Below are 115,630 nucleotides of genomic sequence, written 5' to 3'. Positions count from 1 at the left end.
ACCACAAAAGGCTCAGGAGAGCCTGGAGTGTATTGCTCAGGGATTGGCGTTACGCTTCTAGACGGAGAGCAACGTCCCTTTGTGCACAATTTCACCTTCTTCAGATTATACCGAGGTTAACGCATCAGAGCTCCTCTCAGTCCTGGCAATGTTGCATCCTGCAGCTCCTGGACCAGATGGTGTCACTGTTGGTATGATTAAAATTTTAGCCCAGGAGTTTACAAGCGCCCTCTTAGATATGGTCAATGCTTCTCTGGAAAATGCATGGATTCCAAGTATTTGGAAGACGGCGAAAATTATTTTATTAATGAAAGATGTAGGAAAAGGATACGTCTTAAATAATAATCGGCCAATTGCGCTGACTTCAAATCTAGTCAAATTAATAGAAAGAATAGTGCACAGTCGCCTCATAAAACATGTTCATGACATCAACAGTCTCAGCTCAGCCCAGATTGGCTTTCGTCGTGGATGCTCTATATGGTCCGCGCATGTGGATCTAGAGAGCAGAATCCGGCTCTCGCTACGCAGAAGAGAAGTTTCAGCTTTGGTCACTCTTGATGTAGCAAAGGCCTATGACTGTGTAGAGCATACTATTTTACTTAACAGACTTGCTCAGTTACATCCTCCAACCTACATTTATGCGTGGATATCTGAATTTCTGAAGGACAGATTCTTTTACTGCGCCGAGGGAACCCTATGTTCAAATACATATTATCAATCAAGAGGTGTGCCGCAAGGATCGGTGCTATCCCCTCTGCTTTTTAATATTTTGGTCAGTGGCATCCCAATTCGTCCTGATATAACAGTTTTTGTGTATGCAGATGAGAGCTTTTTTCGCCTCGGCCAGGGATATCCACTCTCTTTACCACATTCTCCAGGGATATTTCGATGCTCTTGGAGTATGGTTGCAGGGTATTAATTTATCCCTGAATGTAGACAAATGCGGAGTTTTGGTATTTCCTCCAGACAGGCCTTTGCACATTTCATTAGTCCATCGCTCTCTCCAGATTCCACAAGTGGAATCCGTTAAATATCTGGGTGTTACTTATCACCCAGCATTAGATTGGAGCCTTCATATAAAGAACAATGCTTTTAAAGGAGAACGCGCTCTAGCCCGGCTGACAAGAATCGCCAATAAAAAGTTTGGGATGCGCCGCGACACGTTATTTTTAGTGTACAAAGCCTACGTAAGACCTATACTTGAATTTGGTTGCATTCTGTTCTCTGGTAGCGCAAGCTACAAGATTCAACCCTTAATATTACTGGAAAGGCGCGCTCTCCGCCTCTGCCTTGGTCTCCCAAAATCAGTTTCAAACGCCCTGCTTTATCTGGAAGCCCGTATCCCTGATCTAACTTCCAGTTTTGAAATACTCACGGTGCGAACTTTCCTCAGGTCGATGGACCCAGTGACTGATGTCAGTACTCCTATTTTTGTGTCTCAGCCGGCCTTATTCTTTTCTCATCATTGGCCAAGGTATCAAATGCCACAAATTATGTTAACGCAGAACCTTTTAACACCGATTGGTGTTGATCTCAGTTCTTTGGAGTGGGTTGATGACACGCCGGCAGCAGTGGAATTTCATTTTGACCACATCTTCACATCTCATTCGAAACACATGCCCGCAAACATTTTAAACGGTATTTTCTCGGATCACATAGAGGAATACCCCCATAATACGGTGCTTGCTACCGATGCCTCCGTCAACTGCCAAAAAGCTGCAGTTGGCATCTTTTCGCAGGATTTGGCATGGAGCCATTCTGTCTGCATCCCAAATTATATTCGTATGTTCTTTGCGGAATGTTTGGCTCTTCGAATGGCCCTTCACAAAATTCCATGCCATGTGTCTCATGTTATTATTCTCGCTGATTGTTTGTCAGTGTTAGTCTCCCTTGACACTTCACAAGAAGATTTTTTGAGCCGTATCCTGCGATTTTTTGTCCCATGCACTTTGAAGGCGGTCCGTTTTGTCTGGGTTCCTGGTCAAGCAGGTATTCATTCAAATGAGGTGGCTGATTACTTAGCAAGGTCGGCTCTTGACGGGTCAGTGACACATCCCGTCCCGAATTTCAGCCTGCTGGCGATTTCCAGGTTTCAGCGGTTCCTACATATATCAGGCAGGTTACGAGATCCCTTACTAAATACCACTGACTATCAGCACTTAGCATATAATTGGAACGTCCGTTCGTGTAAATCCAGGCTGTGTGAGGTAACAATGACGCGGTTGCGGTGCAGGATTCCAAGTTTGAATTTATATCTATGCAGGTGTGGGTTGACACCGACGAACCTAAGTGACGCATGTGGGAAAGTTGAATCTTTAGACCATTTTCTCCACTACTGCCCAAAGTTCGCACTTCAGAGAAAGATTTACCTGGAGGTCCCTCTCTCCAGGTTAGGCCTCCCTTTATCTTTGCCAGTATTATTATCGTTTGGTGCGAACGCCATGGGATTTGCATTGGGTTCTATTTGTGGGTTTCTCCACGATTACATAATTGCAACTGGTAGGTTGATGTGCTAATTCTTTTAAAATTCTACGAGCTCTTCTTTTTCACCAAAATGCTGTCTGTTATTTAACTGTCAATATTGCTCTCTTGTTTTTATTCATTGATTTTTCAAAATTCACGATTGGTGCTACATTTTTGTCATCATCTTCCATGGAAACTTCTTTGTTTTTTCAACTACACCTTGGCCAATCCCCCCGCGTGGGTATGTGCCATGTACCTGGGGTGCGAGTTCCAAGGGATTCCCGTTAAGCAGTGTATGCGGCTACCTTCACGATTACATAAGTGCAACTAATCGATTATCTTGTTAGCTATATACAAAATTGTTTCGCATGTCCAAAAAAGGCTAGATTTATTCTATTCCGGATGACTCATACCTCTTGAATTCATTATATTTTTCCAATTTTTTTTATCTTGATTCAGTCTTCTGACGTTTCCTTCCCCGCGCAAATGCTTCATTGGCATTGTACTCTATACCTTGGCCAATCCCCCCCACGTGGGTATGTGCCATATTACTTGAGCAGAAGAAGAAGAAGAAGAAGAAGAAGTGTCTGTAGCTCGAGCTCTTTTTCGAAGGGTCTCGCTTCCCTTATATGCCTAAAAAATTGCGTCATGTACCACGCAGGGGGTGGCGGCGTTCCCGGGGTCCTGCGAAGCCTAAGCCATGGCCCTAGGAGAGGTCGTTCCTCGTGTCCGGAGGGAATCTTGGTCGAACAGGGATGGTGGCAGCCAATCCAGGAGAGCCCCATCTCTACGGAAGCTCCAGTGGATGTGTCTTCAATCCAGGTAACCCAAATATGAGTTCTCACTTGTTATTGGAGACACTATATCGGCGAAATTGCGATGACCGCTTAGAGGCAAGCAGCCTTACTGCCAGTTTTTGTAGCCAATAGGTGTGTACTTGATCAAGTGCGAAAGAGTTATAGGAGAAAAAGGATAAAACGCCTCATTTTTCCATGACTGCAAAGGTGGCGTTCGCATGCGTCAATAACTTGTCTATCAGTGATTTTGGCGCGAATGGCTAGAGCAGCGCTCTCTGAATTATATTCTATCTCCCGACACCTCATGTGCCGCCCATCTGCCATTACCTAGCAAATGGGACATCGTGACTCGACCTAAACTATGAGCAGTTCTATGGACCTCCTGCATGTTTGTAAACAAACGAGGTGGCGCTGCAGTCGCTAGCGAGCTCGTGGTAGGCAAAAGGTCGGGGAGTGGCGTCGCGGATAGGTGTTGAGCGCGGGTTTTCAAGGCTTGTAGGCGCGTTTCCAGTTTCTTTGAATCATAGCAATGGTCGATGCTTCGAACTTAGTAATTTGTTGAAGTACACGAGCTCGCGTTGGCCACGTGCGGCCTATAAAGAGAAATAGTTTGCCACTGTATTGTATATAATGGTTGGTAGTAAACATGTAGAAAGCGTTTCTGCCGTTTATTTATGCGCTAGGCATTGAATAAAACAAGTTTTGACACTATGCACTAGCCGGAATGATTTTACTTCGGGACAATAGTGAGCGGAAGTGCTGGCCTTGTTTCGTCGGAGCAGACATACGCTCATCGTTTGCTGACATAGGTACGTGTCGCGCTGTGCGAAAAGTGGGGACAGCGTCGTGTCTCTGATCTCCTGTCTCGCTTAGCACTGTTTTTAGCCGCATGACCACGCACCAGCCAGGCCGATTCGTCCTCTTGTTAAGCTGGTCGATTTGGTGAAAATTTTTGATTTCTAGAATTATTTTCTTTCCTAGCCCTGAAGTCTAGTTTCGTGACGCAAAATTATAGCAAAATATTGAATACAAATTTATAAATTACGCTTTTTAGAAGTGTGGTCGTAAAAAATTGTGAGGTAATTTCTTTGATTTCAGTGCCGCATTTCTTTGACCAAAGCGAAAGCGAAGATGCCATAAACGAGGGAATAAACTTTAAGGTTCGTTTTGTGACCTCTAACATTTTCTGCGACTCGATCACTCACCTTCGTAATTCGCATGAAAATAACATGATTCCATTTGTCGCAAACTATTCCTGAGACGTTGAGGAGCGTAATAAATCTCTCGATTTTTTCCCCTACACGTGCAGTACTGTGTTATTTCTTGTAAGAAACGTTTTCATGTAACTATGCATGCATAAGTACTGATCATATAGAAAAAGAACTAATCGCGTCATCGTACAGAACAGGGCTTTATGTACATGCTGGCATAAAAAAAAAACTGCGCACTATCTATACTCAATTATTTGAGACCTTGGGGGGACTTGGCGACGGTGTTAATTTTAATTACCCAGAACTGCACCAGGTATAGCTATAAATAAAAGGAATGACTGAAACTAGCGTAAGAATTTCATATTTGCACCAAGTTTAGTTACATATCGCATGCATGAATAACGAAAACACTTTTCATTGCCGCGTCCCCTCTCAATCTCGCCACGTGTCTGTTAGTAGCACGCCTGCGGCTGCTTCTTAATTTCCAAACAAGCTTCGCGATCATGTACTATCTCATGAAACATGACACATGCATGATGCAATGAAAAAGCATATGGCGTTTAGCACACTTAAGGTACGCTATTCTAAACACACCAACGCGACCGCGCAAGATTGACACATCTTACCAGACTTCTTACTACTCGAATGAAATAATTACGTCGTCATATCAAGAAACAGTTTCAAGTAAATAATAAATGTCATAAAACGCGCCATTAAAACATGCTGTGCTATTAACAAAATAACGCATTCCTTGGGGGCGAGTGAACCTGTCGGCGCCCCGTGCACTCCGGCTCAAGGTGATAAGTACGTGTGCAGCTGCATGTCTTTTTTTTTCCTTGAGCAATTATCAGCCTACTATACTGAAGTTCAGGTGAATGAACGCAGTAATTTGCATGCTATTAAGTGCATTGAGTGGCAGTGCCTATCGACTCCCAGACTTCGCGCTTTACTACCGCGGCCCAATGCCTGTTAGCTAGTTTCCGAATGCGGCATTTATGCGCGAGAAACCTATCGAGGCTAATTTAATATTTTTTATGCTACTACGCGGATCCAGCAGTGACGCAGCTGGTCAATACATGCTGCTTCTGCAGTGCACAGGCTTGAAGCAGCCGCCGGTAACTGCGGCAGCTGCGGTAGGCACAGGCAAGCGGAACCTGTTTTGCCTACCATGCGAAAGTCGCTGCTAACATCAGCGCCACCGCATCTTCGTGACGTCGCGGGGTGAAGGAGGTCCATAAGCACAGCAACCGTGGTGATCGAATGAATGTGGTGCTCTGCGGCTGACCCGAAAAGCTCAGGTTCACTCCTTGCCTCAACGGCCGCGTTTTCGTGGAGGCAAAATTGCACAGAGGCCCGTGCACTGTAACATGTCAGTGCTCGTTAAAGAACTTCATTATCAGCTCGACTACGTCCACTGAAGGAGAAATGTCTCTCCCACACTTCTCCAAATGATCCTGTCCTGAGAGAGTTACGACTTGCTTATTCCCTTAAACTTGATTATACCATCTGCTCGCCTGACTTTCTGCCGTCCCCTGCTACGTTTGTCTTGCCTTGGTATACAGATCATTATTGTTTACGACCATCGGTCAGCTTGCATTCGCAATACATGCCCAGCCCAAGCCTATTTCTTCTTGATTCCGACTAGGATGTCATTACACAGCGTTTCTTCTCTGACCCACTAAGCCCTCTCCCTGTCCCTCAACGTTACAACTACATTTTCTTTTCCATAGCTGCCCTCTTCCTGTCCTTCAACGTTACAACTGTCTTCCTTTCCATAGCTGGTTGCATTCTCCTCAATTTAAGTTCAACCGTTTTTCTTTTGCGCCCATGGTGCTGCCTACAAGTTAGTGCCGATAATATCCACCCGCTGTATACTTTTGTCTTGGTGGATATTGGTATACTGCCATTAATGATCAGAGGTAACCGGCCAAATGTGTTCCACTACAATCTTATTGTTCTACTTCAATTTTGTCGTGACACGAATCTACGGTCACTACTTGTCCTAAGTAGGCGTGTTAGCTTTCCGCTTACAGCGCATGGCTACCAAATCTAACCTGCTGTTTCCTTCCGCGACTCTTAAACAGAACCTTGGTGTTGTGCGTAATAATTTTTACACCCACCATTTGCTATGAGAGTCATTGATAATGCTTTGAAATGCATCCCCTGAGATAGTTAGCAATAAGGCTCATTTACACCCAGATTCCATAATGCATGCAAGACGGCTGAGGTTTCTACTGATTCAAATGCTTTCTTCTTATCTATGAAGCCTCTTTATGTGGGGCGGGTTTCTCTATCACCTGAATGATCGTGTGAATGCGGTCTATTGTCCTGTATCCTTTTCCAAAGAATTCCTGGTCATTTCGTTCATTGAAGTCTAAGGTTGTCCTAACTCTATTAGCGATTACCTTTGTAAATACTTTGTAGGAAGCATTAAGTAATCTGATCGGTGTTTCATTTTTTAAGTCCTTTGCATCCTATTTGATATATATTAATACGGCGTTAGTGTTCTAAGCTTCGTGTACACTCCGAGGTCATAAGGCACTGCGTAGAGCGGGGGGCTAGTTTTTTTAGCATAATCTCAACACTGTCCTTCAACAGGTCTGCTGTTAACAGAACCTCACCAGCCGCGCTCTCGGATTTCGTTGCTCCTAAGGCTTTCTTTACTTCTTTCGTTACAGGCGGGATGTCCCATTGCTGTACACTACTGTCTCTCTCATTAACCTCCCGATTCCATTCGCTTGTCTATAGATTTGTGTAGAACTCTTCGGCTTCTTTAAATATCCTATCGGTATTTGTAATGAAGATGCACTGTTTCTCTCTTAACACGTGCCTGATTTTTGCGCGTGCTTAGTTTTTTTTCTCTTCGCTGCTTTTAGTCTAACTGAGTTCGGGAGAGGATGCTCACGTTCAGTGGTGAGAATTGATAGCTCAATCTCTTTTATTGTGCCTGTAGGGCTAGAGGCTTTCATGCTTTGGCTTTACCTAATAAGATGATTTGTCCCCTGATAGGGCTTGGCGGTATCATGTCAAACCAGATTATCGTTCATTACCTGTGCAACGTTATTATTTATTATGTTAATCTTCAGCCGCCGCTGTGGCTGAGCGGTTATGGCGCTCGACTGCCGGCCCGTAAGACGCGGGCTCGATCCTGGCCATGGCGGTCGAATTTCGATGGAGGCGAAATTCTAGAGGCCCGTGTGCTGTGCAATGTCAGTGCACGTTAATGAACCCCAGGTGGTCGAAATTTCCGGAGCCCTTCACTACGGCGTCTCTTATAGCCTGAGTCGCTGTGGGACGTTAAACCCCCATAGACCATAAACCAAATTATTTGAACAGTAAGGTCGTCTTCCTCATTAAAAGCCGAATATTTGTTCTAATCTACTCCTCTCTAATTTCCTTCGCACAGCTGACGCGTTAAAAGGCTTTCGCCTCACTAGTTTGTTTCATTCTGTCTTCAAATAGTTGCTTAATTCAAGACCTTACCGTTCTTTGGGGCGATACAACGCACATTTCCGGTCATGCATTTCCTGCATGATGCACATGGCTATACAAATGCACGCACGCACGCACGCACGCACGCACGCACGCACGCACACACACACACACACACACACACACACACACACACACACACACACACACACACACACACACACACACACACACACACACACACACACACACACACACACACACACACACACACACACACACACACACACACACACACACACACACACACACACACACACACACACACACACACACACACACACACGCACGCACGCACGCACGCAAACGCACACGCACACGCACACGCACACACACACACACACACACAAATCGGAACAAATCAGTTACGAGCCTTGCCGGCGCACCCAAAATGAAATTTCTTTTATAAGCGCGAGCGCCGACGACACCTTAAGGAGGCGGTTAGAGGAGTGTTTGAACTGCGTGGGGAGAATTCATTTGTACTCTGGACACCGAACGACGAGCAGTTAGCTCTGCTGACAACTCGAGCATTCCGGGAGATGTTGGCTATTGATCCTTTCTACTTAATCTGTAAATAAATTCATTGAGCCAAGTTTCCGTTGACTGGATCAAGTCTGATAATTTATAATTAGGCCATCGAATCGCGCCAGCAACGCACGCTTAAAACAATGGGCCTGGCAGAACACACCGAGTGCCGAGGAGTCGGCAGCGCCGGCAGCATCAAAACTAGCAGTGCGGCTGTTGTCATCGCTGACACACCCATGAGTAAAGGCTGGTAGCTGGGGTCAAAATTAAACTCAATGATAAAAGTCCTCATTGGACAGGTTATGCAGCTCAGCGAAAACAGATTGGTGCATTCACTAAGCGCGCACGCCGTTGGTACGTTCGCTAGTTGCTCGTGCAACATTAACTAGCCATACGTGTTTTCCTCGTCTCATATCTGTTGCAAGGCATGAACTTGGACCGAGGGTCACTTAGAGGGGCACTTAAAGTTCCTCTGCTGCCCGGAACTTTTAAATCGGGGCGCGTCAAAAATAAGATCACACGGGCACGCAAAGCGCGTAGCCGCGAAGCACCAGAAAATTGAAACTCTGCTGGCCGTCTGTTGCTCATCCAAGCATGGTTCTCTTTGGCTTTCAACATTCAAACTTCCATTCTGAACCATCCTGACTTAAATAATAAAACGCTGAATAGTCATGCACGTTGGGCAGCTTCGAAAATTCCTGCTATTTAATGGGCATTTCGTAGTAGAACGTGTATATCAAGTTATGGCTGTGTTGGCAATACTTCATTTTTAGTTCTTTTTCTCTTCTACCTTACAGGAGCTTTGTTTTCAATAAGAGTGCCGTTTTTGTGCTTACCATCCGGTGTTCTATCGTCACATGCAAATTTGAATTTCTCCTCAGTGATCTTTTAGCGCTGTGTTGCGAATACCGGGGGCACTGCGAAGGGTTGAATTTCATCATTGTGTTGACGGTGCGCAGAATTTGCGTCTGACACCCACCACTGACCATGGGCGCGTTGCACTGCACGAGAGCGGAGAGCCAACAACGGGACCCTCGGGCACGTTTCCAGCGAGGACCAATGCGAGCGTGACTGGAAATGAGCGTGACAGGAAACAGGCTGGAAACAGCCTCCTGAGGATGGCCGTGCAAGGTGCGTACTTGAATGGTTACATGAGCAAACTACAGATCTCATTTGAACATCAAATTTTTTATTTCATATTAACAATGCTATACATGGTTATAGAGTACATACAAGGAGGACGCCCAAATGGCGAACCTAAAAATAGGGCACCCTATACTCACATCAACAGATTGTAATAAACCAACCCACGCACAACAATCTGATCTGGAAAAGAAAGACAGGAAAAAATAACAAAAGAAACCTTGAATATAGTAAAATAATGTAATCCAGAATTTACAAAGAGAAGAGTGTTGTTTGCTGGCTATATATATTCCCTATTTTTGGTAATAAGAAACTGCTCTAGGAATCAAACAGCATCAGATTATTATAATTATATTTTCAGGAAACAAATTACCAGAAATATAAATTTTGATTACATCAAGAAGATGACATTCAGACATGAAGCTTCTGTGGTGGGTTCACTGATTACGCTTAGACTATGTGGTACATTGTAACGATTGCTGCCCTTGCTGCTCCTGCCAAGAGCTACTATTTTAGCGTTTTGCCAGACTAGAATTTCTCTTGGCTACCAGGATTTTCAAGAAGGCAAGGTGTCAGGATTTAATAGTGGTTTCGAACTCAGCCTTCGAAAGAACATGTAGTACGTTCGCAGAAAGTGACCATGAGAAAGAAATATCCAGAAGAATATTAATTGCCTGCAGTGTACTTGGCGGGCGTTCTCATTTGGATCAGCAGCTTAATGATCCCTCCGAAAAAAATCATTGTCTTGAAATTTGAAGCCTAACGCAGAGGCCTGAAAATAAAATCAAGATTGGTGGGCCATGAATTGTGTACGCACAGAATTAAAACAAACCTGAGCTATAGATGTTCTAGCAGAAATGAACATAATAAATTTAGTGCGGGAAGAAAAAACTATCGGTTTCTAAACGGAAAAAAATTAATTTGATGATGACGATATGTTTTAATAGCACAAGGCATGATGTCTCACAAGAGCGCGCCATGGCGTAATCAAAATTTGTCATCTCAAGGTTTGTCCAAAGACATACTTTCCAAGCAAAATCTCCTCATATAAAGGGAGTACTAGGCAGGGGGCATGTTTCTACTCGTTTTGTTAAAACAAAAATAATTTCAAAGAGAGGAAAATCTAGCAGGCGCCAGCATATAGTAAGCTCGCAAGGGAAAGATTGTGAAATTTCTTGGCATAGTGTGGCATGAAGCTGGTGCAGAACAGTGGTACCTCGATATCACTTGCGGAGGCGATTGTCCTGAATTGAAAGTAAACTAAGCGATGATGATAACGAAATCCATTGCATTCCTACTCCAGCTGTTCAGAATCAGCGCAGGTTTCATGCTTTCAAGGCAGCAAATTTTCTCAGGTCTGCCACTGAGAACCACATAAAGCACGAAGTACTTTTAGGTCAGTTCTACACAGGCAGCTCCTGAGTTTAAAACTGATTTCTGGTCCACATATTCCAACACAAACTATAATAAACTACTGCGTCGTCTTCACACAGTATCTACAGCAACAATGAAGCACTTAAACGCATGTAATTGCTCAAGTAGTATTTTTATATTTCATGGTGCACACTTCGAGTTTTAAGTTATGCTGAAAGCCAGTCGTGTGGAGTGCTTGCGCCACAAAAACTAAACTTGAACACAAAAGAAAACAGAAGCATTTTAGAATCACAAATCCCCGAAGCAGTGGTTGACAAAACAAAAGCTAAATGATTAACGCCTGACAACTGCAACAAAACACGATAACATGGAGCAAACATTTAAACTGGCCCATGTCATAGCATAAAGATGTCAAGTAAATGTGGCTGAACTAAATGTACTAGAAATGAATTCGCATGTAGGCTCATGGGGGAGCCTGCATATTGTTTTGCTGGATGAAAGGCAGAGGGAAAAATGTTTGATCGAAATGCCTAATGTGGTGCTCCAGCTCATTTGAATCAGCATGTCGTAGAATACACTTTGGATTCTGGTACAATAATATTTCAGTGCAGATAGATTTGAACTACGGACGCGCCAAAGGCACAGGCACGCTTCTAGGGCTTTTAACGGCGAAAGGAACGTAAGATTTGTGCATAAGTGCTATAAAATGACACAGTTCATAAAAGCACCACATTCAAATGAAGTAACAAGTAAATGAGAACCTTAGAAATTCTACAAACGAAGAAAAAGACGAAACCTTCCTAGATTTTCTTTAGAACTTGCAGCAAAACGCAGCTCTCTGCAAATACAGTAAGAAAGTACTTCATATGGAAATATGTTATTAGTATAACAACAGCAGCTCATAGCATTTCCAAGCTTTGTGTGCAGCCTCGGGACAATGTACCGCAGTGTGTGCTTCTGAGAAGTGAGCTTTACCATTTCTATTTCGCATTCAATACTCCTGAACTACTTGTGTGCAAGGGTTTCTTCAGAGAGTTCAAAACGAAGGTAATGTGGCCCTTTTAAAACATTAATGGCTTGTTTTATGGGGTTTAACGTCCCCGGATCCTCAGGCCACTTGTCGGTCTCGTCTCAACACACGTACGCAACTCGACTGACTTCATCAAGAAGGTAAGCGACGTATCACCGGACGATGACGAGTACATGGTTTAGTTTGACGTCAAGTAGCTTTTCACATGCGTTCCCGTTGCCCTCGCCGTACAAGTGTGTTCTGCTGCCCTTGAAGCTGACAATTGTTTACCACAAAGGACCCCCATTGACATTCCAGATCTCCGCAGGCTCTTACAGTTCTGCCTGGACAACACTTATTTCGTCTTCCAAGGCTCTTTTTACCGACAACTTCAGGGCACACCAATGGGCGCCTCTATCTCAGTGACTGTCGCGAATCTGACTATGGAATTTGTTGAGCGCAGTGCCCTTGAAACATCCCCATCACCGCCAAGAATCTTTCTTAGATATGTAGATGACTGCTTCTGCCTCATTCAGAAAGATGATTTGCTGGCCTTTTCGTCCCATTTAAATTCTATTGAAGAAGCGATTGATTTCACCGTCGAAGAAGAAATTAATGGCGCGTTGCCCTTCCTGGACGTATTGGTAAAACGAAACACTGGAAAGCTATCATTCAGCGTCTACAGGAAACCCACCCACACCGGAAGATACCTTAACTTCAAATCTGTGCACCTGGCTAATCAAAAGAAGTCTGTTGCCACAGCCTTGTGCAAACGCGCAGAACGCATATGCAGTTTTCCTGAAGATCGGGCAGTCGACTTTGGTACTGTACGGCAAGAACTCGCGCGAAACGAGTACCCAGCTGCTTTTGTGGCAGCCGCTGAAAAGCAGTTATCTTGCCCGACACGTGAAACTCCCGTGTTGTCCCCTCTGAAACGTGCCGCTGTTCCCTACACACCTGGAATAAGCGAAGCCTTGGCACGTATTCTGCGCACATTCCAAGTCCACGTTGCCCATGTCCCCACAAGGAAACTTCGGCATGCGCTGGTTAACGTCAAAGGCGTTCTCCCCAAAGAAAAGTACCCTGGCGTTGTTTACAGCGTCCCCTGCTCTGATTGTGACAGCGTCTACATCGGCGAGACTGGTGATTTTAATAGACGCCTAAAAGAACATTGTAATGACGTTAAAAACAAAAAAGTGAACTCTAATGCTATCGCCGAACACTCCGTATCAACTGGCCACGATATTGACCGGGGTAGGGCACACGTGCTGGCAACTGAAAAGAATCTGTACCGTCGCCTTCACCTCGAATCATTATTCTTTCAAACACTAATCGCACCCTCAATCGCAACACTTGAAATCTAACTCCTGTATACGCACGCTCCCTGCGCCCTCTTTTCAAACGTATTTAATCCTGATGCACTTTCTAATCCTTCTCATTGTGAACAAGGCTCCCGTACGGGAGCCGAAACGTTATTTTGTTTTTTTTTTACTTTTGGTCGGCGTCCTTCTTTTAAGTTTTTTTATGATCGTCCCCGACCAGATGAGTTTTCGTCCAACTCTCGACTTCTTCAACTCAGGCTATGACGGACGCCGTAGTGAAGGGCTCCGGAAATTTCGCCCACCTGGGGTTCTCTAACTTGCACTGACATTGCACAGTACACAAGCCTCCAGGATATCGTCTCTACCGACATTCCACTACCACGGCCGGGATCGAACCCGCGTCTTTTGAAGGTACTTTAGGTAGCATAAAATACACTTTTGCCATGTCGCATAAAATGCGATTACATCGGTTTTTCCACGTCATACGAAAATTAAAAAGCAACACAATCGGTATCTGAGGGCATTATGAGGGTAAAAAGGCTTTTGATCTTTAGTCGATTGATATGGCACTTTGAAGCTTTTAGCTGATAACTGTCATGTGTGTGTTCGAGGGCAACTGATAATCAAATTGAATGCGAAGACACTTACACAAGAGACGTTTGTCACTGGGCTGCAAGCAAAATATTTACAATTGGATGGACGCAGAAGCATGTAACTTTCACTCGATGACACCTTGCGGGGGTTTGGAAAGCAATTGCGCTTGGTCTTTAAAGCGATAATTTTTATTATGTGTGGTTCCAAGCGTTCACAAGTCTGGTCGTATCCGCTTGAAGATTACAAATGGCTTTGGATTGGTTTGAGTGTCTTGATACTAGCAACGAGTCCTCAGCTTATTGAGAAATTTGAGATTTCATCGCAACAGAACCCAAGTCATCCATGATTATACTAACAAGAAGACGTGATAAGATTGATTCTTCTGGCACTGCAGTTTCCGACTGCACTGAAAATTATGCATAGCACCAAACGCTTCAATCGGCGAGCATTAGAAAACATAATTTATTTTTAATAATAATAAAGACACACGTAATTTATAGCAAGAAAGCATCTCTCATAATATGCCGTGATATGTCGACGGTAGCAAAAATCTTTTTCTGACATCCGAACATACGGTATTTCAGATGTCACTGTGAAGACTATCTGACAAATTTTCCAGTAAGAGCTGCGTGTCTGATCCTGTAACAAATTCGTATTGTTTATTGGGTAGCACCCCATGATTCCGAAAGAATGCCTTTATGACACATGCAAGATATATTTCTAAGGTTTACCAAATACATGAAGTGATAGAAGTTGGACGATACAATCTCATGCTAGTTGCTGCCTTTATAAACCGGGACGAACCGCGCATGTTTCATCGAGAATAGCATCGTCCCACTATCGATATTAAGGCGACAGCCTTTAATGGCTCGTACTCGCGTCCGTCCGTAACATTTTGGGTCACGTGACTTTGCGATGTCACGTGATCTCTCTGCCACACTCGTGCCAGCTGCTCTTCTCTGTCGTGAAATGAATTCATGCGCGGCAAATTCAAATCAGTGAAATGAGTCGCAAACGGCTTTCGTCTTCCCGCAGTTGAGATCCCTAAGTGCCTCCCACGAGTTTATTACGATTAAACGAAATTAATAAGGTGTCTTTCAAAACCGTAATATTTTTCAGAGATGTAATCAATGTAAGGCCATCCATTCCGGTGCTCTTATTGTGCTCCATATCTGCAACAATCCTGTTCAGCTCTCGTTCGGTTAATATAGTAAGAAAGCTGAAAACTGCACCATGGCTGTTGAGGAGGGCGCTGCGCTGTTGAGAGGAAAAATAATAATTGAACTTATCAAGCAAACATGCAGAAGGGCTGCCAAAATTTCATTCCATTATGTGGCAAACGGAACTGCGCAGATTGACCCGGAGCTCATTGACAATTGAGCAAGTATTACGTGTACTATGCGAGTCACGAAACTGATTGGCGTAATCGCGACTTTTGGAAGAAGCAATCGAAGAGTTTAGTTTGCGCGGAATGTTGCATATAGTGGTTTTTTGATGCTTCTGGATACCTAAAAAAGATGATATAAATAGCATACAGCTCATCCGTCGTATGGAGTTGTGAACAGTAACGCTCAACGACCATCAGGCGGAATGTCTTAAAGAAGACGTTCCAATAACAAGACTGTAATGAAACGCTTCGCAAGTTGTGCTTGCATAATAATATATTATCGTCTATCCTGCGAGTTTGCAATAGCACATTACTCTTAAACAAGCATTAGAGTCTCTAGGGCCGGTGTAAGAAAGAGAATACGTATTTTATAAAAAAAAAAGCCATGGGGCTTTAGCGCAATGTCAAGTTGGAAGTACTGCAGTAGAGAAATAGCAATGCATTTCACACTATTAACACCATTCAACATCATCTTTGATATTTAATTATGAGTTTTTATTACGCAATTTCTTATTCTCACAGGCGGGGGCCTATTGGTTTACATTCTTTTTCTGGCTGCCCCACCATACTTTTTGTCTTGCAAAATTAAATATTTCGTAAAGTTGGCACCATTTTCAGCATACAAGGTGTAACATTCGCCTACGGCTCTTAGAATATAAGGCGCAAGTTTTCGGTGCAATGACGCTTGCTTGCAAGCACTGTAAAGTACATCATGGCGAGCAGGAAATGTTAGCTTTTCATGTTTTTCTTAAAAAAAAAATGTGCTCGCAACCCTGCCGGTGGTCTCTCTCCACACGCTGCCTGATACCTCGCGTCCAGTATCCTTAAAAGTGATCTCTTGATTTAACTAATGATCTTCCTTAAAGGTTTGCCCGCTCCACCTGGCATAATTACTGGATGCTGGCGATTCGTCGGGTAGAGACGATAATGGGTTAGAAAACAGTTTCACTCAACTAAAACTTCGATATGAAGGTGCCAAAGGTAGCAGTGCTAGAGAACTGAGTACTGAAGCCTATAAGAACATTATTATTTACACTTAAGAGTATCTGCGTCGCTTTGACACTTTCCGGAACTGGGAGGAAGATTTCGCAGTGGCTTAAGCGTTAGGAATAAGTGTCCCTTGTCGTCGCTAGTGAAATGTTTTTCGGGCAGGGAAAGGATCCGAGACGCTTTTGGTTAAAGGTCATGAATAGAGATTTGTTTGAGGAAACACGGGTATTTATAAACCAGATAACTTAAACAATTAGAAGATAAAAAGGCAAGAATAGCTAAAATACAAGTTCAAATACATAAAACACGGCAGAAGGCGCCCCACTAGACACACACCTGAAATAAGAACACACTGTAGAATACATTGTTAAGTGGGTCACAGTATTCCCAATCTTCTGATGGGCCCGCCATGTTGAAACACAATTTCCATGGGATCCTTCTTCTTGTCAACATATATATCTGGTAATAAAATTGCTTCGACAGCTTGTACAGGGCTGTCCACTTCTAGCTGGGACGCGCGAGTTGCATGGCTTCGCTCTTCAGAGGGTCAGTATGTCCTTTGCAGGTGTGCATAAAAGCGAATCGGGCGACCGGGAGATGCTTCAGCTGTATATCTCTCTACGCCCGGTCCTCTTTGCTTCGGTATGTGGCCGTCCTGGACGCAATGGCAATCTGAAAAGCGCAGGCGCACCTCTCGCGTCTTCAAGGTAGGAGTGGACGACGACCCTGTGCATTGAGCCAGCCGTAAAGACAACAGTAATTTTCTTCCACCGATGCAACTAGCAATTAGCAAGCAGTTGGAAGTTAATGAGGAGAATTTCAGAGGAAAGAAGTGTATATAGTTCGAGCTGTTTCTCGTGGCGTCTCGCTTTACTTCTACGCGTAAATAATTCGGTCATGGATCACGCAGGTGGCGGCGACGCACCACCATCTTTCAATGCCGCCCTGCTCATTTCAATGCTAGGCCGAGGCCGCGGGCGAGGTTGGGCCATAAGCGACGCAGGACCTCTCGCTCTGGGATCGTCGCAGCCGCGCCAGGGCCACCGGCTCTCTGCGCATGCTTCTTCTGCTCTGTCATTACAACAGGTAACCAAAACATCCGTCTTTACTGACTACTACGAAAGTAGATGCCAGAGGGCGAGTCTATTTCCCGATCAGTAGCCTAAGTGCCGGTTTTTCTTTCATATACATATGAAGCTGACCAATAGAAAACTTTGGAGAGTAGAAAAGGAAGAAAATACTTTACTTATTCCAGACTGAATATACGGCGGAAGCCTGACTCTCTTAATTGTCTATCAGCAGTGTTAATATGTCAAACTAAAGGATCCTTTCTCTAAATTAGGCTCGATCTCCTTGCACATAAAAACGTTGCCCTGCGGCTATTACCTAATGGAACATAGCCACTTGAAATAATTCAGGGGCAGTTATATACTGAAGTAAATCAGAACAGTTAAGTTGTTCTGTTTAGTGGAGGGTTTACATCAGGATGATATGAGCGCAGATAGTACAGGCCAGGATTAACAAGTGATAATGGGAGAGGATTTTACTGTGAGGAAGATGTAGTCGAACTATCCATTGTAGTGTGAGCACATCCGCTGGCCCGGTCTACGAAGACCAGGCTCACTGGCCGAGCGGTGGTCATGAACTCTGTTAATTGATGCGGACGCGGGTATTGGTAACTTTGGATTATATGACGCTGAACAGCCAATAAGAAAACTTAATAAGAAGTCCGCATACTTAAAAAAGCACGTAAGACAACCGCAGAAACCGAAACTGGCATAGTGTCACGACACGTCATGTACGTAGCTTCAAAGCGCAAGCGAAAAGGGCATGTCCGCACTGACTCAAATTGCCTCCTCTCTACGTCATGGGTGTCCTCGGCGCTTTCGCCAACTAAATTCGCCAATTAAGTCCGCTGGACGGAAGACACGTTTACTTCCGGGTCTCCTGTTTGCGAAAGAGAGTATTCTTGACCCATAAGTTATTTCTCTCTGCGAACTCAGCTAACATGTCAACCCTGATATTTCTAGAGCCTTAGCCACGGTCACCCACTGTCTGGTCTTCTTGCCTTTCTTGGCACTGGTCACCCATTAATACAACGTATAATAATTTACTCTGCTTATCGCCAATTTCACGTCTTCAAGGAAGCTTTCGACAATCTGGCGACCATGGCTGCATGTAGTCGCGTTAGCCTGTACTACCTTCCAATTCTACCTCCTATTCATCTTAATTACGATAACTGCCGCCCTCTCGTTAAAACTGTAGAGTTGCTCTTTGCTGAAAGCTATATCCTGATTAATCAGCAAACCCACACCTTATTGTCCTCAATCCGCAAATCCATGAATACATAGTACGTGCTCGGCCTTTAGCATTGTATACGTTACACCTATCCTGCTAACCTCACCAAGGCAACCAATTTAACACCAGCTAATTCCTGGAAGAGCATGGCTATACTGGCGTAATTGGACAAGGTTCTGGCGTTAAATGTTGTCATGTTCGGTTTCCAACGGTAGTCTGCCTGGAGCCAGAGATTCTTAACACTCTCCACTGCGTCACAGTTGTGACCTCCGTTTGGTCAGACCACCAGGTTGATCGAAATTACAGGCAGCACTCCACCTTGCCGTCCTTCATGTATACCCTGACTGCTCCCCATTAGGCCCCATCAAATCAAGCCTGGTCCTTGCACACTTAGGTGTAAACGTTGACGTTATTCAAATATGCATGTGTGTGACACAACATATAAGGCGGCCGCAAGATGCACAGGCCAGCCGCAATTAGAGAATAATGGGCCGTGGTTTTCTGTCCGGAAGACATAATTAGTCTGATAGTGACAGCAGTTCAGCGACTTGCGCGACCCGGTGTATAAATGCGAAGCTGACTGTCCAAGCTCTGGTCAAGAACTCTTATTATACGCGAACACAGGTATTTGTAACTTTGCAGCACATGAAACTAAATGGCCAATAGGGATAGCTAACTAAGAACTACGCATGCACAACAGAACTCAAAATAGAACCGAAGTCTTGAAAAAAATTTTTGAAACGTAAATCAAGGCTAATAAACTGTTTGTCAGTGATATCATTCAAAACAGAAAAATTGAACTGCATAGAACAGCATTCAGTATGCAACGATCACAGATACACATCCTGTAGAAGATTGAAATGGGCGAGTAAAAAAGGAAAACATAGGCACTATACCGTGACTAGGGCACAAAGCAAGCAAACAAACAGGCAAATACTAAGAAAATGAGAGCAAGTCATGAAATGTGCTTTTAAATCTTTGAAAGAGATATTCTGAAGAGATTTTTTATCGTCTTGTAAGTGATTTAGTATCTAAGTAGTTGATTATGTAGTGTCTGCATGCCATATTTTGTTTCATATGCATTTAATTTCTAGTCTTCGTTATGAGGAGTGTTATGAGTCTTACTGTTTTCTTCCAAGTTTGATAGGCGTTGCACAAGAGGAGCTTTCTTTTTTAATTCTTATTTGAAGGTACTACACAGCCTGTAGTCATAAGTCGGTATCATTAGCATAACGTTGTACTTATTGAACAGTTTGAGAGTGTGATAATGATTATTCATATTTTACGCAGCTCGGAGAAACTTTTTCTGTATTACATGAAGCTTTTATATATCTTCTATGGCAGTACATCGCCATACTATGTGGCAACAGTTTAGTCGGGAGAGGAAAAGCGTATTTTATATTAATACCATGACTACGCGGTACTACATTGCAATGCCGGTATAGTGAACCTACTATACATGACAGTTTTGTTGCTATGTAATTAGTATGGGCGTGTAAAGAAAGATTTTGTTGGAAAATGACACGCTGTGTTTTAAATGATGGTTCTATTTCGATAGGTTTGAATGTAATTAACTAGTGTGAGTTTGCGTGATTTTCGCGTTCCCTCGGAACAGGATGCACTTTCTATTAGAGTCATTGATTCTTAAAAAAAGTTATTTTTTGTCTAGCCTTCAAGCGCAGCCATTATTAAATTCGAGGTGTCACATGGGTTTTATGAGTTGTTTCCTGTTAATGTGCGAATTCTGAATTTAGCTATGAAAGCGATATTAGTGATATCTTTGATGTACGTACAGAGTGAATGAAAAGGGTAACGGAATGCTACCCAGAGTAACGCCTCTGGAATTCTGTTGTGAATACAATAGGTAGTAGTAGTAGTAGTAGTAGTATTTAATTTGGCCAAATAATACAGTATGCCCTCGAGATGAGGCAAAATAAGGAAGACGAAGTAAGCCTCTTAACGAGGCCTACACTCTGAATCATACATCGGACATGGTGGCCGAATGGACCAAGAGAAACAAAAGCACACACTTTCAAAACAATGAACAAACGTTATCGCAAAAGAAATAGCGAACACTGATAAACGAGCCAAGTACCCATCAAGTCGAAATACTTGGCAAGGATGTTGCAGGCAAGATTTTATCAAACTTCCCGCCTTGCCACGAAAACCATACCGTTCCATTTTCTCAAGTAATATCAATATTTTAAATAACCCAAAGCTTTTGTAAGATAAAAATATTCCGAGTACCAGTTTACCTTGTTTTACGACATCATAATATGTTCGTTTTGTTCAAGGAGAGTGAACTCTGTGCTAGGACATTTCCGTATTGAGATTCAGTTAATAAGCTGTGCTTTTTCTGAATTTTATTAAACTGTCTCATCAGTACTTCCTCAAATGCTTTAGAGACGACGGGTAGTATCGATATTGATCTGTAATTCACCTCTTCGATTTTATCCGTTTTCTTGTGTACAGCAGGGACACGCACATTTTGCAGTTTTGTAAGGAAAAACACCTACACCTATGCACGAATTAAAAATATATCTTATGACTGGGGTAAGAAGGTCAGCAACGTACTCCAATCAATCAATCAATCATTTCATTTCCTTTGAAAAGGAGGAATACGGGACTAAAAGCTCGTACAGCTTGACAAGGTCTCTACCGTTTGCAAGTTGGCATGACAGCAAGATGATGGCCAGTCATGCACAAGAAATAAAAAAGTATCACAAAACAACGGGTAATACAGAGTGAAACAAGACGGCAAACAATCAGGCAAAAAAGATAATACAAGTAACTAACACACATAGGCAACAGTGGTGAATAAAATAGGAGAATAAAAAGGCTTGGTCTAGTCTAGCAACTAAATAATTTTACAAAAACGTTTAATGCGAGATTTTGGTTTCTGGAGGGATCAAAATTTTGTCGCTCTAATAAGTTTAACAGCGAAGGTAATGTAAAAGATAAAGATTGCTCATCATAGGAGGTTCTCGGGGTGGGTGCAAACCACATTTCTTTATGTCGGGTCTGAAGAATATTTGTATTTACAAAACTTTTGTAGCGCAACATCAACCTGTAATTATAAAAACAGAACACAGGAAGTATTTCATATTTAGAAAAAAGCTTTTTCAGGTAAAAAATCTTTCACCCAAAATCCATCAATGTATCTAGTACTTCTGTTCCTTAATTCTAATATTACTGCGTTTGCTTCATTCTAACAAAATCAAGGAGAATAGAGTGTTCTTTTGCTCAGCACGTTCGGTACTTGATTGTTCATGCTAGTCATCATCATCATCAGCCCTATTACACCCACTGCAGGGCAAAGGCCTCTCCCATGTCTCTCCAATTAACCCTATCCTTTGCCAGCTGCAACCACCCTTTGCCTGCAAACTTCTTAATCTCATCCGCCCATCTAACCTTCTGCCGCCCCCTGCTACGCTTACTTTCTCTTGGAACCCACTCCGTTACCCTTAAAGACCAGCGGTTATCTTGCCTTCGCATTACATGCCCTGCCCAAGCCCATTTCTTTCTCTTGATTTCGACTAGGATGTCATTAACCCGTGTTTGTTCCCTCACCCACTCTGCCCGCTTCCGATCTCTTAACGTTACACCTATCATTTTTCTTTCCATGGCTCGCTGCGTTGTCCTTAACTTAAGCTGAACTCTTTTCGTTAGCCTCCACGTTTCTGCCCCGTAGGTGAGTACCGGTAAGATTATGCTGTTGTACACTTTCCTCTTGAGGGAAATTGGTAAACTGCCACTCATGATCTGCGAGAATTTGCCATATGCGCTCCACCCCATTCTTATCCTTCTAGTTATCTCCCTCTCATGATCCGGATCAGCTGTCACTACCTGCCCTAAGTAGACGTATTCCGGCACCATTTCTAGGCTCTCGCTGCCAATTGTGAACTGTTGTTCCCTTGCTAGGCTGTTGAACATTACCTTGGTTTTCTGCATGTTAATTTTTAGACCCATCGATCTGCTCTGCCTGTCTAACTCGTTGATCATGATTTGCAGTTCACCGTTCACCTCCTGAGTGACTCAGCAAGGCAATGTCATCAGCAAATCTCAGATTATTTAGGTATTCTCCATTTATTCTTATTCCCAACTCTTCCCAATTCAGGCCTCGAAATACCTCCTGCAAACCTGCGGTGAACAGCATTGGCGAGATCGTGTCTCCTTGCCTGACGCCCTTCCTTATTGGAATTTTATTGCTGACTTTATGGAGGACTATAGTAGCTGTGCAGTTGCTATATATATCTTCCAGTATTTTGACATAAGGCTCTTCTACCCCCTGATTACGCAATGCCTGTATGACTGCTGAGGTTTCCACTGAGTCGAATGCTTTCTCGTAATCAATGAAAGCTATATATAGAGGTTGGTTATATTCTGCGCATTTCTCTATCACCTGATTGATAGTGTGAATATGATCTATTGTAGAATATCCTTTACGAAAGCCTGCCTGATCATTTGGTTGATTAAAGTCTAACGTTGCCCTGACTCTATTAGCGATCACCTTAGTAAATACTTTGTAGGCAACGGATAGTAAGCTGATCGGCCTGTAATTTTTCAAGTCCTTGGCGTCTCCCTTCTTATGAATTAAGATAATGTTTGCATTCTTCCAAGCTTCTGGTACAGTCGAGGTCATAAGGCATTGCGTATACAGGGTGGCTAGTTTCTCTAGCACGATGTCTCCTCCATCCTTCAACAGATCTGCTGTTACCTGATCCTCCCCAGCTGCTTTTCCCCTTTTCATTGCTTCTAAGGCTTTCTTTACTTCATCTTTCGTAACTGGCGGGATGACGTATTGCTGTGCACTGCTGTCTTTCTCATTAGCGCTCTGATTACATTGGCTACTGTACAGGTCTGTGTAGAACTCTTCGGCTACGTTAACTATCTTATCCATATTGCTAATGACATTGCCCTGCTTGTCTCTTAATGCATACATCTGGTTTTTACCTATGCCTAGTTTCCTCTTCACTGTTTTTAGGCTACCTCCGTTCTTTATAGCATGCTCAATTCTCTCCATATTAAACTTCCTTATGTCGGCTACCTTGCGCTTATTTATTAACTTTGATAGCTCCGTTAGTTCTATTCTATCGGTAGTGTTAGATGCCTTCATGTTTTGACGCTTCTTAATCAGATCTTTCGTCACCTGAGATAGCTTCCCGGTATCTTTTCGAACTGTCCTACCGCCTACTTCTACTACGCATTCCGTAATTATTGATGTCAGGTTATCGTGCATTGAATGAACATCAAGATCATCTTCCTCAGTTAAAGCCGAGTATCTGTTTTGCAGCGCTATCCTAAACTCCTGTGCTTTCCCTCTTACGGCTAACTCGTTAATGGTCTTCTTCTTCGCTAGCTTCTTCCGTTCCCTCTTCAAGACTAAGCTAATTCTAGACCTTACAATTCTATGGTCGCTGCAACGCACCCTTCCGAGGACGGCCACATCCTTAATGATGCCAGGTTTAGTGCATAGTATGAAGTCGATTTCATTTTTAATCTCACCATTGGGGCTCTTCCAGGTCCACTTCCTGTTTTCTCGTTTGCGGAAGAAGGTATTCATGATCCGTAAATTATTTCTATCCGCGAATTCGACTAATAACTCTCCCCTGCTATTTCTAGAGCCTATCCCATAGTCACCTACCGCGTGGTCGTCAGCCTGCTTCTTGCCCACCTTCGCATTGAAGTCACCCATCAGTACAGTGTACTGCGATTTTACTTTATTCATTGCTGATTCTACGTCCTCATAGAAGCTTTCAACGGCCTGGTCATCATGGCTGGATGTGGGTGCGTAGGCCTGCACCACTTTCAGCTTGTACCTCCTATTCAGCCTAATTACTATAGCTGCTACCCTCTCGTTAATACTGTAGAACTCCTCTACGTTGCCAGCTATATCCTTATTAATGAGGAAACCCACACCTAGTTCTCGTCTATCCTCTAACCCGCAATAGCACAGTATGTGTCCGTCCTTTAGTACTGTATACGCCTCACCTGTCCTCCTAACTTCGCTAAGCCCTATCACATCCCATTTAATTCCCGCTAGTTCCTCGAACAGCACTGCTAGGCTAGCCTCACTAGCTAAAGTTCTAGCGTTAAACGTTGCCAGGTTCAGATTCCAATGGCGGCCTGTCCGGAGCCAGAGATTCTTAGCACCCTCCGCTGCGTCACAGGTCTGACCGCCGCCGTGGTCAGTTGCTCTGCAGCCGCTGGGGACTGAGGGCCGAGGGTTAATTGGTTTGATCATAGAAGGTTGTGGCCAAGTACTAGACCAGGGTGGCCAAATCCTGTTCTGGTGAGAGAGTGCGTTGTCGGTTCTGGTCACCGAGATAAGGCCGCACTCCAGGCCTGGTTATGCAATTCCATCGACACGCGGTTTTTTTTTTTAACCCGGTGGAGAATTGCGCGGCACCAGGATTTGAACCCCTGTCCTCCTGCACGCGAGGCGGATGTTCTACCTCTACAAAATACTTATTAAATTCTTCATGTAATCGCTCTGCGGCCAATTCTACATCTTTTGTCTGTTGTTTATGAACGTTGCTTCGCCGACTGTTGTAATTTATCAGGAAGTTGCTTGATCCACACGAGATCATAGAAACTTGATGGCGAAGCAAAAATGCTTGTGTAGTATTCATGCTTTGCCCTTCAAAGATCCTAATTAATACGATTGCTGTATGTTTTGAAGTCTCTTATGTGCATTGGGTCTTTAGTCTTGATGAATTGGCGAAATAAGAAGCTTTTCTGCCTTATTCTTGTGCTGAGTTCAAGTGTAAGCCATGGCTTACGAATATTTTTGTTTTTCTCTTAACGTGCACTGCTGGGGAACTCGCTTCATATATTAGTCCCAGAATGCCTAGAAACTCGCCTTGGCGATGATTCTATGCTCATTTTCAAACACGCTATTTTAGAATTTTCCTCAGTTTTATCACAAAGTACAGAAATATTCCACTTTGCTAAATATTGTACAATTACTGTTTGTTAGGGTTCTTTGTTGCGTACGTGTGCATTTGAGCAGAAAAATGTAGGGAGGTGGTCGGGGATATCTGAAGAGAATGCTCCTCATTTAATATCGGCTTCGGAGATATTGGTCACAAATAAATCAATAAGAGAGCTCGAAAGACAATGCAAACTCATCAAAAAGCATGTCTAAATGCGATATTTTCGTATTTGATGATTTAAAAATGACTTCACTAAGGTGCTTGTGGGTTTACTGCGAGGTATGGAGACATGTGTTCATGTGACAAATAAATAATTTATTCTTGAATTTCTTCTTGACTTTATCTGGGTTTCGGATTCATGAGCCGAAAGATATCTGTTGCGAGTCACTGACAACATTGAAAAGCGGCTGCAGCGGTGCCGCCCATGCTGCTAAGAGCAGTGGTGGGCACGGCTGAGACAGTCGCCAAGACTCCTAGATTCGACTGAGTAAACAGAGTACTTCCTTTTAAACGGCCCAGTGCTCCAGGTGATGCCGCAGTATGCTCACAACGTGTTTGCAGTGAAGCTCGTTAAAACTGAGCCTAAATGTGTTAGAAATGTTTTAACAGTTTAAAGCTTACTTGCAGAAGAAGGCATTCTATTGACTCACTCACCAGGGGAGCTGATAATGCCCTGCACAAATTTGACGCGTTGCTCATTTTCCGATCAACCAAGCTTTACAAGGGAGCGCCTTAACGACCAATAACTTTCGAGCTCTCGAAATGACTCCACCGCGTTTAAAGGGGTAAAGACAAAGCATCACACGCAAACAAAGAACCGTTACGTCAAGGTTTTTCCTGAGGTGTCTACAGCCGAGACCAAGACTTCCGGTAGAAAATATTCTGTAATTATTATTTCACGCTCCTATTTGCTGTTATCAACTAAATTTATAGTTACTTGTCCATAGTCCTCTTCCAAGCGACATGAACTGAGACCCAAAAATATTTTGTCTGTGCTGTTTTAAATGGAAGGAGAGGTTTACGAATTCTAAGCAAGAACTTTTAAATTAAAGTGTTTGGATGCACTCGATGCTTCTGTGTACTGTTTGTGGTGCCATTATGTTTTATCTTACGGCTGGCTATACGTCAATTCCAGCCCCGAGATTCGGCTCGCTCCACTCGGACGGTGAGACGGGGGCGCGTCTGCTCGAGGCAGCTATTGCCGGTTACTTGAGCGTTGAACTGCGCATTTTGCACGTTTTACCGTGGAACCCATTTTGAGGGACCTCTTGGGCACAAGGCTTTTTATTCCTTTCTTCTTTCATTTACTGTGAGAGACATGGCATTCCGGCACACTCGAGACGCTGGTCTTGTATGCTGCCGAACAGTGGAGCTTCAGTCGCAGCAGTTGGAATGATGCCGTGCCCGCCTGCTATGCTCCCTGCTTTCAATCGTCGCTAGGTCGTGACAAACAAGGTGAAGTCTGGAATAACAATCACGTGGCTGGAATGAACGTGCCGGCGGTGACTGCAGTTGAAGACCTTTACTATTGAAGCCTATGCTGGACACACTCGACATTATAGCAACGGAATAATTCGCGCGGACAGGATATGTGACTGGGCGAGACATTCAACTACCGCCTGATAAAATAAGCCTCATTTGCCTCGTCGCCAGGGTATTCTGAGTCCGGGGACGGCTCTGGCAAGCTAATACGAGGCTCTCAAGATGAGTAATGCAGAACGTTTTATGAGATGGTGACACTGTTGTTTAGAACTTTAAAGCAGTTGACACTGAAAAGACAGCTAAGAGGTTTTTTTAAGTTTAGCGGGGTAATGCGTCCCAATCCAACTCAGGATATGAAGGACACGATAGGGAAGGAGTCAAAAAATGTCGACCACCTGGGGTTCTTTAACGTGCACAGGTATCGCACAGTACACGGTCGTCTAGAATTTCGCCTCCATCGAAAATCTACGGCCGCGACCGGGATCGAATCGAACCCGCATCTTTGGCGTCAGCAGCCGAGCGAGATAAGTACCGCGCCATCGCTTCGGCTTAGAATTAAGTACACAAACAAAATAGAAGAAACAAGACAATCCGAGAAATAATCTACACTAAAAAAGTCTTAATGATGATTTTACATACCGAACCTGCGCGAGCAGTAGGGAATCTTTGAACTTTCGGAGGAACTTCAGATGACTGGAGAATTTTTTTTTAAACCAAAGATAAACTAGTCACTTGGTGTAAGAAAGCTTGTCCAGGCGCCTTGTTGGTTTTTGCCTGAAAGGCAGAATACTCTTTTAAAAACTGACAAAAATGGCACTTTCTGCAAAGGCGTGACTCGCCATTACCCGTGTCTATTTCTTCATCGGCGAATACAAAACCTGAGCTTCAGGTTAGAATCGGAGGGTGGTAAGAGTCAAGGTGCCTTTTTTTTTAATAGCCGCCGCACTCTGTTATCTAAGGTGTTCTTAGGGGAGTAGCCCAAGTCGGAAGAGAAGCTGCAGAGTGCAGATATGAAGATGAATATTTTTTTCTGGCGCAAGTGTGCCTGTAGGGAGGCGCGCCATGTCACAAGGTGTTTTTCAACTACTTAAGAATGAGTCAGAAAACCTTTTATGAAGTAGCTGACTTAAAACAAGCCGAGCAGCATGCAAGGGGAAGGCTTATACCCTTTGTATCTCCGGCGGGTAATTGAGGAACTGTGCGATCGAACACCGCACCTCCCGCATGCTGGACCGACATTCAAACGATTAGACCACCTCTGCCGTAGGGTGCCTTTGGTGCGCATCACAAGTCAGCTGGACCCATGCACTCGCCCCTTGACTGCGCATGGTGTCTATTTTACTATGCTAGTTTTACAAGCGAGAAAAAGCGAAATCATGAAGGAATAGCTGTATGATATGCAGGAGGCAGTTCCGCATTGTTTGCTTTAAGCCAGAACCGTGTCTCTTATATTTCGGAGCTATAGAATAAGTATATGCACGGCATGGTTGTTCACAAAAAGTAGAGGGTGTGTCTGATTGCAATAAAGGTAATCTGCACTCTTTTGCGAATTATTACAGTCCAGAAACTTGACTCTCGATCTACAAAAGCTATGTGTCGCATTTTACGATCTCCAAGTTTCTCTCATTATGCAAGTCTCGCTGTGGAGTAAGAATTGTGTGGTAGCATTGACAACTACTTTCGGCCGTCGCACCCTTTCTGACTATAATTCTAGCTAGAGGCTAGCTATAATAGTAACTGAATGAACTCACGCGATGGACAGCGCTGCGATTTAAGCACTTACGTCACGGCGCCCAGCACCGTGCACGTTCAATATTATAGGCACCATTCTGATGCTCTTTTATGTCAGCTATCCAAGCAAAGACAAACGCAAGGATTTTTGTGCATGCGATGAAGAATTGTTGAAAAAGTCGTATTTAGACCAGTGAGCGGCCGCCAGTTCTCCCCCATCTTGAAGCAAAACTTTAAGGCGTGCAGCACAAAATCCTGAAGGTTAATTGATGCGAAAAGTCCAATAAATAATTCTGGGAATAAGTGACCCACTCCCGCACAACTATCAACTCCAAACTGTTGGTCATAAATAAATTCCTGTGTTCTGTAACCATACAGCGCCTTTTGTGAAAAGTGTCGAGTGTGTACGCCACATTTTCACAAATTTATATAAACCTTATTCGTACAAAAACCAAACAGAAACCAAAATTATTTTCATGATGTGCGAGAAGCCATTTTGGGGGAAAACAATCTTTGGAGTATTTTTATATGGTCACTCAGGACAAGATTATTAAAATGTTTCCCTCGTAAATTTCGGAAGTTCCTCAATAAATGCCTTTGCTGCCACTTGTCTGGCGCCGAATAGACTGAAGGAACTCACGCGATGGACAGCGCGGCAATGCAAGCACTGCCGTGACGGTGGCCTGGGTTCGAAGTTGAAACTGCATTCACCGCCTCTCTGCTTCAATCAGCGGGACTCTCGTATTATGTTCCCGGAAAGAGATGTAAACTCACCCCTAACATAAGCTACTTGAATGCTCCCGGCAGCCTTCACGGACAGTTAGCAGCCGAAACGAAAACTACCGCCTGCCGGACGTTGAAGGCATCTATTAGCCGCAGCTACCGTCGCTTCTTTTGCGTTTGCAGTAGTGTTAAAATGGATAAACTTCCCATCCCCACAACAAAGTTCTCACAAGCAACTCCTATCTGCACTTCAGCGACCTCAAATACATAGAGCTTGCTATGCTTTTGAGAGCTGAGGCTGCCAGTCTGGCAGGATAGGCCGAGCGCCGAGGAGTGGGTGGCTTCGGCAGCAAGCCAAGCTACCAGTGTGGCAGTTGCCAGTTCCGAGCCACCGTCATGACTGATTAGTAGAGAGTGGTGCTGAGGGAATATTTCAAATGTGTAATAATAGTCCCCGTAGAACACGTTATGCAGCCCAGCATCTTTTGATTGGCACGTTGCCGAGGCCAACACTCCGATCAGTGCTACTTGGCTAACTTGGCTCGTCCAAAATTACTAGCCATACGTGCTTTATTCGTCGCAAATCTGTGCCAAGGCATGAACTTGGTTCCAGGAGCTCTTAGAGGGGTTCTTTAAGTTCCTCTTCTGCTTCGAACTTGTCAGTCGAAACGCATCTAAAGTGTGATAACGCCCGCACGCACAGCGCCTTGCCGAGAAGCACCAAACCATCCCAACTCATCTGGCCGCTTGTTGCGCTGCCGAGCATAGCTTTATTTGGCTTCCAACGTTCATGTTGCCTTTTTCCATCTTCCATGTGCGACAAAACTGTGCGACAAAAAGGCACCAGCATTTGAAAACCAATAATAAAATTTAACATTAAAGCGCGTAATCTTCATGCGCGCTCGTCAGCTTCACAAATGCGCGCTGTTTTCCGGGAACATTATTATCGCACTTTTACTTGCGAGATATGGCTGTAGGAGCGATACCTGTATTTTGGTTCTTGATTTTTTGAAACTTAGAAGAGCTTTGTTTTGTGTAAGCATTACCTTTCTTATGTTCAGGAGCTGACGAGCATCGATGCAAGCCAACATCAATTTCTCCTCAGTTTTCTCTTACCGCTGTGTCGTGGGTACCGGAGGCATTGGGAAAAGCTGCCTTTTCGCCAAAGTCTTGCTTGCGCGCAGAATTTGCCTCAGTCATCCTGCATTCATGATGTGCGCGTTGCGGTGCAGGACAGACGCCACTCTGCAACGGGAACCTCGAGCGTCGTTCCAGAGAGATCCCACACGAGCAAGAGCCACGAAAGGCCGCGACATCAGGCGCAAGTACCTCAGCATTCCCTGGTGAAGGCTGCAAACAGCATCGTGCGACCGGCTATCCAAGGTGCGCACTTAGACAACCTGATGAGGAAACAGCAGTTATAATTCGAACATGAACTTTTATTTCATCTTTACACCACAGTACATGAATATAAAATATATAAGCAGCAGGAGGGCCAAACGTCGAAACTGCTAATTTGGCGTCCTCTACCTACATATAATTCATAAGAAAGGAGACGTTTTAATCCATAATCATAATGCATAATGAAACATAATCTTAATCCCATAAGAAAGTAGACGCCAAGGACTTCAAAACTTTCAGACCTGACTGCTTACTGTGCGTTGCCTCAAGGTATTTACTAAGGTAATCGCAAATATAATCATGACAACCTTAATCTTCAACCCACCAAATGATCAGGCAAGCTTTCTTAAATGATACTCGACAATAGACAATATCCATACCATCAATGAGGTGATAGAGAAAAGCGCAGAATATAAAGAACCCCTGCAAGAAAGCGTTTGCCTCGGAGGAAACCTCAGCTGTCGTGCCTCCATTGCGGAATCAAAGTGTGGAACAGCCTTATGAGAAAATACCGGAAGATAGCTATAAGGAGTGCGTAGCTTCCTTATTCCTTCATAAAGTCAGGAAAAAATTCCAAAAACAAACACTATCACGCAGGAGGCACGATCACTCGAATGCTACTCAACGCCTGTTTATAGTGTCACGTGGTGGTGACGTTGAAGAACACAGTAGCAATACTGTGAAAGACAAAACTAACTTTTATTGGGCGAACCTGTGCCCACAAAAGAGGCTACACTTACAGCACAACGGTAGCGGCGAGCACGGTCGGCGATCGTCGAAAATCTGATCCGCGGGTCAAGCGCGTCGGCTGTTATATAGCAGTCGTCGAATGTTCCAGACTAATCGTTGGGACCCGCGTGCCTTCCACAAAGTTCCACACCATTCGCGTCAGGCGATGAAATCAGATAACATTAAGTTCGTCTACAACAGACAGAGAATAGAAGCATCGATGACTTGCCAAAAACTTCGGATAGATGCAGGCGTGTCCCGCGCTGTGCGATAACACTTGTTAGGCGGCGAAACGTGGTCGCCCGATAAAGATAAATGCTTGTGTCATTACCCCTCCTCTTGAAAAGCATCGACCGGATGCTGCAAACAAACGAAATAAAGAAATGCCCTCGTAGCAAAGAAAACAACAAAAGTAAGGAAGTTCGTCAGCGTCCGTAAAAGGGTTTAAGGCGCACCACGTGGACCACTTCAGATCGTGCGCGGCGCCGCTGTGAATTCGAAATACCGTCTGGCACGACCTCATAGTCCAGTGAGCCAATACGTCGAATGACCTTGTAAGCTCCGAAATAGCGTCGCAATAGTTTCTCACTGAGTCCTCGTCGGCGTATCGGGGTCCATACCCAAACACGGTCGCCGGGCTGGTACTCGACGAAGCGTCGTCGCAGGTTGTAGTGTCGGCTGTCGGTACGCTGCTGGTCCTGGATCCGTAGGCAGGCGAGCTGTCGAGCTTCTTCGGCGCTGGAGATAGATAGCGACGTCAAGATTTTCCTCGCAAGAGTGGCAGATCGGGCTAGTTGGTGATTTTCCATAATGCGATACAGCGCGAATAAAGACGGGGACGAAGCGAGACAAGACACCACAGACACCACAGACACCACCGCAGCGCTGTGGTGTCTTGTCTCGCTTCGTCCCCGTCTTTATTCGCGCTGTATCGCATTATGGAAGATTTTCCTCGTCAGTGACGTGCGGCCGCATGGCGTCGAGCGTCGTCGTCCGGTTCCTGCCGTAAACCAGCTTAAATGGCGTGATCTGTATTGTTTCTTGCACCGCCGTGTTGTAAGCGAATGTTACTTACGGCAGGACCGCATCCCATGTGTTGTGCTCGACGTCGACGTACATTGCTAGCATGTCGGCGAGGGTCTTGTTCAGGCGCTCCGTGAGACCATTCGTCTGCGGATGGTAGGAAGTTGTCCTCCTGTGACTTGTCTGGCTGTATTGCAGAATGGCTTGCGTGAGCTCTGCTGTAAAAGCCGTTCCTCTGTCGGTGATGAGGACTTCTGGAGCACCATGTCGCAGGAGGATGTTCTCGACGAAAAATTTCGCCACTTCGGCTGCTCTGCCTTTCGGCAGAGCTTTAGTTTCAGCGAAGCGAGTGAGATAGTCCGTCGCCATGACGATCGACTTATTTCCGGAAGTTGATGTCGGAAACGGTCCCAACAAGTACATCCCGATCTGCTGAAAAGGTCGGTAAGGAGGATTGATCGGCTGTAGCAATCCCGCTGGCCTGGTCGGTAGTGTCTTGCGTCGCTGACAGTCTCGGCATGTCTTGACGTAACGGGCGACATCGGCGGTTAGGTGCGGCCAATAATATCTTTCTTGTATCTTTGATAGCGTCCGGGAGAAACCGAGGTGCCCAGCGGTCGGATCGTCATGTAGGGCGTGCAGTACTTCTGGACGCAGCGCCGACGGAACAAGAAGATAGTTGGCGCGGACTGGTGAGAAGTTCTTCACGAGTAGGTTGTTTTGAAGCGTGAACGAAGACAATCCACGCTTAAATTCCCTAGGGACAACGTCGGTGTGCCCTTCCAAATAATCGAATAGGGCTTCTAGCTCCGTGTCTCCTCGTTGCTGTTCGGCAATGTCTTCCGCGCTTATTATTCCAAGGTAGGCGTCGTCATCCTCGTCATCTTGCGGCGGCGGATCAATGGGGGCGCGTGATAGGCAATCGGCATCTGAGTGTTTTCTTTCGGACTTGTAGGTTACAGTGATGTCGTATTCTTGTAGTCTGAGGCTCCACCGTGCCAGCCGTCCTGAAGGGTCCTTTAAGTTAGCTAGCCAACACAATGCGTGATGGTCGCTGACCACTTTGAATGGCCTGCCATATAGGTAAGGGCGAAATATCGCTGTTGCCCAAACGATGGCGAGGCATTCCTTTTCAGTTGTAGAAAAATTGCCTTCCGCTTTTGATAACGACCGGCTAGCGTAAGCTATCACGTGTTCATGCCCATCTTTTCTCTGGACTAGGACGGCACCGAGGCCTAGGCTACTGGTGTCAGTGTGGATTTCGGTATCGGCGTGCTCGTCGAAGTGCGCAAGTACGGGCGGCGACTGCATGCATTGTTTGAGTTCTTGAAATGCGCCAGCCTGCGGCGTTTCCCACTTGAACTCGAAGTCACATTTAGTAAGCTGTGTCAGCGGCTCAGCGATGCGTGAAAAGTCCTTGACAAATCGCCTGTAGTAGGCACACATGCCAAGAAATCTACGCACTGCCTTCTTGTCGATGGGCCGCGGGAACTGCGCGATGGAAGCTGTCTTCTGTGGGTCAGGGTGGACTCGAGACTTGCTGATGATGTGGCCTAGGAACAGAAGCTCATCGTAAGCGAAGCGGCACTTTTCTGGCTTCAGAGTGAGCCCTGATGACTTGATGGCCTCTAGTACTGTGGCAAGTCGCCTAAGGTGATCGTCGAAATTTGCGGCGAAGACAATGACGTCATCTAAGTAAACGAGACAGGTCTGCCACTTCAATCCTGCTAAAACCGTGTCCATCACGCGCTGGAACGTTGCAGGCGCCGAGCTCAGTCCAAATGGCATAACCTTGAACTCGTAGAGGCCGTCTGGGGTGATGAAGGCGGTCATTTCGCGATCTTTTTTGTCGACTTCTATTTGCCAATAGCCAGACTTGAGGTCCATCGACGAGAAGTATTTTGCGTTGCAGAGCCGATCCAATGCGTCGTCTATCCGTGGGAGGGGGTATACGTCCTTCTTCGTGATCTTGTTCAGACGACGATAATCGACGCAGAAACAGAGGGTTCCGTCCATTTTCTTCACCAGGACAACAGGGGATGTCTACGGGCTCTTCGATGGCTGGATGATGTCGTCGCGCAGCATTTCGTCGACTTGTTCTCTTATTGCTTCACGTTCTCGTGGCGAAATTCGGTGAGGGCTCTGGCGGAGTGGTCGAGCGCACTCCTCGGTGATTATGCGATGCTTGGCGACTGGTGTTTGTCGAATCCTCGATGACGTCGAAAAGCAGCCTTTTTATCGTCGGAGCAGACTTCTGAGCTGCTGTTGCTTAATCACGAGGACACTTGGATTAATGTTGTAGTCTGGTTCGGGAACCATGGTCGTCGGGGTAGATGCGGCGGAATCCGAGAGGACAAACGCATTACTGGTTTCCAGAATTTTCTCGATGTATGCGATCGTCGTGCCCTTGTTGATGTGCTTGAACTCCTGGCTGAAGTTTGTCAGCAACACTTCAGTTTTCCCTCCATGCAGTCGAGCGATCCCTCTTGCGACGCAAATTTCACGGTCTAGCAGTAGACGTTGCTCGCCTTCGATGACACCTTCTACGTCAGCGGGTATTTCGGTGCCGACCGAAATAACTATCCTGGAGCGAGGCGGGATGCTCACTTGATCTTCGAGCACACTCAAGGCGTGGTGACTACGAGTGCTCTCCGGCGGTATTGCTTTATCTTCCGACAGCGTTATTGACTTCGACTTCAGGTCGATGATTGCGCCGTGTTGGTTCAGGAAGAAAATATGAGAATGACGTCTCGTGAACACTGTTGGAGGATAACGAAGGTGGCAGGGTAAGTGCGGTCATGAATGGTTATTCTTGCCATGCAGATTCCAGTCGGCGTGATGAGGTGTCCTCCAGCGGTCCGAATTTGAGGGCCTTCCCATGCGGTCTTAACTTTCCTCAACTGGGCGGCGATGTGTCCACTCATTACGGAGTAATCAGCCCCTGTGTCCACTAAGGCGCTAACTGCGTGGCCGTCGAGAAGCACGTCGAGGTCGGTGGTTCCTTGTCTGGCGTTGCAGTTAGGTCTTGGCGCTGGATCACGGCTGCGTCGTGTTGAAGTGAAGTTGGAACGTCGCGTCGTCAAATCGCCTTTCGTCGGTGTATTTTGGCTTCCTGACTTCGTCGGGACGGCGGCGTGTCGTTATTATGTCGTCGAGGTGGTCTCTGCGTCGTCTTCGTCGGCGGGGGAGGATCTTCGTCAGTTCGACGAACAGCAACCGCACCTCCCTCGGTTGCTGCTTTTAGTTTTCCAGATATGGGCTCGCAGAGCGGCCCCGTGCTGGGCCAGTGTATGGACGGCGCTGCGGCGACAGGTAGCGGCCTGGTGACGGCGACCGGGATGGCCGTCGAGGGCTCCACTGAGTAGCGGCGAGGTAGTCGGTGATGTCACGAGGGCGTTCGCCTCCCCGAGGGTGCGGTGCGTCGACGGCAAACCCTCGCAATCCCAGGTCGCGGTATGGGCATCGGCGGTACATATGGCCGGCTTTCCCGCAGTGGTAGCAGATCGGGCGGTGGTCAGGAGTGCGCCAAACGTCGGTCTTCCTCGGGTAGCTGCGCTGGTCGACGGGTTTTCGTGTTGGTGGCGGCGGCGGTAGTGGTCGACGGAATTGCGGCGCTACAGGGTCCTGGCGCGGTCGTGGAGGGGGACCTTGACGGCGGGCGACGGTGGCGTAGGTCATCGCTTCTGGCGGGGGCTGCGATGATTGCTGTTGTACCTCGCGAACTCCCAGCGATCGCTGGACTTCTTTGACAATTTCGGCGACTGAGGCCACTTGAGGTTGCGATGAAGGGAAGATCCTTTGAAGCTCCTCTCGTACGACTGCCCTGATGGTATCGCGCAGGTCGTCGGTGGCCGGTGACTGAACTCCGGCGTAGTTTGTCGAGTTCGTGCGGCGGTTGTATTGTTGGTTCCGCATTTCGAGTGTCTTCTCAATTCTGGGGGCCTCGCGAAGGAACTCTTCTACGGTCGTCGGAGGGCTTCATGTCATTGCGCCGAAAAGTTCCTCCTTTACACCACGCATCAGTAGGCGGACTTTCTTCTCTTCGGACATTTCCGGGTCGGCGTGCCGGAACAGACGGCTCATTTCTTCAGTGAAGATTGCGATTGTCTCATTCGGCAGCTGCGCTCTGGTCTCTAGTAGAACTTGGGCTCGCCCTTTACGCAAGGCGCTTGTAAATGTTTGCAGGAAGCTGCTTCGGAACAGGTCCCACGTCGTCAAGGTGGCTTCTCGATTCTCGAACCAGATCCTGGCGGCGTCCTCCAATGCGAAATAGACATGTCGCAGCTTGTCGTAGCTTGCCCAGCTGTTAAACGTAGCGACCCTCTCATACGTTTCCAGCCAGCTTTCCGGGTCCTCAAATGTGGAACCGCGGAACGTCGGTGGTTCCCTGGGCTGCTGCAGCACGATGGGGGACGCTGGGGCTGCCATTGGGGTTGCCTCGGCCACAATCTTCTTGGTCTTCTTAGGTAGAAGTCCGTGCTCCGGGGGCAGCTGTTGAAGACGGCGGCTTGCTTGATTGTCCGGGATTATGTTGGTGTTCTCTTTGCGGTCCGGGCTTGGATCACGGCTTGTCGGGGGCGTCCGGTACATGAACAAAACAAAAAAGAAGCACCTCCACCAGATGTCACGCGGTAGTGACGTTGAAGAACGCGGTAGCAATACTGTGAAAGACAAAACTAACTTTTATTGGGCGAACCTGTGCCCACAAAAGAGGCTACACTTACAGCACAACGGTAGCGGCGAGCACGGTCGGCGATCGTCGAAAATCTGATCCGCGGGCCAAGCGCGTCGGCTGTTATATAGCAGTCGTCGAATGTTCCAGACTAATCGTTGGGACCCGCGTGCCTTCCACCAAGTTCTACATCATTCGCGTCAGGCGATGAAATCAGATAACATAAGGTTCGTCTACAACAGACAGCGAATAGAAGCATCGATGACTTGCCAGAAACTTCGGATAGATGCAGGCGCGTCCCGCACTGTGCGATAACACTTTTTAGGCGGCGAAACGTGGTCGCCCGATAAAGATAAATGTTCGTGTCAATAGGAAGTGTTCGGAGGCCTGTATTGTGAACAATTGAGATAATTGTTTATGGAGCATACCTAAGAAATTTGCGGATCGCTGATGACATTTTCTTGCCAAATCACTCAGGAGATCAACTGCAAAATATGCAAAATGAGTTAAACAAGCAGAGAGGAACTGCAGGTATTAAACTTAGCATGGAGAAAACAAAAGTAGTGCTCAACAGTGTCGCGAGGAAACAGCAATTCACAATTGGTAGGGAGGTGCTGAAATTGGTAACGGAATACTTCTGCGTAAAGGCACTCTGAAACACCTTCCGAGGAGAGCACACGAACTCCTTCAATTCCTCCATCGTGTTGTCGTGAAAACCTGAGCCAAATAAAACACTTCTGCACGCAGCATAAGACCTACAATGACGCACTAGATTTCGCGAGGCCCTCCCGACAACTTTTTTATTCCCACACCCTGCTCATTCGCTTGCACATGAGTAGACAAGGTGAGATATGGCTATTGGGTAGTTGTAGCGAGAGCTACACTTTCCTACAAGGCAGCATTTCGCTGTGGTCCAGAGAGGTTAGTTGTGCGCATGCGCCGTTACCATGGCAAACGAGGAGGAGCAACAGGTGCGGCGTGCGCTTCGCCCCGGCCGCGCGCCCGCTCCCGTCGGAGCCGTGCGTGACTTCACGCGGATGAGAAGTTGTGTGCATGCGCCGGTACCATGATAACCACAGAGACCCCACACGTGAGCCGTGCGCTTCGTTACGGAATCGCCACACGCCACTCAACCACCCGAAACGCGCGTCGCACGCGCAGCATTGCGTATAAAAGACGGAGATGCAATCGGCCCCCGTATCACAACGTTTGATATGTATGCACAGGAGAGTTCAGCCGCTGTTAAATGGCGGTATAATCAAGAGAAGATTAACTCTTCTGATCCTGAGGTTGTCGCCTCACACTTGGCGGCTCAACAAAGGGAAAATTAGCGTATGAAGGCGAATAGAGCATCAGAGACGCCCGACCAGAGAGAGCAACGGCTTGCCAAACGGAGACGCCAGACTGCCGAGCGTAAAAGACGGCGCATAGCTGCCGAGGTGGCGCCCAGTCTCTCATTGCAAAACACACAGTGACCTCAACAAGCTAGGCCAGGGGATTTTACTTCTTGCTACGTATATCTTGGCACAGCCGAGCTAAGCCGCCGCCAATTTTTTTTCAGACGTCAGGCAGCTACCATGGCCGCGGCCAGTAAGTCCCGTAGCTCCAGCAGGTCAGGAAGCTCCGCCCCCGGAGATGGGGCCGGCGAAGGAGCGCCGACCTACAAGCGTGCAAAAACTGACGAAAGGTGAGGGAATGGCGCGAAGACGCAGATTCATATTTTGATGGCAGATAACTCAGCTTCTATAACGCGCACTAAAAATTCTTGCAGGATAATATTCGTGATGCGGTGTGCTTTAAAACCCGAGGCGTACCGCAACTTCATAAACGCCCCTCTCAGAGTCCCTTTAGTGCAGGTTGTGGTCGCTGGTCCGGATCATAGAAGGAAATACCTGGATGAATAAAAATGACGCGGAGTGGATTTCGGCAGGTTTCCTGAAGTCATGAATGGCAGTTTACCGATATCCCGAAAAGTATATAACAGCTGTATCTTACCGGTACTTACTAAAGGGGCAGAAACTTCGAGAACAACGCAGAGGGTTCAGCTTAAGTTAAAAGCAACGCAGCGAGCTATGGAAAGCAAAATGATAGGTGCAACGTTGAGAGACCTGGAAGCGGGCAATGTGGGTTAGGGAACAAACGCTTGTTAATGACATCCTAGTCGAAATCAAGAAGAAGAAATGGGCTTGGGCAGGGCATGCAATGCGAGGCCAAGATTACCGCTGGTCATTAAGAGTAACGAAGTGAATTCCAAGAGAAGTCAAGCGCAGCATGGGCGGGGGGTGGGCGGATGAAATTACGTATGTGTGGGCAGCTGACAAAGGACAGGGTTAGCTGGAGAGACATGGAAGAGGCCTTTGGCCTGCAGTGAGCGTAGTCAGGATGCTGATGATGATACCTATATAAACAGAGTATGATAAACCAGCGTATGCATAACAATTCCAGCTGAAAAGCAAACACACAATATACAAATGCACGGTAAAGTTTTGTGATACACAGTTTCTAAAGACAAGAATTTATTAAATATCTACGGATTCTAACAATCGTTTTAACTTTTTTTGAACTCGTACTATAGCCTCGGGAATTTCAATGAAGGATGAAAGTTATTTCAAGAGAAAATGCCAAGAAAGGTGTAATTTGCTTGCTATTGTTTTTATGTTTTTGTAACAAAATATTTGACACAGAAAGACGCGTCATAATATTATTAGTAATTTTATTCGCAGGAAAGAAACTTACACAGATATATTGTTTAAGACTTCAAAATGAAGACATGGAGACAGATGATTGGCGTCGTGTCTTCAGTGATTACAGATTGAGTACATGGCGCAATTGAGTGATAGCTGCAATTGCTCCTCCTACCTAGAGCTAAAACTTCAGTGTTTTGCCAAAGAATACTATTATATTCCCTGCAAGGATTTTCAATAAGACAAGGTGTCAAAGTTTTGTACTCTTTTCGAATTCGGTCCTCGAAACACAATTTGTAGTGGCATGCGAATTGCATTTCTTCAAAACAATTTCGAATATGAACAGTGTACATTTGCTGTCGAATTGGAAATGAATGTTTCCTGAAAAAGTTGAATCGAATACGTCCGAACCGATTATTTTTGCGCGCATTCGCTAATTTTGCGAATAGTGGGAGGAAAGGAGTAATAGTGCAAAATAGATGAATGCGACTAGGTTAGCAGCTTTATGCTACTAGAATCTATGCTGCAATAGCTATTGCTGCATATAGAGGCACCACTGATCTATAATAGGAAATGGGCTGCATAGGGTCTTTCGGTAGGAACGTTTACCTAGGTAAGGAACGTTGTTGAGGCAATGTTAAATGAATGATGAAAAATATCATATAACGTTGCTTGATTGATGCTAGTTTTCATTTTTTTTTTGCTTGTGAAAAAACTTTAAGACACGTCTTACAAATGAAGCAAAAAATTTCAGAACGTATTATAATGAACATAGAACGTGTCCACTATGTTTATTATATTGTGATAATTGAAATTTCGGTACATTACAGGTTTAATAATCTTACTGCGTTAGCATCATTTGGGGATGGTGACGCGAGTCATGATTTCCGGCTATCCACAATGTTTTCTCTTGCTCATGAGCACTGGTTTCTGACTACACTCATCAGAAATCGAGCAACCAAGTTCGTAATCTTCTGAGCCGTTTTCTGCATAATTCTTTCAGCCATACTGTAACTATACTTGCGTAGCTGTTTTTGATGCACTTTATTACACTGAAAAACCTTCGAAGTTCTACTTGAGCAGGTTTTATATGTATAACGCATTATTCTTCTCTAAAAGAGTCTATTTACAGATATGTTTATATAAAAATGAGGAGGCAGTGGAATATGGCTGCGTGAAGGAGGTACTTTATCTCTGCAGCTCTACACAATAGAATAGGGGGTATCCACGCGTTGTCCAGCACGTAGATTCAGCGGTGCAGACCAAGGCAGTTCTGTGTATGCTGCATAGACATGCTCCTCTATATATCTCAATATACTGTCGCCAAGAAACGTAGCGCTACTCAAAAAGAAGCTTTTAATCGAATGGCCAAGCAGACCAACAGCACGCACCTTCTTCTTCTTAACGCCAGGTATTTGGCACATACGCACGCGGGGGGATTGGCCAAGGTGTAGTTGAATAAACACAGAAGTTTCCATGGAAGATGACGACAAAATTGTAGCACCAATCGTGAATTTTGAAAAATCAATTAATAAAAACAACAGAACAATATTGACAGTTAAATAACAGACAGCATTTTGGTGAAAAAGAAGAGCTCGTAGAAATTAAAAAGAATTAGCACATCAACCTACAAACCCACAAATAGAACCCAATGCAAATCCCTTGGCGTTCGCACCAAACGATAATAATACTGGCAAAGATAAAGGGAGCACTAACCTGGAGAGAGGGACCTCCAGGTAAATCTTTCTCTGAAGTGCGAACTTTGGGCAGTAGAGGAGAAAATGGTCTAAAGATTCAACTTTCCCACATGCGTCACATAGGTTCGTCGGTGTCAACCCACACCTGCATAGATATAAATTCAAACTTGGAATCCTGCACCGCAACCGCGTCATTGTTACCTCACACAGCCTGGATTTACACGAACGGACGTTCCAATTATATGCTAAGTGATGATAGTTCGTGGTATTTAGTAAGGGATCTCGTAACCTGGCTGATATATGCAGGAACCGCTGAAACCTGGAAATCGCCAGCAGGCTGAAATTCGAACGGGATGTGTCACTGACCCGTCAAGAGCCGACCTTGCTAAGTAATAAGCCACCTCATTTGAATGAATACCTGCAAGGCCAGGGACCCAGACAAATCGGACCGCCTTCAAAGTGCATGGGACAAAAAATCGCAAAATACGGCTCAAAAAATCTTCTTGTGAAGTGTCAAGGGATACTAACACTGACAAACAATCAGCGTGAATATTAACATGAGACACATGGCATGGAATTTTGTGAAGGGCCATACCAAGAGCCAAAAATTCCGCAAAGAAGATAGGAATATAATCTGGGATGCGGACGGAATAGCTCCATGCCAAATTCTGCGAAAAGATGCCAACTGCAGCTTTTTGGCAGTTGACGGAGGCATCGGTAGCAAGCACCGTATGATGGAGGTATTTCTATATGTGATCCGAGAGAATACCGTTTAAAATGTTTGCTGGCATGTGTTTCGCATGAGATGGGAAGATGTGGTCGAAATGGAATTCCACTGATGCCGGCGTGTCATCAACCCACTGCAAAGAACTGAGATCAATACCAGTCGGTGTTAATAGGTTCTGAGTTAACATAATTTGTGGCATTTGATACCGCGGCCAATGATGAGAAAAGAGGAAGGCCGGATGAGACACAAAAATAGGAGTACTGACATCAGTCACTGGGTCCATCGACCTGAGGAAAGTTCGCACCGTGATTATTTGAAAACGGGAAGTTAGATCAGGGATACGGGCTTCCAGATAAAGCAGGGCGTTTGAAACTGATTTTGGGAGACCAAGGCAGAGGCGGAGAGCGCGCCTTTCCAGTAAGATGAAGGGTTGAATCTTGTAGCTTGCGCTACCAGAGAACAGAATGCAACCAAATTCAAGTATTGGTCTTACGTAGGCTTTGTATAGTAATATTAACGTGTCGCGGCGCATCCCAAACTTTTTATTGGCGGTTCTTGTCAGCCGGCCTAGAGCGCGTTCTCCTTTAAACGCATTGTTCTTTATATGAAGGCTCCAATCTAATGCTGGGTGATAAGTAACACCCAGATATTTTACGGATTCCACTTGTGGAATCTGGAGAGAGCGATGGACTAATGAAATGTGCAAAGGCCTGTCTGGAGGAAATACCAAACTCCGCATTTGTCTACATTCAGGGTTAAATTAATACCCTGGAACCATACTCCAAGAGCATCGAAATATCCCTGGAGAATGTGGTAAAGAGAGTGGATATCCCTGGCCAAGGCGAAAAAAGCTATGTCATCTGCATACACAAAAACTGTTATATCAGGACGAATGGGGATGCCACTGACCAAAATATTAAAAAGCAGAGGGGATAGCACCGATCCTTGCGGCACACCTCTTGATTGATAATATGTATTTGAACATAGGGTTCCCTCGGCGCAGTAAATGAATCTGTCCTTCAGAAATTCAGACGTCCACGCAAAAATGTAGGTTGGAGGATGTAACTGAGCAAGTCGGTTAAGTAAAACAGTATGCTCTACACTGTTATAGGCCTTTGCTACATCAAGAGTGACCAAAGCTGAAACTTCTCTTCTGCGCAGCGAGAGCCGGATTCTGCTCTCTAGACCCACATGCGCGGACCATATCGAGCATCCACTACGAAAGCCAATCTGGGCTGAGCTGAGACCGTTGATGTCATGAACATGTTTTGTGAGGCGACTGTGCACTATTCTTTCTATTAATTTGACTAAATTTGAAGTCAGCGCAATTGGCCGAATATTATCTAAGACGTATCCTTTTCCTACATCTTTCATTAATAAAATAATTTTCGGTTTCTTCCAAATTCTTGGAATCCATGCATTTTCCAGAGAAGCATTGACCATATCTAAGAGGGCGCTTGTAAACTCCTGGGCTAAAATTTTACACATACCAACAGTGACACCATCTGGTCCAGGAGCTGCAGGATGCAACATTGCCAGGACTGAGAGGAGCTCTGATGCGTCAACCTCGGTATAATCTGAAGCGGAAAAACTTGTGCACAAAGGGACGTTGCTCTGCGTCTAGAAGCGTAAAGCCAATCTCTGAGCAATACACTCCAGGCTCTCCTGAGCCTTTTGTGGTGATAACACTGTTGAATTAGTGAGAAGAGGGACGAAAGAACTCTTGTTACGTTCCATGAATCTATACAGGGCTTTCCGATGACGAGGATTTGAAAGATATGTGTTTAAAGATTGGTTGTACTCCTCCTTGGCTTTTGCAAGTGTTCTTTTGAAAGATGCAGAGAAGAATTTGTAATTTAACCAATTAGTCGGACTCTGTTTGCAGGACAGCCTCTTCCAGGCCGCTTTTCTGCGACGATAGGCCTTCTCACATTCTTCTGTCCACCAAGGAGACGGCTCTTAGTGGCTGCTGCGGGCACAGCGAATATTGAGTGGTCTATTGCATTTTGCAAAAATGAAACCGTCTGCTGAGCTCTGTCATCCCGGCTTGTATTAACTATAGAGGCAAGTGAGGCGGACATCAGATTTTTATAAAATTTGTGGTTGACAAGTTTATGGGTTACGCAACTAGCTTTAAGAGGAGATAACCGAATAGTGAAAGTTATAGGAAAGTGATCACTAGATGTACCCGAATCCTCTGTCGACCAATCAGTCACATCTAGCCTACCTGCTGATAATGTTAAGTCAATGGCTGAGCGAGCAACCCCTGGCATAAAGGTTATTTCTCTAGAATTGCAGCAGCGTACAGCATTTGCAGACAGCCACGACCAGAGAAGCTGGCCGCAGGAATCAGTACGACTTCCCCAGTCACTATGGTGAGAATTGAAATCTCCTGCGATGAGTGTACTGTTTGTGCCAGTCACGAAGCTGTCTAAACAGTCTGTCCTGTGTACACCAGAAGGAAAAAAGACATTAGCAGTTGTAATAACAGCATAATGCGGAAATTAAATTTTGATCGCTAAAAGCTCTCAAGTCAGGGAGAACAATTTTCTTAGAGATAGATGCCTGATGACATAAATTTTTAGATAGCTTGGTTACCAAGCCACCTCCCCTGCCAACATTTCGATCTGACCGGAAAACTCGAATGTTTCTCATTGAAAATGATTTATACGGTGATAACCACGTTTCTTGTAAAAGTACAATATCAGGCTTATGCTTGTGAATAAGTATGTCTAGATCTGCAAGAGAAGACAAGACGGAACGGCAATTCCATTGTAATACTTTGATACCTGCCATGATTATTGACCAATTGAAGAGGCCGAAACTGCCTCTTTTAGGATATCAACATGGGGATGAAGTTTGGGTGGTCCCTTTTTAGCTTTCATCTGTGGAGAACTAGAATTAGATGGTGAAGATTAAGCACGGCGATTCTGCGTAGGGCACGACATTTCGACATCTGTTGTGCAGATGTCACTGCGACATTCACTGCTAGGAACAGAGATGTTAGGTGGGACCTGGGGGGCGTCAGAAGGTGATGTAGAGCGGCTAGCACTAGCTGCATAAGCTGAAACAGATGCAGACGTTGCTGCCAGGACGGGTGTTGATGGTGACGCAGACTGAACTGCAACAAACTGAGCCAACTCCTCAGAGCAAGTGTTTAGCATTCGCTCAACCACATTATTAAGAGCTTTTTCGACTGTGGTCACAATTGAGGCAGTCAAGTTGGACTCAATGTCCCCAACAGAAGCGCGCACACGACTAGCGTATGAATCTTTTTTCCTGTTAAGAACAGCGTAAGCATCGGCTCTTGAGCACCGCTTCTCTTTGATAATGTCCATCAAACTAAGCTTTGATAATGTCCATCAACACTACGTTTTGCGCAGTTGGCATCATCAGCTGAGTGAATGTTGCTGCAGAGGCAACAATGAGGCTGCTCTGAGGTGCAGTTCAGCAGAATGACCTTGTCCACATAAACGGCAGCGGGTCTCCGACTTGCATGCTTTGCCGCTATGCCCGAACCGCCAACAGTTGGTGCATTGAAGAGGGCGGCGTTCTAGAGGGTCAACACGGTATACAATCGGCCAGATTGTAAGTTCAGCAGGGCAGGAAGAGCCAGCAAAAGTTGTTATTACCGACTCAGTAGCAACGCGCGAACCGTTTACCTCTCTACTGCAGTGGTAGACTGAAAGGGCACCAACGCCTGCATCCTGAAATTCCTGTAGAATTTCTTGCGGGGATGATGCTGGGTCCACACCTCTTACGATACCCTTGACACATGCAAGCTGTTCGGGAATGAAGGCTTTCACCGGCAGCGAGGTGAAATTTTTGCACTTAAGGAAGTCTGCAACACAAGCGATGTCCGAGGACTTGCACACAATTCCTCGACGGCCAAATGGACGCACCTCAGAGATCTGCAGGTATTGGGCAGTCAATGATCTTAGCTCCTGCTGAATTAGTTTGGAGGTTTTCATTTCGATCACACCCTCACCGATTGGGACGATAGCCACGGGAACAGCATCAATGCCATTTTTGTGTAAGGACTCATGTGGCAGGCTTTGGGCTGGCAAGCTGGCAAACCAAGCTGCCGACCCTCCACCTGGGGAGGTCAACGACATCTCTCAGCAAAACGCACTCTCAGGTTCACATGAACTGCGTCTTATACTACGCCTTGGCCAAAACCCCCCAACGTAGAACGGGCTCACCAAGGATGAACAAGCCGGAACCACCAGAAGATGCAGAAAACAAGAGCGGCCAGCAAGAACACGTCAGCACGTCTTCTCTCCGCGTTCCGAAGGCTGGGCCTCGAAAACCCCCTTCCTCTTTCACGCACCCGAGCGGAAGCGTCGTCTTCCTCGCTCTGTCACGAGCCAAGTGATGCCGCTGAGCCGCATGGCGGCGCCGGCATAAAGTGAGCGGTGAATCCTTTCAAGAGGAAGCGCGTCGGTGCCACTGTCAGGACGGAAACAGTATAGAGGCACCGAAAGTGGAAAGGCGCCTGTGGCATCGGGATTGAATTTGAACTGTGCAATGGGCTAACGGGCGGAATACGGTTTCATGCGCGACACGTGGACGACATCAGATTTGGCCGGGCGAAAAAAGCGGACAGTTCCTTGCCGGTACACTTCATAGTTTACCTCGCTTAATTGCCGTAGCATCTCGTAGGAGCCGAAGTAGTGGCACAGAAGTTTTTCAGAGCAGGTTAAGAGGAGGACAGGCAGAGAGGATAACCAGGAGAATAATCGCTTCGCTTCCTGGCACGGGCGGAAAGGAGGGAGGGAATAAAAAATGCAGAAGAGTAGCAGAAAATTTCAGTTACTATGAAAACTCAGAAAGCGTTCAGTAAGTCACAACCCATCGTGCAGTCCAGAGGTTGTCAAGAAGCGGAGCAGTGCCTTGAATGCCTTCACGGACGACATTCGCCGCGGCCAGTGACCGAGAATCTTCATTTCTGTCAGTGAGAATCAATCGAGACGCTCCAGCGCGCGGCAGAGAGACTGCCTTTCGGCGCTGTAGGCAGGGCATTCACAAAGAATGTGGGGCATAATCTCGTCACACCTGCAGATGGCACATGCAGGGCTATCAACCATGCCTATTAAGAAAGAGTATTGGTGTGAAAGCTACACCAAGCCACAGGCGACACAGCGAAGTTTCTTCACGTCGTGGTAGGCCGGATGGAAGCCGGGTCCAAAGATTTTAAACTTGAATTCAAAAATTGACCTGAATTCCACGCGGCAGGCGTGATGTCCCGCGATAGTATGCGAAGCCTACCCTCGGAGTCTGATCTCGAAATGAAGATCGACACAAAATTGCCGTCGCGGTGAGTAGTTCGCTCGACCTCGTCCGCGCGGTGATTGCATGCAATGACGCTGTGCCCCGATGACCACACGTAAATAATGTCGTGCCCTTTATTAATGACAGAGGGATGTAGTTGTCGGATTTCCACTACAAGCTTTTCATGGGCTCCACGGCGAAAAGTAGATTGTAAGCATTGGAGGGCAGCTCTGGAATCGGTGAAAATAGACAACTGCGGAGGGCGCTGGTGATTGGTGTGTTCAACAGCGACACGAAGAGCGGTGAGTACTGCACGCATCGAAGAAATCTGAAGAGCTATCCTAACTCTAATTTCTGTAGTCCTTGAGCGGATGACCACGGAGCCCGAAGAACTGATGGATTTCACTGAGTCGTCGGTGCAGATGTGCACCCGGTTTGCATGGTGCTCATGGAAATATTCAAAATTGACCTTTTTGTTCTATCAGTGGTAAATTGATCTTATTTCTGATTCGAGGCATTGAAAGAAGCACATTGATATTGTGCAGGCTCTAAAGTGGCGTGAACTGTCTAAAGGCGGGTGTAAACTGGGACGGCAGAATGGCGCAATGTGCATCATTGGTGTTTATAAACGATGTGCTTGGCATAGTAATAGGAAGACTAGCAAGATGGTGAGAGGGAAAACCGTGAGATGTGTGAAAAAGTTGCTTCAGTGTCTCAACTGTGAGGCAGTTAGGAATTGGATGCTCCTGGCTGAGGAGTACAGATGGGGCTGTAAAAGCACATTTCGGCAATACTAGGCATCTCCGGAGAGCTTGAGCTTGAACGCTTTGTAGACATTGTATGTTCGTTTTTGGAATGTTTCCAAGGGCACGGAGGCGGTAGCGAAGAAATCCCATGAACAAAGCAGTGTACAGCTGCATCACCGACCGCCCTCATGCTCCCTACGACTTTCCGTCAAGAAAGACGAGAACGTGAGCAATCGCTGTCAGTCTCTTTTTCATGTATGAAATAATGGGGGTCCATGATAGATTTCGGTCGATGATTGCTCCCAGAAACCGATGGCCCTTCTCATAGGGTATTGATGTGTCGTTTATAAAAAACGTATTATGAAACCTGTTCTTTCGCGTAAAGGTGAAATGCGTGCAGCTTTCGGTTCAAAATTTGTTGGCCTTGCAGGTGGAGTGTAGGCCTGAACAATACTTGGCGCCTTTTGAAGTCTCGCTTGAACTCGTGGGCGCGTAACTCTGGATGCCCAGATACAAATGTCGTCCGCACAGATTAAGGGTTGCGTCGACTGTGGCAGTAAGTCGACAAGCCTGACAAGTATAAGATTGAACAGCTTTGGGCTAAGCACTTCACCCTGCGGGACTCCGCGGGAAGTGAGAAGATAAGATGTGCCGTCGTCAGTCTGCAGAAAGATCTTTCGGATAAATAACTGCGTATTCATCAGTATAGTTTGTCAGAGCACCCGCGCAAATGTATTGGGCTCTTTACGCAGACGTGCTCGCAGGGCTTGTAAATCATCCACCTCTGGCTGAGGTTGTACCGCAGGGCGTCGGTTTACCGATGGCATCAAATGCAGTGTCTAGCAAGATGGCGAGCGGCTTGTGCGTCAAGAACAAATTTGTCAGCGTCCACGAGAGATGAGAGGGCACAAGTGGGAGCAGCAAGGTGTCCCACATGGTCAGCGCGTCACGGCCATACACCAAACAGAACGGAGTGAAGCGCGTCGTTTCTAGGAGAGCGGTGTTATACGCAAACGTGATATTTGGGAGTATTTCGTTCTAGTTGCGACGGTAATCTTCGATATACCAAGACATCTTATCCGCAATGGTCTTGTTCAGCCTCTCAGTTAGCAACTTCGTTTTAGGATGGTAACTAGTCGTTTTCTATGAATGGTGCCACTGTGACGCAGGGCCTCATGTGTAAGAGCCGACGGAAACGCGGTTCCCCGGTAAGTTATTACAACCGTGGCGACTCATAGTATGGTGAACAAAGAACTGTGCAATTTCAGCCAGCGTGCCACGGGAAAGAGCCTTTGTCTCACAGTTGCGGCTGAGGTAGTCAGCGCAAAAATATACCAGTTACCCATGGAGGATACCGAGTATGGGCTTAGTAAGTTCACGCTAACCTGCTGAAATGAGATTCGCGGTGGATCAATTGGCTTCAGAAAGCCGGATGGTTTTGTCGTCGGTATTTTCCGGCGTTGACACTCACGACAGATTCTAACGTGTCGGACAACCTCAGCAAGCCGAGGCGAGTAGTACTTCTGGCGGAGGCGTCCCAATGTTATGGAAAAACTGAGATGGCCAGAAGAAAGGTCCTCGTGGCATGCAGCAAGAAATCCTGACGAAGCGCTCATAAGAATACAAGGAGATACGCAGTTTCGGTCGGGCAGTAGTTTTTCTTAAAGTGGATTCCGTCTCGTAATCAAAATGACGGCTGTCCACGCGAGAAGAGTCGGGGAGGAGACAGAGCGTTTCCTTCGAGGTACTGTATAAGAGGCACTTGTTCGCACCCGGCCCTCGGGGGTTGGGCAAGGGCGGATGTGGTGAGAGTACGTAGCAAAGCAGATTCGTTTTTGTACTCATTCGCTGGGCAAAAAAGGAGCTCGGGAGATAGTCCGCATCAATATGTTTCTGACCAGACTTATACACGATTGTGACATCGAACTTTTGAAAACCCTCTCCCCCTCGCTGAATCTTTTAGGTTTGCAAGACAACACAAGGAGTGATGACCGCTCACGACTCGAAACGTGCGTCCGTAAAGGTACCATATTTAGACACTCCTTTCCCGTGGCGGAAGAATTCACTTTGGAACGGTACAAAGTGCAACTTGCGTATGCTGCCATGCGTTCTACACCGTCTTGCCACGACACAATTACCGCGCCAAGGCCAGCACTGCTGGCATCTGTGTGCAGTTCCGTGTTGGTCTCCTCGTGAAATGGCCAATGATATTCGTGGATAGGAGGCGGGATTTAAGATCTGTGAAGGCTTTAATCCTGATCCGCGCCTCAGAAGAAAGCTTTGACGTCTTTCATCAGGCGAGTTAGCGGCTCTGAGAGCTTGTAGAAGATTTGGAGAAATCGCCAGTCATAGGCTCAGAACCCAAGAAAACGAAGCAAGCTTCGGTTATCTTTTGGCTGGGAGAATGCAGCAACGCCGGCCATTTCTGTGGGGTCGGGGCTAACGCCCTGAGCGCTCAAGATGTCTAAAAGAAACTTGAGCTCCCTAAATGTGAAGTGGAACTTTTCAGGCTTGTGATACAGGCCCGCGGAACGAATTAGCTCGACAACAGCGCGAAAACGCTTCAGGTGCTCCTAGAACCCGTCGGAGAAAATCACGATGTCGTCGAGATACACGAGGCAGGACTGTCATTTCAGGTCAGTTCGCACGCTGTATACATACATTGGAACGTTGCAGGGGTCGAACACAAGCCAGAAGGAAGCACCTTAAATCCGTACAATCCGCGAGGAGTATACGAAGGCGGTCTTTTCTCGGTCACGTTCGTCGAACTCTATTTCCGAATAACCGCTACCCAATTCGAGTGACAAAAAGTAGGTCGCATGGCGGTGGCGGTGTAATGAGTCGTCAATGCGCGGCAGTGGATAGGCTTCCTTTTTGGTAAAGTTTTGGGACATCTATGTGGTACGCGGTATGTGGTATGTGGTATGTGGTAGGAGGTATTTCGAGGCCTGAATTGGGAACAGTTGGGAATAAGAATAAATGGAGAATACCTAAATAATCTGAGATTTGCTGATGACATTGCCTTGCTGAGTCACTCAGGAGGTGAACTGCAAATCATGATCAACGAGTTAGACAGGCAGAGCAGATCGATGGGTCTAAAAATTAGCATGCAGAAAACCAAGGTAATGTTCAACAGTCTAGCAAGGGAACAACAGTTCACAATTGGCAGCGAGAGCCTAGAAATTGTGCCGGAATACGTCTACTTAGGGCAGGTAGTGACAGCTGATCCGGATCATGACAGGGAGATAACTAGAAGGATAAGAATGGGGTGGAGCGCATATGGCAAATTCTCGCAGATCATGAGTGGCAGTTTACCAATTTCCCTCAAGAGGAAAGTGTACAACAGCATAATCTTACCGGTACTCACCTACGGGGCAGAAACGTGGAGGCTAACGAAAAGAGTTCAGCTTAAGTTAAGGACAACGCAGCGAGCCATGGAAAGAAAAATGATAGGTGTAACGTTAAGAGATCGGAAGCGGGCAGAGTGGGTGAGGGAACAAACACGGGTTAATGACATCCTAGTCGAAATCAAGAGAAAGAAATGGGCTTGGGCAGGGCATGTGATCCGAAGGCAAGATAACCGCTGGTCTTTAAGGGTAACGGAGTGCGTTCCAAGAGAAAGTAAGCGTAGCAGGGGGCGGCAGAAGGTTAGATGGGCGGATGAGATTAAGAAGTTTGCAGGCAAAGGGTGGATGCAGCTGGCAAAGGATAGGGTTAATTGGAGAGACATGGGAGAGGCCTTTGCCCTGCAGTGGGTGTAGTAAGGCTGATGATGATGATGATGATGATGATGATGTGGTACGCAAAACGGTAGGCTGCCTTCCATCTTTGCGACGAGAAGAGGTGACGCCCTGGGGCTCGTCGATGGTTGTATGAAGTCGTCGTGGAGCATTTCGGCAACTTCGCGGCGGATGGCATTCCGTTCCTTCGACGAAACACGATGGGGCTAACATAGCGGACTGTGATCACAATCGACGATAATGCGGTGCTTAGTTGTTGGCGTGTGGCGAACCTTGGAGGTGCACGCAAAACAGTCACGGAAAAAGACAGTAGGGCTTTCCACGCGGCGTTTCTGATTGGTCAGAAGGTCCTGGTTCAGGGCGGTCTTAACGGCGGCTGCTGTGCCCTGTTCTGCTATTACGGGGTCCGTTGTAGATATGTCACATTGGTTGGCCGGCTCGCCAAGTTCTTCAAAATGGGGTATCACTTTTTTTTCGCAAAATGTTTGGGTTCGCAAGTGAAGTTGGTCACTAAGAGTTCGGTACACCAGTGAACAAGTTCGGCAAGGGCGCGAGCAACGCAGACTTGCCGAGACAGTAGCAGCGACATGTTCGCTTTGGCAAATCCTCGAGTAGCGAAGCTGGTGTCACACTGCCCCGTGACAAACTTGCCTGCTCTCGGCGGTACCGTTATGTGTTCTTCAGAGATGCCTAGTGCTGCTCTGTGCGGTTCGGGGTCGGTATCAGCGGCTCGCTGTATCGAAAACAATACCAATTTATACTGAAGGATGATGACCGCTGCATACTTTTTAAGGAAGTCCATGCTGAGATTCAGTTCTGTGGAGCACTTTCGTAGCGCGGCGAAGGGGACAATTAAAGTTGCACCGCGGATCTATAGCCAACAGGTGCAGACAACCATCGGCGTGACCACATTGCAGCCAGCTGTGCATACCTGCGGCCCAGGCCAAGGTGTTAGAACTATTCTCAGGATCGTGGCGAGCTGGCTGCTCATGACAGAAAAGTCGGCTCCGGTATCCACGAGCGCTGTCTCGTCATAGGTGTCGGCGGCAACTAGAATTTCGGTTGCGGAAATCATTCTTTTGCAACACCTTGGTGAAGTATTCCGTGGGTTGTCAATGAATTTTTTGGTAAGGTCGTCGGTGAAGTCGGCGTTGAGATCATCTTTGCGGTCCGCTGAAGAGGTCGACGGCGTTCGGGTGGTCGCAGAAAATCATCGGATGGAGGCTACTCCCTCTCTGCGGCAGCGGCGGTCCTACCCCCGGAGGACGCCGTCTTGAGTTTTCCTAGCGGGGAGACGCGCCTCTGAATTGGTCAGAGGATAATGCGCAACTGGTTGAAGGAACCCGTCTTGCAGACGGCGACCTAGACTGACGTCGTGGAGGCATTGAGGGCACCCTGTGATCGACTAGGTACCGTTCAACGTCCCGCGGTCTCTCACCATAGCACGGTCGAGGTGCTCCCGGTGGAAATCCTCTTGAGCCCATCCGTCGGTATAGGCAGTTGCGGTGGACATGACCTGGCTCCCCTCAGTAGTAGCATAACGGCCGATTTTTGGGTGTGCGCCACACGTCCGCTTTTCTTAAAACAGGGCGCGGGTCACGCAGCTCGAGGGGGAAGCTACCCCTGCATTGGTTCTGCAGCAGGACAGAATGCATACGGCACCGGCGCAGGTTTACATTGGGCATCGCAGTAGCTCTTGATGTACGGCTCCGGCTGTGGTGTCCGTAGGGCTCTGATGTAGCTCATGATGTACGGCTCCGGTTGTGGTGCCGGTGGTGGCTGTACCGCTCGCCAAATTTCGTCACGGACGGCATCAGCTACAGCTGCAATACTGAGACTTGAGAGCGCTACAATCGAGACAAGGAGACAACACCCCATAAAAACACCACGAGAAACAAGCGAAAACTTTCATCTGAGTTTATTTACGACATGGCGCATATTTATAAGCACTAATCATAGGACACACTAACATAAAAGCGTTAGAACCAGCCAAGATTGCAAAGCAATCACCTAAAGCATGCGAGATATAAACTAACCTCGCAAGTCAAGAATTTCGCAAATGACCGGCTAAAAACAAGTTTTCTTTATTAGTAAAACCACAGACAGGTCGCTAACGAACCAAGCATCGTAATTTTCTGAAGCCATGCAAAATGCTTCTCACAATTTCCTTGTGGTATTGCCCTTTGATTTAAGAAGAAACGTCCATCTATCCAGTAGAGATTCGCAGTTGTGCATTGCGCAGTGTGCTGCCAGGTGGCTAGGGGCACTGACCAGAGAGTTGTAATTGTTCTCCCGCAGCCGCTCATTTAGGCACCTTCGTGTCTGGCCGACATAGGCCCTGTTGCAAGACAGTGGTATTTTATACACTACGCCCTCAACACATGCCACAAACATGTTCTTGCGCCTCACGCCACAAGACCATGCGTCGTGCTCTTCTTCTCGGCCGGAATTGATTTTGCACAAAACATTTTCAAATTCTGAAGGTCAGAAAATACAAAAAACTCCATTCTTTTTTGCCTCTTTTTTTAGCCAGTGAGACAAGGCATGCACATATGGCAAAACAACAGGTCTCTTAACTTTTTCTTTCGCATTTGCAGGATTCCTCTTAATGAATGTCTTCAGAACTTATTCCGCGACAGAGATCAGAAACAGTTTTGGGTATTCAGCAGCCTTCAGTCTTGCAGCCTGTAAGTTTACGCTGTCAGCATCTTGTGATGGCAATACGTTTAGCGCATGCTTGAAACATGCATCTGCTATGTTATAATTTATCAGCTTAGAGTGAGCGGAGTCGTAAGCAAGGAAGTCCTTTTCGCTAATTGTTCTGTAATGCCAGCAAACTTTGGGGTTGATTTCAATATCTAAGTCTAGGAATTGTGGGCGGTTGTCAGAGGGGGCTTCATATGTGAGTGAGAGTCCTGTATGAACTAGCTGGAATTTGATCAGCGTTTTTTCCACCAAAATCATTCATTGTACATCCTACTTCGGCACGTATGAGAAAATAATCAGCGTGCCTGTACGCACGCAGTGATGCCAAGCGGAAACTGTGTCACGTAGGACGCGGTCGCCTCTGGCTAGAAAAATGTTGCACAGCACTGGTGCGTTGTTAGAGCCAATGCATATCCAGTCCTTCTGCAAAAAGACCTCACCACCAAACTGGACGTACAGGGAAGAGAGATACAACTCAAGTAGTGCAAGGAAGTCTGAAGTGCTAATTCAAATCGCAATCATAAACTTGACTGTTCCGTAGGTGTCCAAAGAATTTTCCACAGCCTGCAGCACGTTTCCGCGCGGAAGGGTGTACAATAGGTCCTGGACATCGATCGAGAAGCGCCTCACTTTTGGGTTGGTTGTGAAGAATCGCACCACTTCTTCAGAATTCCGTATCAAGAAAGGGTCGTCCAATGAAAGCAAGTTCAAAAGCCTTTGGAGGTATCGGGACACCTCGCGTTTCCATGTGCCCCGGTCTTCCACAATTTTCCGGAAGGGTGCAGTCGTTTTATGGGTTTTGACCGTGAAGTAGCGTTTTGGCGACAGCTTCTTGTTGCCTCTAACTTCGTTTCCTAGTTTCTCAAGGCCTGCTTTTTCACACAATTTTGCAGCTTGGCTTCGCACCTTATTCAGAATTTGTTCAAAATGCTTTTCCTCCTTGCGGTGGTGATTTGTTATTGCTTCCACGGCTTTCTACTTGTAATCTGTTGCCCCTAGAACCACAAAGCAGCCCGTCTTGTCCAATTGCAAAAGCCCCATGTCATTCTCGGCCAAACATTTCTTGGTTTTCTTGGGAGCAATACGTGATCTCTTTTTATTAGTCTTCTAGGTTGTGCTCTGCTTAGCGCAGAGCAGTGCATTAGAAACGCACGCGGCGTTCTCCCCTCAGGGTGCGCTGTTCGCGATCGTGTGCACCATGTTCAAAACATCCAAACGGCCCACATTTGGATGTGTAGAAAATTTTGTTCCCTTGCTCAGAGTTTGCACAACGTACGGTGGGAGAGTGCACCCCGTTGCGTTGTTCAACTGTGGCATGTCGCAGTGCCTCTTTTTTTTCTTTCTGGGTAAGTTCCTGAACGAAGCGTTCCAAAGGTGCTTGCCCAGCGATTACGCGTGGTCAGAGAAGTATTCTGTCATGTACTTGCATTTCTCCGGTTCCAGTGTCTCGGCGCAGGTGACCTTGATGTGGTCTCGTTAGATCCGCACCTGTCCCCTGATCTCTTTGCATAGAAGCTTGCAAAGCCTCCTGTAAGTGGTCTCGGAAGGGGCGGTGAACCCCAACACCGAGGAAATTACGGAGGCACTCAATTCGTGGAAGAGTGCGTAGGTCATAGTTCTTGTACGGCATCTTGCTTCAGCTATTAAGCCAGTGAAAATGTGTTTACAAATAAGCGGGGAAAAGTTAGGAATGCTGAGGCACGATTTACAAGAAATAAACGCCAGTAGAGCTTTGTAGGAGGCTAGTAGGTCGTGAATATTGAGACTGGGGAGCGCTACAATCAAGACAAGGGGACAACAGCAAATAAGAACACCACGAGACACGAACGCAAACTTTCAACTGAGTTTATTTTTGACATGGCGCATATTTATACTCATCTAACTATGGGACACACAAATATAAAAGTTTTAGAACCAGCCAAGATAGCCAAGCAACCACCTAAAGCATGCGATATATAAACTATCCTCGCAAGTCATGAATTTCACAAATGACCGGCTAAAACAATTTTTCTTTTTTGGTAAAACCACAGACGGGTCGCTGACGAACCCAGCACAATCGTTTTCTGAAGCCACGCAAAATGCTTCACACAATTCTCTTGTGGTCTTGTCCTTTGATTTAAGAAGAACCGCCGTCCTATCCAGTAGAGGTTTGCTCTTGTGCACAGCGCAGTGCGCTGCGAGGTTGCCAGGGGCACTGACCAGAGAGTTTTTGTAATTGTGCTCCCGCAACCACTCATTTAAGCACCTTCCTGTCTGGCCGACATAGGCCCTGCTGCAAGACAGTGGTATTTTATACACCACGCCCTCAACACACGCAGCAAACAAGTTCCTGTGCCTGACGCCACAAGACCATGCGTCGTGCTCTTTTGGCCGAGAACGATATGAGGCTTTTGCAATCGGACAAGACGGGTTGCTTTGTGGTTGCAGCGGCAACGGAGTTCAAGTCGAAAGCCGTGGAGTCAATATTGAAGCACTTCCACAAGGAGAAGAAGGTTGAAGAAAAAATTGTGAAGAAGATACGAAGCCAAGCTGCAAAACTTTGTGAAAAAGCAGGCCTTGAGAAACTAGGAAAAGAAGTTACACGCAGCACGCAGCTGTCGCTAAAACCCTTCTTCATGATCAAAACCCATAAAACGGCTGTACCCTTCAGGACAATTGTGGAAGACTAGGGCACAGGGCAACGCGAGGTGTCCCGATGCCTCCAAAGACTTTTGAACTTGCTTCCATTGGACGACATTTCTTTAGACGGAACTCCGATGATGAGGTGCGATTCCTCAAGGAGGACACAAAAGTGACGTGCTTTCTATCGATGTCCAGGACCTATTTTACACCATTCCGCGCGGGCACGTGCGGCAGGCTGTGGAAGATTCTTTGGACACCTACGGAGTGTCAAGTTTATGATTGCGAGTGGAATTATTACTTCGAACTTTCTTGCACTATTGAGTTGTATCTCCCTTCATTGCACGTGCAGGTTGGTGATGAGGTCTTTTTGCAGAAGGACGGGATATGCATTGGCTCTAACATCGCGCCAGTGCTGTGCAACATTTTTCTAGCCAGAGGCGACCGCGTCCTACGTGACACACTGTTTGCGCTTGGCATCACTGCGTGCTTACTGGTACGCTGATTATTTCCTGATACGTGCCGAAGTAGGACGTGCCCCCTCTGACAACCGCCCACAATTTCTAGACTCAGATATTGAAATCAACCGCCACGTTTGCTGGCATTACAGAACAATTAGCGAAAAGGGCTTCCTTCATTACGACTCCGCGCACTCTAAGCTGATAAAGCATAACATAGCTGATGCATGTTTCAAGCATGCGCTAGTCTTGCCATCACAAGATGCTGATAGCGTTAACTTACAGACTGCAAGACTGGAGGCTGCTGGATACGCAAAACTGTTGCTGGTCTCGGTCGCGGAAAAAGTTTTGAAGTCATTCAATAAGGGGAAGCCTGCAAATGCGAAAGAAAAAGATGAGACCTGTTGTATTGCCACATGTGCATGACTTGTTGCACAGGCTAAAAAATTTGCAAAAAATATGGAGTTTTCGCTGTATTTTTCTCACCTCATAAACTCAAAACATTGTGTGCAAAAATCAATTCCTGCCAAGAAGAAGTGCACGACGCATGGTCTTGTGGCGTGTGGCAAAATAACATGTTTTTGGAATGTGTTGAGGGCGTGGTGTATAAATTACCACTGTCTTGCAGCAGAGCCTATGTTGGGCAGACAGGAAGGTGCTTAAATGAGTGGTTGCGGGAGCACAATTACAACAACTATCTGGTCAGTGCCCACCGGCAAACTCGCAGCGCAGTTCGCAGTGCACAAGTGCGAACCTCTACTGGATAGAACGACGGTTCTTCTTCAATCAAAGGACGAGATCACAAAGAAATTGTGGGAAGCATTTTGAATGGCTTCAGAAAAGAACGGTGCTTGGTTCGTGAGCGACCCGTTTGTTGTTTTAGCAAAAAGGTAAATATTGTTTTTAGCCTGTCATTTGTGAAATTCTTGACTTGCGAGGATAGTGTATATATCGCATGGTTTAGCTGATTACTTGGCTATTTTGGCTGGTTCTAACGCTTCTGTCAGTTTTTCTCGTCATTAGATGTGTATAATTATGTACCATGGCGAAAATAAACTCAGTTGAAAGTTTGCGGTCATGTCTCATGGTTTTCTTATATGGTGTTGTCCCCTTGTCTTGATTATAGCACTCCCCCGTCTCAGTATGTACGACCAACACGCCCTCTACAAAGCGCTACTGCAGCTGTAGCACTTGCAGGGTGAGCATTTTAGCAGAGGTTGCACAGTTCTTCTCGGATAACACTCCGAACAAGCTTCCGAAGCACTTCGTTCCCTGCAACTGGCACTGACGCACAGTACCTAGTGGCTGCAACACTTCCCTGACGACAGTACTGCACACTGCGTTCCTGCACGGAACGTTCCATAGCCATGGCTTCTTTCAAAGTCGGTGATGGTTTTTGGAGGGTCGCGTATGTGGCCAGCGAACAGGTGCTCCTTCACACCACGCATGAGGCGGCGTACGTTCGTTGCCTTGGGCATGGCAGGGTCAGTCCGATTGAAGAGGCGCGTCATATCTTCTAAAACGCTTTCGTTCGACTTCTGTGACCAGGTGCGTGGGGAAGTTTCTGCGTTTTTTTTACCGTTCACTTGTGCTGAAGGCAGTGACCAACTCACGGCGGAACGCTTCCTAGTTGATGAAAGAAGCCTCATAGTTCTCGAACTATGTCTTTGCCAAGTCTTGGAACGCACAATACACGTTTTGTAGCTTTCGCTCATCTTTTACCTGGTTGAGAGTGGCCTCACGGTCAAAGCAGAATAACCAGTACTCCTACCTTGTGGACGGGTATTGTTTCCAAGCGTCGGGGATCAGCGTCAAATTTGGCTTCGTGGTATTCATGCATGAGACGAGTCGCAGCACCTCCACCAAGATATGGCTGACAAATGTAGCGCGACTCTAAAAGGGGCTTTTAGTGTAACGGCCAAGCAGACCACTATCTATCAGCCGAGCGGAAGCGTCGTCTTCCTCTCTTCTTCACAAGCGAAGTCATGCCACTCGGCAGCATGGCGGGGCAGGCATAATTTGAGCAGTGTGGCAATCCAAAGAAAGCAGAAAACGACCAACAAAAAATTGCCTCAGAAAGGTTTAACCTCACTTCCTTCTGATGCCCTTGTATATTACTTACGAAAGCTACAATTTTTTTCTCCAAATATTGCTTTAACATCCACAAATTGGCTTTGATAAACAATGAATCTGGTAGAAAATGAAGCCTAAATTCCTGGTTCATTCTTATTTCCAGCAGTTGAGGAACGAGTCATTGCCAAACCTATGACGAAGTTGTGGGCGCTGGGAATCTCTAGATCGGCTGTCCTGGTTGTGCTGTTTATGGAGCTACCAAGCTTTACATCACATTCATTAAATTAGTCGCGACTGGTGACGCATACGAAGGGCTTACAAATGGACACACGCTTTTATACAGACGGGGAGAATGTATTGTGGGTTTTAATGACGAACTGATCACCTATATTAAGAAATGGATGAGATAAAAGCAAGAGATACAGTAGTCGGAGAAAACACTCAAAACCTCGTAGAGACAAACATGCTTATAAAGAAAGAACCAAGCAAGAAGCTGTCATTCCTCGCATATAACCTAGAAGTAGCCATATTATCAGCCCTAGCTAATAACAAGAAGTGGAGCAGCACATGACAACGCGCCATGGTCAGTAATGAGGAAGCACAAAATCATGGAGGAAGACTAAAACCACTAATAAGGAATGAGAATATCTAGAAACCAAAAATAAACCATAGAAGACGGGCAGCAAGCGGCTTAATATTTGCGCATGGTGTTGTTCAGTGATTAGGAGGCTGAATTGCAGTGCATGCTTGAGGGCTTAAGCAGAGTGCAAACATAACAAAATAAGAAGAAACACAAGTAGTGTAGTCTGGTAAGAGAACAACAGCCTATGATAAGTAGGGCAACATTAGAAGTGGTAAGGAACCATTAAGCTAACTAACTCTCCAAACCTGACCATGGAAAAGAAATTTCCTTTTTTTTTGTGGATTAATAATCGCCTGCAGGGAACTCTTGTACAATCTCGTCATCAATTGCAGCTTAACAATATTGCTCGAAATAAAAACTTCAACTTGATTTTGTAGCCAAACAAAGATGCTGAAAACTTAATTCAGGAATGGGAGTGGCCCGTGGATTGTGGAAACAACTTTCGCAACAATCTTCAGTTATCATATAGTTCACAAATTAAAAGAGAAAATTGGGCCTAAGCAGGAATAGCCAATGGCCGCATAGGGCAACAAAACTGATTCGATGACGACGGAGGATTTCAGTGGGACAAGGGCATCTGTGGCCAAAAAGCGCAGCGGCACAATTTAATTTCGTGAACTCATTGTTTCGTCACAATCATCAAGCATTCCCTTCGCCATTAAATAAAAGTAGTATCAGACGAGGGGTAAAGACATACCTATTGTGTAAAACCCAAAAGAATTTCAAAGGAAAGAAAATCTAGTAGGAGGCAGCTGATCGTAACCTCGCGACGCAACAATAAGGAAATTTTTAGGGCAAAGAGTGGCATTCTGCACGGCAATGATAACTAGAGATCACTGCGAGTGGCCACTGCATGAAGTTAAAGCAAACTAAGCGATACTGCAATGAAATTCACTACACCCCTATTGGAGCGGTTCAAAACCAGCAGAGGTTTCATGCTTCCATGAAAGGCAATTTTTTCTAGGTCTGCAACAGGTGAAAGCTACATAGAGCTCAAAGCACTTTTAGGTCATTTCTACATTGGCATCGGTTAATAAAAATAAAACTGTTTTTGTTCCACAAAAAAATGCCTATTTTGTATTGGTCATTTTATTATGGTATGAAGCTCTTACAGGAATTCTGGCAGGAAAAAAGCTACTGCGTTCTCTTCACTTTCTTTCTATAGCAACAACGAAGCACTTAAATGCATGCAGATTATTCAAGCAGAAGTTTTATTTTTCAAGGCGCGCAATTCAACCTTAAAGTAATACCGAAAAGCAGTAGTGGAATGCTTGTACCGCAGCAAATAAAGCTGATTACAAAAGAGAAAATGAGGTAATTAAATATCACAAATCTCATAAAGCTAAGTGTTTGGCAGCAGAAACGTGAAATGAAAAACTCCTGATAACTGCATCAAAGCACGTTGACATTGAGAACACGTTTGAAAATGACCGATATTCTACCATAAAAAGAGAAATAATAATTTCTAGTCTTAAGCAGCTGAAAATGAATTCCCATGTTGAGCCAATTAGAGTGACCCTGCATTTTGTTGTGTTTAATGAAAGGGTGAAAGAAAATGACTTAATCCTAATGCTCCGTCTGGTGCTCCAGCACCTCTCAGCCATCATGTCCTGATATGCACCATTAGCTCCGCTGGTTGTGAGAATAATAATAATAATAATAATAATAATAATAATAATAATAATAATAATAATAATAATAATAATAATAATAATAATAATAATAATAATAATAATAATAATAATAATAATAATAATAATAATAATAATAATAATAATAATAATAATAATAATCAATCAATCAATCAATCAATCAATCAATCAATCTTTATTTTTTCGGTGCCCAGGAACAACCCAAAGGTCTTGGTGCTGGTACACCATTCACACGCACAAAATGTACATTTATTTGACTACAAAGGAAGACACTCAGGGGAGGTAATGCAGCAGTCAAGGCGATAGAAAAAAAAGACACACAAACTAGGCGTGACAGCAAGCATGAAGCAAAAAAGCGAAAACAAGGAAACAGCGAGAACAGCAGTAAATGAAAACAGCTAGAACAGGCAACAGACATATAAATAACTAATAAAACAAATAAACAAAGAGAATGAACACAAGAACGACCGATAACAGCTAAGTACAGCATATATCAAAATACAAACAATAAAGCCAATACTAATATGAACGAATAAGAGATCTCTGAAATACAAGCTAGAAATACAATCATACACAATAAGAAATGTAATTAGTGAACGCGTTACAGACAATCACGCGTGACTACACAGTATTAAAGAAATAATATTAATGAAAACAAGTACACGTGATGTACAATTAAGGAGAGAAAAAAACAATATAATACCGGTGCAAACGCACAAGTGTAGTAAAACAAAATGCATGAAAGGGGAAGTTATGTATGAGAAAAAGAGTGCTCAAAGTGGAACGTCACGGACATTCAACATAAAAGAAGGGAGAGAATTTTCGAATATATCAAGGTGAGGACAAAGAGAATTAAACAACTTCTGCATTCTGTCCAGAGGGGAGAGGGAGTGCAGGAGCGCAGAAACTTGGAATGGTCTGAATTCCCTTATGCTCTTTCGCGGTACACGCAAAAGGATACGCGCTAGGAGCTGAGGGCATAGAATGTGACCATGAAGAAGTTTATACAAGAAAATTATATCTGCCCTCACGCGACGGCAGCTAAGAGAAGGAAGCTGCAGTGAGTTACTCCGTCTGGGACGAGAGCTGGAAGTTTTGCAAGAAAACCGATGTTGAAATATGCGTAAAAACTTTAGCTGAACTCTGTCGATTTTTTCACAGTTCGACTGGCAAGTGCCGTTCCAAACAACAGACGCATATTCCAAAAGCGGCAAGCATATGGAGAGGTAGAGCTTTAAGAAAGGGAGTTGGGATCGAAACTCTCTCGAAAGCCTGCAGATGAAGCCGAGTGTACGCATAGCCCGTAGAGCAATGCGTTTTGTATGAGAGGAGAAGCTGAGGCTACGGTCGAAAAGTACGCCGAGGTCATTAATTTCATCAACCCTGGGCAGCGGCCTACCATTCACAGAATAAGAGTAGAGAAGACTGTGCGTTTTACGAGTAAATGAGACAACCTTGGTTTTAGATGAATTGAGAGTGAGCCCATTCTTCAAGCACCAATCAGAGAAGGCGGATATGTCCGATTGCAATGACAAGCAATCATGAAGAGTATGTATTGCCTTGAACATTTTTATATCGTCCGCATAAAGGAGAAACGAGGAGTTTTTGACCACGGAGGAAACGTCAATCAATCAATCAATCAATCAATCAATCAATCAATCAATCTTTATTTTTCGGTGCCCAGGAACAACCCAAAGGTCTTGGTGCTGGTACACCATTCACACGCACAAAACGTAAATTTATTTCACTACAAAAGAAGACACTCAGGGGAGGTAATGCAGCAGTCAAGGCGATAGAAAAAAAAGACATAAACTAGGCGTGACAGCAAGCATGAAGCAAAAAAGCGAAAACAAGAAAACAGCGAGAACAGCGGTAAATGAAAACAGCTAGAACAGGCAACAGACATATAAATAACTAATTAAACAATAAACAAAGAGAATGAACGACCGATAACAGCCATGTACAGCATATATCAAAATACAAACAAGAATAAAGCCAATACTAATATGAACGAATATGAAACCTCTGAAATACAAGCTAGAAATACAATCATACAATATAGGAAACGTAATTAGTGAACGCGTTACAGACAATCAGGCGTGAGTATACAGTATTAAAGAAATAATAATAATGAAAACAAGTACACGTGATGAACAATTATTCATAATAATAATAATAATAATAATAATAATAATAATAATAATAATAATAATAATAATAATAATAATAATAATAATAATAATAATAATAATAATAATAATAATAATAATAATAATAATAATAATAATAATAATAATAATAATAAATCTTTATTACTCCTCAAGGAATACATATATGTTGCCGGGCCTGCCGAAGCCTCTACATGGCTTGTATGGCAGTGCCCAGCAGCGGGGCAGCTCCAGCGTTCGGAGACAATGGTATGCACTTTTTCATTAAATAAAAGCTTTTAAACATACTGTTAGAGAAAAACACTGAACCTCAAACTTGTATTTTGCAAGTATGTTAAACAAATGATATATGCATATTAATGCTTTTTTCAATGTTGTCAACATGAACAGGGAGGCAAAATAAAGAAATAAAAATATCAAACATCGAACAATGCCTTTGCGCACATACACAATGAAAGTAACTGTAGCGGATGCTCCAAAACATCATAAAAAACACAGAATTAAAGCACTATGCACCAATTATTTTTGAAGTTCAATTAACGCTCTTTTTACTCCGGATCGTGTTGTTTGCTGTAATACTGTTTTAGGGAGGCGATTAAATGTGTGGGGAATGTAGTACTTTCTTATGCTTTTTCCGTAATGTGTTCTCATGGAAGGTATTTCAAAACCAGAGCTGGTACGTAATGTTCTCCCGATGCTGCGTCGCTGTCTGAAGTCAGTGTTCCAAAAGTATTTGGGTATTTGGGTAATAATAATAATAATAATAATAATAATAATAATAATAATAATAATAATAATAATAATAATAATAATAATAATAATAATAATAATAATAATAATAATAATAATAATAATAATAATAATAATAATAATAATAATAATAATAATAATAATAATAATAATAATAATAATAATAATAATAATAATAATAATAATAATAATATAAAATATTAATAATAATAATAATCAATCAATCAATCAATCTTTATTTTTCGGTGCCCAGGAACAACCCAAAGGTCTTGGTGCTGGTACACCATTCACACGCACAAAATGTAAATTTATTTCACTACAAAGGAAGACACTCAGGGGAGGTAATGCAGCAGTCACGGCGATAGAAAAAAAAAGACATATAAACTAGGCGTGACAGCAAGCATGAAGCAAAAAAGCGAAAACAAGAAAACAGCGAGAACAGCGGTAAATGAAAACAGCTAGAACAGGCAACAGACATATAATAACTAATGAAACAATAAACAAAGAGAATGAACGACCGATAACAGCCAAGTACAGCATATAGCAAAATCCAAACAAGAATAAAGCCAATACTAATATGAACGAATAAGAAACCTCTGAAATACAAGCTAGAAATACAATCATACACAATATGAAACGTAATTAGTGAACGCGTTACAGACAATCAGGCGTGAGTACACAGTATTAAAGAAAAAATATTAATGAAAACAAGTACACGTGATGAACAATTAAGGAGAGAAAAAAACAATATATTACCGGTGCAAACGCACAAGTGTAGTAAAGACAAAATGCATGAAAGGGGAAGTTATGTATGAGAAAAAGAGTGCTCAAAGTGGAACGTCACGGACATCCAATATAAAGGAAGGGAGAGAATTTTCGAATATATCAGGGTGAGGACAAAGAGAATTAAACAACTTTTGCATTCTGTCCAGATGGGAGAGGGAGTGCAGGAGCGCAGAAACTTGGAATGGTCTGAATTCTCTTATGCTCTTTCGCGGTACACGCAAAAGGATACGCGCTAGGAGCTGAGGGCATAGAATGTGACCATGAAGAAGTTTATACAAGAAAATTATGTCTGCCCTCACGCGACGGCAGCTAAGAGAAGGAAGCTGCAGTGAGTTACTCCGTCTGGGACGAGAGCTGGAAGTGTTGCAAGAAAACCGATGTTGAAATATGCGTAAAAACTTTAGCTGAACTCTGTCGATTTTTTCACAGTTCGACTGGCAAGTGCCGTTCCAAACAACAGACGCATATTCCAAAAGCGGCAAGCATATGGAGTGGTAGAGCTTTAAGAATGGAAGTGGGGATCGAAACTCTCTCGAAAGCCTGCAGATGAAGCCGAGTGTACGCATAATCAATCAATCAATCAATCAATCAATCAATCAATCTTTATTTTCGGTGCCCAGGAACAACCCAAAGGTCTTGGTGCTGGTACACCATTCACACGCACAAAATGTAAATTTATTTCACTACAAAGGAAGACACTCAGGGGAGGTAATGCAGCAGTCAAGGCGATAGAAAAAAAAAAGACATATAAACTAGGCGTGACAGCAAGCATGAAGCAAAAAAGCGAAAACAAGAAGACAGCGTGAACAGCGGTAAATGAAAACAGCTAGAACAGGCAACAGACATATAAATAACTAATGAAACAATAAACAAAGAGAATGAACGACCGATAACAGCCAAGTACAGCATATAGCAAAATACAAACAAGAATAAAGCCAATACTAATATGAACGAATATGAAACCTCTGAAATACAAGCTAGAAATACAATCATACACAATAAGAAACGTAATTAGTGAACGCGTTACAGACAATCAGGCGTGAGTATACAGTATTAAAGAAATAATATTAATGAAAACAAGTACACGTGATGAACAATTAAGGAGAGAAAAAACAATATAATACCGGTGCAAACGCACAAGTGTAGTAAAGACAAAATGCATGAAAGGGGAAGTTATGTATGAGAAAAAGAGTGCTCAAAGTGGAACGTCACGGACATCCAATATAAAGGAAGGGAGAGAATTTTCGAATATATCTAGGTGAGGACAAAGAGAATTAAACAACTTTTGCATTCTGTCCAGAGGGGAGATGGAGTGCAGGAGCGCAGAAACCTGGAATGGTCTGAATTCCCTTATGCTCTTTCGCGGTACACGCAAAAGGATACGCGCTAGGAGCTGAGGGCATAGAATAATAATAATAATAATAATAATCAATAATCAATAATCAATCTTTATTTTTTCGGCGCCCAATAATATAATAATAATAATAATAATAATAATAATAATAATAATAATAATAATAATAATAATAATAATAATAATAATAATAATAATAATAATAATAATAATAATAATAACAGTATTCAGTGCAGGTACAGTTATTAACTACGGGCGTGCTAAATCAACAGGCGGGGTTGTAGGGCGACGACCTGCAGAAGGAAGAACAGATTTGAGCAGAAATCTATGTAAAGGCACAGTGCATACAAAATTAACCCTATAAATAAATAAATAAATAAAACAATTAGACATTAAGCAAATAAAGAAAAATCTTTTTCAGATTGCCTTTCCACAGCGAAATTCCGCTGTCTTCGAGAACAGCAAGAAAACAGTTCTCCTTGAAATTTGTTAAATATGTACCAGATATGACAGCATCTCTAAGCTATTCTAACCTTTGTGGGCACCCTCGCGACGGCGAACCGTAATCTCAAAGAAATGGGATTTGCGTTTTCTAATTTCCATTCACTACTTCAGAAGTACTTTAGAGAAACAGCTCCTTGAAATAGAGTTTCGAAGGAAGGTAAAGTGGTCATTTTAAATCAACTTTGAGCAATAGATCCTGGAGTATCACATAAAGCACTTTGTCCAAGGCGCAGAAAATGCAATTACTTCTAGTTTTGCACATGGTACGATAATTAAAAAGCAACACATTCAGTATCTGGGGGCACTAGGCCCGAAGACATATGCAAGAAACATTTTAACTGCTAAGGGTAAAATCGTTTTTTTGAATGTAGGAGACGCTTGTAATAGGTTCAAGCTCTTAAGCTCATAATTGTCCCGTGAGTGTTCGAGAGAAAATGACAGTCAAAATGAAACCAACATATTTTACACAAGATACACATTTCACTGAGCTTTAAACACAATATTTACAATTGAATGAAGAAATATGTAACAGCCGCTTGGTTTTTTGCGGGGGTTTGGAATGCAAATGAGGTTAGTTTTTAAATCAATAATTTTTATAACACTCTATTCTAACCTGTCACACAGTCTTCTCGTATCCGCATGAAGATTAGAAAGGGCATCGGAAAGTTTGAATGGCTTGATACCAGCAACGTGTCAACGGCATATTTTTAAACTTGAGATTTCATTACAACAGAACACAAGTCATTCGTGTATAGATTAAAGACAAGTGATAAAATTGATCGTTTTGAGACTCTATGATGCAATGGTACCGATGAACTATGCCAATCAGCAAACACTACAATCCGCGAGCGCTCGAAAAGATGGCATTTTATTAATGACAAGAACGGCAAACGTAATCCATAGCAAGAAATCTTGCTCAATTTGCCCTGATTCACAGTGGTAAAAGCATTTTTTACATCCGAAACTACGCCATTTGAGGTGTGGTAATTTTCTTAGTTGCTGTGAAGTCTAGCTGACAATTTTTACTGTAAAACTTGCGTGCCTGCTCCTGTAACAAAACAATTTTGTTGATTGCTTACCATCCCATGATTAACTAAAAATGCATTCATAACGCTTGCAACTTGGTTTTCTCAGAGTTGCTAGATCCGTGTAATTATAAAAAAAAATTGACGATTTTTGACTGTATCACGCTTTTTTTTCCTATATAAAGCAGGATGATAAGTGCCTATTTCCGCGTGCGTGGTATTGCCTCATTATCTATATTAACAATAAACAAAACTGATAAAACCTATTTTATAACACACGTAGGTACGATATAGCGCGCACTGCTCTAGCGTAGATGGTAAAACTGCCGTAAAAGCCAACAAAAAAAGAGTCGCCGGGCTTGCCGAGGCATGAAATTCGTGTAAAGGGCACTTAGAAGGGTACTTAGATTTCCACTGCTGCACGTGACTTCCAAATTGAGTCAACTCAACAAGAAAACTACGGGCACAGTCAAAGTGCCTTTCTGCAAAGTGCCTTAAATACCGAAACGAAACTGGCCGCCTCTGGCACCCCCGATTGCTGGCTTTATTCATTTATAATAAAATAGCATTAATTAAATAATTACTATATTTAATTACTCATTTAATTTACATTGAAATACCACAAGAGATTTCTGCAAGGTAGGCGTATGAATACAAAGGAAGGAAAATTACAAGTAAAGGTACCAAAAGTTCGTGCCTAAAGCTCAGACATCAAAGAACAACTATAAACAACCGCTCATCGGGAATAAAAAGAGGAAATAATATGTTGTGCAGCTAATTCAACTAGTCAGTAAAAAAATTACTTAAACCAGGTGAGAAAATACAATGCAATACAACAAGAAAGCAGAGATTAAGAAAAACATGGACTTTTAGTAAATGGCGCCACGGATTGCTGTAAAATATCGTCCTTGGTGAGCCGATTCAAGTCCGTTACTAATCTTGAGAAAAATAATATTGGAAGCAATTATTACGAGGGCTAAAAGAGTTAATTTTGTGATTGTGTCGTTGTCTAGTGTGGTAAGCTGTAGCGAAAGATATTTCCTCAAGGTTAATTGTGAGATGACCATTTACAGGTTGGTACAAAAATCTGAGACGAGAGACGCGATTCCATTAGGCTAATTGTATCAATCCAGCCCTATGCAACCTGTTAATTACTGATGTGAGTCCGTAACTATTTTAACCCAAAACGAATAGCTCTTTTGATATTTTTCAATTTTCTGATTATTTTTTTCGTTAACGGATTCCAAATTACAACAGCATAATCTAGTATTTTGGAGGACGACTGATCTGTAGGCTAGAAGATGAAATTTGGGGGTGGAGAGCTTCAGTGCACGCCTCAGAAAAAAGTTTATACTTTTTAATGTGCCTGGCCCAGTAAAGGCGTTAGTGATACACGGACTCAGATATTTGTAGTGTGCAACCTCGGAAAGAATGTTTGAAGCTTGATCACGCGAGAGGCATGGTTGCTCCAGTATGTCCGTTGCATGTGCGCATAAAAGCGGAGCGCGCGAACATGAGATGCACCAGCTGTAGGTCTCTCTACCCCCGCTCCACTTTGATTCGGTGCGCGGCCGTGTCGGACGCACTGGCGACCCGAACAGCGCAGGCTTTCTTCGCGCGTGTTCGAGCTAGGAGTGATAAGAATTTTATCTTCAAACAACGGCCATCAATTTTAATGATCGTTTTTATACCCAAAAGGCTGGCATTTGCATCGGTTCATCAGCAGCTCCCATACTTTGTGACATCTATCTTAGTTTTTTTGATAAGCGCGTTAACAATTCACTAAAGGGCCTTCATGTTAAAATAATTTTTAGATATGTCGATGATTACTTGGTGATTCTTGACAATTCGCATATTTCATCCCTTGACGACGCAGTTGCAGAAATTATTACGGCTTTTAAAGCTGCAGCAAGAGGTTTAAAATTCACGTACGAACTTTCCAGCGCTCACGACATACAGTTTTTAGACCACAGAATTACTTTCAGAACGGACCACATCTGTTGAAAATATAACCCTAGGTCAAAAAAGTCCCTTCGCCCTTTTAACAGCGCTCATTAAAAGATAATTAAACGCGGAATCGCCATGAACTGTATCAATGCTGCCCTAGAAAAAACTTGCCCGCATCAAATGACCGATAGTGTCAATAAGCAAGTCGAGCGGCTACACATGTCCGGCTTCCCTGATGATAGTATTTCAGCTGTTTGTGAGAGCCTAATGCAGAAAAGAAAGAGAAGGAAAGGAACGGATGATAAAGGAAAGAAACAGAATAACACTCAGGTAATACCGTACCTGCATAAGATATCTCACAATCTGAAGAAGATCGCCAACCGATACAACGTTAACATTGTATTTTCCGCACCATCAAGCTTTCAAAAATTTGCCCAATGATAACGAGAAAGAAGAAGGCGCTGTGCAGTATTAAGCACGTCACAAAGTTCACAAAATGTGTAACGAAGGTCGTTTATAGCATTCCTCTTACGTGTAAAAAAGTGTACATTGACCAAACTGGGCGTTGTTTTAATGAAAGAGCGCTAGAACACTTCAATCTTGTAAAAGATGGTATCAGCGGCCATCTTGCCGTACACTGCCGGTCGTGCAAATGCAAACCTATGTTTAAGAAGGCGCATTTTCTGCGTCACGCCAAGGACAAGCTTCAGCGTGAAATATTTCGAAGCCTTTTTTTATTAGGAAAGCCGGTGACAATTGCGTCAGCACGCCTTCACTGTCATTGCTGGAGAATGAAATGGCTTTTTTGCATGATTGTGACTAGGTTTCACCTCATGATAACTGAATGTATTTAAACGTCGAGCTTTTTCAAATAAAATCAGTTGGAAGTGCAGCACAGTCCTGTCTTGTTTGTTTCTTGTCTTCTGTGTGCGTTTTATTCATGCTGCGAAACTTGTCTCCATTATGAACTGCAACCAACTAGCCCAAACCACCGTGTTACTGTACATTGAGGCAGCGCTAAAGAAAACAGTAAATTTCCTCCCTCCACCGGTGCAACTAGCAATTAGCAAACAGCTCTAAGCTGAAGGATAAGGAGAACTAGTAGTGGAAACATGTGCGGACAGATCGAGCTCTTTCTCGTGACGTCTCGCTTCACTTCTAGGCGTAAAGAATTCGGCCATGAATCACGCAGGTGACGGCAGTGCTCCACCATCCTTCCCTGCCAACAAGTGTACTCTAGGTCGACACAAAGGGCGAGGTCGAATCAGAGGCGCAGCACCTTTGGTTAGTGTGCGATCGGCGCAGCCCTACCTGGGGAGACTGGTCTCTTCGAAGCCTCCTTCTGCTGTGTCATCACAACAGGTAACGAACACATCCGCCGTTACTGACTACTAAGAAACTATATCCCAGAGTGGAGTCCATTTCCATAGCGGAAGCCTTAGTACCAGTTTTTCTGTGAAATACATATGGAGCTGGCAAAAAACAAAACTTTTAGTGTAGAAAAAGAATGAAAAACCTTAATTAATCGAGACAGGAAATACGGCGGAATCCTGCGTCTCTAATTTGTATATAGGCAGTGTTATCAGGTCAAGCTAAAGGATCCTTTCTCTGAACTAGGCTCTATTTCTGTACACCTAAAAACATCGCCCATCAGCAATTACCTAGGGAATAGAACATAGCCACTTGAAATATTTCAGAGGCAGTTCCTTACTCAACTCACAATGGTTGTGTTGTTCGAGTTGGTGGAGGGTTGACATCAGGATGAGGGGGGGGGAGGCGGATAACTGGCACAGGAGAAATGGGAATTTTTTTTCTGTGCGCAAGATGTTGTTGAACTATTGATTGGAGTGTGAGCACCCCGGCTGGCCCGGTGTACGAAGACGATGTTCACCGGCCGAGGGGCGCTCATGAACTCTCTTAATTTACGCGGACGCAGGTATTGATAACTTTGGATCACATGAATCTGTACGTCCATTTAAGAAAGACAATTCAGAAGAAACCATACATAAGAGACGACACAAGACAATCCGAGAAAGCGAAGAAAAATCCACAACCTACATTACAGTATACCCTTCGTCACTCGTGGAAAGAAGAAACTATAAATGGAAATGAGTGAAAAACACCTAAACAAGTATATTCAATGTAGAGGGCCACCCACTCTTAACACGAACGCGGCGCAGCAAGGCAGCGCTCTGCAGAGCGCGACGACATTCGGCGCGGAAGCGCATCTAAGTGGCGCAGGTGCTCAAGGCCCTCGAGGTGGTGTTTTTTGACGTCTGCTACAGCGCAGAAGTGCTCCCTCACAGAAAAGCAAGCAGGGCGTGCTCACCCGCTGTAGTAGACTGCGCAAAGGACGGCCTGCAGACCCTGTGCGCCTGCTCCGCTTGGCTTCTACGTGTGGCCTCCCGGATGCCCTGGAGCTCCGCAGAGCGCGGCCACTCTGCGCCGTGATCGCATTAAGAGTGGAGGACGTTGTGCACATATAATACTAGTACCTGAACACATAGAAATGCGGGTTGTACCTGCACATACGAAATAAAGTGTGTTGTAATGTATAGTGCAACTTCATAGAAGAAATAAATCCCACATGCACAAACACACGCGCAATATGTGTGTGCGGTGCATGTTGCCAAGCCATATCCCCTAGATGCACTCCGAGCACCACCTTCTGGACTTGGGAGCTGACTCGAGACGACGCCCAAGATGAAATCACATGACATGGTGTCAACGCTCGACGATGCGCTGGTCGACGCTGGAAGTGAGGGGTCGGTTACGCCTAAGCTTGTTTCTAACCTCTTGGTTTATGTTCTGCATTTCACGAATATTTGTTCGATGCAAATATAAGTCTCGCATCGCGGTGTATAACTCTTGCAGAAGCTGGCTTTAACGTTGAGTTTGAGAAGTTACGACAGAACTTTTGCTATCGCGACGCATTTTCGATAAACAACAGTGTTCGTATGCGTGCTGGCCATGGCGTTTTTGGGCGGTCTGATTTTGATCCCCAAGAGTAGAATTCTCGAACCGTTCCTCAGAAACTGTGTTGAAACTTTTGAGGAGGCTGGCCCAACGGAAACGGTCGTGGTAGCTGAGCTCTTCGTAGGAATGCATCCTTTAGTTTAGCAAACAACCACGATGCTCTGTTATTAACTAAAACCGCGGCTGAAGTTCACAACGGATTAACCTGTTCACTACTGCAGAGGTTTTGCACTGCCAAATAGATAATTTTCAAGGCAAGGGACAGATGTGAAATCTACAATGAACAGTCATGCCTGCGGTTTGAGCACACTGCTGAATGAGTAGTCGTTGCGTGCTGATGGTGGTGTCGGCCCCACGCTTTGCACACCTTTTAAGCTGAGGTGGTGGCACATAATGCTTGTTTATTCTTTCTTATATTTCGTAAATCCGTAGACATAACTTTTCAGCAGCATGAGAAATTAGGGCGATCAGGACTGATGATCTTACCGAACACCAAAGTTCCGTCACGAAGGAATAAAATCGCATTTCACTGCTATTCTCCTTGTGCGGAAATGATAAGCAGCCGGGCATTGCTAGGCAAACCAACGTCTCTGTCAGTGTTGATGTGTGCTAGCTGCGGAAATTGGCACGGCCGAGAGCGGCCGCATTGAAAGCCAAGCCACACTCGGTGTTTGATGTCTACTTTCCTATACGCTTTCTTTGTGGCCAAATTCATTCCCTGCTATTCCTGGATTTCATACAGTGGTTCGCGGCATTGCTATAGGGAACTCTTTCTTTTTCTGCCAATAGATTCAAGGTAGAGACGTCAATGAGAAAGAAAAAAATGCTCCGTGATCGGTGCTTGTTTGCAAATGGTGGCCTCTGATATCCTTGTTCTAAAACCTGTTTGTCGCTATCGCTGTTTCCTTGCCAATTCGATCGGAGGTGGTGAAGGCTGTATTTCTTTTTCATCTCTTCATGGCTACAGGCCTCCTGCGCTGCACAGGGTAAAACGGTGAAAAAAACCGCCACCTGTGCATATTCTGCGTAGTACAAAGTCTCCGGCGTCTACTTCCGAATCTGTTCGACCGATGTGGGCCCATGGCTTTAGCTTCTGCTACTGTGCGGATTGCAACGAATTGAATGCGCTGAAATATTACATTACGCTGAAATATTACGGCGACGCTTCGAAGTGCTAGAGAACTAGACCGTTCGCATGGTAGCCGTATTTTTTCGAAACACGTAGATCTTTTCGAAACACGTATTGACTGCGTTGAACGCTGAATCTTCGTATTTCTGCGCTACTTTTCGACACAAACCCGGCGCGCTCGTCTTAACAGATCAATATTCCTGCGGAAAGTAAACACCCAAAAAGCTGCAACGCGCACACTCTCTACACTTTTTGTGTGACGCAAAAATTTTCAGCGTCAACCCTGCCGCATGCTCTCAGCTATTCCTGTATCTCATTGGTGCAGCCGCACTCTTAACTACGCCTACTTCTCCGACCATCATGTCCGTGGTGACTCATGGCCACGTGGGTAACATTGTCCTTGGGCAACAAATAAATGCTATATTTTTATTTACTATGTACTGCTTGATGACATTACTGCACAGCTGCTACAAGCAAAAAGGTTGCAGCCGATTAGGTTACTTTGCGACGTATGTGCGCTAGCCGTCACGTCTCATATCTCTTTCGGATTTTTCACAACTGAAAAAATGGGTCCCAGGTGCCCACACCTCCCAGGGAGAAAACGGTTTGCGTCAGCTCGTTCAAGAGCGCACCGATATTGAAAGAAGTCGGCGTAGACAGAAGCAGTGTTCAAAAAATTTGCTCGTACTAACTCAACCTGAAATGGTCTCGTGTGCAGACGCCAATATCACTATCATAGTATTTTAAAACTCTGACTTCCACGTTCACAATATCAGACCTGAAATGCCCTCGTGTGCAGAACACGGATATCACTATAATAGCATACTTCCACGTTCACAGTACAGATGCGTGACTTTGATGTGAGCACCATTACACGAAGGAAGCTGTGCTGCACAGGTACACAAGATGCTGTGGTCACTTAAAAAACATACTTTATTACGAATCATGCATGTGAAATAATAAGCGAAGAGAGAATGACAGCATTTGCAGCAATGTGTAAAGTCCTATACCATTCAGTGGAAGAGAGGCATTGGGAGGCGTAGCTTGAAATTCAAAAGGCTTCCTTTCAAATTAGGCGAAGGTGGTGGGCTTTGGTGTTCGATAATCAGCCGAGAGTGCCATACCAGTTCTTCTCGTAGCTCTCATATAGAGCCGGCAATAGAGCACACGAAATGTTTAGTTTGTTGCAATAAGAGACAAACAAATGCAGCAAGATCAGTATTTAAATGTTTTCCAAAAACAACCATGCGAGCAGTACCTCGCAGGCAACATAACAAAGTACATACGTACGCACGCCAAAAACTTACGCCATGCAACATTTCGAGCACCAATACGCGCTGCTTTCTTGGACAAAAAGCATGAATATTGCAATATTGAAAAGAAATGTGATGGAAATAATAAAAGCAATTGCCCATTTTTACGATGCCTGCCAAAATTTTCTTTAAAGGTTTTTTCATTGCTTGGAGTTGAGTTTCTCCCTTCAGGTGGTGATGAGAGGAAACACCATGTTGATGATGAAATCTGGGGTTCTTGATGACCTGGTGGTTGTAACTCGCAAAAGTTAACGTTACTCGAAGAAAGAAGAAGGTTAACTAATTATTTACAACATAAAACAAACAAGAAGAAACAAAGCAAGAAAAAACTATTTACATGACTAAATTATTGATCAGACAAATTCAGCCCTCGTTCAACACAATGCGCTTGTTTTTAAACCCTCTCTCTCCGCCCTTGGCGGGGACAGCCAAAAAAAAAGATAACAAGCGACACACCTCACCAATCAGTGGTCAGGGAAAGGAAAATAAGGTTTATGCCAATTAATCACAGATTGGATTAAGAGTGCCGTTAAACATTTGGGAAAGAAGAGGTTGCAATCAAAATACGCAAACAGCAAAAACGCGACCAGCCTCTCCCACGGCACCCACGGCCCAGCCGTTACCACTTTCCTATCTCGTTCGCACACGCGACAAACATATGCCGGCGAGACGATCCATAAAGTTGTTTACAGAACACACCGCTAGAGAAGAAGACAGTCGTTGCGGGGATAGTGAGATTCCGGCCACACGGCTAATACTCAGCCGTATCTCGTGCGTTCCCGAAACCTCGTCAATCTCGACAACGAACACATGTCGACAGCTGTACATGGTTAGGCTATTTAAGACGGGTTATGCCCGTGACGGCGCGGAGTAAACAAGAACGTCCGCCGCACGAAGGGGAGGCAGGGACGGGATGGGCCCTTTTTTTGGCGACTACCGACCCCACTGCTGCGGCGTTCTTTGCGAACACGAGACCGAGCAGTTCGCGGAAAGTTCAGCGAGCTCCACACCTCCCAAAAAAGAATGTCACGCGGACACTTGCTGTCAGTGTGACATAAAAGTCCGGCCACAAGGTTCAAGGAAGCACTGCGCGCGCGCGCGCGCGCGCACGCGCACACACACACACACACACACACACACACACACACACACACACACACACACACACACACACACACACACACACACACACACACACACACACACACACACACACACACACACACACACACACACACACACACACACACACACACACACACACACACACACACACACACACACACACACACACACACACACACACACACACACACACACACACACACACACACACACACACACACACACACACACACACACACACACACACACACACACACACACACACACACACACACACACACACACACACACACACACACACACACACACACACACACACACACACACACACACACACACACACACACACACACACACACACACACACACACACACACACACACACACACACACACACACACACACACACACACACACACACACACACACACACACACACACACACACACACACACACACACACACACACACACACACACACACACACACACACACACACACACACACACACACACACACACACACACACACACACACACACACACACACACACACACACACACACACACACACACACACACACACACACACACACACACACACACACACACACACACACACACACACACACACACACACACACACACACACACACACACACACACACACACACACACAGCCTCAATTCGTTCCGTGCAGACAAGGTTAGGACACCAACCTGCAGGTTGCAGAACTTGCCATGTCCGCTCTCTTTATACCAACTGCGAAGCTGGTTCTTAGCCTCCCCCCGTATTATATCTACTGGTTACTTATGCACGCAAACATTGAGCACTCGGAGAACTCGCATGTTTTAATCTCTTCAGCCGCGCCCTGCTGGGACGCGTTTTCACTGGTGCCGACCGGTCACAATAAAGACACCTCCCGCGCCCCTTTGGCAAGCGCCTCCGCGTTTCGGTAATAAACCTACCAAGGCCCGGCAGCGTGGTCATGGCCGAACGGTCCAGCTGTACAACGACTCTGAAATGAAGCGCCGTTGCTTGTCAAGCTTGCTCCCCTTGGCAGCAATCGGCAATCTGGTACGCCTTATGAGCGTTTTTGCTTTCTCATGCATGGTGCGCGACCAGTTAGACCTGACTCTCGCCTGCCAGGTACTCTCTGTTTGAGGCGGCGCTCCAGCCCCTTCTGGAATATTTTTCCTTCGTGATTTCGCTCGCCCCTCTTTTTCCGTGCCCACTGCTGTTCCCACTGAATAACGTGCTACGCCACTTCCCGCCTTCCGCTGCCTATCCACAACGTGAACGCCTCTTGCGGCCCTGAAGCACGCCTTCACCTTGCCCTTCCTGTTGCTACCGCCTTAGTCACCCGCAGGCGTATTCTGAGAGGACTCGGTTTTCTTCCGTTTAGGGTACACTCGGTGGTGACGACTCTTTCTAGGTGTCCGATGGTTTTCTGCGTGTTGTTCTTTTGTTCCAGAATGATGTATGGAAACCGTCACTAAATCCTCACGCAGCTCTTTGCTGTCGCCCGGCGTGCTCAACGTGTCTGCCAATACCACTGTCCTAGTTAGCGCAACCTACTTTCTTTGTATGGACAGCTCGACCGGCACGAGCGGCACGTCCTCAGCTGTCAGTGATCGCCTACAGGCCACCCCTGCGACAACTTTATCAGAACCTGCTGTTGCCTTTAAAGTTTGTCGTGCGCTTTCGCAGTTCTGGGGAACTAATCCGCCAGGAACAGCTTCGCCACACTCAGAGTTAACATCTCTTAATTCCGGCCTCGCTCTCTGTGTTTCCAGCACCTGTACCTTTTCTGTCTCGCTGGCCTGTTCTCGTGCTATATGTTCCGAACGAAGACGAAACGTTTCGAGCCTCAGTTCCAGCAATTGCCTCTCTACTTCTGTGATCTGCAACCACAGTTGCAGTGTCGCTAACTGCGTCGATGTCGCCTCTTTGTGGCGCTCTTCTGACCTCCGCCCGTATGGCCCGTGTGCACCGATGGGTCCTTTTCGAACATAAGAGCCAGTACCGTTTTCAATTCATTCGCATATTCGCCCAACCGCTCTCTATGTTGTGCATCCTCTATTGGCGGAAGCTGCATTTGCATCAATTTTGTTTCTTTAAGCTCAATTTGGAGCTGCAACTTTTTAATTTCAAACATTTGAGCCATCCGCTCGTTTTCTTTCCACAAAGGTTGCGTAATGTTTCCTAGTGCCTGCTCTGTGGACGTGAGTTGCTCGGTAGTCTATAGACTATTTCCTCTCGCGGCATCTATGCCTGCATTAGTCATTTCAATGCTACCGTATAGCGTACGACTATTACTCAGACAAGGCAATTTCGGAGAAAGCAGGAAGGTGTCCTACCTTTTCTGATGCTCCGACGATCGCAGCACTGTCGATCTCAGTGTGATGACAGCGGGCTCCCGGGAAGGTAAACGCCCACGAGTTGATCCTGGTCCCTCAGCAGATTACCTTGGTCGCCTGGTTACTTTTCAGCAGCTCGCTGACTCGAACCCCTTTCGAGGTGGACGCCTGGTTCTTTTCAGCGACTCGCTTACTCGAACCTTCGATGGCTTGTCTTTGCCCGGCTCCTTCAGCCCCTCGTTGATTTGAGCCTCCGACGTCCTCTCGAACACGACCCGTGATCCTGAAGTTCTCGACGTCAGTCTTTCGACGCAGCTTCACGTTTTCTTCTTTAGGACAAACAGCTTGTCCACCGACTTGTTCTTCTCACCTTCCGTCCAATGCCTCGAGTAGAAAGAAGTTGCGGTCCTGTTGACTGCGCAAATTGAGTTTCCCCCTTCAGGTGGTGATGGGAGAAAACACCATCTTGATGACGAATTCTAGGTTTCTTGATGACCCGGTGGTTCTAACTCGGAAACATTAAAGTTACTCGAAGAAAGCAGAAGGTTAAATATTTATTTACAACACAAATAAAAAAAGAGTAAACAAAGCAAGGATAAAATTATTTACATGACTAAATTGTTTATCAGACGAGTCCAGCCCTCGTTCATCCCAGTGCGCTTGTTTTTAAACCCCCTGTCTCCGCCCTTAGCGGGGACAGCCACCAATAAGATTACAAGCGACTCACCTCACCAATCAGTAGTCAGGGAAAGGAAAACAAGGTTTCCGGCAACTAATCAGAGATTGGGGAAGAGTGCTGATTAAACATTCGGGAAAGGAGAGGTTCCAATCAAAATACACAAACAGCACAAACGCGACCACCCTCTCTCACGGCACCCACGGCCCAGGCGTTACCACTTTCCTATCTCTTTCGCACACGCGACAAACATATGCCGTCGAGATGATCCCTTAAGTTATTTACAGAACACAGCGCAAGAGAAGACAGTCGTTACGGTAATAGTGGGATTCCGGTCACTCGGCTAATACTTAGCCGTATCTCGTGCGTTCCCGAAATCTCGTCAACCCCTTGACAACGAACACATGTCGACAGCTGTACTTGGTTAATCTTCTTAAGAAGGGCTATGCCCGCGACGGCGCGGAGTAAACAAGGACGTCCGCCGGACGAAGGGGAGGCAAGGACGGGACGGATCGTTTGTTGGCGAATTCCGACCCCACTGCTGCTGCCTTTGCGAGCACGAGACCGACCAGTTCGCGGAAAGGTCAGCGAACTCCAGACTTGGGTTGGGTAGTATATTCTGGCATAGAAAACATAATACAGTACGCAAAAGCGTTAAAAGAAAAAGAATTCAATCCTGCCGAAAAAATATATCCGGAGATGTACACTCAATATTTAAAAATATCACGTTATAAACTCTTATGGTTGAAAAATGAATTCGGCCAGAATTGTATGAGACTGTTTTAGTCACTGCTACTGCTCACTGTTTATCTCTTATGCATTCTACTTGATAGATAAAGAAAAAGGGCTCACTTTTAAATGAGCCGCTAGTGACTTGTACAGTCTGTGCCAATAGACGAAGTATCTCAACATATATACTTTGAAAAGATGCAAATCGAAAACCATCCACTTATCGCTTTCGCAGGCGGCTATCAGGAACTCTTGTGTCTGCGTCACTAAAGCCTGCAGGGAGCCCATATCATGACCACTGCACAACTGCGTCTTGTGGCCCCTACCGGAGATAAATAGCAGTGCACATAGTAGTCACAGCGACTCTTGGAGAGAAAATGTACGTGCTTAAGGGGCCATTTACGTGGTATTGTTAGCGTTGGTGATGTGGTGAAGTTGCCATCTATCAGTTAGGAGGGTTATAAGTTTTTTTCAATGCAATGGTGAATACTGATAGCTTCTTATGATGGCGGGCACCATACTCTCGTCTAAACAATCCCATACTATTGCTCCTATTCAGGAACAAACAATGGCGTTCAGCATATACACATCTGTATTAAGTTCGTACTTGCCGAAGATTAGCAAAATAGACAACCCTGCACCAATAAGAGTTAAAATTGTTTTTTTATAGATATTCGATGAGAACTTTTCTTGATTTCGCGCATTAATACCGCCAATTATACTTCGACAAAGTGCGATCACATTAGACATTCTCTCAAACCAATCTCAGAGGACCGCGAAAACTGTTCTACTCGTTGTATGGGAACACGCAAGTAATGCAACTTTTGAGAAGTAGTGTATTTTTAATAGAAAGTTTCAAAAATTTTGTTTATTAACTACAAATTTGCTTAAAGATGGTAAGCCGTATGGTTTTTAAACAATATCATAGACGGGAGTTGCGCATCTCTCATTGGAGAAAGCAACAGACCTTAGTCTGCAAGTTGGAAATTCAGTCAAACGACGATGGCCGTCTGAAGTTTTAGCGACGTCGTTGGCGAGTTTAACGCAGTTTTTTAAAGATATTGTTCGAGCATTTAATTACTGCGCGCTTTTTCTTTTTAAAGGCTGTAAAAGAGAACAGATATTTAGGACTCAGTGGCATACCACAAGTTTAGCGATCCTTGAAAGTGCATGGCGCAGTACAGAGCCGATGCGGCCTCTTACAGGTCTTTATCCAAGCCATGGTGTAGTTGACAAGGCACGCCTCAACAATGTATATAGCCGTCAGGTGTTTCTGCTTGCTTGCCTGTTAAGGGCAGGAAACATGCAGCAGCCTGAAAATTAAAAAGCCAACAAATCCAGTAAGCATATTTGTGGAGGGGACAAGACCTCATATCTGGCTATTTTTCGTCCCAGGAAGTCGTCAGAAGGAAAAACAATTACTCCATCAGAAACTTCTCAGACGCGGCGCTCAACTGCGTTAGATTATTCTGGAGAAAATTTCTACTTGCGTGGAGCCCGCGGAACAAAACTTTTCACGAACATTTTTAGCAACAAAAAAATTTCGTCACCAATTCAGCACGTAAGTTGGTCTGACGCTGCTATTACACTTGGATAGTCGCTTATCTCGCGATACTTCAAACTACACCATTCCTTTCCCAGCCTTTTGGATTTACATGCAGCGTTGTAAAGTCGCCCATCCTAATCAAAGAAAATTAAAGTCGCTTTTAATATTGAGTCATATTTATCAAAAGAATTTCGAATTTGATGTTTGGCAGCCGACTGCACGCACTGGCGTTCTATATAAACTGACCGAGAGCGGCTGAAATTTTACCATAACCTCCAGTTTACAAACTTCGATCTCACAAAGTTTAATAATTATAGGAGAAAATCACGTTTCAAATGGCGACTGGTGATAAACTGATGTTGGCTAGATAGGGTACATTACCACAATCTTACCAGTAAACGACATCGTTGTGCATCACATCTCGATCTCTATATTAAAATGTAGAGAGTGAAAAGTTTTCATATACCAACTCCGCAAACTCTCAACCGTCCTTCATTTCAAACTGGCGAAAAATTAAGCTGAATGGCAGGGAAAGTTTTATACTGAACTTTATCAGTCCTATGCAGAAATTTAGGTTGCTAAAAAGCAACATGCCCACCAATACGTCTATAATAAATGTTAGCAAGAACAAAATATGGTTAGAGTTGTCCTCAACGTCCCTTTAAAAGGAAGTACACATCAAATTGATCGCTGCGTCTTCTATCCTTTAAAAATATGCATGAAACATTAGTATGCGCATGGGTCACCACTTGGTATTCGCCTGTGACCGCTAAACACTTAATAATTGAATTTTTTTCCTTATACGGTTTGGGCTATGAAGGCCAACTGACGGCTTTCACGCCAAACTTCCGTACATGTCTCGTGAAACATAAGAAAAACTTAGATATAATCGCTGCTTCATCCCTTTTCCGGTGCCCTTCGCTACGGTGTCCCTGATAGCCGAAGTCGGTTTGAGATGTTAAACGCCATTAGCCAAAAGATATCTTTTGTTCCGGCTCCTGAGGGAAGCGGGCATTAGCGCTGTCCTAGATTAAGACGATGACGCAGCGATTATATAGCACTTTTTTTATTGATACATGTGACATGTGCCGACCTATTACGTCTTGCCATCTATCGCTCGGATGTTCAAAAAAAAAAGCTTGATAAAAATAATTTAAGAGCGATAGTCAAATACAGCGCGCTGATACATGTGGAGATGTCATCTCACGCTTCATTACAAAGTAGAAAACATACAGCCGAAATTAGGTGTCTATGCTCTTTTAAGAAAAAGAGGCGCCATACCTAGTCATGCATTGCTCTCGGATAGAGTACCGCATGCTTCTACAATTTGTAATGTGATCGCGCGTATTTGCGATGCGGACAACTGGGCGTACAGAACAGAGCAATGCATAGTGAGTCCGTGACATTAACAACTTCTCTTTACTGAACCGAAATATATTCTAATTATTAAACTTTGAATCTTTCTTCGGCAAATCATCATGAAGCCCACCGCGTGCATGCATCTGTACTTCACCTGCACACCTTTGTGTGCTCTGCATAAAAGCCTGCAACATCACCGCCCCCTTTGGATCTCAAAGCAGTGTTAATACATTGGTGCCAGCGATACGACATCTTAGTGTCTGTTTCCACAACTGACTTGTATAGAGCACGTATCGAACTTATTGCCCAATGAGGCCACGTCGTAGATGGCGAGCTACATCACAGGCTTATGCCGCTACAAATAATAGAGGTCATCTCTCCAATACACTGAGGGCATCGATATTTGCTGCTGTGGAAAGTAGTTAATGTGCAACACCCTTCGCAGACACGAATTAGACACGAATGTAAACGAAAACACGACATGCACATCCCTCAGCAACCTTTCAGTTGTGACGGAGGAAGTGGAGGGGTAACGGCAGGTCCAGGAACCAATCGGCAGCGCGGGAAACGTCCTTTTCCATTTCGTACATTTCTTGCTCCGTGCTCTCTCCCATTCTTTTAGTCGATGCAAGGTAGGAACGGTAGACCACGTGGTACTCCGACTCTTTATGCTTCACTGCAACACACAGTGCTGCTGCCCACACCAGCTCCATCTGGCGCTTATCCACGACGCACACCTGAACAGGGAAATGTAGCAGATGCCGGAGCACAGAACAGTCAAGACACACTCCTTATTTAAAGCTCCCTGAACAGCTTGCACACGCATACAGAATATTTCGGCATCCGAAATGACTTAAAACTGCAGTGAAACATACCTAAGAACTGATTATATGCACGTCGCCTAGTTACTAATTTAGTCAGGATATGTAGTTCTATATCGTCAAAAGCCTTTAGTTATGCGCCATAGAACTAAACACAACTCGCTAACCAAAAGTCAGCCATAGAACGCTTAGTTATGCGCCATAGAGCCCAACACAACACGCTAAATAAAAGTCAGTGATTTGGAAACTACGATGGAGTTGTTAGCGAGTGCTTGTGCTTGAATAAACGGTTCGTTTTGATTGCACGCGTACAAGTACACATTTAGGACGACAAGCTATGTCGATTTCAAACTCAAGAGACATCGAATACTGCAGATTATCAAATGCATGACAGAGAATAGGGAACCTCGGCAACTGCAACCACAGGTACAAGTGAATGCGGTCAGTACGATGCGCTGTTAGATGCTGCAGCATGAATATTTCCAACAGCGAACGAATCCGCACAAAGCAAGAACCGGTGAACAAGCACCATGAGCCCGACAATGTACATCAAAACAATAAAACAATGAAAGTTGTGGATCCCTTGTTATAACACACACGAACCTACAATAACTGGAAGAATGAACTACGTGGGAAATTTGACTGATCATACTTTACATCAGCAATTCAGAAAATCCAAAAAATATTTGCTGCTACAAAGAAGACAAAAAATCCATAGTGAATTTTAAAGTTTTTCTCACCATAATAACTGTCAAAGATGGCTGTACACCTAGTGAACCTTCCCCAGGAATGAAATTGTACTACAAACTAGCCCAATACCGTAGAATTCGAAACGAAATGCTTCGATTCTTTTATGACGAAAGTCTGAAGTAGATCTAAGGTTAAACGTAACATTAGGCCCTTATTCGCCTCAACCGACACCTTCGTTTTGGGCGCAGCATGTGAACACGGTTCATATTAAGTGACAGATACCGTAGCGATCCGCGAGGGAGACGGCGAGAAAAAGCATCTCCGGTGAGAACTGCAGCACGTTACGTGTACCGATCAACCAGTGAAAATTGCTCTCCCGCGCAGAGAGATCCGCCACCTTTTGCGCACTCCTAAATGCAGGTTCAATGGGCTATTTTGTGTTTAGTGGAGAGAAATGTAAGAGAAAATTCGAAGAAAGGAGCTTGGAGAATTAACATTTGAATAATAATGGCGCACTTATTGCAAAAAGCAATCTCATCCTATCTGCAATGCAGTTAGAGGTGCAGCGCTAAAGGAGAACACACAGTGTCCACGAGCCAAAATTCTACTACTATCCAAAGGTCTCGTGCAGATGTGATAGCTCGAGTACTAGCCTCAATGCCGGCTCCCACCAAAAGGCTTTACTTTTGTTTTATAGAAAAAGTAATCGGCCCAGCTAATAAAGCAGCACATTCTCACAAGAAAAAAACAGGACAAAATTTATGCAAGAAACAAACATGCACAACTCCTGTGCACCTTGTATTTATAATTTCCTCTTCCATTTCTCCAGACACTTGCGATCACAAGAATAAAGGAGAACGCATATCACAGCGACATTGACAGCGGCGTCCATAGGCTACAAATGTGCTGCTTTACCAAAAGGAGACTTTGGACAAAACATATCTCGTGAAAGCGAAAGGCTATCCGAGAAATCCGCTAACTGCACGCGGTCAAGTTATTTCATCGCAGGCCTCGATTGTATTATTCCACGAGTGCAATGTGCAGATATATCACTCTTAGGCTATTAATTCATAATGCTCTGCGGCATAAGCAAGAAGTGGCTATGCTGCCGCAGGGTTGGGGAACAGAAGAGTCTCGAGCTAGAAGTGACATATTCCGTGTAAAAAGAAACTTCTTTAAATCTATTTTATCTAGTCTGGTAATACATTGAAATAACGTGACTAATCTCGAAGTTGCTCAAGATTCTTTGTAATTATCTGCTGTTTATCTTGGTTAATTTTGGTGAAGCCTAAATATGTCTGCATTTATTTCTCTCTCGACGACTGTTGAACGACGACGTTATTTTTGTCGGTATTTGATGGAGTGTACTTTGTTTTGGCGTGATGCGTGATGTATTTTCATTCTTCGTAAATAAGTTTAGACCGAATACAGTATATGTGAATATTAAAAAATAAATGTGTATGTCTGTATCTTCCTGCACAGTCACAACTGTTGGGATTCTTTCGAACGCCAAAGAAGTTTCCTGCTTCATTGCTAGCTCGAATTCCATTTCAAGCCATAGGCTCATAATTACTGGTCAAGCATAAAAATCTAGAAAAGATAACAGCGGCGCCATACCTTTATCGTTAGATTAAGAGAGGTCCTTATGGTTACCGGGTGAAGCGGTTTCCTTTTTTGTTATTTCTCATATTCACCTTGTATATTTGCGGTCTTGCTTAGTTGAGCCGATGTTAAAATTCTCAGCAAGGTACCATGTCGGTATTCTATCATCTAAGTGGGTTTTTTTGTACTGTTGGATAATTATTAGGAGAATAGTTTTGCTATTTTGTTGTTGTGCCATAATCTAAAAACTAAGGAGATAAAAGGCAAAAGAACACTTCACAATGCGCAGTGATGCATTTGTGCTGGACACTTTCATTGACCCACACAAATCGCCGTAAGAATGTCATAGTGTTTCTTGACTACAGCGATGAATAATTAAGCCTCTATCAAAGTACTTACCTCTTGTAAGAATATGTCGTCATCAGCACTGCTGTCCAGCGCGCAGGAGGTAAAGATGGATACTGGCTGAGGCACAGAATTCGTGGCCGACGGTCTTTTCTTCAGCACGCGGAGGAATTCTTCCTTGGGGTCCGAGAACAGCCTCCTGGATGCTTTTTCATCGCTATCTTGTGCAGACCACTGTTTGATGAGGCTAGAACGGAAAGAACAGTACGTGTGAAATTATTCCTCAAATTATTCCACATCAATGCAATGAGCACAAGATATCCGCAAACTGAGAACCGTCGTTTTTGCAAAGCATTTCTATGCAGCTGGCCGAATGTGCGTCATTCGGGATTCTAGGAATTTGAGGCACGATTGGCCGCTGATCTGCAGTGTTCGTGTAATAACATAGAATATTATGAAAAACAGTGGACTTCTTAAAGCTTTTTTAACACTACTTTCATGAGGCAGAATAATTTGTGGATACATTTAGAAAGAGCGATCAATAATTAGCGTGAGTCCAGAATATGGCTGGGAACCTGGCGCTTTAGTGGAGTCACTGCTATCGTCAAGAAGGTCATGAAAAAGTTCGACAGCTTTAGCCAAAAGGCTTCCTTGAAACGCATTTGTGCTGCGTCTTTTACTTGCCTTCAACTAAAGGCAAAGATACCTTTTCGAATGACGTTAGGCACGTCGCGGAGCGCGTTGCTTTGTTATTTCTGAATAGCTCGATACTACACATTTTTCTCGAATATTGCTCTCCGATATTCTAGACTTTTACGCGTGATGAAAGCTGAGGCGGGTTTTCGGCTGGGTGTCCCATCTGGATAAATGTCATCTCTCGACTCAAATGGGGCTGCGCAAATTTCGATTCAGATCATTAATATATTTTATAAGACGTTGTTATGACAGTCTTATGACGAGTGTATAACTGCTGCGTCATTCAACTCAAATAGACCGTGGAGTATTTGTTCTGTTCTGCATTATTTATTTATTTAAAATGCCTGCAGCGCCCGAAGGCATTATTGCAGGGGGGAAATACATAGTGTTTGACCGAGGCCGTTGTGTGAGAGAGAAAAAAAGACGAGGAAAGAACAGAATCGAGCCACAATAACACACAAGAAAAAACAATTGAAAGGAATGAACGAGCAAATGAATGAGACCCCGCATAGACATCCACTTATTGCAATATCTGCTTAAAGATTAAGTACAAACCAAAAGTATCTCCGTGGGTTGCCACCGCAGCAAATAGAGATCGATAAACAATAAATATGTTGTCAAGCCGACAACGCCCCCAAAGGGCGCTTTATTCGCTCATAGCGCAAGTGTCTCGTGCACTTCGATAAGATATTGCCTGCGCCACAGTTTTCCAAATAAGATGCCCCGAGAGGTTTACGTTGAAAAGAGTCTCCAAACATCATGATAAACGACGCGCACTCGGTAGCTATTTACCACTACCGTTTCTACACACGTAGGTGGCCTTCGAGGACGCCGGAGCCACGTGGCCACGTAGCACAGAAAAAGCTTGTGCGATTCGGGGAAAAACAACGGGAGGATAAGACCGCTTTTTGGGGTTCCGTCCGGCTTCACAGTCCCGATTGATAGTGGCGTTTTAAACCAAAATTGTAATGGTCGTCAAAACGTTTGCCAAATGTTAATAGGGGCTCTGCGAGACGAGAAAAATGTTTTGGAATGTATTGCATGAAGCGTTTTTTTAGATGGTGCGCTCGCTTCGTGCCATCACCTGTTACTCTCAACGTGCATGTGTCGCGGTGTTCGAAAAATACAGTCTACGAAATAACGTTTCACAGTACCATAACATGTTATAGGATGGTCTCGGTTATTTTTCATGAATTGACGACATCGTAGGGTCATTCTGAAGCCAGAAAATTGCTTGGAAGTTGCTTCGAGTGTGGCTTTCAGGTTTACCCTTGCGGGCTCGACCAGCAGTCACCTAGCACGATCACCACGCGAAGCAGCGTCATTAAATAACACCACTTAATAGGATGATTTATTCACAAATGAAAATTGGGTCACTGACCAAGTCCCAAGATGAAAAATGACGTTTCGGGTCCCATACGGGGCCCTTGTTCACAATGAGGCTGTCACAGAAGAAGGAATGGTTATATACGCTTCAGAATCTTCTGCAATCTTTTCACGTAGATAGGATGTAGCGTGCCCTGATTCTTGTTTAGCGTGTTGGCCGTTGTCTGGATGATTAGGGATTCTAGATGAAGTCTTGCAGATAGGTTTCTTTCCGTCGCCAAGATTTCCACCTCATCCCAGCCAATCTCGTGGCCAGTGGACAGCACGTGCTCTGCAACTGCATGTTTTGCTGCGCGCTTGTTTCTGACGTCGCCCTGGTGATCCTTCATGCGCCGCTGGAAGTTCCCGGTTTCCCCAATGTAGACGGAGGGGCAAATGCATTTGCATTTGCAAATGCATTTGCATTTTAAACAAGCAGCACATTCACAGCTTCCTTGAACACCTGAATGCCGTAGAGCCATCCATAAATTTCACTTTGGAAGAGGAAGCGAACGGCATGATCCCGTTCTTGGATGTGCTCGTCAAACGTGATGCGCATCGGTTAGCCTTCAGCGTCTTACGAAAAGCAACGCACACGGGGAGATACCTGGATTTTGATTCCGCTCATCCTACGGCTCACAAGCGTTCAGTGGTTGCGTCACTTGTCAACCGTGCTAAAAACATCTGTTCCGACCCGGTCAGCTTTGGCAACGAGATGAAGCTTATACAGCACGATCTTGAGCGAAACGGCTACCCTAGAAATTTTACCAGCAAAGTCACCAAGAAAGCCACCTACACACGAGGAGCACAACAGCTGACAAAAAAGATAAAACGTGCTGCGATTCACTACGTGCGTCAGATCAGCGAGGCCCTTTCTAGGATTTTCCGTAAACACGAAGTGCACATTGCACACGTGCCAACTAGCAAACTGCGAGCCGATGTGGTCAAAGTGAAGGACCCGCTGCCACGTGCCAAGTTCCCTGGCGTTGTTTATAGGATCCCTTGCAGCGACTGCCCCTCCGTCTACATTGGGGAAACCGGGAACTTCCAGCGGCGCATGAAGGAGCACCAGGGCGACGTCAAAAACAAGCGCACAGCAAAAAATGCAGTTGCAGAGCACGTGCTGTCCACTGGCCACGAGATTGGCTGGGATGAGGTGGAAATCTTGGCGACGGAAAGAAACCTATCTGCAAGACTTCATCTAGAATCCCTAATCATCCAGACAACGGCCAACACGCTAAACAAGAATCAGGGCACGCTACATCCTATCTACGTGAAAAGATTGCAGAAGATTCTGAAGCGTATATAACCATTCCTTCTTCTGTGACAGCCTCATTGTGAACAAGGGCCCCGTATGGGACCCGAAACGTCATTTTTCATCTTTCGACTTGGTCAGTGACAAAATTTTCATTTGTGAATAAACCATGCTTCGCCCTGACCAGACGGTGTTCCGTCGAACCTTGGACTATATAACCACTTAATAGGGCCATCTGCGCTGGTGAGCGCTGTTCGTGCGCGATCGACAAGCAGGTACGACGAATAATATTGGTCCCGTGTTTTGTTTCGTTCCAATTCACAACGGCAGTTTACGTGGTGATAATTGGGCCGATTTCAAATGGCTTCAGTAACACTGAACCGTTTTGGTAAAGGCACCCTAAATAAAGGTTTACTGTTACTACTGTAGTGGTAGCCATTTTACTTGTTTCACATGTATTGTTCTTTCTATTCTTACCTCATCACACAGCGGTCTACACAAGATTGTGATGAAACAGCGTCCCGGACCCTGTTCTCGGACCCCAAGGAAGAATTCCTTCGCGTGCTCAGCGAAAGATCGTCGGCCACGAATGCTGCCCCTCAGCCGGAATCGAGCTCGACCTCACGAGTGCCGGACAGCGATGCTGATGACTACATATTCTTACAAGAGGTAAGTACCATGCATTGCTTTCGAACAGGCTTATTAATGCAAAAGCATTGTATCGTTATGGTTGCGCTTTCGTGTCACCACGAGCTTGTCCGCACAATTACGTCTGAACGAATGGGTTTATGTGAAACAGAAGGCTACCAACAGATAGAGCATCAAAAATCTCGTGCGGGAAATCGGGGGGGTTGAGGTAGATTAATTGAAATTTAAATTAAAGCCAAGAATTTACAAAAATGGGCGGGGCCGGAGCAAAAGTGGCGCCAAGTTTGTAAACACTGGAAGTTGGGGGAGCCAAGCGGTGTGCCAAATTTGAAAAACCGGAAGTGTGTCCGAGCCAAGCGTGGCGCGAAGTTCGAAAACGAAGCGTGGCTTTAATTTTGAAAACACAGAATGGGCTATTCTTGGAAAAGGGGCGAGGAGAAATGTTTTCGCATTCCTCCAATGCGGGTTACCGCAGTGATCTATAACATTTTAAAGCCATCGCTGCGGCGAAGAAACACTAGTAAAAAAGTTCTCCTAAGGTACGGCGTTCTTACGGCGATTGGTAAGGGTCAAAGAAATAATTCAGCACTACTGAGCCAAAGCAGTGCAAAGTGCACTTTTGTTTTTTATCTCCTTGCTTTAAAACGGTGGCACAAGAAAAACAAATCAAATACATTATCCTAATACTCTTCCAACAGTAAACAAAAAGCAGTTAACTGAGAGATATCTCTGACATGGTACTCAAGTAACACTTGCTGCTAGGCTAGGGTGTGCATAGTTCTGTATACAATGGTTAGCGCAAAATAAGACACATTCACAAGAAAGGTGGACAAGACAACGCGCTTGGTGAGAAATGTAAAATCTACCTTAAAAGCTACCTTGGTGAGAAAAATAAAATCTGCTCAACTAAGTAAGACTGCGATTATTTCGGCGAAGCTGATAAATATCGAAAATAGAAATCGCTTTTCCTGGTCTCTGACCTTTCTCAGCTTTTTATGCTAGGGCCAGTCGTATTGTTCCCACGCATGCAAATGGAAGTGAAGGTGGAAATTAAGCAGAAAGCATCTTTGGCGTCCGAGAGAAAACCAAAAAGAAGGAATGTGAAGCAGGGTACAGATTTAATATATTTATTTTTTAATAGACTAATATTCTGCATTCGACACAACAGAATTCAGCATAGTGGAAATAAAGCATCTAAGAACAATGAGCAATATTTCAAATGGCAAGAAAAAGATCGTCGTCATTGAACAGTGGTAGAGAAAGAAAACAAAAAGAACATCTTTGTATTTGTTCCGGGGGTGAAGAAGAAGAAGAAAAAGATTTGTAAGATAATTAGCCGAGATTAGGAGAAAATACGAAAAGGAAGGTTGGGTAACTTTGATATTAGTGACATTATTCCATTGAATTGAGGTGCGAGAAAAAGAGGAGGATTTATTACAATTTTTAGTGCGAGTAGTCTGATTGTGAATATAAGCATTTGCCTTGTGGCGCACTTAGGAAAAAATAAAATTATATCGCAGTGGTTAGCATTGTGGCCTTCATTTGCAAGAGAGAGAGAAAGACTTTATTCCTCATTTACATGCTCATGCAAGAACATTTGTCGGGAAACTCCATTGCGCTGTGTATGGATGAAAGTTGACTCGTTTAAAAGTTATCTTACAGGGGTGCGATAGAAATTAACATAAATCAACCGAAACGTTTTTTCTACACCCGTTTTCATGTTAGTCCGCGCAAAGTTATCCCAGATAACCGCTGCATTGTCTGGTACTGGTTGTATAATTATGTTATCTGCTAATAAGCGAATGTATCATGTCGAGAACGGGTAAAGTATCCGTGAATATTTAGGGAAAATTTATTTACTCGTGTTTTTAGCGGCAAAGCCCAATATGACGAGCCAGGAGTTACTACCTGAACCAATATAAGGCTGTTTCAAAAATACATCAATTTGAAACTACGTTTCCTATTCGCGTATATTGTTCTAAGGAGTACATGACTTTTTTCGTCCAAGGGAAACTTCAGGGTTGCATTGCGAAACAAGAAAACTCATTTGAAAAACATTCTCTACAAGCATTTCACTGCTGACGGCAGTAGCCCCACCTCATCTTGCTTACGATGTAAATTAGTCTGCGTGCATAGCCCAAAAGTTATCTTAAGTGGCATTTATGCATATTACACTCGTGGTCAAACTTAATTTTTCTGCGAGGTATTGACCTGACCACGCGTAGTAGGTAGAACTCTAGGACAACCTTTTGCTTTACTCTATCATCCGTCTTGTCCAAACTCCCTTCTACGTGAAGCTACACATTTCTAGCCTTAGAACACTGCTCTCAATTTCGCTAAGATATCCATTCCCCTTTGTTTTATGCCCGCTAAGATCTGCATTAAGGAAAAGAAAATTATAGATGTAGGGTACACAGAAGTTGTGCATGTTTGTTTCTTGCATACATTATCTTCCATTTAGCTTTGGGCCAATGTGCTGCTTTATAAACTGCGCCGATAATATTTTGTATAAAATAAAATTAGAACTTCTTGGTGGGAGCTGGCTTTAAGGGAATAAGGCTCGAAATATAAACATCTCCACTTGAAACTTGGACAGTAGTGGCACTTTGGCTGGCAGAAATTCTAAATTCTTTCTCTGGACCTCTAATGCATTGAAGACTAGATGAAATTGCTTTTGGGCATTAGGTGCGACATTGTTATTAAAAACTTCAGTCTTGGAGCTCGTCTCTTAGGATGTTCTTTGTCCCTTTTGTTCATTGCAGACGAAATGGCCTATTAAACCTGCATTTTTGATGGCACAAAAGGAGGTGGATCGCTCGATACGGCAGCACAAAGTCCAGTGGCTTATCGATACACGCAACGCGCTGCAGTTCTCGCCGGAGACTCTTTTCCTTGCAGTCTCCCTCGCGGATCGCTACTTAGAGGTAAGAAAAACTTCTGTCATTTCATCTTAATCATGTTAACAAGCAGTACCTAAAACGAATGGGCAGTACAGTAAAATTGAATGTTGAAATAATTATGAAAAATATCGGAACTGGATATTGCGAATGAAACCCTAGCGCTACGTTTCACCTGAAATCTACTTGAGACTTGCACCATACTGATTTCGATGGCATTTTCTTGCGAATTCTACATTATTGGTCTCATTGGTAGGGACTTTTTCCTTGTAATTCTCTGAGTTGAAAGTTGCTCGGTGTTATAAGAAGCCATCTGCAGATTCTATTGTTCCTCCTTCCGGATACGTGAAGAAGAGAGTTGCGATATACGTTGTCATGCTCAAAGTGTTTAGTTACCTTTTTTGCCGTGTGGTATCATGTCGCCACTGTTAGTTTTTTGTCGGAACTATGGATGCTGCAGCTTCCAATAATGACTCGTACTGACAGCATTCATTGCTAGCGTTGCTTCCAGTTGCCTGGATGTTTAATCTCTCTTATGCATTCGATGAACTGTACAATTCGATGCATTTCAAGCATAAATTCGATATAGTATCTCGTCCTAAATATGCAATTAAATGGACATAAATAATAGTGAACAGTTTATACAAACGCGCAGTCTTGCAAACGAGTACACCTTATTTTCGATATTGTTGGCCTTTTCTAGCATGTGTTGTGATCTTTGGCGCGAAACTAAGGGTTCTTCACGCCATATATCAACATATTTTGGCACGGTCTGTTGCTAGGAAGAGTGCATATTGATCAGTTCTTAAGTCCGCTTTGCTGCAGTTGCGTGTCATTTCGCTTGCCGGAAGAGTCTGTATGTGTGTACAAGCTGATCAGGGAGATTTGATTAAGGAGTGTGTCTTGACTGTTCTGGGCTCAGGCTTCTGCTACTTTTCCCTGCTCAGGGGTGCGTCGTGGATAAGCGCCAGATGGAGCTGCTGTGGGCAGCAGCACTGTGTGTTGCAGTGAAGCATAAAGAACCGGAGTACCACGTGGTCTACCGTTCCTACGTTGCGTCGGCTAAAAGAATGGGAGAGAGCAGGGAGCAAGAACTGTGCAACATGGAAGAGGACGTTTCACGGGCTGTCGGTTGGTCACTGGACCTGGCATTGCCCCTGGACTTCCTTCGCCGCAACTGCAAGGCTGCTGAGGTATGTGCATGTCATGCTTTCAGTTCTGTTCCTGCCTTAATAGTATAAGTGGAGTGTGTTGCACATACTCTGCATTCCAAAGCAGCAAATGTAGAAGCCTTCAGTATATAAGTGTAGTTGTTGATAACAATAAGCGTGTGATGTTGCTCGCCATCTACGAGTTGGCTTCATTTGGCACTAAGTTCAACAGGCGCTCGATATAAGCGAGCTGTCAGAACTGACACTAAGGTGTATAAATGGCACAATTGGATTAGCGCTCATTTGAGTTTGAAATGAGAGCGGTGATATTTTAGGGCTTTATGCAGAGCGCACAAAGAGTGTAGGTGAAGTAGAGACGCTTTCATCCAGTGCGTTTCATGGCTATTTGCTGACGAAAGAACCAATCTTTAATGATTAGCCTAAATTTTGATTCAGTTATGAGATGTTAACATCGCGGAGTCGGCCTGTATTCGTCGCTTCTTTAAGCCCACTTCTCCGCACTGCTATTATGCGTGGTGACATTACGAATTGTAGAAGCATGCATAACTATATTTGACAGCTACTCATGATTTGGTGGGGCGCCTCTGCCTTTTTCTTAAAGGAGCATGGACACCCAATTTCGGCTGCATATTTTCTTCTTCGTAATGAGGCGTACAACGATTGTCTACATGGGCTAGCACAGTGAATTGGCGTAGGATCCTTAATTCAGTTTTATCGATGTTCTTTTCATTTCACCACTGGAGAGATGGCTGTGACATCATAGGTCCATAGATGTTACATGAAGCTTGGGAAAATGCGTGATATAATCTTTGCTTCCTATGATGATGATGTCAGCCGGCCTCAAGAGACGGATCTCAAATGCATTAGGAGCGATTAAATTGCAGATGATCTCATGTTTCACGTCACTGTACGGACCTTTGACTTAATAGCGATATGTCGGCTTTCAAAGCCAAACCGAAAAAAAATGATTCGATTATAAATTGCTTAGCAATGGCAGGCTATTACAACATTGTGATTCACGTATAATAATAATTTACGCATAGATATAAAGGATAAATATTCAGCGGTAAATAAGGTACGTACTTTTCATTCAACAGACGTTTAGGACTACTCTGTCGACATTTTTTCTTGGTAACATTTATTCTATAGGTATTTCAGTGCATGTTGTTGCTTTCTAGCTGCCTACATGGCTGATTGATGATAAAGTTCAGTATAATGCTTTCCCTGCCACTTGGCTCAAATTTTCGTCAGATTTAAATGGACGGTGAAAGGTTTTTTCCGCAGTTGACGTTTCAAAAGTTTTCACACCCTGCATTTTAATAGCTAGATAGGGATATGATGCCGAATGATGTAGTTTTCTTGCTAGACTGTGTTATGTACCCTTTCTAGTTGACAATTATCTATCATCAGTCGCCATTTAAAACCTAATTTTCTGCAATAATATTTAAACATTGTGAGTTCAAAGCTTGCAAACTGGAGTACACGGTAAAATTCCCGCCTCACTCGGTGAGTTCGTTTGGAGCGCCAGTGTGTGCAGTCAGCAGCCAAATATCAAATTGACTTTTCTTTTCCTTGCGTAGGAGAGCGTAATAAAAGACGCTTTTATTTTGCTTGCTTAGAAGGGCGACTTTACAACGCCGTATTTTATTCCGGAAGGCGGGAAATGAATTGTGTAACTAGAGGTATCGCCAAAAAAGCAACTATTTAATGCTAATATTAAACTTAGACCAACCTTCGTGATGAAGTGATGATGAGAGTTTTTTTTTGCTTAAAATGTACTGGCAAAGTTTTATTCTTCGAGCTGCAGACAAAGAGAATTTTTTCCAAAAGCAAAGAGAATTCCACATATATTCTTAGTGGAGTTGTTGGCTTTTTAACTGACTGGCTGCCGCATGTTTGGTGCCCTTAACAGGCAAGCAAGCAGGAACACCTAACGGCTATGTACATCCTTGAAGTGTGCCTTGTCGACTACATCATGGCTTGGATGCCACCCTCCAAGAAGGCCGCATCGGCTTTGTACTGCGCCATGCACTATCAAGGAAGGAAAAACCCGTGGTATGCCATTGAGTCCAACTATCTTTTCTCTTTTGTAGACTTTAAAAAGAAAAAGCACTCAGCAATCAAATGCTTGGACGATTGAAAAAAAAAATCCACTAAACTTGGCAATTGCTTCGTAAAAGCTTTTGATGAGCATCGTCATTGGACTGAACCCACAACTTTCAAAATTGTGTATGTTGCCTTTTCCATGGAGAGATGCGCTGCTACACTAAGCCATCATTTTCTCTTTAAAAAAAACTCAAGGTTGGCTGTCTTTTCACAGATTTATAGATAGTAAGTAGAATTTTTCCAAACTCATTTGAAGATACACTACTTTCAAAATGTTGCATTACTTTCGAATTGCCTTTCAGCAAGCCGAGCCTCTTTCGCGGTCCTCTGAGATTTGTTTCCTGAATTTCCACTGTGATCGCACAATGTCTAAGAAGAACTGATGGTATAAGCGCACGGAATTTAGTAAGTGCTAATAGAATAAGTAAATAGAAAGTGTCTTTAAATTTGATTAGAAAATTTTTGCTTTTTTTCTAATTTGCCAAAGTAGGACCTAATGCTGATGTGCATTTCATGAAGGACGCCATTTGTTCAAGAATAAACAGAATCACAACGTATGTTACACTCGTTAGAATGGTGTTCTCTTCATGAAAGGTTATCTGTATTCAGCTTCGCATAAAAAAACGTGTTTAACCCCCCGTTAACTGCTAGACTAGAAGTTTTCGGCAACGCGGGCAGTACCACTTAAATAGCCTCCTAAGCACGTATATTTTCTCTTTGGGAGTCGCTGTCACTATGTGCAATGCTATTTATTTCCAGTTGGAGTCAAAAGATGCAGTTGTGCAGTGGTCATGCTATAGGCTCCCTGCAGCCTATAGTGACGCGGATGCAAGAGCTCCTGATAGCCGCCTGCGAAAGCGATATTTGGGTGGGTATCGATTTGCATCTTTTCAACGTATAAGTCTTGAGATACCTCGTCTCTTGGCACAGATGGTACATGTCGCTGGTGGATCATTTGAAAGTGAGGCTTTTTTGATTCTCTTGAAAGTTGTATGTGTAACAGATAAACACATTCAGAAATAGCGATGACAAAATGACTGTTATGCCTGGGAACTCAAAAAGAAATTATTTTTTCAATGAACAGAGTTTAAGAACGCAATTTTTTCATACATTGTAAGAGTCAGTATAACCGCCATATTCCCATGGCCAGGCTTCTATTTTTTGCTAATAACGTTTTTGTTATTGCCAAAAAGGTTCCCCGTTGGTTTCCAATTACAGGTCAACTACTCGATGTGAGCGACGGAAGATTTTAAAAATAGGTTACAAACGAAGTGGAAGAATTGACCATTGCCTAAAATATTTCGGTAACAATACCTTACAATAGTCGAGCATCTTGTCCAAGAAAGTTGGTGATGTTGGTAATCCAAATATTTCTTCGCATATGTTTAGACGTGCCTACTGATGTAATTTGTTATGTCCTGAGAACTCCTGTCCGGATGGTTGGCTTTGAAACACACATTGAGACACCGATCATGCTGCATTTGTTTGTCTCTTGTGGCAACACACTGAACATTTGGTGTGTTCTATTGCAGACTCCATACGAGATCTACGAGAAGAAATGGTCTCACACTCTCGGCTGATCATCGAACACCAAAGCCCACCAGTTTGGCCTGATTTGAAAGGAATCCTTCTGAACATCAAGCTACGCCGTCCAATGGCTGCCTTCCACTGCGTGTTATGGGGCTATATATATATATATATATATTTCGGCAATTGTTGCCATTCTCTGTTCGCTTATTATTTCGCACGCATGATTCGCAATAACTTCAGAGTCGTGTGTAGCTATGCACCAGTTTCTTCGTGAAGAGCTGCTCACATTGTGGTCAGGCAGCTGTATCTCGGATGTAGAAGTCAAAGTAGGTTCATTGTTAGGCGATTGACACTCTACCGCGCTCGCCGAGTAATCCTCCTTCGCTATTATCGGCATTGCTTTGATCCTGTTTTTCCTATAGTGCTACAGTTTTTGAATAATGATGCACTAAACAGCCAGGAACCCTGATTCTCTGCTACGAGGCTTTGTTTCACTTGATTTGCTCATTAACTTTATTTTTGGAATTTTTCTTTGAAGCTTAAAGCCGTGTGCTGCATATATATATATATATATATATATATATATATATATATATATATATATATATATATATATATATATATATAAATGTGTGTGTGTGTGTGTGTGTGTATATAAGAGCGCCGGACGCGATATTCGGAGGTCGTCGGTTCGGATCCCACCGGCGGCATGATTGTTTTTTCTGCTGGTTTATAAGTAATTTTCTTTAAACCAATTGATTGCCATTAGAAACTAAAAAAATAGAAAACATTCCCCTATGCACCTTTGTTTCGGTGACTGTTGGCTTCCTTAATATGTTTGTGAAACGAGCCCCTCATTCCATTTGCTTGTCTGCTAATAGCCTAACGGAGGTCTCAGTTCTGGCAGTCTTGATGCCATAGGCAGCATAAGAGGGCTCTCGCAGTTTCCGCCCTCGCCGTTATATGAGGTTCTACGTCACACTTGCGGTATTACAGGACGTGCTACGTCCACCGCTATGGACGAGGGTGGCGCTGGTGAACACTCTGAAGGTTCGCTTACACGCAAAACATAAATACCCACGAAAGCAGCAGATTGGAAAGCCGTCGCCGTAGCTCAGTTGGTAAGATCACCGGACGCGATATTCGGAGGTCGTGGGTTGGGATCCCACCAGCGGCATGCTTCTTTTTTCTGCTGGTTTATAAGTAATTTTCTTTAAACCAATTGATTGGCATTAGAAAATAAAAAATAGAAAACATTCCCCTATGCACCTTTGTTTCGGTGACTGTTCGCTTCCTTAATATGTTTGTCGAACGAGCCCCTCATTACATTTGCCTTCTCTGCTAATAGCCTAACGGGGGTCTCGGTTCTGGCAGTCTTGATGCCATAGGCAGCATAAGAGGGCTCTCGCACAGTTTCCGCCCTCGCCGTTATAAGACGTTCTACGTCACGCTTGCGGTATTACAGGACGTGCTAAGTCCACCGCTATGAACGAGGGTGGCGCTGGTGAACACTCTCAAGGTTCGCTTACACGCAAAACATAAATACCCACGAAAGCAGCAGATTGGACAGCCGTTGCCGTTGCTCAGTTGGTAAGAGCACCGGACGCGATATTCGGAGGTCGTGGGTTCAGATCCCACCGGCGGCATGGTTGTTTTTTTTCTTCTGGTTTATAAGTAATTTTCTTTAAACCAATTGATTGGCGTTAGAAAATAAAAAAAAATAGAAAACATTCCCCTATGCACCTTTGCTTCTGTTGGCTTCCTTAATATATATATATATATATATATATATATATATATATATATATATATATATATATATATATATATATATATATATATATATATATATATATATATATATATATATTATTATGAAGGGAGCCTGCAGTCACCGAAACCAAGGTGCATAGGGGAACGTTATTTTTTTTAATGTGTTATGTTTCGGTGACTGTAGGCTCCCTTCATAACATTGTCAAACGGGCCCCTCATTTACTTTACCTTGTCTGTATATATATATATATATATATATATATATATATATATATATATATATATATATATATATATATGTATGTATATATATATATATATATATATATATATATATATATATATATATATATATATATATATATATATATATATATATATATATATATATATATATATATATATATATATATATATATATATGAAATGAAATGAGGGGCCCGTTTGACAAATTTATGAAGGTAGCCAGAACCGAGACCCTAGTTAAGCTATAAGCAGACAAGGTAAAGTAAATGAGGTGCCCGTTTGACAAACTTATGAAGGGAGCCAACAGTCACCGAAATCAAGGTACTTAGGGGAACGTTATTTTTTTTAATGTTCTGGGCTTTGGGATAATATTTCTTAGATTAATAAATCGCTTAAAGAAAAGAAATGTAAGTTTTTCTTTAAGCGATGTAATAATCGAAGTAATATTATACCACTGATAAGCACAACACATTAAAGAAAAAAATTACCTTCCCCTATGCACCTTGGTTTCGGTGACTGTTGGCTCCCTTCATAAGTTTGTCAAACGGGCACCTCATTTACTTTACCTTGTCTGCTTATAGCTTAACGAGGGTCTCGGTTCTGGCAGTCTTGATGCCACAGGTTGCATAAGAGGGCTCTCGCACAGTTTCCATCCTCGCCGTTAGATGAGGTTCCACGTCACGCTCGCGGTATTACAGGACGTGCTACGTCCGCTGCTATGGTCGAGGATGGCGCTGGTGAACACTCTCAAGGTTCGCGTGCACCAAATAAACATAAATACCGACGAGAGCAGCAGACTGTTGCCTACGGCCGGCGGTTGTGCATACGGGCCAGTTGGCGGGCTTCCTCTGCGTGCCGGGTAAATTCCTTGGCGTCTGGCGTGAGCGCCTGGTCGTCAGGGGGCACGGAAGAATGGCGTCGAGCATCCTTTGGACATCACGACCGTAGACGAGGCGAAACGGCGTAAATCGAGTCGTTTCCTTAATCGCCGTGTTGTAGGAAATTGTCACATAGGGGAAGATCTCGTCCCAAGTCTTGTGCTGTACGTCGCCGTATATTGCGAGCATGTCTGCTAATGTGTTGTTGAGGCGCTCCGTGAGCCCGTTTGACTGCGGGTGGTATGAAATAGTCTTGCGGTGGTTCGTGTGACTCAGCTTGAACACCTCCTGCATGAGGCGCGCTTCAAACGCGGTGCCCCTATCGGTGATGACAGAGGACGGGGCGCCATGTAAAACAAAGTGGTGTATGAAGAAGCGCGCGATTTCAGATGTACTGCGCGGCACCGCCTGGGTTTCCGAATAGCGCGTCAAATAATCAGTCGCCCACGAGAGCAGCAGATTGGACAGCCGTCGCCGTAGCTCAGTTGGTAAGAGCGCTGGACCTGATTTTCGGAGGTCGTGGGTCCGGATCCCACCGGCGGCATGGTTGTTTTTTCTGCTGCTTTTTAAGTAATTTTGTTTAAGCGATTTATTATTCTAAGTAATATTATCCCACTGATAAGCACAACACATAAAAAAAATAACGTTCCCATGTGCACCTTGGTTGCGGTGACTGTTGGCTCACTATATATATAGTGGTAGCGGTCGGGGTTGCACAGCGGGCCAGTAGTGAAAACTTGCACCGTGGAAAGGTCACACCTGGTACGATTATCTTGGTTTATTTACCAACGCTTTCAGACGGTGGACCGTCATTCACCAGGGTGTTAAGTCGAATAAAGACAGAGATGTGCGTAATTACGGGTCTAAATTCAGATGGAGAGGAGGCACTTTCTCTCATTCATTTCTTTTCTGTCTTTTCTTTTCTTTGCGTGTGTATGTTTTTCTCCGCAAAGAAAATAGAGAGAGAGAGTGCCTCCTCTCCCTCTGCATTTAGTTCTGCAAATACTCGCATCTCTGTATTCATTCCACTTAAAACCCTGGTGAAGGACGGTCCACCGTCTGAAACCGTTGGTAAATAAACCAAGATAATCATACCAGTTGTGAACTTTTCAATATCTAAATATATATAGCATGCTATTGTTCAGCATTGTAATAAAATATTTTGTATAAGGTCATGTGATGAAGGAGACCCTCCCAAAACAATATAGAAGTCAATTTCTGTAATGGGTATACTTAGTTCGTCACAGCGAAAAATAGAATACTGTGCTTACCGAGGAGGTTATGCGAGGGTGATCTACAAAAAACGGTTGACTCGTTAAGCAAAAGCGTTATTTGGACACGAGTCTGCCTTTGCTTCTACGTTTCCTCCAGAGATAAAACTCATCTTCTTAAGAAATATTTCAGTAAAAGTCCGTTTTAGACATGTGCAGTAGATAGCAGAAGCAACTGACGCGAGCCGTCACTAAGTGGTGGCGCCATATCAGCGTCAACGAAAGGCGTATACTCTGTGTACACCTCTATAATTCAGACACCGTATTTGACGATCGTAAACGCAATGCACAAAATAATGCAAGCTTCTATCCATATTGAATTAGGTGCACAGGAAGTGCATTACCCTGAGCTTTTCTCGCGTTCGGATGTAAATGATACTTCGATGAAGTCAGCAGGGAAAGAAGTGGTCGAAAATAATACTCGCGATGGGACCAAGATTGTGCTTGTAGTGTTATATATTTACAGAATATCGCAGAGACGGAAGAATTCACTGCTCCCTTGCCTGGGTGGCAGTCCTCATCACGGGACATCATTGGCGTTAGGCGCTGCCCGCGCTCTTTGGTTCAGAGCCCTCTGGCACTCCAGGTATAAACAGCTGGACAAGGTCACCTCCCAGCCTTCTCTGGTTGGCTTATTTACTCTCTTTATTTGCGGTATTTTTTGGCAGGCCCAAACTTTAAGATATGCGTCTGCCCACATCTCAGAAAACTTACACTATCCTGCCAAAGTTGGCTCTATAAGTTTTAAAATTGCACGGCTTAGTGATGACCTCGTTTACAGCCTTCTAAGGTGTCGTTCCTCACTTCTATTTAGGACCTTCGCGGGCTCTGGTTAACGTCTGCCTACTGTGGGGCAGATATGGTGTAATATCCGCATATGTGGTAAGCGGATTCGGTACAAGAGTCCCGACAGCCTGTAAATTCAGTGGAACTCCGGAGGAAAGACGCTCGGGCGGCAGTACCTTCGTTAACTGCACAACCGCTAAAGGCAGAAAATATGAAACTTAAACCGGAAATTATGAATCCAGTGTAAAAAATTCCGTGCAAGTCTTTTCCGCTGTCGCAAAGAAACTGATCAGGTGTACGTTTGGTTTATGGTTTATGGAGGTTTTCGTTGAGCAAGTCTTGGGTTACGGACCAATTGTCAAAAAACAGCTAGTTGATGTTTCGGAACACCTACGGGTTTCTTGTTCACAATGAAGAATCGGCCGAGTAAGAAGCAGCTTAAGAAGCTTTGAAAAGCCGACGTAATGATTTTGCGTAAGCCAGGTGAAGGTTCCAGTTAGTCCGGTTGATAGTGTTCACCGTTAACTGTATGATCAGTGATTCCAGGTGCAGCCGTGCTTAGAGGCTTCTTTCGGTAGCAACGATTTCTACCTCATCCCAAGTGATTTCATGCCATTTTTTGCGAGTGTTCTGCCATAGCGTTTGATGCGGCCTGGTTCTCAAGGCGACATAAATGCGGTGATGCTTTAGCCGCCTTGGCAAACATCCCAAAGCGACTCGGAATATGAAGGACGCCGTAGTGAAGGGCTACGGAAATTTCGACCCCCTGGTGTTCTTTAACGCGTACTGACATCGCACAGTACACGGACCTGTAGAATTTTACCTCCATTGAAATTCGAACACCGCGACCGGGATCGAACCCGCGTCTTTCGGGTCAGCAGCCGAGCGCCATAACCACTCAGCCACCGCCGCGGCTTTGTGTATGGTATAAACGCAGATTTAATTTCCGTGTGCGAAATGGGAATATGTGGTCGCGAAAGCATCGAGGAGATTTAAATATCGGTGAAACGCTTCGCAATGTCTACTGTCCCCGAAGACCGTAAGTACTGCGAATTTACGGTTGTTTAGACAAATCGTTTCTGTTATATCATCTCAAGTATCAGATTCTGCGGCAGTTCGTAAAAGGCTTCCGTGTCTACACAGATGCAGATCTAACAGTAGGGCACGCTTTTCTAGCACTGGCTACGCTCGAGATTACCCTCTTATATGAAATTGAAAGCTTGTATCAAAATTGGCGCGCTTCTTTAGCTGCGTTTTTATATAATGTTTCTTTTAAAAGGTATGACGCATGAGTGTTCTGCGCCGGGAGAGCATTTAAGCGTGAAGATTTCGAATCAAAATGTCAGATATCATCTGAGGCAACATCTGTTGGCTTCTTTGTAATTCAGACCCATTTCAGAATTATACTGAGTATTCTCGTGATTGAAGAAAAAAAAGCGAAAAGGGCTAGGTTCTCTTCTGAATATCTGATTCTACGAAATCTTGGCGTTGAAGCTGAATGATGTTCGAGGAGCTATTAACGGAAAGGCTTTCCATTTTAAGGACAAGATTTACTCCTTCGACATTAGCCACACAGAAAAGGATTTCATCGACGTGCTCATTTCTTCCCCTGCATACAGCCGTTGAGATCTAGTGAGGACGCTTTCGCTACCCAGTGGTAGGCCGATGTTGCTTTTCGTCTTGAACGTAGTAGCATATCGCGACATTGCGTAGGTGTGCAGTAACTGGGGATTCGATAACTCGCGCCTGGGCGGCAATCTTTACCGCTTCGATGCCAACACAAAGGCATGGAGCTCGCATGATGTGTGCGGCGGTAAGCCCACGACTCTCGGTCACTCGGTGTGCGTGGTAGTGCATCGTGTGCACAGTCTTTGTCAAAAGTTTAGAACCCAGGGGTTTGCTTCTAAGCCTTTTTGTGGGACCACTGTGTCATTCGCGGAAGTCCTACCTATTGGAGGAGGCAGGACTGGAAATGTTCTTGCCGTCAGGAAATTTGGAGCGTGCAGATCCATTACGGACCACACAGTGTGGTTCAGAGGTAAACACCTGGGGATCAAAATTTTGGCACATGTTTTACATTATTAGTAGCCAACTGGGAGGTTCCCTGACTTCACATGGATACTTACAAGTGTCATCGAGTTCAATACGGTCCGATATGCCTGACTCTTCGCCAGGCCTGTGCCATCGGTAGCCGGAAGTATGTCTTCGGCAGCATGGCCTACAACAACTCTGCACTTAACTTGCCACACTCAACTCGACCTGGATGCACCCGCGCGTAGAAGGCGTGGCCTCGTAGTTACACTTCAGCCATGTCCTCTTCCTGTATGAAGGAGAAATGCACACCTTCGGAACTTGCAACCCGCAGCTGCGTATAGTCTTTGCTCACATGCACATGTGCGAACCAGATAGGTATTGCTGGACACAAGTGAGGAAGAACATTCGGGCCCTTGTGCCAGAGTGCTCCATGCATGATGCGTGATGGAGGAAAGGGCGTTTGTTTTTCCCGACCACACTGCTTTGCGCATTAGAGGCGGTCAATCCCTCTAGCAGAGCGGGAACTCGGCTCCCTCCACCAGTTCGCGAAGTGTGGCCTATGCAGAGGCAAACACCTGACCGCGGACAAGGCCGGCAAAGCCTGCTTCAAGACGCCCTGCGTCGTCTGCCGGTGGCGCTGGGAACGGCGCCGAGCGGAGGAAGAAGACGCCGGGAGAAGGAACCGAGACAAGAGAGGTCCTGCAGGCGGACCCGCCGTAGCGACTCCAAACAGCGGGGCCGTTCATACACGCCAAGCCGGAGCAGCAACAACAGAGGCGGAAGAAACGGCCGCCACAGTCGCTCCCGATCAAACACACCATCCGGGGGCGGCAACGGTGGCGGCAACCGCCGCTCGTGCTTCCGGGCCAGTCCTGGACATGGAAATAGTTCGAGGTCCCAGAGCGAGTCCACTGGACGCCAAGAGATCACCGACAAAAAGGTGGGCTGGACCAACAGGGCTCCTGTCGCTCCAATCAGCGACACTGAATTCCCATCCCTCACCCCTCCCAATCCCTTAACTCAAAAGCGAATCTACAAATGGACAGTAGCGAAGTGATAGAACTTATGAGGATCATAGAGCGCCAAAACGCTCAGATTCAGGAGCAGACCGCCCAAATACGGGCGCTTATGAATAAGATCGAAATGCTGGCGAGTAACGGCAGCTTGGCAAATGAAAGACCCCAAAACAACAGCATGGCGGCAAACAACGCCGCAGGCTTGCGCAGGGTGCCGCGGAGGGACCCCCTCACCCCGCATAGGGCGGTCGGAGGGAGAGGCTGAGGCAACGCAACGAGCATCAAGTAATCAAGTGGCGATGGACGCCGAAGAGAGCCCCGCGAGCGGAGAGGCTGCGGCGACCGCACAGACCGCGACCACGTCAACGGCACAGATCCCACGAGAAGGAGATCTGAAGGCCATTTTGGCCGCGACTTCCCAAATTATTGAAAGGCTAGGCAAAATGGACGCCCGCCTCGAAGCTGTCGAGAGTCAGCCTCACACGCCATCAGTGAGGTACAAGCACCTAGGGCCAAAAGTACCCTCAACATCGGTGACAAACTGCTTCGCGGCCCTCAAAAAGGAGCGGGCCGGAAAAAATCAAAGACGCGATCGCGAAAAGGCGCAGTCGACTCAAAACGTTCGGAAAGGATGGTGTAGAAGCCAAGTAAGAAGCACAAGAATACCGGGGGAGACACCACCATAATTTACCAATGGAACCGCCACGGGATTCGCAAAAAAGAAGCGGAACTAATGTTACACATTGACGGGCAAGAAAACAAGCCCGATGTAATTGGTCTACAAGAAATAAACGGGAAACCATGACCCCTGGGGTACGTCACTTAAAAGGACCCCGCGGAGAACGGAACGGCGGTGCTCGCCCGCAGCAACGTGCTGGCAACTCAACATGTCACGACGCAGGGCGGATGAGAGCACACGCTGGTCGAAATTCATGCGAGAGAAATTGGCAGCTCGGGCAATTTATTTGTAATGAGAGCTTACAGCCGGCCGTGCCAATGACAGTACGAATTTGACCGCATCGTGAGCCAGGAGAAAGGGTTGGCGGGGACCAGGCCGCTCTTGATTCTCGGCGACTTTAATGCCCCTCACCCAACCTGTGGTTATCAATGCGAGTCCTAGAGAGAAAGAGCACTTGCCAAAGCATTGGAGGATAACGAGATGGCCCTTCTGAACGAGCCGGACGTACCCACCAGAAGAGGGAACAGTGTCGCGAGGGACACTATGCCAGACTTGGCGTGGTTATCGGGCACGCTAGACGTCTCCTGGAGAAGCAAAGAAGTGGACCTGGGGTCTGACCACAGCATGATTGGCATCCCGATCCGAGGTTCCTGATATCGGCTGTGCTGGGGACGGCGCGGACCACGAATTGGGAGAAGATGAGAAAATTTACCCCAGAACAAGAAGAGGCGTCCGAGGAAGAATCGGGACAAGCTGAAACACAACAGACCTACGCCGAATGGGACCAGAAGAAAGTCCTCGAAACATTTACCCAAGAAATCGCAAAGACGTCACAGACACCGTACGTGGAGGCCAGACTGATCCACATGTCGGCGGCCCGGCACTCGTTAACGCGACGGTGAAAACGTCAGAGACACAGCAGAAAGCTGGCCAAGCCTATAGTAGTCTTGAACAAAGAGATCGCCGAGTATTCGGCCAAACTATGTAAGGAAAATTGACTGATGACCTGCGACAGCCTGCAGGGTAAGCTCTCGACCGGGAAGACGTGGTGTTTCTTGAGGCGTCTGATCGACCCACTGAGTAGCAAAACTGCGACCCATCACAACCTCACCAAAGTATTGAACACGTACAAGAGAGACGGCCACAAGCTCCTGGAAGACCTGAAGGCGAAGTACCTAAAGACAGAGAAAAGCCAGTATCCGGTGCTCGAGTGGAACGAAGGACCCGACAATGAAGAGCTGGACTGGCTGTTTACCATGACGGAACTGTGGACAGCGATAGATGACAGTAACAAGAGAAGTGCACCCGGCAGGGACGCAATAACTTACAAACGTCTCGGTAACATGAGTGGTACAGCGGCCCGCGACCTCCAAGAGCACATCAACGAGGCCTGGGAGAGCTCGCGCTTGCCGAAGGAATGGAAGGACGCCGAGTTCCGCTTCATTTCAAAGCCCGGCAAGGCCCTCACGATAGACAACATGCGGCCCATCTCCCTCACGTCCTGCGTGGGGAAGGTAATGGAGCGCTGGCAGCCTCCGCCGGCTGCAGAAGCACCTCGAAGAAACGGATCAGATTCCGGAGACAATGTACGGCTTCAGGCAACATCTCAGCACCCAAGACTTATTGATCCAACTCCACGAACTGGTCGTCAAGCCCGCAACGAGGCACGCGCCGCGCGGGATACTCGCCCCCGACCTGAAGGGAGCGTTTGGCAACGTGTCCCGCGCAAGCGTGTTGCAGAGTCTGAACAAGACCAGGTGTGGCCGAAAGACATTCGCCTACATAAAAGATATTCTGTCAAACCGAATGGCGACCATCAGGATAGGGGAGGAGAAGTCGGGCCCTGTCGATCTCGGCGATAGGGATACCCCTCAGGGATTGGTCTTGTCGCCCCTGCTCTTTAATCTGGCCCTTCTGGCCCTGCCCCATCTACTCAAGCAAATCGAATGCGTGGACCACTTGTTATACGCCGACGATATTACGGTGTGGATGACCCGAGCCGGGTCCGATGCCTGGAAGGAGGAAGCCTTGCAGCGGGCGGCAACAACCGTGCACGAGTACGCAAAGTCGTGCGGACTGAGCTGCGCTCCCCAGAAATCAGAGCTGCTCATGATCGAACCGGGAAAATCCAAGGAGCTGCCGCCGAGCGTGACCATCACCATCGACGGAACGGTAATCAAGCCAACAAAGCAGATTAGGATTTCCGGCCTCCTACTTCAGAGCGACGGGTAGGCACACGCCGCCGTCACAAAGATCAAGACTACAACCGAACAGATACTTAGTATGCTTCGGAGGGTATCTAACAGAAACCGAGGCCTTAAAGAGGGCGATGCCGTGCGCCTGGTGCGTGCGTTCTTCGTGTCGCGGGTTACCTACTTCGCCCCGTATCTCTAGTTGACGAAGGCGAATGGGGACACTCTAAACACGATGCTTCGTGAGGCAACGAAGCAAGCACTGGGCATGCCCATCTACTCGTCCACGAAAATACTGCTAGACATGGGCGCCCACGACACGGTGGAGGAGCTCATCGAAGCCCACATCTCTAATAAGAGAATCCGGCTAAGTCACACGGAAGACGGACGAGCTGTCCTACGCAAGATAGGATGGCAGATCGGGCCAGTATCCACCAAGACAGCCCTTCCAGAGGACTGGAAGACGACCATTCAGAGCAAACCCCTTCCATGAAACATGACGCCGGGCAAGGACGACGAGAGGCGCGCCTCACGTGCCAAAGTCTGAGCCCGGAAGCTGGAAGAGAAACCCAGGGTACTCTACGCGGACGCCTCGCTCCGAAACCACAGTGACCGTGCAGCGGTGGTGGTTACGTCAAAAGACAGGCTGATCGTTAGCGCGTCCCTGAAGACAACAGACCCCTCCGTTGCCGAAGAAGTGGCTGTGGCCCTCGCACTCGCACAGCCGAAAGTGGACACCGTGGCCACCGACTCAAAGACAGCCTACGGAAGCTTCAGCAGTGGGGTAATCTCCTCCGCGGGCCGAGCCATTCTATCCAAGTGCAAGCCTCCGGGAAGAGCCGCACAGCTCGTGTGGGTCCCGGCTCGCTCACAGGTAGCAGGCAACATTATCGCCGACTACCATGCCCGAGAAATGTCAATCCGGGCCGAGCACGAGCCGGAAGAGCCACCGCACCCGGTCACCAGCTTTCGGGACATTACCCTGATGTACCTCGAGGACAGGTGCAGGCTGCCAGAGCCGCACCCCAAACTCACCAGGCAACAACAGACGACCCTGCGTCGAGCGCAGGCGGGATCGCATGCGCATCCCGTAATGATGAGCTGCATGTACCCTGCGGAACACGATATGCTCTGTCCTTTTTGCAAACAAGAAAAGGGCACCCTGTCGCACGTCTTGGCAGAGTGCACAAAACTCAAGCACCCTCTCGTCCCCTTCCCGCCAACACTTCCAATCTCCAACCACTTGAGCGATGGGAGACCTTGTTATCCAGCCCCGCTCTTCCGATCCAGCTAGCATTGACAGACAGGGGCCAGGAGCTGCTGGAAATATATGGGTCCCGTAAATAGGGAACCACCCCGCCTGGTGCCTGCGTTCAGCGTCGATTTATTTCAGTCTTTATAAATGTGGATTCATCATCATCATCGCCAAAGAGGCGTTGATAGACCTGCACGCGCTAGACTTCGCACCGTGCTATCGTAGCCTACGGGCTGACGTCGCAACAGAGTGTGTCAAAGCCTGTTCGACGGATGGACCGCATGTGTCAGTACAACTTTTGCTCGCCACTATCGGGACGAAATGGCCAATTTTAATTTTCGATTGACCAAGCTTGTTGCTTTTTGTGTGCGTCAGTAATGTTATCGATTTTTTGTTCTCCGGGTTGATTTTATCACGTATATATATCGTTTATACGAGTTCAGTCTCTCGTGCAGTTTTTGTGCATTTTCAAAGTGTTCAGTGTTCGCAGTGCACACTGGCCCGGACTGTCTGGATCTCGACATCGCGCGACTTCGACAAAAAAAAAAACAGACCGAAAGGCGAGTTAAGGGGAGAGAGAGAAACAAGGAATAGGTAGCCTCTTAAAGTAAGACATTTATATATTTTAGTGCTGGCAATTACTGGGCCACTGGTACTCAGTGCCCTGGCACTGGCATTTCATCAGGAAACGAGCGATTATGTCAGCACTATGCTTGATCACGCGGAATGATTCACTACAGCGCTGGAATAATCGCTCTACGTGATGTGACTGCACTAGTTCCGGTATAATGCTTGGAAAAGACAATTTCCAGAAACTGGAATCCGAGAGATCTTGGAGACTTACTGACTATGCTGCATAAAATGTAAGTGTTTTCTCTGCCTATCGATCTTTGAGCAAAAGCGACTCGATCGTTCATTAACAAGCGCGCTATATGTAGCGGTCACTACCCTGAGAGAAATTAATAGACGAAATCCTAACAAAAGTGAAAAAAATAACCTATGGTTTCACCGGGAATACAAAGCAATTAGATATCACTTCGGCTACCCGCATTGGAAGAAAGCGAAACTTTTGACGCCTCCGCGACACTGGTCGCCTTTTAAATTTGGCGCTTTGGTTGTTTTCTCGTTCACTTGATTGATTGGTTATGAATTAACTCTTATTATACTCTCATTTCATCCCAGATTTTCTCCCATGCTTCATTCCTACCCACTTACTACAAACGCGTCCAGTCTATTTACCCGTTCATAACCTTGTGCTTCTGATTAATTACCCAACTGCCTCTAGTTTACCAGTCTTTTTTTTCTATCTCCTGGTTACGTGTCGACCTCTAATCACGGGTCACGTGATTGCCCATTCTGAGTCTTCTAACTTTGCGCCACGCTTTGGCTCCGTCCACACTTCCGGTTAGTTAATTTCGGCGCTATGCTGTAGCTCCGCCTACTTCCGGCGTTTTCAAATTTCGCGACACGTTTGCTCTAGCCCCTACCAGTTTTTGGGAATATTTGGCTCTAATTAAGTAACTTTTCTTGTGGTTTGGAAAATATTTTTTTCGTGCCACCTAAAAGTATCCTCATAACTTCCTCTTTCTATTATAACCACACGTTTGACGCTACCTCCGCCGAGATGCCCACAACTGCTGCCGACACATATTGCGGACACGATCCCCGCCGACATAGCCTAGTAAAGCTTTCGCTTTAAAATATGCTTTAACAAACCGAGAGGTCTCTGTTGCCGTCGATATATGCCCTGCTTGTTTCATAGTAGGCTGCGCAGTGCACGAAAAAACGACAATACGGGCGCTATCTTTACCTCACCATCTCAGTGGAATCTGCAGTGCAGAAAAATTGACACGTGGAAAGAAATAACAAGCAATGAAGAACTTGTCTTGAAAAAAAGAGAATAGAGCGCCTATTTTGCACAATATTGAGCTGATTTCTTCTTTTCTGTACACTCTTTCGTTCTACATATAGTATAGACAAGGTGTTGATCGTCCAGCACTTCCTGATGTGTTCACATGTACAAAATGTTTAGTGTGAAGTCAAACATAAGTGTCTTGGTTACGTTACCTGATTTTGAAGCTATTTGACTCATTATACACGGCATTTTATTGACCGTGATCTGTATTTGATCAAATGTTGCGTCCGATAGAGACAAGCGCGTCCAGACGGCAGGCGCTGTTAAAATTTAATTCCAAGAAGTATACATGCCTCCTGCAGTTACCATCAGAATTCAGAATATCAACAGCACTTTATTAGAGCCGGGAAGAAGCTTCAGTAAATTTTTGCGATGCAGTCCATTAATCTTTCTTCCTATTTCTATACAGGACAGATGGAGCACCATCTGCAGTTAAAATTAGTGGTAATTTTCGTTGAATAAAAACTCCTGTATTTGTATGGTAGCCGCGATGTGTTCCGTCTTCCGGCTTCGTAGCAGGTAATTTCTGGGATGAACATTTTGTCCTTCCCGTCATCATCGGCCACGACTGAATGTTGTTTTGATGGATTATTCGCTAGCCGGTTTGATACGTTGGGCTATTGTAAAGTGTATTGCAAATTACAAAAGCTGAAACTTTCTGAAGTGCTTTCACGTTGTTGATATTTTTCCGACCTCATTTAGGGTCCAAAATTTACCTTAAAAATCTCTCTTCTTGAGTGTACCATCGCGGACTCTTTCCTCTATAACTCTATTCTTCTTGTTTATTCTTTTTGGCTTGGCTTGACACTTGCGCCGCTCCGCAAGTAGAGCTCCTGAAACTGGAACAAAATGGAAAATTAATGTCACAATACTTGATCGCGCAATATCACTCCGGTGGCCCGCAATGTTAAGCAATGTTGTTTGCATTTTAAACATTGAGCTCGCTTTTTAAAGTTAATGAAATAAAGTATGAACCGCCGCAAGAAATGTATATCAGCTCGACTTTGAATCCTCTCACAGCATCGTGGTGTACCTATGCGCCACGTCCTATATGCAAGCAGGGCCACGATGAATGCTCAGAGCCAATGGTGCCATACTCGGAATAGCTCCAGTCAATAAGGAATGCTGCGACACGCTGCGAACCTATGGGTAGCTGAGCAAGTTCTGAGGGGCCGCGAAAACAGTAATGCAAGGCCGCTATTGCGACCTGTTGGCGGCTCATAGAAGCTGGTTTCGAAAGTGGATCACTGGTTGCTCATGCCGCACCCAATAAAACTATAGAGTGGCCCACTGGTGGGCCATGCACATGAGCTAAAGGGTCCCAAATGAACTCCACAGCGCAAGTGTTAACGGCCGCCACTGGTGTTCAGCGAGTGGCAATCCTATATTTAAAATAAGGCTCGCAATAAGAGGAAGCTGCTCTATTATTATGCCTAAGGAAAAAGATCTTGCTTAAAGTTATTTCTTGCTCTTGCTTCTTTCTTGCTCAAAGTTCTAAGCCACGCACTGGTGGTAAAGATGCATTCACGTTGCAAGACTGGTGCGTCTTAAGATCGTAAATTGAAGGCGATTCCACGAGGAGGGATCCTAAAAACGAAAAAGGAAAGAATGTATGGAGAGGCCGAAAAAAGCGCAATGAGTGATACCTGGTGAAAGGAGAACTAATGGCACAGAAAGTTAAATCTTGCATTGACGACGGAAACATTGTACGTGTTATAAAGCGAAATTACCAAATGGCGCCAGACAAGGGGCCTTTTTAAGCCTTAAGTTGCTGGTTATGTCAGGATCATTCAAGACCAGAGAAAAGACCGCAAGAGAGAAGTATAAGAACGTGCTTAATTCTACTGAAGAGTGCGGTCAATATAGGATGATCGTCACTCTAATGGTGCTTGCAACACGAGTATATAATTCGCTTTGAAAACTGAAATGATTTCTGACCACTTTGAGCATCGCGTTTTTTTTTGTACGAAAAGAATTCTGAAAGATAAAACTAGGAGTGAGCTTAGGTCTTCAGTAATTATAAACCACTGCTCTCGCGAAAGGCCTCTTCAGTGGAGTCAATGCACTAATTCTGCTGTTAGGAGTGCGCTGCGCGCTCCGAGTGGTGTGCTGCATTTTCAGCGTAGACGTTCTTGTCGAGCCATTTACAGCCTTCGGGAACGCTGTTTTTTGAATAGCTTTCGATCTTGCTTTTATTCCACAGAAGCCATGCTTGGCTACCATTATAACGAAGACAGAGGCCTTGCAGAGGCTGCTTGTTCTATTTATAATAAAGAACTCCGACTGAAGAGACGCTGCACCAGCAACATAGCATTACGTGAGTTTTACATATATGACATTGAGGCGCACGACTCAAAAACAACATAGTACAGAACAAAGAAGAAACAGTATTTGA

General features: G+C 45.0%; 1 protein-coding gene, 1 non-coding gene and 1 pseudogene across 2 annotated transcripts; 2 read left to right on the top strand and 1 right to left on the bottom strand.

Moving 5' to 3' along the window:
* Positions 1-3,111: 3,111 nt before the first annotated feature.
* LOC144126326 (uncharacterized) lies at positions 3,112-99,303 on the top strand. Its single transcript, XM_077660405.1, has 12 exons — positions 3,112-3,285; positions 9,448-9,619; positions 17,218-17,393; positions 30,709-30,859; positions 38,863-38,988; positions 72,044-72,213; positions 91,327-91,506; positions 94,248-94,409; positions 95,330-95,575; positions 97,467-97,609; positions 98,420-98,528; positions 99,193-99,303. Exons 1-12 carry the CDS (start codon positions 3,112-3,114, stop codon positions 99,238-99,240), a joined length of 1,857 nt encoding a protein of 618 aa, XP_077516531.1. The 3' UTR covers positions 99,241-99,303.
* LOC144104691 (uncharacterized) lies at positions 35,870-37,219 on the bottom strand (annotated as a pseudogene).
* A 3,254-nt stretch (positions 99,304-102,557) lies between the features above and the next one.
* TRNAS-UGA (transfer RNA serine (anticodon UGA)) lies at positions 102,558-102,631 on the top strand. Its single transcript has one exon. It is a non-coding gene; the product is annotated as a tRNA-Ser (tRNA).
* The last annotated feature ends 12,999 nt before the right edge of the window (positions 102,632-115,630 follow it).

This window comes from Amblyomma americanum, chromosome 1 (genome assembly GCF_052857255.1).
Source record: "Amblyomma americanum isolate KBUSLIRL-KWMA chromosome 1, ASM5285725v1, whole genome shotgun sequence".
In the NCBI taxonomy this organism is placed as follows: Eukaryota; Metazoa; Arthropoda; class Arachnida; order Ixodida; family Ixodidae; genus Amblyomma; species Amblyomma americanum.
The sequence above is the reverse complement of the archived record's forward strand: the minus strand, read 5'-3'. Positions and strand labels throughout refer to the sequence as shown.

Coding starts and splice junctions, on each gene's coding strand:
- LOC144126326 (XM_077660405.1), top strand. CDS start 3,112: ATGTACCACGCAGGGGGTGGCGGCGTTCCCGGGGTCCTGCGAAGCCTA. Junction 72,214..91,326: donor CTGCTGTGTCATCACAACAG/GTAACGAACACA, acceptor CTCATCACACAG/CGGTCTACACAAGATTGTGA. Junction 94,410..95,329: donor TCGCGGATCGCTACTTAGAG/GTAAGAAAAACT, acceptor TTCCCTGCTCAG/GGGTGCGTCGTGGATAAGCG.